General features: G+C 44.7%; 2 protein-coding genes across 5 annotated transcripts; one reads left to right on the forward strand and one right to left on the reverse strand.

Moving 5' to 3' along the window:
• Window positions 1-61415: 61415 nt before the first annotated feature.
• On the forward strand, window positions 61416-110453 carry LOC140206828 (uncharacterized). Its single transcript, XM_072275071.1, has 3 exons — window positions 61416-62258; window positions 101489-103512; window positions 110034-110453. The coding sequence occupies exons 1-2, from the start codon at window positions 61488-61490 to the stop codon at window positions 102764-102766; spliced, it is 2049 nt and encodes a 682-aa protein (XP_072131172.1). The 5' UTR covers window positions 61416-61487; the 3' UTR covers window positions 102767-103512; window positions 110034-110453.
• On the reverse strand, window positions 67186-88504 carry LOC140206825 (uncharacterized). Of its 4 annotated transcripts, none has more exons than XR_011888402.1 (3): window positions 87335-88491; window positions 84999-85166; window positions 67186-67343 (listed from the first exon to the last, which is right to left on the reverse strand). XR_011888402.1 is itself a non-coding variant. In XM_072275067.1 (3 exons), the coding sequence occupies exon 3, from the start codon at window positions 78031-78033 to the stop codon at window positions 76900-76902; it is 1134 nt and encodes a 377-aa protein (XP_072131168.1). In that variant the 5' UTR covers window positions 78034-78440; window positions 84999-85162; window positions 87335-88504; the 3' UTR covers window positions 76683-76899. The 4 variants fall into 4 exon arrangements, 3 of the variants coding, with proteins under 3 accessions (XP_072131168.1, XP_072131167.1, XP_072131169.1); XM_072275067.1 differs by lacking the exon at window positions 67186-67343 and adding an exon at window positions 76683-78440 and having other exon boundaries at window positions 84999-85162; window positions 87335-88504; XM_072275066.1 differs by lacking the exon at window positions 67186-67343 and adding an exon at window positions 76683-78440 and having other exon boundaries at window positions 87335-88504.
• Window positions 110454-144179: the final 33726 nt, after the last annotated feature.

Consider the following 144179-nt stretch of genomic DNA (forward strand, 5'->3'; position numbering starts at 1 on the left):
TATTTTGCTTTCACTCATACATGTCTGAAATATCGCTAATGTCTCAGCACCGAACGCCAGGCTCGAAGCATTCTCTGTGTAGAAAAAAATGGTTACATCTCACAGCGCGCTATAACTTCCTCCGATTATCTTAATGTTATGTCCCTCCTATTAGCCACTTACTCCCAAGATAATGTCTTGCTGCACAATCCCTCAATACCGCTTACACCTTATACTCTTCTATCATGAAATCTGCCATATTCCTTCGCACAAAATCCAAAATCCAGAGAACCCTCAACGTTTCCTCATTAGACTTGATCTCTTACCTGAGTAGCATCTGGGGAAATCTATTCTGCATTGTCTTTAAAACTTCCAAGTCCTCCTCTAATTGATGCAGAATTAGAAAATTCGGACCATTCTGCTCCAAATTTCCCTCATGACTGATTTACCATTCCCACAACTCCATTCTGCCAGCTTCTTCCCTTCCCCTTTGATGTCCAGTCTAATCAGAACCTATTTACCCCTGCTTTAAACACTATACAAGTGGCTTTCCGAGCGGTTAATGCCCCTCCCATGTGTGAATACTGAAGCAAATTATTCATTACTGACAGCTGCTGCTCCCATGTTACTCCAGCACGTTCCCGGTTTTATCCATGATCAGTCCTCCCTATTCTCATGTGGTCTATACCTCCTGATTGTTTCCTTCATCCTACTCAGCAACGCCTTCTGCTATTCCCTTCGCTCAATATTAGGTCCATTTCCAGCTCCCTTCCCAGATGCCGTGTAATACTCGAGCCTTCTCTGACCCTTGCTTCGTAAAGTGCGCTTCCGTCTTCCTCTTGAGTAGGGTTTGCATATTTATTATAAGCCATGTCTCCATATCCTATCATTCCTTTCCTTCTCCATTGAGTCAAATCTATGAAAAGCCCAATACAAGTTCTCCATCAACAATCTCTATATTAATTTAGAGCATTTCCCCGTACATCTGTTCCCAATTTATGATCTCACGATTTTACGCAATCGCATAGTTCCTTCCCTCCCCAAATTCAATATTTTCCCATTCTTCTACACATCTCCTTACGCGTCAAAGGTAAACGTTAAGGAGTTATTAATGTTTATTTATATATTTTTTTTTTGGAATTGCGCATCCTCTGAGTGTTTTCGCACCAGGTCTGACACTTTCTCTGGTACAATAACCAATATGATCACTGAGGGGCAGTGGAGTAGTAGTGGCGGTGAGATGTCTGTCGAGTACTCCCAAAAATATCTGTTCTTTTCCTGTTATGGCGGTTCATGTTCGTTTAAAATAACAATAATTCATACAGATATATTGTTCAAATGAGAAGGACGTTTCCAAAGAACATAATGATACTTCACCATAGATTGAGAAACACAAGAGATATGAGACAGATGCTTTTATGATTTCTGTGCGTCGTGAGGACATGAGTGCCGTATTTTCCTCTTTCCAATGGGTCCATTACAGCAATGACAAAATCTGTCACTGTCCTACAGGGCCATCATAGACCTCGCTGGTGTTATCAGTGCTTTCTCTGACATGCCACCGGCAACATAGACAATGTCATTGCTTGTCCAGTTCCATCAATACTGCAATGCAATTATCACAGCTTATTCGGTCACCCGGTCTCTCGCACAGAGAATACCACTTCTTATTCAGAACATTCTCTCAGTATACTGGTAATTCCATTGCTACTCGAGTCTCACGATGGACAAAGTTTAAACTACATATAAAACCGTGACCCATAAGACGGTAACAATATCGCTCACCGACCCTGTTTCTTTGTCTGTTTAAGTCTACGAAATACGCACTCTGCTCCCGTCAATCCCGTGAGATGGCTCTGCCACCCCAAACCCTGGTTTGTGTGGGTACGGTGTAATTTGCTACGCTGTTGTATATCAGTGCCAAGAAATAACAGTCAACACACTGCATGTGATTAAAGGAATCATATTTACTTAATGTTACTTAACTAAAGGGTCATTAAAGAAATGAAATAAAGAAAGAAAAATGGCGTATTATAATTAACCAGTCAAATGTGAACACGTTGGAGTTCATCTTCAACTTTTCTGTCACTGACGCGCTGGACTTCGGTCTGCGTGGAAGCTCTCACCACCTTCCGATCGTCGCTCGCAATCCATTTCGAACAAATGGTCTCCCACCGGGTCCTATCCGACACTGGTTCTCCTCTGCGTCTACTCTCTTCATCTCCCGCCGAACAAAAGGCCCCGGCTCACAACGGCGTCAGTACACAACAGAAAAGCACGTTCCGCTCATTGGACGGCTCACATTCCGACGCATCGGAAATCTCCAGCTATAAACTAAACGAATGTTGCCTTACAGTTATATAGGGAAGTTAACAAAGCTTATGCGGTATTAACTTTCATAAGTCGAGAGATAGCATTTGAGAGTTGCGAGGTAATGATGCAGCTCTATAAAACTCTGATTAGGCCACACTTGGAGTACTGTGTCCAGTTCTGGTCGCCTCACTGTAGGAAGGATGTGGAAGCATTGGAAAGAGCACAGAGGAGCTTTACCAGGATGCTGCCGGGATTAGAGAGTATGGATTATGATCATAGATTAAGGGAGCTAGGGCTTTACACTTTGGAGAGAAAGAGGATGAGAGGAGACATGATACAGTTGTACAAGGTATTAAGAGGAACAGATAGAGTGGGCAGACAGCACCTCTTCCCTAGGGCAGCACTGCTCAATACAAGAGGACATGGCTTTCTGGTAAGGGGTTGGAAGTTCAAGGGAGATATTAGAGGAAGATTTCTCACTCAGAGAGGGTTGGTGCGTGGAATGCACTGCCTGAGTCAGTGGTGGAGGGAGATACTCTCGGGAAATTTAAGCGACTACTAGACAGGTACATGGAGGAATTTAAGTTGTGGTGTGGGGTTATATGGGAAGCAGGGTTTAAGGGTCGGCACAACATTGTGGGCCGAATGGCCTGTACTGTTCTGTACTATTATATGTTCTATGTTCTATAAACACGGCTTCTCCATATAGACCATTACAATAGCAATAAAGTCTCCTTCCAGGGCGTGACACACATCTTTATAAAAATGCTCGTCAGCACATCACGCTGCCAGTGATAATGCCCAGTCATAACCCACCACACTGTCACTGGTTGTCAGAAAATATTGGCCATATGTTTACTTCTCAGTGCTCGCCATTTGTACAAATAAAACCGGCACAACTGACATACTGCAGAATCACTATCACAAATGTGCTGTTATCAATGATATTTAAAGCGCCCTGCACAGGGGGATATGTCTGAAGTGATGTGGACCGGATTTCCTTTCAACATAACGTTATTGGGACTTGCTTATACCTGATAAACATTTCAGAGTAGATATTTACCAACGAATGAATAAGATAACAGTGAAACATGATGGTACAGTATTCGCCCTGGACTTCTGTACTTATTTGTGGATTGATATCACAGGTGACCCGGCGGTCAGGGATAAACGTTCAGGCTTTATTTTTTGTCATCACATTGGGACGGGTTTACATTCCGAGTCACTGGTCCATTTTGTTTTTCGTATATGTAAAAGCAATTCGGACTCAGTTATTTGCAAATCTTGCTACACTCTTTTGTTTCGAAGACGAAATATAAGTCGTTGTTTCAAAATATTAGCGTGGCCTATAATTATTTGGTTGATTTGTGAGACTTTCCCACATCCAACGCTCTATCCCTCTCACTTACCCGTGCAGTCTACCTCGTATTCCCCCTCTCTCACAATTTCGCTCTGTCTGTACTGTCTATATCTCTTTATGTCTCCCCTCTCCTCTCTCTCTCCACTCTGCACACGCTCGATCCCTCTTCTTGCCCATATATTCATCCACCTTCAGCTTCCCTATCTGCACCTTTCACACACACCGTGCCCCATCCCCTCTCCATGCTCACCCATGCACTCTCCTTCTGCCTCTTCCTTCCCCTCACCCGCACTCCCCATCACACTCTCAGCCGCACAGCAACATCAGTTAAAAGGTGGCAAAGGTTAAGGATGATACGGTCTGATTTGTTCAAATGGCAAAAAAAAAAATGTTTTAAAACAACTGCGGATGATTGGATTAGGGTTAAAAATAAGTATGCAGCTTCTGGCCCCTGTTAACCTTCTTTAGACTGTTAAAGGTTCCATCGGTCTTCCATTGGTCTAGTAGCAATCTTTATGACTCTTCATTTAAATTTGAACAGACTTGGAGATCTTTTATTCGATATTTTCATTTAATGTAATAGATACCCTTCTTGTATTTTTTTTACTGTTTTTAATGGAGGTCGGTATTGAGGACGTGATTTTAAGTTTTTTAACTCTATTTGGTTTCAAGTTAGCCCATTGCTTTGCTTTGCTTTTAGTTAGTTGCACGGTGGGTTTTTTTGGGTTTTTTTTTTTTCCTTTTCTCTATTGATATATATAAAAATTAGTATACTGTTATGTCACCTTGGTATTATGTTTAAATTACATTGTTTGTATTATTTTTTTGTATTAATATTTCCTGTAATTTTATTATATTCTAACAGTGTATTAGTGCCTATATGGCTTACCTTTTTGTATACTTATTGAATAAAAAAGATTTAAAAAGAAAGAAAGAAAATGCATATTCTCACTCTGAGAAATTTTGTTTATAAGGTTAAAAGTATAACGCTTTTCCCTGCAGCAGAGGTAGTTAATTGCAATGTTAAAGACAGTGTTCGCAGGTGAATGAGAGTGAGACTGGAGTTAATTTCAGCAGAAAGGCCACTCCCTATTCTGTCGGACATGCGGGCCTGTACCGTTTCTTCAGGCAGCTATTTTTACAATCTTACAACCCTCTGTATGAACAAGTTCTCTTTCATGTTCCCATTAAACTTTTCACCTTCCCCACTTAACACTTGAGCTCTGATTGTAAGTCCCTCAAAACTCACTGAAAACCCTCCTTGCATTTACCCTATAACTACCACTCATCTTTGCATGTACCTCTATCAGATCTTCCCTCATTGTTCTGATTTCCAAAAGATAAATTCCGATCCTATTCAAAATTTCCTCATGGCTCATGTCCTCCATTCTGGGCAAATTTCCAGTATTTTTTCTCTCTTCTCGTTACTGTAAACTTCCTGTAGGTAGGTGACCAAGATGCACAGGATGCTCCTAATTCGGCCTCAGAAATGCCTCATATAGGTTCAAACATGTTTCCCATCTCCTGTATTCAAAGTATTAGTTTATGAAGACCAATGGCCAAAAGCAATGTAATCTCAGTGAAGCCCTAAATAACGTAGGAAAGTTATTACCATTCCTATACCTGATAAAGCTTCGTTTATATACATTTTACTTTGCTATCACCCAGTAGCTACCTCATTTCAACACCTCCCTCACCACCTCAATCCTCCACCAATTCTGCCTCTTCTACAGAACTGGGCGATCTCATTTCCTACATTAGACTCCATCTGACCTGTTGCTTCTCCCCAATCTGAATCCCTACAACTTGTCCATCAATTCAGGAACCTCATTGGATTTTCTGAGCCCCAGAGGAGTTTATTGCCAAATGCAGCAACTCGGGGAGGTACTGTAGTTTCAAATAACGTCTAGAAAATAGATTCGACAAATACTTTTTAATTAATAAACAGTGAGCACATAAAAAAAAACCATGGAAATGTTGCTTTAGCTCCCTTAAGTGAATTGTGGACATATTTTGGGAATAGCTCGGTCACTAAGGGAAGCAACAGTGAAAAAAACCTAAGCCTCACAAAGCACAACCGCATTTTTAATTGCCTATTTAATTTGAAACTGATGTCCTTAGGACGACCAGATGCAAAATCTTCCCTGCACGAACTTCTGCCACCTGCCCTCTCTCATTCTGTAAATACAGATCAGGTATCGTTCAGGACATTTATCAACTTCTTTATGAGAAATTTCCAGTAGATTTTTGACAAACTCTACTCCATCTTGTCCTTTTTCACTGCGGGAGTCTGAAATAAAACTTGGAAGTTTAAAATCACGTTATATAACTAAGTTATTTTTTCTTAGTTTCAGGTATATTTCCCTCACTCCTTCGGACTGTGGACTGTAGATAAGCTTAATGACCTGTAACATAAACATGAAACGCAATCTCTCCAAAGCCAAAGACCCTTCAACATGGACATACCTTTCTTGTTACTCCGTTCCACATAGACCGAGTCACTAGGTTAGTTTTCCACTCCAGCCTCTCATAGTCCGATCCGTGAAGTCCGCATTCAGTTTCGCGGTCCGTTCCATCGATCCATATTCCAGGTTATCCGGTTTTCCCTTGTCCTGTTGTATGCTTTAATTGAGGCACATGATTCTGGTTTTGGGCATGCTACATAAACAGCTCCTGGGTTCCGCTGCAGTTGCTGGACTGTTCCCTTCCCTTCCCTTCCCTTTCACCTTCTGCCTGAAGCCTTGCCCGGAGCCTTGCCCGGCAACCTTGTCACGTTCCACCACCGGAGCGTAACCGGAGCTTTGCTGTGTCAATATGAGGAACTGTCTATCGTTGAGTTGGGAACCTCGTCCTGTCCAAGTCAAGGCTTTGAGTTCTCGTACTGTCCATGTGCCTCGTCCTGTGAAGGAGTTCCACGTCCTGTTCTGGAATTCCACGTCCTGTTCTGTCGCCACGTCATGTCCTCGCCTAGTTCCGGGGTCCGAGCCCGAGTCAAGACCCAGGTTCTGGGTCCTTGTCTAGTCTCCTGCTCGGAGTTCCAGCCACGTTCCAAGTTCCTTTTTCCTTGCCCTGATCCCGTTTCCCTAGTCTCGTCCTAGACTAGGTCCTGTATCTTAGTCTCGTCCAGCGTCGTTTCTTCCCCACTTTCCCCGGTTTCTTTGCATACCTAATCCTGTTCCTGATATTTCTGTGTCTGTGTCTTGCTTTTGCGTCTGCTCCCAGCGCCCCCGTTATGACACAACGGGACAGTGACAGCTTTCTTAACTATTAACGCCACCTCTTCTCATTCAATGCTTCCCCATCCGCTTTATCTAAAACAACTTAGAGGTGGAGTACTCCGCTGCCAGGCCTGCTCCTCCTCCAACCCTCTCACTAACGTCGAAAATATAACGATTCGACGTGCTTATTCATGCCCTAGGCTCTTTCGGCGTTCATACAATGCATTGTATAATTTGCAGCTGAGGACATTATTCGAACCATGCTCAACATCTAAATTGTTGATTTTGTCTGAGGCCTTCACAGCTTCTGTCTCCACAACCTCTCCAATCTCTGTTCCGCGGTAGTCTTGTTCCCATCATTTCAATGTCTAGTTTTACCCTCCCACCTCCCACCACCCCCGCCCACCCACCTCGAGCAGCCCTAGTAAACCTTCCCGCTAAAGCGACTAGTACCTTCATTTCTTTACAGTCGACTCCAAGATCAACGAAACCATTCTCTCCGTTTAACCCTTTACTGTTTTCTTTCACTCACGTGTCTCCTATTAACCACTTAAGCCCTCGATCATCTCTGGCTGTCCAATCTCTCAATACCTCCTATTACCTTATAGTCTTCTATCAAGAAATTTATCATAGTCCTCTCCAGAGGCAGAAACCAGAGATCCCTTATTGTTTCCTCATATTTTTTTCTCTTAATTAAGTAGCATTTCGGTAAATCTATTCAACATAGTGTTTAAAATTTCTAAATCCCTGCAGTACGCCCTTACTCATAGGTCTCCAATCAGTGAGGCAACCATCTGTTACCACTTCCTGGCTTCATCCTCAAACCAATGGTCTCATCAAATTTACTCTCCTCTCTCTCCACTCTGCACACTCTCGATCCCTCTTCTTGCCCACATATTCATCCACCTTCAGCTTCCCTATCTGCACCTTCCACACACACCGTGCCCCATCCCCTCTCCATGCTCACCCATGCACTCTCCTTCTGCCTCTTCCTTCCCGTCACCAACACTCCCCATCGCACTCTCAGCCGCACAGCAACATCAGTTAAAAGGTGGCAAAGGTTAAGGATGATACGGTCTGATTTGTTCAAGTGGCAATAAAAAAATGTTTTAAAACGACTGCGGATGATTGGATTAGGGTTAAAAATAACTATGCAGCTTCTGGTCCCTGGTAACCTTCTTTAGACTGTTAAAGGTTCCATCGGTCTTCACTTTAGTAGAAATGGTTTAATGTATTAAAGACACAGTATTCACAACTGAACAAGGGTGACGGTGGATCTGATTTCAGCAGAACGACATTTGCGTGTCCAGGCAGCTGATTAGACAGAGACACTGAGCTGCGAATCTCACAGAACAACAACCAAAACCTTCCTAATCAATCGATGTTGCTTCTTCATTTCTAATTTCTCCGAAGCGACTCGGCTCGAAATGTCGAATTTTCATTCAATTCCGTAGACTTTGCCTGACCTGCTGAGTTCCTCCATCATTTTGTGTATTACAATAGGTATGGATGATCGGCGAGAGGGAGTGTGTGGGATCAACAGGTGGACAGTATGAGTGGACTTCACAACATAAGCACGCTGTTAAAGTATTTTGGGAGAATTCAGCTGTGAAGGATTTAACTTATGATATTTATTTGGACATTAATCCAGATATCTGCGTTATCAATCAATGATGAATGAGTCAGCGAGTTGTAGAACAGTATAATATGGAAACAGGCCCTTCAGCCCCGCCTTCCAACTGCAAACTGCTTCATGTTGCCCTTAAACCTTCCACCATTAACACATGACTCTGATTGTTAGTGCATCCAAACTCAGTGGAAAATTCCAACCTGCATTTATCCTAGCAGATTTGTAAGGAGATAGTAGATATTTGGAGTAAACACAAGCTTGTGATTGTGGGAGATTTTAATTTTCCAAACATAGACTGGGAAGCCCATACTGTAAAAGTACTGTAAAAGAGCTGGACGCTTTGGAGTTTGTAAAATGTGTGCAGGATTTTTCTTTTGCAGCCATACATAGAGGTACCAACCAAAGAAGGAGAAGTGCTGAATCTCCTGTTAGGGAATGAGATAGGGCAGATGACGGAGGTTTGTGTTGGGGAGCACTTCGGGTCCAGTGATCACAATGCCATTAGTTTCAATGTATTTATGGAGAAGGATAGGTCTGGACCCAGAGTTGATATTTTTGATTGGAGAAAGACTAACTTCGAGGAGATGCGAAAGGATTTAGAAGGAGTGGATTGGGACGAATTGTTTTATGGGAGGGATGTAACAGAGTAATGGAGGTCATTTAAAGGTGCAATTCTGAGGGTACAGAATCTTTATGTTCCTGTTATGTTGAAAGGAAAGGCTAAGCGTTTGAGCAGCCATGGTTTTCAAGGGATATTGGAAACACAGTTCGGAAAAAGAGAGATACCTACAATAAATATAGGCAGCATGGAGTAAATGAGGTGCTGCAGAAATATGAAGAATGTGAAAAGAATCTTAAGAAAGAAATTAGAAAAGCTAAAAGAAGATATGAGGTTGCTTTGGCAAGTAAGGTGAAAATAAAACCAAAGGGTTTCTACAGTTGTATTAATAGGAAAAGGATAGTGGGGGATTAAGTTGGTCCCTTAGAGAATCAGAGTGGACAGCTATGTGTGGAGCAAGAAGGGATTTGGCCATGCAAAACAATTTCTTTTCCTCGGTATTCACTGGGGAGAAGAATATTGACTTGTGTAAGATAAGGGAAACAGGTAGGGAAGTTATGGACACTATGATGATTAAAGCAGAGGAAGTACTGGAGCTTTTAAGGAATACCAAAAGTAGATAAGTCTCCGGGTCCTGACAGGATATTTCCTAGGTCCTTGAGAGTAGTTAGTGTGGAAATAGCAGCGGCTCTGACACAAATATCTTAAATGTCATTAGAAACAGAGATGGTGCTGGAGGATTGTTTTAATGCTCATGTTGTTCCATTGTTTAAAAAGGGTTCTAAGAGTAAACCTAGCAATTATCAGGCTGTGAGTTTGACGTCAGTTGTGGGTAAATTGATGGAAGTATTCTTAGAGATGTTATATATAATTATCTGGATAGACAACGTCTGATTAGGAGTAGACAACATGGATATGTGCGTGGAAGGCCATGTTTGACAAATCTTTTTTTATTATTTTTTTGAAGAAGTTGCTAGGAAAGTTGACGAGGGTAAAGCAGTGGATGTTTTCTATATGGACTTCGGTAAGGCTTTTGACAATTTTCCACATGGACTGTTTGTTGGGAAGGTTCCATCATTAGATATTTATATTGAAGTAGTAAAATGGATTCAGCAGTTTCTAGATGGGAGACGCCAGACTGTAGTGGTGAATAACTGTTTGTCAGATTGGAGTCCGGTGATGAGGGGTGTGCCTCAGGGATCTGTACTGGGTACAACGCTGTTTGTCGTATACATTAATGATCTGGATGATGGGGTAGTAAATTGGATTAGTAAGTATGCAGATGATACTAAGATAGGTGGAGCTGCGGAAAATGAAGTTGTGTTTCAAAGCTTGCAGACAGATTTAGGCCAGTTAGAAGAGTGGGCTGAAAAATGGCAGACACAGTTTAATGCTGATAATTGTGAGGTGCTACATTTTGGTAGGACTAATCAAAATAGGACATACACGGTAAATGATAGGGCATTGAAGAATGCAGTATAACAGGGGGAACTAGGAATGATGGTGTATAGTTCCCTGAAGGTAGAATCTCATATGGAGAGGGTGGTGAAGAAAGCTTTTGGTATGCTGGCCTTTATAAATCAGAGCATTAAGTATAGGAGTTGGGATGTAATGTTGAAATTGTAGAACGCATTGGTAAGGAAAAATTTGGAGGATTGTGTACAGTTCTGGTTACCGAATTATAGGAAAGATGTCAACAAAATAGAGAGTACAGAGAAGATTTACTAGAATGTTACCTGGGTTTCATCACCTAAGTTACAGAGAGAGGTTGAACAAGTTGGGTCTTTATTCTTTGGAGCGTAGAAGGTTGAGGGAGGTCTTGATAGAGGTATTTAAAATTATGAGGTGGGTAGATAGAGTTGAAGTGGATAGCCTTTTTCCATTGAGAGTGGGGGAGATTCAAACAAGATTTGAGATTTAAAGGGCAGAAGTTCAGGGGTAACATAAGGGGGAACGTCTTTACTCAGAGCGTGGTAGCTGTGTGGAACGAACTTCCAGCAGAAGTGGTTGAGGCAGATTCGATGATGTCATTTAAAGTTAAATTGGATAGATACATGGACAGGAAAGGAAAGGAGGGTTATAGGCTGAGTGCAGGTCGGTGGGACTAGGTGAGAGTAAGAGTTCGGCACGGACTAGAAGGGCCGACATGGCCTGTTTCCGTGCTGTAATTGTTGTATGTTTATATGGTTATATCTATACCCCCATAATTTTGTGCACCACTCTCAAAGCTTCGCTCAGTGCTCTAAGTTCCAAGGAATGAAGTCCAATACTCTGTAATGTTACCTTATCAGTCAGGTCGTCCATACCAGGCAACCTCTTGGTAATTTTTCTCTGTACTCTTACTCTGTATCCTTTCCTGTAGGTAGGCGACCAAAACTACACACAATACTCCAAATTCAGCCTCAGCAATGCCTTATACTACACCAACAAAAATCCCATTTCCTGTGCTCAATGTATTGATTTATGTAGGCCAATGTTCGAAAAACAATGCAGTCTCAGTAAAGTCAGAAATAATCCTGCAAAGTTATTTCCAGTCGTATACCCAATAACGCTTGGATTATATACATTGTACCTTTGACCTTCTTCACTGCCTACAACATTTCAAAATCTCCCTCGCCACCTCAGCTCTTCACCATTACCACCTCTTCGACCGAGGTGAGTGACCTCCTTTCTAACATTGGACTCCATCTGACCGGTTGCTTCCCTCAAGCTGAATCCACAGAACGTGTCTATCGCTGCTCGAATCTCATCGGATTCTCTGAGGCCCAGTGCAGTTTATTGCCAACTATGCAATTTCGGGGAGCTCAAATACTGCTCAGAATATAAATTCGACAATTACTGTGTAATTAATAAAATATGAGCCTACATGTTATTTCATAAAGCTTGGAAATGTTGCTTTCTGTCCCTTAGGCGAATTGTAGACTCCGATTAGGAATTGGTCAGACACCGTGGGAGGTAAGTGCGGAAATTGGTGGGGCCGCAGCGGATACAATTAAATTCTTTGGTCCCTTACAATATCTTTTAATAGCTTTCCCAAGACTGATAGCAAGCTCAGAGGGCTAAAATTTCACAGATTAATTTAGAGCCTATCTTAAGCAACGGAAGAACGCTGGGCTCTCCTCGAGTCCGCTGGTTTAAGCACGCAGACTGCGGAGCCGATCTGTTTTTCTTTCGCACATTTACTTTAAAGCTAATGTCCTTCGGACTACTGGATGCAACGTGTTCCCCTATATAAAATGATGCCACCTGGCCTTCCTCCTTCCCTAAATGCAAATCAATATCGCACACTCCCTCATTTGGGACTTTTACCTACTGATTAAGAAAACATTCCAGAAAATAGATGACAACGTCTATTCCATCTTGTCCTTTTACACTTTGGGAGTCCCAGTCAAAACCTGGAAATTTAACCCTAGCTCCTATAACAAACTGACGTTTGCTGAAATTCTGAGCAATTTCTCTTCACATTTGTTCCTCTAACTCCCACGGACACTTATCTGGGCTGTAATGCCGTGTAATACATCTATCATACTTCATCGCTCCAAAGCCAAAGCCCCTTTAACATGGCCGTACCTTTCTTATTACTACGTTCCACATTGAACGCCTCACCAGGTGAGTTCTCTAATCCACCCTGATGTGACATCTTCCTTAACTAGTAACGCCATCCCTCCTCATTTATTCCTTCCCCCTCTGCTTCATCTTAAAGAGCGGAGCGGTGGAATACTGCGCTGACAGTCCGGCTCATACTGCAACCATCCCACTAATGGCGATAATATAGTAAATCCACGTGCTCATTCATGCCATGGTCTCATCCGCCTTTTAATACAATACTTCTTACATTGAAGTATCTGCAGCTGAATACATTACTCGCACCATGATCAACAATTAAATTCCTGACACGAGGAATTCTGCAGATGCTGGAAATTCTAGCAACACACATCAAAGTTCACCAGAAACGTTGATGTATGTAAATTAAATTCCTGATTCTGTCTGAGGCCTTAGCATCTGTCTCCACAATCTACTCACTTTCTGTTCTGCGGCAGCCTTGTTATTATCGCTTGCAAGTCTGGATTTACCCTTCCCCCTCCCACCACCAATTCCCCCACCCACCCCACCTCGAGCAGCACTAGCAAGCCTTCCGGCTAGGATATTAATAGTCTTCAGTTCACGTGCATACGAACTTCCTTTCAGCCGACTCCAAAATCAACCAAACGACTCCCTCAGCTTGATGCTGTATTTTTTTTCTTCCGCTCACATGTCTTTGAAATGTCCCTAATGTCTCAGCACCGAACACCAGCCCTGGCAGCCTGTTCCAGGACCGCAGCAATCTCTGTGTAACAAAATGTTGCTTCTCGCATCCAGACTATAATCTCTTCCGATTCTTTTAATGTTATGCCCTTCGTATTAGCCACTTACGTCCTCGACAATGTCTAGCTGTCCAATATCCCAAAATCTCTTATCACTTATCACTCTTCTATCAAGCAATATGTCATACTCCTTCTTACCAGATCCATAAAACAGAGATCCATCAACGTTTTCTTAAAAGGTTTTTTGTCATACCTGAATAGCATCTCGGAAAATCTATTCTGGGTCAACTTTAAACGCTCCAAATACTCCTATAATTGCAGCAGAATGAGGCCATTTCCGCCACTCTGCTCCGCCGTTCCATCATGGCCGAATTACTATTCCTCGTAATTCCATGCTGCTGCCTTCTTGCCGTAACCTTTGAAGTCCTGACTGATCAAGAACATACGAACTTTCGCTTTCAAAACTAAATCCAATAACTTCGATTCCACAGCTGGCTGAAAATAAATAATAAGAGATTTACCACTCTCTGGCTATAATCATAATAATCATAAATTAATTAATCAATTAATAAATGAATAAATCACAATCATCTCTGTCCATCTGCGATTCTCCAGACGAGTTACACATTATTTGCAATTTTTGGCACTGCCAGTAGTTGGGTTTGCAGGTAGGCAGATAAAGAGTGAGAGGGAAATGAGAATGCGGAAATGTGAAATGTGGGGGGGCAGTACCGGAAGTTCAAGATAACCGATATATCAAGGTATTCCGTCTGGGTAGACTCTAAACCATTAGTTCAGAAGCTACCCAGACGAAGTGTAAGTTGTTGTTACATCAACAGGATTGTGGCCTCATTGCTTCAATATCCAGCACAGAAATGTGCAACTTTCCACTAGACACAGGCCTCCAATTAGAAAGGCAACCATTTTCTTTCACTCTCTGTCTCCTGCCCCTACACCAATGTCCACTCCAATGTTATACCTCATCTTGAAAGTAAAGCTCACGGATTTTCCTGACAAATCTCCGATGCGGGACTTTGATAAATTCTCCTGATAAAATCAATTTAGCCATCATCCAATACAGTTCGTTTGTCGACTTTCCTGGGAAAAAAAAATCGTTACTTCCTCGGGAAACTCTATAACATAGTGTGGGATATACAATGCCGTGATTCGCCCTCGTCAGTCCCGTCTATTAAAATACTGATACATACGGTGCTTGCAAACTTTACTACTACTGATGTCACGAGTAGGGACCTGTGGTTCCACAGATGATTTCTGAGCCTTTCCCACATTCCTCGCTCTATCCCTCTCACTAACCCGTGCACTCTACCTTCGACTCCCTCTCTCTTACACTACCCCTCTCTGCCCTCTGTAAAGCTCTTTTTCGCTACCTCTCTCCTCTCAGTCCAGCTCGCCACTCTACCCTCTTTCTCCATCTTGAGCTTCCCCTTCTCCAACTTTCGCACACACCCTGCCCTTTTCCCTCTCCCTGCTCACCCACTCACTCTCCTTCCGTCTCATTATAGCGCTTACCCTCACTCTCACTGTTAAAGTCACCATTACATCCGCATTAAACATGTTGGTCGGAAAAGGTTAGGAATGCAATGGGCTGAATAATGTAAATTAATTTTTAAAATATTTCTTTAAACAAATGCCGCTGAATGAAGTCTGAGTGTAAAATAAGTGCAAGTTCTGACCCTGGTAGTTTTCCTTATAAGGTTAAAGTTTCCATCACTCTTTTCTGAAGCAGAATTGGTTAAAAAGAATTGGTTAAATGCAATATTCAGGTCATATCGTTCACACCTGAATGAGAGTGAAATTGCATTTTATTTCAGCAGAAAGGCCACCCCCTATTATGAGGAAACTGTGGGGTCAGGCAACTGATTAGACAGGGACATTGATCTCCGAATCTCACAGAGCAAGAACCCAAACCTTCCTAATCAAGCAATAATCTGGACCCTTCCTGCTTGATTTCTAATTTCTCTGAGGGTGTCGGCCCGAAAGGTTGAATTCTTGATCCATTCCACAGATTTTGCCTGAGTTTCTCGGGCATTGTTTTGCGTTACCATAGTTACGAAAGATTGGCGAAATGGAGTAATGAAGCAGTAAGTAGTTTGAAACGGCATCAAAACATAACCACGGTGTTAGAATATTTTTTGGAGAACTAAGCTGTGAACAGTCTAACTTCTGAAATTTATATTGGATCTTAGTTTAATCATCCGTTTGTGTGTGTTACGAATCAATTATTACGGAGTTAGTGAGTCATGGAAATGTACAGTATGGAAACAAGCCCTTCCACCCATGACCCTCATCTGCAAACTCCCATCCACCTGTACAGAGGCCCCCACGATCCAACATTCCCTTCAAGTTTGAAATGTAGCCCGCATGCACCACTTGCCACAGAAGCATTTTTTTACACTCTCATAATCCTCTGAATGAAGAAGTGTTCATTTGTAATACCCTTAACCTTTTCTGACTCGGCTGGTGGCGTAGTGGCATTAGTCGAAAGGTCCCGAGTTCGAATCCAGCCGGCTCCCCTGCACGCTTTCCATCCTTGCCGGGTTATGAGCTGGTGATATCTTTGGAATCTCACCCGGCAGAGGGCAATTGCAAACCACTACTGTCAATTGCCTCGTATGCGGTTCCCCACTACGTCAGAAGGGCGTGGAGGGAAATTGTCCGCTAACCGTAAAAACTCCGGATGCGAGGTAACATTCCTTTTCCTATCCTTTTCACCTTCCAGCCTTAAGACATGACCTCTGATTGTAAGTTTACCCAAACTAACTGAAAATCTCTACTTGCATTTACCCTATCACTATCCCTCATCTTTGTGTGTACCTCTAACAAATATTCCTTGGTGTTCTTATTTCTAAGGAATAAAGTCCGATTCTATTCAATCTCACCTTATAACTCATGTCTTCCATACCAGACAACGTCCAGTTAAGTTTCCTCTGTACTATTACTCTGTAGCCTTCCCTGTAGGTAGATGACCACAATTGCACACAATACTCCGAATTCGGCCTGAACAATGCCTCAAACAAGCTCAGCATGTTTCCCATCTCTTGTATTCAAAAGTATTAATTTATGACAGCCAATGTGCCAAAATCAATGCATTCTCAGTAATGTCCTGAATAATTCAGCAAAGTTATTTCCATTTGTGTACCCAATAGCGTTTAGAATATATATAGTACCTTTCACCTCGCTCAGTAGCTACCTCATGTCAAAACCTCCCTCACCGCCTCAGCCCTCCACTATTTCTGCTTCTTCTGCAGAAGTGGGTGACTTCATTTCCAGCAATGGACTCCATCTGGTTTGTTGCTTCGTCCCAACCTGAACCCCCGCAACGTGTCCATCAATACTTAAATCTTATTAATTTGTGAGGCCCAGTCGAATTTATTGCCAACCGCGCAAGCTGGGGATGAAACTGTCCTTTCAAATAACGCTCAGAACATTAATTCGACAAAAAAACAGAGATGCCTCAACGTTTCCTCATAAGACTTATTGTCTTACCTGAGAGGTATGTCGGTAAATCTATTCTGCATCGTGTTTAAACTTTCCACATCATCCTATAATTGGAGCAGAATTCGGCCATTCGGACCATTCTGCTCCAAAGTTCAATCATGGCTGATTTACTATTCCTCGCAACTCCATCCGGCTGCCTCCGTCCTATAACCTTTGTTGTCCTAACTGATCAGAAACATATTAACCTTCGCTTTAATAACTATACCCAATAGCATAGCTGCACAGCCGGCTGGGAAATTAATAACAGTGATTTACTATTCTCTAGCTGAAAATAAATAGATTAAAAAAATCTTCGTATCTGTCGTTCCTTCGATTCTCCACACGAGTTATGCTTTATTTCCGATTTCTGGCAATGCAAGCAGTTGGGGTTTCAGGTATGCAGGCAGGAAGAGAAAGGGGAAATGAAAATTAGGAATGTTGCAGTTAACGGGGGCATTACCGAATTTTCGAGATATCGATGCTCACACCATCAGGTGGGAGGCTAACCAGACGGATTGTAAGTTCGTGTTCCATCGACATGAGTGTCTTTTGATTGCTTCCATATCCAGCACCAACACGTGCGTCTCTCTTCTCGTCACAGGCCTCCACTTAGTAAGGCAACCATCTGCCACCACTCTCTGCCTCGTCCCAGTACGCCAATGTCCACCCCAAAGTATTACCTCATCTTGAATGCAAAGCTAATGGATTTTGTTGATGAATCTGTTATGCCGGATTTTCATAAAATCTGTTGATAAAATCCATGAAAACCTCATTCACTGCATTACCTTCATCAACTCTCCTTGAAATTTACCTCGTGACTGCACGAAAAAATTGCTTAGAATACACAAAGCCATGCTGACTATCCTAGTCAGTCCTCTCTATTAAAATACTCACACATCCGGTGCTTTCCCACTTTCCCACTGCTGATATCAGGAGCACAGGCCTAAACTCCCTGGCTGATTTGTGAGACTTTCCCACAACCCTCGCTCTAACCATTTCACTTTCCCGTGCTCTCAATCATCCACTGCCTGTCTCCTATACTTCCCCTCTCTCTGCCATCTCGATCTCTCTTTTCCTCTACCTCTCTCATCTCAGTCCAGCTCTGCACTTTCCCCTCTGCACTTTCCCACACGCTCTTCCATCTTGAGCTTCCCTTCCTCCACCTCCCATAGACATCCTGCCGTTTCCCTGCTCCCTGCTCACCCATTCTCTCTCCTTCTGACTCCTTTTTCCCTCCATCCTCACTCCCTCACTCTGAACTTCAACCTCACAACAAGATTTAAAATATTGCTGGCGAAATGTTAGGGACGCAATGGGCTGATTTATTTAAATTAATCGTTGAAATATTTCTTTAAACAACTGCAGATGATTTGAGTCTGAGTTAAAATAAAGTGCAAGCTCTGACCCCTGTTAATTTTCTTTATAAGTTTAAATGTTCTGTCTCTCTTCCCTGCAGCAGAAATGGTTAAATGCAATATTAAAGACAAATTGTTCACAACTGAACGAGAGTGAAACTGCATTCCATTTCAGCAGAACGGCCTCTCCCTATTCTCAGGTATGTGCGGGCCAGGTAGCTGATCATGCAGAGATACTGAGCTCCGAATCTCACACAACAAATCAAATCTTCCTAATCAATCAATAGTCTGGATTCTCCCTGCTTTATTTCTCATTTCTCTGAAGGGCGTCGGCCCGAAAGGTCGAATTCTTGTTCAATTCCATAGATCTTGCCTGACCGGCTGAGCTATTCTAGCATTGATTTGTGTTACCATCGTTACGAGCGGTCGGCAAAAGGGAGTGTGCAGATGCAGTAGGCAGGTTGAAACGACTTCAATAACCTTCCTTATCAATCAATTACCTGGCCTCTTCTTCCCTCCTTTGCAGTTCCACTGAAGAGTGTCGGCCCGAAAGGTCGAATTCTTCTTCAATTCCATAGACCCTGCCTGAGATGCTGAGTTCGTCCGGCATTTGGTGTATTACTGTAGGTACGAAAGATTGGCGAAAGGCAGTATGCGGGAGTAGTGGGCGGGCAGTTTGAAACAACTTCCAAACACAAGCACGCTGTCAGACTATATTTGGAGATTTAACCTGTGAACAATTGAACTTCTGATATTTATTTTGGATCTTATTTTAGTCAAACAGTTGTCGGTATTGTAAATCAATGAGTAAGGAGTTATAGATTCAAAGGAAAGTACAGAATGGAAGCAGGACCTTCGGCACAGTCCTCGCAATGCAGACTTCCATCCACCTGCACCCGGGCCATAGTTACCCATAGCACCACTATCCAAAATCATCTTAAAATTTCACATCCAACTCGCATGCACCATTTGTGCCGGCAGCAGCATTTACACTCTCACATTCCTCTGAATGAAGAAGATTTCCCTCGTAATCCTCTTAAACTTTTCACATTCCACCCTTAACCCATGATCTCTGATGGCATGTCCACACAAACTCAATACAAAGTGTCTGCTTGCGTTTAACCCAACTCTACCCCGCATCTTTGTTGTCTACATCTAACATTCGTCCCACAATATTCTACTTTCCAAGGAATAAACTCCGAAACTATCCAATAATTCCTTATAATTCATGTCCTCCATACTAGCAGCTTCACTGTAAAATTCTATGTATTCTTTCCCTTTATTCTTTCTTGTCGGTAGGTGACCATAACGGCACATAATACTCCAAATTCGCCTTGAGCAATGCCTAACACAACTTCAAAAAAATTCCCGTCTGCTGTACTCAAAATATTGAATTAAGACCATAAGACCATAAGACAAAGGAGCAGAAGTTGACCATTCGGTCCATGGAGTCCGCTCCGCCATTTTATCATGAGCTGATCCATTCTCCCATTTAGTCCCAGTCCCCGCCTTCTCACCATAACCTTTGATGCCCTGGCTACTCAGATACCTATCAACCTCTACCTTAAATACATCCAATGACTAGGCCTCCACTGCCGCATGGGGCAACGAATTCCACAGATTCACCATCCTCTGGCTAAAAAAAAAAAAAAAAAAAAAAAATTCTTCGCATCTCTGTTCTGAATGGGCGCCCTTCAATCCTTAATTCATGCCATCTCATACTAGACTCCCCCACCATGGGAAACAATTTTGCCACATCCACTCTGTCCATGCATTCGAAATGTTTCTTTGAGGTCCCCGCTCATTCTTCTAAACTCCAAGGAATACAGTCCAAGAGCGGACAAATGTTCCTCATTTGTTAACCCTCTCATTCCTGGAATCATTCCAGTGAATCTTCTCTGAACCATCTCCAAAGTCAGCACATCTTTTCTTAAATAAGGAGCCCAAAACTGCCCAAAGTACTCCAAGTGAGGTCTCACCAGCGCATCATAGAGCCTCAACATCACATCCCTGCTCCTATACTCTATTCTTCTAGAAATGAATGCTAACATTGCATTCGCCTTCTTCACCAGCGACTCAACCTGGAGGTTAACCTTAAGGGTATCCTGTACGATACGAAGACTCCCAAGTCCCGTTGCAACTCTGCAACTCAGAACTTTGATTTTTCTCCCCATTTAAATAATGGTCTGCCCGTTTATTTCTTCTGCCAAAGTGCATAACCATACACTTCCCAACATTGTAATTCATTTGCCACCTCTTTGTCCATTCTCCCAATCTATCCAAGTCTCTCTGCAAACTCTTTGTTTCCACAGCACTACGGGCCACTCCACCTATCTTTATAGCATCAGAAAACTTAGCCACAAAGCCATTCATTCCATAATCCAAATCGTTAATGTACAACGTAAAAAGAAGCGGCCCGAACACGCAACCCTGTGGAACACCACTGGTAATCGGCAGTCAACCAGAAAATCAAGAAGGCCAATGTGCCAAAAGCAATGCAATGTCACCAACGTCCTAAATAAACATGTTTCCAGTCCTACACCAAATAACGCTCGGACTATATCATCTGACCTCCCTCAGTACCTGCCTCATTCCAACATCTGCCTCCGCACCTCAACACTTCACCAGCTCTGACTCTTCCACAGAAGCGAGTGACTTCATTCAACAACAATGGGCTCCATCTGACCTGCTGCTTTCCCACACCCTAAAACACAAAACCTTGTCCATCACTACTGACATCTCGTTGGGTTTTGTGAGGCCCAGTCCAGTAGATTGCCAAGTGTTGAAGCTCGTGGAAATACAGTCCATTCAAATAAAACTCAGAACTGCTTTTTCGTTAGTAGAATTTGAACACGGGTATTATGTCATTAAGGAACATGAAATGTTGGATCCTGTCTCTCAGCCGAATTGGAAACAACTCGGACAGCGAAGTATGTAAGTCCGGAAGTTGGTGGTGTCGCAGCATATATATTTAAATTATGCTGAGTGACAGGTAAGGTACTGGAGGATTGGTGGATAGTTTTTTTTTTATTTCTCCGCTGTTTATGAAAGGGTCAGAAAGCAACCAGGAAATTGTAGGCCGTTGCTGCTTACATCAGTATTGGGAGAATTAATGGAAGGACCGTACACGTGAGATATTAATGGGCAGGACTGATTAGGGATAGTCAATGTGGAGTTCTGCACTGGGTAATCTTAGAGAGTTTTCCGGCAAGGTTACGAGGAATTTACCGGGAATGTCGATGAAGGCAAGCCAGTGGACGATGTCTGTATGGACTTCAGCAATGCAATTGGCGGCCGGCGCGGGGGAAGGCAGTGAGTGCTACTAGATGGTGCCTCTCTGAGTGGAGACCTGTGGCTAGTGGAGGGCCGCGGGGTCTGTGCTGGGGCCACTGCTGTTTCTCATCTTTTAGAATGATCTGGACTATAATGTGGTTAACTGGACCAGAAAATCTGCCGATGACACCGTGATAGGTGACAACGGGGAAGATTATCAAAGCTTGCAGCAGGATCTGGAACAACTACAAAACAGAGGTGAAAATGGCAGATGTAATTTAATGCAGGCAAGTGGAAGCTGTTGCTCTGCTGTAGAAATAACGATGGTAGGTTTCAGAAGTAAGAGTTAGGGAACTGAAGAGTTAGGGTTACAGAAAAAAAATGGATTTGGGATTATGGGTCACACTTCATTTGAAGTAGTGTCACAGGTAGATAGAGTCGGAAAGAATGCTTTTGGTACATTCGCCTTCTATCTCTTACTAAGTCATTCAGTTAGTCCTGACGAAGGGTCTCGGCCTGAAACGTCGACTGTACCTCTTCCTAGAGATGCTGCCTGGCCTGTTGCGTTCACCAGCAACTTTGACATCTCTTAATGCTGATGCTATTAAACGAATGTCAATAAACTCCACTGATCTGACAATCTTTGACCAAATTGATTCCAGTTGAATGGGAGTATATTGTCGAAAGAGTTTGTTCTAATATCAGCAGAAAGGCAGTTCCCTGTACCGAGGCAGGTGAGCGATGTTTGAGCTGAAACTTGACCTGCTTCGGTTAGATATTTTTACGCGCCGGGCGGTCCTCAGACCCTCACGAACCCAGGCTGGACCAAATTTGCAGCCTGGACTCGATCAGTTAAAAAGAGAAACTCCGCAGCACTGTTTGCAATGTAAGAACTAGGCGGGAATGTCACTAGGAAATCTGGACAAAAACTACCTGTGGCCGCGTGGATTAGTTAACACAGCCTGTTTGCTTTCCGGGTTACGGTTGCTACATTTGCTCTAATCCCCTCTCCTCACTCTGTCGGGCTTGACTCGGGTCGGTGAGAGGAAGTGTGAGGCGGACTACGCAGCTCAGCTTTCCCGAGGTTCACCGTGCCCTTTAAGTCTGTAATGAGCGACGGACATTTTATAGACGAATGGCCTCAGGAGCAACAGCTCAGACGCAACTCTCCGTAATAGGTGAGGACACAAGGGCAGGAAGATTGTCGCTCACCCGGTAGTCAGACTGTGATTACCCGGGACCACATTTAACGCCGTTCAGTCCAAACATCAGAGTTAGGTGCTGTCTCTAAAGCTGCACAATTATTCAGCGTTTAGAGCGAGGCTTGGCTTTAAATCCGTTGGGATCGGGAAGGGAACAATGAGAGAAGGGAGCCCTCAGCTGACCAAGTTAAGGAGTTAATTATTATCGAATCAGATTACTTCAAATGACATGGGTGCCTCCATTCACAAACACTCTCCAAGGTGTTCGTGCAGAAAGTAACTTTCACAGCGGCAGATTAAGCTGCAATGTCGCACGGGCCAGGGTCCCGTCACCGATCTCTCTCTATCCTTAAAAAGTAACTAAACAGAATAACAGGCAGTGGGATTTTATAATTGATAGTGCCACAGATTGATTTATTTGAAGGAATAGTGAGAAATATTGATACAAACATCTACAGTGGTTGGAATCATATGTTAAGGGACAAATGGTGTAAACTTGCAGCGACGTTAACATTAACCTTTGAGATTCCAGAGCCTAGTTAATGCGATTGTACATCTTATTGTGGGTGTTATTGGTCTTTCTTGTGGCGCAAAGGGTTACATACACATTAGACCAACCCTTTTCACAGTTGAAAGTGAGCGTGGAACTGGGTTGGACTGGGTTTCAGTAAAGTGCCCTCTCCCATTTCTTTGGAATTTGCGCTTGTGGAACGGGCCGCTGCTTGCACAGACACTGAGCTCTGAGCCTCATACAACAGCAACTCGCACTTCCCACATCAGCCAAATCTCCCTCGCCTGGTTGCTTGCACTGAGGTTTGTTGTTTAAACCCACACTGCCAGAATATTCTTTGGGAATTACGGTGAAAATATTTGATTAAGGACTTTATTTCCAGTCAAACTGCTGTCTGACTTTGGAATCAGTCTTCAAGAAGGCATCATTTCTGTTTTAAGCCTCTTCTGTCGGCGGGGTGGGGGGGGAGGTGTTTGTTTTCCTGCAGCAACTTGTTTGCGCGGTTGATACTTTTCGCACCCTACTTCCAGCTTAATAACTGTTCTAGAACTAGCAACATCAGTGTGAGAGCAATGGTGCGGTATTTGTTTAGCCAGCAACTGCTCCGCTTTCAAAATACCGAATTTCGGATTATATATATATTTCTTTCTTTTTCGTCTGGGTTGGTTGTGAGTGTTTTAGCGCCTCACAATGGCCAGAGGAAGCAATGGTTTTAATTATATTCACGCCAAGATGTTTAATAAATCGTGACCAAGACAGCCATAAGAAGGACGGCACACAGGAATGAGGGTTAAAGGCCAATTCAGATCGATCACGTTGAAATTAGATTGTTGTTTGGAACAGCAGGTTCGACGGGACAAGTGAACCAATTCCTCCTATTAGTATGTTCACAAGAAAACAATAAAATTGAATGAGTGTACAGTGGTCTAACGACGGCACATGTGATTTTTCCGTTGACTGACAGCAAATGGAAATTGGCCTAATAACATATTTGCATGAGTTTTGCGTTTGAAATCCGTGGTGGGGGGTTGAAGTTACGACACTCGCTCAGCTTGGCAGCAGGGTACCGGACCGAGAGACCGCTCAGTCTGCAGACTCCCCATCGCACTCGTGCACGTGCGTTCGGCCCCGCCCACTGTCAACCACTTAGCTTCATCCCCTCGCGCTCTCGGGCTGGCGCGGGATCAGTCCACGCGCCTGTCTTTTGCCAGGTGACCTGTAACTGTTGTCACGTGCGTGCGTATTATCCAGCTCTCCTTGTTTTCCAAAAGTGTCAATCCAGTGGGGATACTGGATTCGACAAGAGGGCGACACTCCTGCAGAACTCGCTTCGTGCTCCTTCCCCAAATTTCCGGTGAAGATGTAGATAGCAAATGTTCCACGTTTTATGTCAGTTTCACTCCGAGGTAAATTAGCGCCGTTGAGAGGGCGGCGAAAGAAATTGGGACGACATTGCCCCAACCTAGGGAGGAAGAAGGGAAAGGCTTCGCTACATTGGCGATAGACACGGGAGTAAAGTTAGCCGCCACGCGCCTTGAGGAGTGGTGTTGGGGACAAGGTGGACCAGCCTGGGTCTCATTGTATATCAGTGTGGTGTGGAGAGGACTAGTGGCCTGTTCCTGTTTCTCGGGCCTCTATGTTTAAAGACAAGGAATTACCAGACCCTCTTTCAGAATGCAGCTAAACCCGATGGGTGTTGCAGAGACCAATCCTCTGAGCCCGGCTGTTTCCAATCTGTACCCACAATTTGGATGAGGAACAGAATGCAACATTTCCAGGTATTCACATTTTTAAGGAAGCAGTAATTGTCGAATTAATGTCCTGAGCGTTAGTTGGGTGTACAGTACAGTGAGTGAGGTGTTGAAATGGCTTAAGCACTGACAGAAGTCAAAGGTATGTTTGAGTCAGAGGCCTCCGTCAGTCAGAGCTGACCAAGGATATTTCGTCCTAGCTGTCTTGATACCTAGGCCTGGGCAGTACAATATGGAGCGCCAGCTGTTGCCATGTAGCAAGCTTTCACTCTTTATGAAACCGCTGAACCCTAAGATACAGCAGAAACTGATACGGTTAGGTACCAGCAGCGTCAAAGACATTGCCAACCACCATTGAAATCAACGTAAGACTAACAAAGAGGCTCCAATTCCGGATTTTCCCTTTGAATTACTCCCAAGCCTGCCGATGGGAGGGAACAGCAGCGGCTATTTGAGAACAGAGTTTTATATATCCTGGATGAGCTGCCAACTACGGCCTATGAGTCCCATGAGCCCGAAGCGACCGTGTTTCAGCCGGCAGTAACGGCCCCGTCTCCTACCAGTAGAAATGGCTCCGCCGAGGTCATTAGCTAAGTCACACCTGAAGGCCAGACGCTGGATCTGGTTGTCAGAGGCCAGTTGAGGCGCACGTCCCAATGTTCCTTCAGGTTGTTATAGCCGGTGTTGGTAATGGCAACAAGCTTCCACTACTAACTAAATACTTCCAATGGCATGGTCAAAGATACAGCGTATTCGTTCCAAGCGTTATTGGGTAAAGGAGTGGAAATGACATTGCACGATTATTTAAGACTGTATTGAGGTTGCATGTCAATATTGTGTAACATCCTGCTCTTCTTCCCTAATACGGGTCATATAATGCAAAGGACAAAATTTTGGAGGAACTCAGCGCTTCAACCAGTGGCTATCGAAAGAAATCGTTTGACGATATTTCTAGTCGACGTACTCTGTCCCGAGTGAATGTTGAAGGCAGGTGGCCAGTACGGGGAGAGTGATGGTGGGGCAAGGCCTGGGAAGGAATAAATGGATCCAGGTGAATATGTGTGATAGACGGATGCTGTTGATATATGCTGTGACACAGGGGTCAATGATTTCGATGGACAGTACACGTCTTGATCAGTAAATCGGCACCCAATGGCCCACCACTGAGAACATCTACTATAAACGCTGCCTGGGCAGGGCGAAAAGCATTATCAAGGATGCATCTCACCCTAACCACGGACTTTTCACTCTCCTCCCATCCGGTAGGCGTTATGGCAGCCTCCGTTCCCGCACCAGCAGGTACAGGAAGAACTTCTTCCCTGAGGCTGTGACCCTGCTGAAGCTCACATCATCACATGCGCTAAGCAGTATTGCACCCATATTGTACTGTATCAGTACTATTGCATTTGTGTGCTGCAGCACTTACTTTTTATTCGCAGTTATTGTGTAAATAAAACTATTCTTTGCAATTCTGGTCAGATGCTAACCGCATTTCTTTGGCTTGTATCTGTACTCTGCACAATGACAATAAAGTTGAATCTAATCTAATCCAAATTTGCAGATGACACCAACGTAGGAGCTGCTATTGATACTGAGGTATATCAGACAGTTATGAGGGACTTGATTACGTAGAAGATTGGACGGAGGAGTGGACAAATGATCTCAATACAGGTGAGTGTGAAGTGATGGAAATCAACTATACGGAGGGCTTGTGATATGAATGTTAGGGCAATGGACCCTGTAATGAAAAACAAGGACTTAGGATGATGAGTATTCAATTCGATATCAGGGGATAGTGAAAAAAGTGTTTATAACGGCGGCCTTTTGGATCGTAACTTTGAGACAGTATAGAAGCTACAGAAGGACTTAGACAGAGTAGGAGAAGGGGCAAAGAAATGGCATATTAATTACAGTGTCAGGAAATGTATGGTCATGCACCTTGTCAGAACAAATGAAAGGGTTATCAAGCAGTGCAAAGAAAGGCAATTGGGCTTGCTGTGTTGTCTAGAAGATATTTCGCCACATCGGCGAGGGCACCTCAGTTCTAAACCATGGTGGGTAGTTTTCCGGCTTATAAATTCTGTCGGTTGTTTAAATCTACAGCAATCTCATGAGAGACTTTAAGAGTCGTAGAGGTAATGAGATCATTAGTCCTGTCTGTGCGTGAATGGAGATGTGAATTGTTGTGAAAACGCCGGGTTAGAAGTGTTGGGACTGCATTGTAAGTAGCTGATAGGTGATGTCGTGCCCCACCCCTTCGGTTCTGGGATGGGAAAACATCAGCCATGATGAAATGGCGGTTCATACCCGATGGGGTAAATAACTCTAATTCTGCTCATGGTATCATCGAAATGCGGGACTGGATGGATATGCGCCTAAAGCAAGAAGTCGGGACCAGCTTGCTTGGCACCCAGGTCGTCATGTTTTCACTGGGCCAAATGCCATGCAACTGTGGTGTTTTGCTTAATTAATCTATCAGCGGCATACACCAGATACCACTGCACAGGCATGAATGACGTAAATGCAATACGGATGGGAAATGCTTGATTCATAATCAATCTTTTGTTTTATTCTAGTGTATGGAGATGCTGTCATAGATGCAAAGTAATCACACTGTTACTCACTCTCTGCTTGTTGTGTGTAATTCGGAGCACTGCCTGTAGATGGAGCATTCCACCACGGACCGAAAGCAAGAAGCATCGTCAATCTAAATGGAATGGACAGAGGCACAGTGTGCTCATTGAGTTCTTTCTCATTAACATTTTGTTCTGTTGCTACACATACAGCCGAATTATCAATAGTTCAGTGGAAGTAACTTATGCTGGTGCTAAGGGGGCAAAATATTTTTGAGCAAATTGGGTCACTGAATTCACTGCAAAAAACACCTTGAGTTATTGGACCTGTAACCGGAAATGCTCCAGTCATGCCATTCACCATGCAAAACATAGATCATAAAGCATTGAAACAGAATTGGGCCATGAGGCCCATCGAGTCTGCTGCGACATTCAGTCATGGCTGATGCCTTTTTTTTTATCTCCTTTTCAACCCCAGTTCCCGGCCTTTTCCCCGTAACCACTGATGCCTTGTCCAGTCAAGAATCTATCATGATCTGCCTTAAATACACACAAGGACTTGGCCTCCGCCACTGCATGTGGCAAAAATTTCCACATATTCACCACCCTTTGACAAAAGAAGTATCTCTGCATCTCTGATTTTAAAGGGCGTCCCCCAATCCTGAGGCTGTCCACTCTTGTCCTAGACTCTCGCACAATGGGAAACATTTTTTTCCACATCTCCTCTGCTGAGACTTTCAACATTCGAAAGGTTTAAATGAGATCCCCCATCATTCTTCTGAATTCCAGCCAGTACAGACCCATAGCCATCAACCGTTGTTCGTATGATAACCCTTTCACCCTTTCATTCCTCGAATCATCCTGATGAAATTCCTCTGGACCTTCTACGGTACCAGCACACCTTTTCTACGATAAGGGTCCCAAACCTGTTCGCAATACTCAAAGTGACGCCTCACCAATGTCTCATAAAGGTTCAGCATCACATCCTTGCTCTTTCATTCCAGACCTCTTGAAAGAAATTCTAAAATGACGTTTGCCTTTCTCACCACCGAATCGACCTGCACGTTAACCTTCAGGGTGTTCTGCAGAAGGACTCCGAAGACCCGATGCATCTCAGAATCCTGGATTTTGTCCCCATTTAGAAAATAGTCCACACATTTATTCCTTTTAACAAATTGCATGACCATGCATTTTCCAACATTGCATTTCATTTGCTACTTTCTTGTCCATTCTCCAAATCTGTCTAAGTCCTATCTGTTTCCTCAAGACTACCTGCCCCTGCCACAATATTGGTAGAATCTGCAAACTTCGCAAAATATCTATCTATTCCTTCGCCTAAATCATTTATACAGAGCACAAAAAAGTGCCCCCCACACCCACCCCTGCGAAAACCAGTCACTGGCAGCCAAACATAAAATGATCCTTTTATTCCCACTGGCTGCTTCCTACCAATCAGCCAATTCTCTAAGCATTTCAGCAACTTTGCTGTAATACCATAGGCACTTAACATTGTAAACAGCCTCATGTGTGGCACCTTCTTAAAGGCCTTCTCAAAATCCAAATACAAATTTACTGCATCCCCTTTATTTATCCTACTTTGAATCTCATCAATTAAATCCAACAGATTTGTCAGGTAGGATTTTCCCTGAAGAAGTCCATGTTGACTGTGTGCTTTCTTGCCTTTTATCACCAAGTACTCCATCACCTAAACTTTAACAATTGTCTCTAACATCTTCCCAACCACTGAGCTCAGGCTAACTGGTCTATAATTTCCTTGCTGCTGTCTTCCTCCTTTCTTAAAGGGTGGAGTAACATTTGTAATTTTCCAGTCTTCTGGCACCATGCCGGAGTCGAATGGTTTTTGAAAAATCATTTCTAATGCCATTACAATCTCTAACGCTGCATCATTCAGAAACCTTGGATGTAGTTCCTCTGGTCTGAGTGACTTCTGGACCTTCAGCTTTAATAGCACCTTGTAACAGTAAACTACACCCACTTCTCTTTCCTCACCATTACAACATACTGCTAATGTCTTCCACAGTGACGATTGCGGCAAAATATTTAATTCATCGGTCATCTCTTTGTCTCCCGTTATTAATTCCCCGCCTCATTTTCTTGCCGTCCTATATATCCGCTCTCATGTCTCTTTTATTTTTAACATACCTAGGAATCCTGCACAAGTCGCCTTGCACCTCAGTTATTTTTGTATTTTCTCCCTATTTAGTCAAACTTTCAGTTCCTCTACCAAAATGCATGACCACAAAGAATTCTAACAAATTTGTCAGGCAAGATTTTCCATGGCGGAAACCATACTGAACATGGGCTGTTTTATTATGTGCCTCCAAATACCCATGGTTGATGATCTGCCCTGACCAGTGAATAATCTACCAACCTCTGCCTGAAATATGCAAAAGACTTGGCCTTCACAGTCTGTGACAAGGAATTCCACAGTGTCATCCTGTTGACTGAAATTAGCCCTATCAATTCCCTCCCCACACTACACATTGCATTTATTCATAATCCAGCTACCTCATTTTCCAACATCTTCCTAACCATTGGTTCGTACCAACTGACCTATAGCTTCCTTTCTTCTGCCTCCCTCCCTTCCTGAAAAGTGGAATGACAGTTATAACTTTCCAGTCTGTCAGAAGCATTCCGAAATCTAGTGACCCTTGAAAACTCACTACCAATGTTCCACAATCTCTTCAGCCACCACTTTCAGGACTCTGTCGTGTGCACCATCTAACCCAGGAGACCTATCAACCCTCAGACCGTTCAATGTCCCAAGACCCTTTCCTATCGTTATGCCGACTTCACACACTGCATACCCCGACATCTGGAACATCCAGCATACTGCTAGTGATTTCCACAGAGAAGACTGAAGCAAAATACTTATTCAGTTCATCAGCCATTTCATTGTTCATCATTAGTACCTGTCCAACATCATTTTCCAGTGGTCCGATATCCACACTCAGCTCAGTTTTATAATTCATACATCTGAAACAAACATCAGCTTTTCCTATCCTGTTTAATACTGGGGGCTAGCTTATTTTCGTATTCCATCTTACCTTCTTAATGACCTTTTAGTTTCCTTGTGTTGTGTTTTTATGTGTCCCAATCCTCAACTTCCGACTATTGATCCATTCTGTGTAGTCTCTTCGAATTTTATCCTGACTTTGACTTATCTTGTTACCCACGGTTAACAAGATAAACTTTTGAGTACGTCTTCCTCTTTGGATGCATATATCCTATCCCTTCCCAATTGATTCCATAAACTGGAGCCATTGCTGTCCTGTCGCCATCCTTGCCAGAGTTATTTGCCAATCACATCTGGTCAACTCCACTTTCATGATCTGTACTTCCCTTGGCTCCACTGTAATACTCGTTCATCTAACATTAGTTTCTGCATCTCAAAGTTCAGGTTGAATTCGATCATATGATGATTCCCTTCCCCTGAGTTTTATTTAAAAAATATCTTAATCTCTCTAATGTCCTATCACCTACTCAGATTCTAGATTGATTCGGATTTTATTGGGTTCCAGCTCCAACTCCGCAATGCAGAATGTAAGAGGCTGATACTGGATGCCTTCCCAGATCCCGCAAGAGGAACATTCCCCTTTCCCGCTTGACATTTCTAACTCCTGCACAAAGCAGACGAAAAGAGGAGAAGGAAAAAATAACTTGAAGCGAGACTCGGAGAGATATTGAGATTAGTGTAATGTCATTGGCGAGTAGAATTACAATGAATCCCACGGCATTTCAAGAGGGTATCTGGAACATGGAATGTGTCAGGCGGCTTCTATGGAGGGAAATTAATAATTGATCTGTGGGCCGAGACTCTAAATCAGAAAATGTGCTCAGCACATCCATTCTCTTGCAATTGAAATATTAAAACGCAAGCAATACCCTGCTGAAACTCCTCTCTACCCTCTCCAGAACATACGCATTCTTCCTGTGGCAGTGTCACCAGAGCTGCACACGCAATTCCTACTGGTCCAGCCAACAGTTTGTAAAGTTGCAACATGGTCTCTCTGCACTTGTGTTGTGTGCGACAGCTAATGTCGGCAAACAAGCTGACTGTCCGTTCCACACATAATCTCCCTCTGGACGTGAAAGCACAGAGGAACATCTGGAGAAATTTCTGAAACGCCCATCCCATGCTGTCCTTAATTTGTGGTCGGGAATCTTTCGGAGGGTAGGCCTCAAAATCCCCGGCTTTGCCTGCTTTTGCCGAACGAGAAAGAGGTCGAATCGCTCGGACAGAGGTGGCACTCAGTACTCGGTGTCGGAGATCTGTTCAGAGCTCGAAGTGTTCGGTTGACTCAGAGTCGGATTGTGGTCGGCATGGCAGGGAGAGTTCCTCCTTCTCCCGTCTGCGTGAGGTGTGGGACATTTGAGAAACTTTGAACTTTACTGTGCTCACGGACTTCTTCATCAAGTTATGGTATTATGCACTGTTGTAGCTATGTGTTATAATTATGTGGTTTTGTTAGTTTTTTTAGTCCTGGTTTGTCCTGTGTTTTGTGATATCACGCCGGAGGAACTAATGTATCATTTCTTAATGCATGCATTACTAAATGACAATAAAAGAGGACTACATGTCTTCATAATCTAAAAGTATCTAATATATCTCTCTCTACGACCACCCCAGGTGGTTAATCCAGCAATCGGCCAATCTGTGTATAAAAGGGCTTGCCTCTTACATCTTTGAGATTATCCCCTGTCACATTAAATTCATAGCCTCTGGTGTTAGACATTTCAACAGTGGGTTCAAAATTCTGGGTGTCTGCACTGCCTGTACCTCTCGTAATCTTATAAACATCTATCAAATTATGTTAAAACACCTCAGCCTCAGCCAGCCACGCATTGTTGTACGTGCCCTCTACAGTCCAGGCAACATCCCGGTAAATACTCTTCTCCGCTCTTTCCAAATTCTTTACCTCCATAAATAATGGCATGATCAAAACTGAATGTAAAGCACCATAGTTTAGGAAGTTGCATCATGACCTTTAAACTCAATGACACAACTAATAAAGGCTAGACTGCCAGGATCTTTCTGCTAATCAACACTGTTAAGGGTCTTGCTTTTAAAAGTGTACTGCCTATTTACATTTGCCCTGCCAAGTTGCAACATCTCCCATTTAGACGGATTAATCACCAATTGCCATTTCTCCTCCCCATACCCACCCCCTCCCTATATCTGGAACAGCAGAGATTCCGGCTCAGATCTCTGCGGAACACCACTGATCTCAGATCTCCGTCTAGAATAAGTTGCCTCGACTATCACAGACTACCTTCAATGGGCAATCTGGTTATGAAACCAAACAGCCAATTCAACATCATAATCTTCTGTTTGAGTCTCCATTCTGGTACCCTGTCAAAGACCTTCCAATAATGCGTCCAAAGAACATGGAGAACTGGATTTTCCGTCAATCAGTCTTGTCAACCCATCAAAAATGCCAGTTAAGTTTATAACGACACAACTCACTCCACAGAAAACCAAGATGACTGTCTCTCAGTAGGCCATGGTTTTCCACATGCTCATAACTCCTATCTCTAAAAATTCTGTCTAGTAACTCCCTACTATTGAAGCCAAGCTCACTGCTCTACAGCTTCCAGGGTTATCCGTGGCTCCCTTTTTGAATGATCGATCAACACTACGTTTTCGTCTGTCCTCCAGGACATGACTATGACTATGGCGGGGGGGGGGGGGGTACATAGCTTTTCAGCAAGTCTCCAGCAATCTCTTCTCTTGCTTTCCTCAATAACCTAGGTTATATCCCGTGAGACCGTGGGACCTATCCAACTTAATGCTGTATAAGAGACGCAGCACTAACGATACTTCCAAATACCCTAGCAGAGAATACTCTCAACATTGATGTCTCATTTCTCCATGTCCTTCTTGGTAAATACTGACGTAAGGTCTTCATTAAGCACCTCTATCACGTCCTTAGCATCCCAGCAAACTCTTCCACTAATCTTTATCTTTGTGTGGTTCCACCCTCTCTCCAATTATCGTCCAGCTCCAGATGAACGCATAAAATGCCTTGGGATTCTCTTTAACCAGATTTGCCAAGAAATTTCATTACCTTTTCTATCTTTCCAAACCCCCTTCTTCAGTACTTTTCTGGCTTCTTTATAATCCTCCAACACTCTGATTTGAGCTCCTCAACATTTCCATACATTCTTCTTTCTTCTTGACTACAATTATGACCTCACTCGACATATCGGGTTCTTTGAGCTTGCCGTCCTTGTCCTTCGGAATGGAACATACCTGTCCCAGACTCTGTGCAGATGGTTTTTCAGCACCGTCTGCAGGTCGGAGGTGGATTTACCCAAAACCAGCTGTTTCTAATTAACAACTCCACCATTAACCCTGCATTCTGCCATCACATTCGTCTTTCTAAAGTGAATCATTTTGTACCTTTCCTGTTCGACACCGGCTGTAGGATCACTCCACTGAGGGGAGGCACATGACCCTTTCATACTTTCCCAACAGCCCCTTCGTCTTCAGGACACAGTCGACCCGGAAATCCTCACAAGGGGGTATCAGCATGTGCCTCTCTAATGGGAATGGGGATGGGGAGCTCACCGGGATCCCAAAAGGGAACGATGACCCTCTATACAGACACAAACACGAGGAAATCTGCAGAAGGTGGAAATTAAAGAAACGCACATCAAAGTTGCTGGTGAACGCAGCAGGCCAGGCAAAGTCTTGACGAAGGGTCACGGCCCGAAACGTCGACTGTACTTCTTCCTAGTGATGCTGCCTGGCCTGCTGCGTTCACCAGCAACTTTGATGTGTGTTGCTAACCTCTATACAGAACCAGGGTCTTCCCCCTCCTTGCGTCCTCTCAGCTTCTTTAACATGCGGGTCAGTAGCCAGCGGTTGGTCTGAAAGGCGAGGCAGGAGATTGATGTGTTTTTATTTTGTTCCGGGACGGGATGCTAGGCACTGGCAGGTCTCCTTCTTTAATAGGGAGTATAAAGAGACGGAGAGTGTAGGGGTTTGCTTCAAAACAAAGGCGATCATGGGGCAGGCCAGCTTTTCTTTCAGGGAGGGGATGTTTTCTCCCGAATCTTCCCGATCTCCAGTCCGGCTGGGCTCCAGGTTGCACTGAGTTCCGGCTGTGACCCTAGCTCCGACTCCAGACGAGATCGGAAGATGGCTGTGTCCCTGTTCGCGTCCTCCCCGTGACTCTCCGTCTCCTGCTGGTAGCCTTCCTAGAATCGCAGAGGACGGGGAGGTTAATCATCGCGGTGTGAGGGAGTGAGGGTCAGGGCGGAGGAGGGGTGGGAGGCAATCGTGCAGATTGAAAAAATTGCAGGGCAAGGGTGTGTACGGATCACATTCATTGCGACAATATTGCGGGTCCGCATGCGCGGTGTATCGGTAGGCGACCACAGACCGGGCCAACTATTCGCTCAGGGGCGGGGAGGGAGATATTTTCTCCCTAACCTTCCCCGAACTCTCGTCCGGCCGGGTTGCAGGCTGCACTGAGTTCCGGCTGTGACTCCAGCTCTGACTACAGAGGAGATATAAAATCCGCTGCGTCGCCGTCCGCGTCCTCCCCGGGGACTCTGCCCCCTTGCCCCCTGCTGGCAGTTACGAAACCGTTCCCTCCGAGAATTGCCGAGGGGGGAAATGTTAATTAGTCTCTCTCCCTATCCTTCTCTCTCTCTCTCTCTCTCTCTCTCTCTCTCTCTCTCTCTCTCTCTCTCTCTCTCTCTCTCTCTCTCTCTCTCTCTCTCTCTCTCCCCTCCCTCTCCCTCTCCCTCTCTTTTCCTCTCTCTCTCTCCCTCCCTCTATTTCCCTCCCTCTCCCTCTTTATGTCTCTCACTCCCTCTCTGTCACGCCATTCTCTGTGAACTCCATCGGTCATTCTCTCCTACACTTCCCCCAGTCTCTCTCCATCCTATTCTTTATCTCCCCTGTCTCTTTCTCCCCAGACTCTCCCTCTCTCCATTTTCTTTCTCAGTACGCTCTAAGGAAGCGTCGATCGCTTGGCTCAGAATTGGAGTCCTTTTCACAAGAACCGAATTTCCCTCTGTGGCAATACAAGACCGGTTGTTTAACACACAAAAACGATACACAATAAAAGGCCAATAGATTGACGGCGATAAATGCGGTAAATGCGAAGAGAAGGATGTTCCAGGATCCTGCGACAGTTTATTTCAATCTGATTACTTACACAGGTATAATAAAGTGGCAATCATCAATCACCAAAATCATGCTTTAAAATAGAAACGCATGAAAGATCCTATACATTACTATGAATACAATACTGATTCAGATTTAGAGTCCCACAAATTACACTGCGACTGACCCTTAGCAGAGATAGAGCAATTTGGATTTTCTATAGAAATTATGAATAGAATGATTGAGTTCTGTGGCGTTAAGCATGCCTGCACAGCTGGTTTATCTAATACGAAGGACAAGTGCAATGTTTACTCTAGCTTCTGAAGGCTGTTGACTTTCTTTTTCGTAGAATTCTTATCCAAAAGTTTTAGCTGTGTATTTAACGATGATCTTATCCCTGCTCATTCGATCGTCATAATTCGAAGTAGGATTTTGCAGATGATAACTGGAGCTTGGGCAGACAGTCCCTGGGCAGGTAAACACATTACTAATTTGATACCAGGTCACTGGCCACAGGTACACTTACAGTTGAAGTTCGCACATCTGTACTCTTGGATTTGTTTGTTCATCGCCTGTTCGATGCAATCAGCTAAATCCATGTATAGCACCGCCTAATCTCTCCCAATCTGCACCAGGCCCGATATGATCGCAAGAGGCTCAGTGTGAATTGCACCCGTTCACCTTGTGATGGCAACATTTCGGCTGGATGATCCGTTTCCTCTCTGTCACCGAGAAGCAAAGGCTTTTGACGGATGTGCATTTACACTGTGTTATCGGATTCATTGTCACGTTGTTTAGCGGTGACGAGAGCGCGGATATGCTGAAAAATTAAATATAAAAGTTGCGATGAGTTTAATAATTGGTAGCAGTTGTAGGTCGCGGTCTGTTCAGTACCGTGACTCGTTCGTGTTCTACACTAGATTTATTCTCGCCGCTGCCACGTTCTCCAATGACCGCCAGTTCTGTAGTGTCAAGGTAGTAAACACCGTGAAGAGCATAAATATTTTTTAGTAATTATTTGAATAATTGACATGAGCAGATATTTCACTTCGCTCATGAACGGCGCTCTGAACTTGGACTAAGTTACCCCATAAATAAACGTATTTGTGCAGACACTTAATTTCATCACCATGTAACACACTCAAAATGCTGGTGGAACGCCGTAAGCCAGTCAGCATCAATAAGAAGAAGTATGGTCGACGTTCGGGCCGAGACCCTGACTCTAAAATAGAACAAAGTCTCTGCCCACCATTTTATCAAACTTCCGTTCCACCCCTGCATCATCCATAACCACATATCGCAATCACTCTTACGATTAATAGTTTAAGAGAGACTTAAGCACAAAACCCACTTGATCAATATACAGGCTAATCACACGGCATCCAACGAAACCGATCCCGGACGATACCCCCACCATGAAACGCTCCCCAGCGTCGTTTCTCACATGGCACACATTCTACACCATCACTCTTCTTCAAAAGTAACCCAGGCGGGCTGAGAGTAGAACAAACTGCTCTGACAGAGCTGATAAATGAAATACCGAGATCATAGTAGTGAAGATATGAATATCAATCTATCTATCTATTTATTTATCTGTGTTGGTATTGGAGATGGAAAGTCGATGTGGAAAGGATGTTTCCCATTGTGAGAGAGTCGAGGACAACAGGGTACAGCCTCAAGATAGAGGGGAGCTCTTTCAAAACGGAGATGCGGAGACATTTCTTTAGTCAAAGGGTGCTGAATTTGCTCAATTTGTTCGCACATGCAGCTGTGGAAACCAGGTCGTTGGGTGCATTTAAGCATGAGATTGATAGGTTCTTGATTGGATTTGCATCAAATGTTACGGGGAGAAGGCCAGGAAATGGGACTGAAGAGGAGAAAAAAAAGGATCAGCCATGATTGAATGGCGGAGCAGACTCGATGGGCAAGATGGCCAAATTCTGCTGCTATGTCTTATGGGCTATGGTCTACAGGATCTGTAAACTGTCAACATCAGGACTGTAAACTGTAAATAAATGGTGTAAATGCAGATAATAAATGCAGCATCTGTGGAGAAGAATAAACGCCGGATATTTTGAACTCAGACCCTTCATCAGAACTGGAGTGGAAGGGTACTGAAGCAGAAGATAGCTACTACCATCCTTCTCTTCTCCTCCCCGTCCTCGTAATTACCCATCACCCCCTCTGGTTCCTGTCTCATCCCCTTACTCCACTGTGCACTCTTATCAGATTCATTCTTTCGACTACTTTCTTAACGTGGAGAAAATCCCGGAATCTGACATGCAGAGGGACCTAGGAGCCCTTGTTCAGTACATCCTGAAGGTTAACTTGCAGGTTGAGTCAGTGGTGAGGAAGGCAAATGCGATGTTAGCATTCATTTCAAGAAAACTTTAATATACGTGCAAGGATGCGATTGTGAGGGATTATAAGGCACTGGTGAGGCCTCACCCTCAGCGTTGTTAATAGTTTGGGTGGCCATCTTAGAAAATATTTTCTGGCATTAAAGAGAGTCCAGAACAGTTTCGCAAGGATGTTTGCAGGAATTAAATGCTTATCATACGTGGAACGTTTGACAGCTCTCGGTCTGGACTCGCTGAAGTTCTGAAGGATGAAGTGGGGAATCTCGTTGAAACCTTTCGAAGGCTGAAAGGCCTAGACAGAGTAGATGTGGAAACGTTGTTTCCCATGGCGGGAGAGTCTAGGACAAGAGAGTATAGCGACAGGACAGAGGGTCGCCCTTTTTAACAGAGATGCGGAGACAATTCTTTAGCTAAAGGGTGATGAATTTGTGGAGTTTGTTGCCACATGCAGCTGTGGAGACCAGGTCGCTGGGCGTATTTAAGGCATGGATTAATAGCTTCTTGATTGGACATGATATCAATGGATATGACCAGGAACTGTGGTTGAGAAGAAGATCAAGAAAAAGGATCAACAGTGATTGAATGATGGAACAGATTTATAGACAATAGACAATAGACGATAGGTGCAGAAGTAGACCATTCGGCCTTTCGAGCTTGAACCGCCATTCTGAGATCATGGCTGATCATCTACTATCAATACCCGGTTCCTGCCTTGTCCCCATAACCCTTGATTCCCCTATCCATAAGATACCTATCTAGCTCCCTCTTGAAAGCATCCAGAGAATTGACCTCCACTGCCTTCTGAGGCAGCGCATTCCACACCTCCACAACTCTCTGGGAGAAGAAGTTCCTCCTCAACTCTGTCCTAAATGACCCATCCCTTATTCTTAATCCATGCCCTCTGGTACTGGACTCCCTCAGCATCTGGAACATACTTTCTGTCTCTATCTTGTCCAATCCCTTTATAATCTTATATGTCTCAATCGGATCCCCCCTCAATCTCCTTAATTCCAGCGTGTACAAGCCCAGTCTCTCTAACCTCTCTGCGTAAGACAGTCCGGACATCCCAGGAATTAACCTAGTGAACCTACGCTGCACCTCCTCCACAGCCAGGATGTCCTTCCTTAACCCCGGAGACCAAAACTGCACACAATACTCCAGGTATGGTCTCACCAGGGCCCTGTACAAACGCAAAAGGATTCCCTTGCTCTTGTACTCAATTTCCTTTGTAATAAAGGCTAACATTCCATTAGCCTTCTTCACTGCCTGCTGCACTTGCTCATTCACCTTCAGAGACTGATGAACAAGTACTCCTAGATCTCTTTGTATTTCTCCCTTACCTAACTCCACACCGCTCAGATAATAATCTGCCTTCCTGTTCTTGCTCCCAAAGTGAATAACCTCACATTTATTCACATTAAACGCCATCTGCCAAGTTTCTGCCCACTCACCCAGCCTATCCAAGTCACCTTGAAATCTCCTAACATACTCATCACATGTCACACTGCCACCCAGCTTAGTATCATCAGCAAACTTGCTGATGTTATTCACAATGCCTTCCTCCAAATTATTGACGTAAATCGTAAACAGCTGTGGTCCCAATACCGAGCCCTGTGGCACCCCACTAGTCACCACCTGCCATTCCGAGAAACACCCATTCACTGCTACCCTTTGCTTTCTATCTGCCAACCAGATTTCTATCTATATCAATATCCTCCCCCCAATGCCATGAGCTCTGATTTTACCCACCAATCTCCTGTGTGGTACCTTATCAAATGCCTTCAAAAAGTGAAGGTACACCACATCCACTGTATCTCCCGCGTCTATCTTCCTAGTTACATCCTCGAAAAACTCCAATAGATTAGTCAAGCATGATTTGCCCTTGGTAAATCCATGCTGGCTCGGCCCAATCCTATCACTGCTATCAAGATATGCCGCTATTTCATCTTTAATAATGGACTCTAGCATCTTCCCCGCTACTGATGTTAGGCTAACAGGACGATAGTTCTCTGTTTTTTCCCTCCCTCCTTTCTTAAAAAGTAGGATAACATTAGCCATTCGCCAATCCTCAGGAACTGATCCTGAATCTAAGGAACATTGGAAAATGGTCACCAATGCATCCGCAATTTCCAGAGCCACGTCCTTTAGTACCCTAGGATGCAGACCATCTGGAGCTGGGGATTTGTTAGCCTTCAGTCCCATCAGTCTACGCATCACAGTTTCCTTCCTAATGTCAATCTGTTTCAGTTTCTCTGTTACCTTATGTCTTTGGCCCATCCATACATCTGGGAGATTGCTTGTGTCTTCCCTAGTGAAGACAGATCCAAAGTACTTATTAAATTCGTCTGCCATTTCTCTGTTTCCCATAACAATTTTTCCTAATTCATTCTTCAAGGGCCTAACATTGTTTCTAACTATTTTCCTTCTCTTCACATACCTAAAACTTTTGCTGTCCTCCTTTATATTCCTAGCTAGCTTGCAGTCATACCTCATTTTTTTCTCCCCGTATTGCCTTTTTAGTTAAGTTCTGTTGCTCCTTAAAAATTTCCCAATCATCCGTCTTCCCACTCAGCTTAGCTCTGTTATACTTCTTATTTTTTAATACTATGCTACCTCTTACTTCCTTTGTCAACCACTGTGGTCTCTTCCCCCCCCCCCCCCTTTGAATCCTTCCTTTTCCGGGGGATGAACTGATTTTGCACCTTGTGCATTATTCCTAAGAATACCTGCCATTGCTGTTCCACTGTCTTTTCTGCTAGGATATCCGACCAGGCAACTTTGGCCAGCTCCTCCCTCATGGCTCCATAGCCTCCTTTGTTCGACTGCAATACTGACACTTCTGATCTGCCCTTATCCCTCTCAACTTGCAGGTAAAAACTTATCATATTATGGTCACTACCTCTTAATGGCTCCTTTACTTCAAGATCACTTATCAAATCCTGTTCATTGCACAACACTAAATCCAGAATAGCCTTATCCCTGGCCGGCTCTCGTACAAGCTGCTCCAAAAATGCATCCCGTAGGCACTCTACAAACTCCCTATCCTGGGGTCCAGTACCAACCTGATTTTACCAGTTCACCTGCATGTTGAAATCCCCCAGAACTACTGCAACATTTCCTTTGCCACATGCCGTTGTTAACTCCCTGATCAATTTGCACCCAATATCCATGCTACTGTTTGAGGCCTGTAGATAACACCTATTAGGGTTTTTTTTTTCCCCTTACTGTTCCTCAGTTCTATCCGCGCTGACTCTACTTCTCCTGATTCTATGTCCCCCCTTGCAAGGGACTGAATCTCATTCCTCACCAACAGGGCCACCCCACCCCCTCTGCCCACCTTTCTGTTCCTTCGATAGCACCTATACCCTTGTACATTCAATTCCCAGGTCTGATCCCCCTGCAGCCATGTCTCCGTTATCCCAACAACATCATAGTTACCCATTTGCACCTGAGCTTCAAGCTCATCCGCCTTATTTCTGACACTTCGCGCATTCAGATATAGAATGCTTAACCCTTTGTTCCTCTCTCTGTTTAAATCGCTACCTATTGTGCATAATCCAGCTCCCCAAACTTTCACCGGGCTATACGCCCCTTGAATTTTGCTGTCTCTCTTAAATTTACTTACTCTCTCTGCACATTTAACTCCATGCTCCGTCAGACCATCCCTCTGCACATGTATCCTCCTTATCACTCGTTCCGCCTCACCTTTCTCTACTTCACACTTAATAGTCCGGAACCGTGTAGTCCTCACCCGTCCTTTATACTTAATCTCGCTATCCTCTCTCACATTCTGGATCCCTGCCCCCTACAAATTTAGTTTAAAACCCCCCAAGCAGCACTAGCAAACTTTCCTGCAAGAATGTTAGTACGCCTCCAGTTCAGGTGTAAACGGTCCCGTCGGAACAGATCCCACCTTCCCTGGAACAAAGCCCAAATAGCTAAAAACCTGAAGCCCTCCCTCCTGCACCATCCTCTCAGCCATGTATTGATCTGTATAATCATTCTGTTCCTCGCCTCACTCTCACGTGGCACAGGTAGCAATCCTGAGACTGTTACCCTGGAGGTCCTGCCCTTCAGCCTCGCACCTACCTCCCTGAACTCACTACGCAGGACCTCCTCACTCTTCCTACCCACGTCGTTGGTCCCTACATGGACCACAACATCTGGATTCTTGCCCTCCCTCTCGAGAATAACCTGCACCCGATGTGAGATGTCCAGGACCCCGGCACCAGGGAGGTAACATACCATCCGAGACTCCCGATCTCCCCCACAGAATCTCCTATCTGCCCCCCTGACTATAGAATCCCCTATCACTACCGCTGTCCTCTCTTCCCTCCTCCCCTTCTGAGTCGAAGGTCCAACCTCAGTGCCAGAGACAGGACCACTGCAACTTGTTCCTGATAGGTCATCCCCACCAACAGTATCCAAAACGGTATATTCCTCCAGTCACAGGTCTCCAATCAGAGAGGCAACCATCTGCTACCACTATCTGCCTTCCCCCACAACGTCAATGTCTACTCCCATTTACTACCTCGTCTTGAATGCCAAGAGAATGACCAACATATTATGAGGGACCTTGTCAAATACCTTGCTAAAGTCCATGTAGACGTTATACAGTGTTTTGCTTTCATCAACTTTCTTCGTAACATTTCCTGTAACTTCTTCGAAAAACTCTACACAGTTGTCCAAAATACACAAAGTCATGTTGAATATCCCTATTCAGTCCTGTTGATTCAAATACTCATTATTCCAGTCCTTCCAATGCATTTCCACTTCTGCTGTCGGACGCACCGGCCTACAATTTTCTGGTTTAATATTGGAGACTTTTTTTTTAAACAGCGGAACAAAATTAGCTATCCTTCAATGCTCTGGTACCTCTCCTATCGCTGAACATTTTCAACATATCGGTTACACTCCTACAATTTCCACACTCGCCTCCTTCAGGGTCCGAAGGGTGAACTTGTCAGTCGCTGGGATTTATCAACTTGAATTTGTCCAAATTACTGAACACTTACTCATCCGTAATATAACATTTATGGCCTCACTTCTAGAGATTCTGTGTCTTTTTCCCGAGTGAACACAGCTGCAAACATCCACTTAAGAACTCCTCTAGCTTTTTTGCTCTATGCATGCATTACCATTCTGATAATCCAGACGATCACTTTTGTCCACGGCAATCCTTTTGCTTTTAAAATACCTCTATAATCCCTCACCCTGTCTGCCAGGAGAACCTTATGCCACCCGATAGCCTTCCTGGTTTCTTTTTCCTGTGTCATTTTGCATTTCCTCGACTCCATTAGCACCTCACTTTTTTCCTACCTGCTTACACCAGCTATGCACCTCCTATTTTCTTTTCTTTTCCAGGTCCTCAATATCTGTTGAAAACCAAGGTTCCCAAGAACTGGTAATTATGAATCTGATAGACTCATAAATACTTTGAACTCTAAAAATTCTATCTTTCAAGGTCTTCCACTTACCAAGTTCGCATTTGCCAGAATATAGCCTGACCCAATCCACACGAGTCAGATCCTTTCTGATACCATCAAAATTGATATCTCTCCAATTTGGAATTTCAACCCATGGAGCCGAGGTATCGTTGTCCGTACTTCCTTTGAATCTGATGGCACTGCGATTACCAAATGCAAAGGGTTCTTCCACACAGACTTCTGTAACTTGTGTCCTGTCTCATTCCCTACTAGGACAACAAGTATCACACACTCTCTCTTTGGGAATTCAATGTACTGATTAAGGAAGCTTTCCTGAACATATGAATCAAAGTCATCAGTATATCTGCTCGATATGCAGTATGAGAGTTCCAGTCCATATGTGGAAGGTTAAAATCTAATGATAACATATAATGTTTCTTGCAATATTCAGTGACTTCTACTAACTTTTTCTTCTAAATCCCGCGGACTCTTGGGTGGTTTATCCCTCATGCTATGTCACGTCGAAACAACGAAACTTCAGAATATTGATCTGCTACTGCTCTGCAAGTCAATAATGGCATCGATATTATAATTCCATCTGTTGATCCACGACCTGAGCTCATCTGCCTTTCCTTCAATACTTCTTGCACTGAAATATACGCAGCTCAGAACATTAGTCACAAATTGGTTACCTTTCGATTCCTGACTTTGTCTGAGATCTTAACAACATCTGTTTGAGAAAGTTGGATAGGTGCATGGATGGGAGGGGATGGAGGTCAGGTCAATGGGACTCGACGGATTAACAGTTCGATACGGAGACCGGAAACCGTGCACAGTAAAACTCCGGGCGTGGGAAAGGGAGAATGACAATCATGCACCGTAAAAAAGCCGGCGTGATAGGATCCAGAGACCGTGCATCGTTTGCGGAAAAATACCCATGTGAGATTGGCGACCGGGAAACGTGCGTGGTAAAATCCCCGACTGTGGGATACCAAGACCGGGAACCGCAGTCTCACGCAGGATTAGTTCAGTGACTAGTGATAAGCCTTGACGAACATCTTGCCACTGTGAAAGAATAAATATTTAGTACAATAATTCTGGCCTCTTTCACTTGTCCATACCTCCTGACCGCCGCTCTTCAGCCTGCTCTCTTCACCAACCTTCTCCCTCACCCCTCCGAAATCACTCCACTCTACTCGCCACCCATCAACCTCACCCTCCTTTCTCATCATCGGATTAGCGCTCACCCTCCTACCCGTCCGCAAACCACACCTTCACTTCTTCTGCCCCAATCCCGGCTCCCACACTGTTCCGTCATTGATGTTATTCTCAGTCTCCCGTCTTTTCTCGTCGCCCAACTCGGTCACACATCCTCCTCACTGTACAGGCCACCACCCCTCCCTCCTCACCTTCCTCCTCGTTCATCCCTCTCTCCTTACCATTCTAGATGCACTCCTTCCTCGCTGTACCCCTCGCTCACCTAGTCCTCCTCGACGCCTCATGCACTCCCCTTCTTCCACATCCCATTCACTCATCCTGTCCTCCACACCATTTATACCACATTCCCCTCCACTCTCCCTAATTCCCTCTGTCACTCCCTCACTACTCAAGTCATTCACTCTCCCTAACATTTACTCCTTCAACTCTCTCGCTCCTCTCTCTCCGCTTTCCTTCGTCTTCTGCCCTATCCCACGCCCCTCACTCTACGCCTCCCATTACCTTCTCACTTCTTGTCTCTCAGTCACTCCATCACTCTACCAGCTTTTCCCCCCGTCTTTGTCCCTCCCTCTCTCTTCCCCTTCTTTCCGTCTCCGTATCTCTCCCACTCTCTCCGTCCTTCTCTCACTCCTCTTTCTAGATCTCTCTCACTCTGCTACCCCTCTCTCCACAAACCTTCTCCTCTCTGTCCCTCCTCCTTTCCCTTCCCACGTCTCACTCTTTCTTCCCTTCTCTCCGTCCATCGCTCTTCCTCCTCTCTCTATCGCCCTCTGCCCTCACTCTCCCCATCCTTCACTCCCGCAGTCTCCCCCCACACTCTCTACCTGCCCCCACACAATTTCAGCTTCACCGTCTCCACCTTCTACACACTCACCCTGCCGTTCCCCCTAACCTGCTCTCCCCATCATTCTCCTCCTTACTCTCACAGTCACCTCACCCCCCCCCCCACAACATTCGCCCTTACATCAACAGTATTGAAAGGTTTAGTGGGAACAGTAACTGGGAATCATGCAGGATCATACCCTATATCCTATATCTTATCGTCGCATTATACTGCTGCCGCCAAGACAAAAATGTTTACGATATATGCCTGCAATATGACATCTAGTTCTGATAGCTTTTCCGGGATTGAATCCGATTTATCCATCGGGTTGAGGGCCACTTCCTGTGGTCTTCCTTGTTCCCCAATGACAAACTGACGGACAGAGAGGGACAGACGAACCCAATAACAGACGGAGGCCGTCGTGGGCCAGTCATGCCGCTGTTCCGCTCGTTAATGGTGGAAACCCACCTTTTTCGTTTCACTTTCCGGAAAGCCGGACTCTGGTCGCTGCCGATTTGGAGCTGTGCTCACAGGGACATTCGAGGCTTTTTGAAGCAGACGCGCTCCCACCAACCTGAGATGGCACTTGTAGTGCGGACGGTGCTGTCGCAGCCCCGGGAATATCAGCTCATGGACTCAGACACTGGAAACTGGGCGACAGCACGACTACACAATTTCTTCCCCCATGTCATAACTTCCGTGCTTAGTTTCTCCCCAGAGCAGTGAAAGTAAAATCGCTGTTGGTGGTCTGTTGTTTTATTTTTAATGTATTTGCATTTAACTTAAGCTGTTAACAAACTACTCGCAGATTAATGTTGTGACAGAAGGCAAAGCTCAGGACTTGACCATCAGTGCAACTTCTGAGAGCAAATGGGAAGTGAACCAGGATGAACTCGTCGAACCACATCCGCACATCACGCCTTCCCCCGTCCCGGGAATTCCTCGACCACCGGCCGCTGGCCACTGCCCCAGTGACACAATCCCCTCTCTGAGAAGAATGGCGGTGGATCTCAGGTGTGGAGCTTGATAACGGTCTCTTTCCCTTTTGTGTCCACAGGCTGGAAGTATCTAACTAAGCTGAGGATCCTCCCGTCCTTCCTGATGCCCCAGGAAACCCGGCGCCAATGGGAAGGTGAGATAAACCCCGCTCGGTGGCCTCCCCCTGGATACGGAGCATGCGCCTGGCGTACAGGGGGATTTGTACCCAGGCATGGACTGAGTAATTCCGCTCCTACCCGAGAGTGCAAAGCATAGAGAGAGGAACTGAACGGTCCCAGTCCTGCTTCCTGACAGGGGCAGCTGTTTGGAAAGGTAACGTGACAGGAGGAGCGGGGATAAGTCGTTACTGAGGAAGAGATTGATACAGACAAACTTACAGACGGCGAAAAAGCTCATTGAGCCAAGTCGCACATTACCCGTTCTACAGGTGCCCGTCCTTCCCAGTAACGCAGTGTCTAATCCCGCATTACTCTGGTATTAAAGCCCATGTCAGGACACTCCGAAATCTGCGCACAGCATCCCCGCCAGTCCTGTTTCACAAACATACTGTCGCTCCAGATCCAGCTAATGCCGTGACGGGGCTGCAGATCGCTGGAGGCCCGTTGACTCAGCCACACTGGGAGGAGCCTGATCCCTCACCCAGCAGCATAGAGACATTCACAATATTTCTTATTTGTTTCACAGGGCGAAGCAAACGCAAACAACCTTTTTCCTGGTAGGTTAGCAACATACACACTGAGAAGCGATAAACCAGACTCTATAAGCAGTGAAAGCTTTGGCAATTGCTCGTTTGTCAATATAAAATGTATACCCTCAAATTCAATTTACGTTCGTCCAATCGAGAGATCTGAGTTTGGGTTCTCTGATACTGTTCCCATAACAACCACAAAATGCCGGAGGAAATTAGCAGGGCAGGCAGCATCTACGGAGAAGTATAAACAGTCGATGTTTCGGGTCGAGAAATTCCTTCCCATAGATGGTGTCTGAACTTCTGGATTTTTCCGGCAAATAGCATGTGTTACTCTAAATTTCCAGAACCTGCAGACTCTCTTGTGTTTACTATTTCGATAGCCTGATTTTAAAATCACGTCCATTCTGAATTACCGCTACATCTATATCAAGACTGAAGAATATTCGGATTCCTTCCTTAACATCTGCGCTGCCCTTTGAGCTTCTGTTCTTTCACAGCATCCTCCAATTTGTAATAATGAGCACCCAGACCCAGTCATCTGTAAACGCTATTTGGCCGGACTCAGACATGACCTTTTCTGAATAGTAAAGAAAACTATTGAGGCTTCTAGAAGGATACCCGCGAGTCTTGGTCCGACCTCATTAAATTGGTTTGCAATCACTCTGTAGTCAGAGCTTTTCTTGTAAAATAACAGGATTAAATTTGCCACCAGTCCACTGAGCCTTCTGCCCCAAGCTTTCGTTCCGCAACACACATCAAAGTTGCTGGTGAACGCAGCAGGCCAGGCAGCATCGGTAGGAAGAGGTACAGTCGACGTTTCAGGCCGGGACCCTTCGAATGCCGCCCGCCGCTTTCTGTAACTGGTCACCCCCCACTGTTTGCTATGTATCGAGGCCTTGAACAGACAAAGTCTTTGCTTCGACAGGACTTTCAGGACATCAGCTCAGAAACACGCACAATAAACACAGTCTCAAACAAAAACCAACATCATTCATCTGAAACGGCAAGTTTTGCTAAAAGGGAACTCATGTTGCCTGAACAGCTCTTCGCACGCTTGCTTTGCAATTGTAACACCTGGTTAGAGAACTGTTCCTAATCTCATCCACCTCTTGCAGACTCTCTGGTGTTCACTATTTTCGTAGCACGATTTCCCTGCTAACATTGATTTACAATCGCACCCTCTTTGCATTACTTGTAACTTATATCAAAATTGAAAAAAAAAACATTCGGAATCCTCACTTAACGTCGACGTCGCCTCTTTGCTTTTGAGCTGCTGTTCACACACAGCATTCTTGTGATCTGTAACAATGAGCACCCACCCGGTCATCTTACAGCCGTAATAAATTGAAACAAAGATCGGAAATAAATATCAGAAACTGAATTATTCTCAACTTAATTCACCAAGATAATTGCCAGGTTTACTCTTAATTCACTAAGAGAAAACATAGCAATTATCGGCCCGTGAGGTTGACGTCAGTGGTGGGTAAATTGGTGAAAAGTATTCTTAGAGATGGTATATATAATTATCCGGATAGTCAGGTTCTGATCAGGAACTGTCAACATGGATTAGGTGCGTGGAAGGTCATGTTTGACAAATCTTATTGAATTTCTTGAAGCGGTTACTAGGAACGTTGACGAGGGTAAAGCGATGGATGTTGTCTACATGGACTTCAGTAAGGCCTTTGACAAGGTCCCACATGGAAGGTTGCTTAGGAAGGTTCAATCGTTAGGTATTAATATCGAAGTAGTAACATAGATTCAATAGTGGCTAGATAGGAGACGCCAGAGAGTAGTGGTAGATAACTGTGTGTCAGATTGGAGGACGGTGACTAGAGGTGTGCCTCAGGGATCTGTTCTGGGTCCAATATTATTTGTCATATACTTTAATGATCTGGATGATAGGGTGGTAAATTGGATGAGTAAGCATGCAGATGATACTAAGATAGGTGGAGTTGTGGATAATGAAGTAGGTTTTCAAAGCTTGCAGAGAGATTTAGGCCATTTAGAAGAGTTGGTTGAAAGATGGCAGATGGAGTTTAATGCTGATAAATGTGAGGTGCTATATTCTCGTAGCAGTAATCAAAATAGGACATATTTGGCAAATGGTAGGGCATTGAAGAATGCAGTAGGACAGAGGGATCTAGGAATAATGGTGCATAGTTACCCGAAGGTGGAATCTCATGTGGATAGGGTGGTGAAGAAAGCTTTTGGCACGTTGGCCTTTATAAATCAGAGCATTGAGTATAGGAGTTGGCATGTAATGTTGAAATTGTACAAGGCATTGGTGAGGTCAAACTTGAAGGATTGTGTACAGTTCTGGTCACCGAATTGTAGGAAAGATGTCAACAAAATAGAGAGAGTACAGAGAAGATTTACTAGAATGTTACCTGGGTTTCATCACCTAAGTTACAGAGAAAGGTTGAACCAGTTAGGTCTTTATTCTTTGGAACGTAGAAGGTTGAGGGTGGACTTGAGGGCGGTATGTAAAATTATGAGGGGGATAGATAGAGTTGACGTGGATAGTTTTTTTTTCCCCCATTGAGAGTGGGGGAGATTCAAACAAGAGGACATGAGTTGAGAGTTAAAGGACAAAAGTTTAGGGGTAACATGAGGGGAAACTTCTTTACTCCGGGAGTGGTAGCTGTGTGGAAAGAGCTTCCAGCAGAAGTGGTTGAGGCAGGTTCGATGTCTTTGTTTAAAGTTAAATTGGACAGCTATATGGACAGAAAAGGAATGAAGGGTTATTGGCTGAGTGCAGGTCGGTGGGATAGGTGAGAGTAAGAGTTCGGCACGGACTAGAAGGGCCGACATGGCCTGTTTCCGAGCTGTAATTGTTATATGGTTATATGGAATGTTCAGTTTCCGTGTGGATATATTTACAAGTCGTTTTCTTCCAAATTCATAGCAGACAATCAGGTGAAGTTCAGCTAGTAGCTGTGGGGAGGGGCCGGTGTTGCTGTTCTGTGAGACTCACAGCGCGATTTTCTGTGTGCAAGTGGCTGCCTGTCAACCGGGCGGACTCCGACACGCAGACATTCCTCAGAGCAGGGAGCGGTCTGACGGCTGAAGACAAGCAAGCCAGTTCGACATTCCGCCCTCACATACAACTGTGAACAAAGCTAATTTAAAGCTGTATTTAAATATTTCTGTTACACAAGAAAAAACTATTGGTGCAGGATAATATATAAAAAAGTTCCCTAGTGTCTGCAGTCTGCAGGTTTCCTTGTTACAATTGCTATCAGACTTTGTGAGTTTCCAGTATTTTAATTTACCTCAACATCCGATCATCTGTGGCTTTAGTATTATTATTTTTAATGTAATTTCATAAAGCGATCTGCGGCATTCTGAAATGAGACAATTCGCACAGTAAAATTTCACGGATCTCTGTTATTTTGAGAAGTTAGTTTTACTGTGTGTGTGTGTGTGTGTGTGTGAGAGAGAGAGAGAGAGAGAGAGACAGAGAGGTCGGAGATCGGAGACGGCACCCTGCCCTATGGTACATTTCGGATATCACTATCGGTGTGAAAGTTTCTTCTGCACTGACTCAGTAGAAACCGACTGGACTATGTTTGTGATTGAAGGTAACGACATCGTTTCCCCTAACCCATTTGGTAAATAATTCATTCGTTAACTTAAGCATTTCAGAGCTTCTTTCTCTCACTGAATTCCTTCCCGGTCCGGAAAACAGCCGAGCCCCTCCATAAACGCCCCTTAACTCTGAAGAGTCGGAGACAACACTTACTGTGATGTTGAAACCGGACGGAGTTCAGTGCCGTCCCGGGTGAGCGGTGTGCTTACCATGCACAGAGATTTCAGTCCAAGCTGCTACCCCCGAGCTTATTCGGTTATATAGTCTCCGTCGTTCATTACAGATACACTGATCTGATTGAGCCGGTATACGCGCACACGGCCGCAGTTCTGGTCTGCACACCCTCGGCGGCCCGGGACATGTCCGACCGCGGGAGGAGAGAGGACTGCGGCAAGTGGAGCAAACACAGACAGGAATATCAAAGGCTGCCTTATGGTCCTGTCTGGATTTCCGTGTAAATCTCACGATTTCCCTCCTTGCTCTTCAATCACAACCAAAGGGACGGAGATTCTTTATTTAATTCAGCGAATCACAGGCTGTGGATTTGATCCATCCTGGGTTCTGGAAGGTTCTGAGCTCCACCCTGTGTGAGAACAGAGCTTCCCAGTGCAGGACGAGTTTCAGCTGGAACATCCCTCACCTACCCCGGTACAGGGAGTCGCCTTTCTGCTGAAATCAAAACCAAACACGTTCGACAATTTGCCCCCAGAGGAAATCAGAACAACTTCTGTCATAGATTTTCAGTGAGCTTCTCGATTTAGGACAATTTATTAATATTATTTTGTTAACACTGACATTCAGAGATATTTGCTTTTCCACCCGGGCAGCTGTTGCCACCTGAATCCCCTCGCCCACGCTGAAAAACGAGTTTCATTTCACGAGCAATGGTTGCTGATCCACATCCCGCCAGAAACATTTGTGGTGTCTGTCGCTGCTAAAAGTCGCCTATTCCAATTGGACCGAAGTTTTACCGAGGGAGGAAGTTATAACTGACGGGATGGTGAGGTCGTGTGCGACTCACGCCATGGTGTACTCAAATTGTGGAACGCGCGTGGAAGAAGTTTGCTATGAGGAGGAGCTGCCCCCTCCCTATCTCGTCTCCAAACCCCGTCCCGAGATTTCCCGCCCTCTCAGAGGACAGGCCCGGACAGCTCCAGGCTGTGGAGCGGGAAGGGTGTTGTCAAATTGGCCAGCAAAGGCGGCAGTGGGATTCAAAATTGCTGGACAAATAGAGACGAGGTGTCGATTGCGAGATGAACAACATGGAGCCCCATTATCTTTTGTAGGGACACAGGTGTGGAGAGAGAGTGGTAGTGTTCAGAGATAAGTGAGAGATTTTGCCAACAAAAGGGAGGAGAGAGGTAAAGAAGATAATAAACCGTCCTTCAAGCTCTGTGTCTTCCCTCTCTCCCTCGCCGTACCGCTCAATGCCACTCTCTCTATCTCTCTCTCAGCACCCTCGGTCTATGCCTTCGCGATAATCCTTGCTCTCTCATCTGTAGATCGTCTCTCCCCTTCCTTTTTTCTCGCCTCTCTCCTTCCTTTTTCTTTCCTTTCATATTCTCTCTGTTAAACCGCTCGCCCTTTCTCCTCCCTCCACCTCCCCACCTCTCCATCTGTCTCATACCACTCCTCCAACCTTCTCATTCCCCCTCCCCCCTCTCCTCCACCCACTCTTTCTACGTCCCTTTCTCCCCATACTCTGTTATGCAATACTTCTTGGAATGGAATGCACGCATCTCAGAATATTAGTCGTACCAAACTTAATCTTTTCATTCCCGACAGGTCAGAGATATTAACATCTGTTTGAGAAATTTGGATATGTAGTGGGATGGGAGGAGTAGGGAGACCAAGTAATCAGAAAATAGTCATAATAGCTTTCACACACAAAACAGACTGAAGTTGTCCTATCTCTACGCATGCTTGCCCAAGGAGTTAAGCATCCTGAAAACCTAGCTAGCGGCCCGCAAGAAGAAATATGGCTCAGCATGGCTTAGCACATCTAGAAACATAGAAAATAGGTGCAGAAGTGGGCCATTTGGCCCTTCAAGCCTGCACCGCTATTCAGTACGATCATGGCTGCTCATCCAACTCAGAACCCTGTACCTGCCTTCCCTCCATAACCCCTGATCCCTCTAGCCACAAGGGCCATATCTAAATCCCTCTTAAGTATAGCCAATGAACTGGCCTCAACTGTTTCCTGTGGCAGAGAATTCCACAGATTCACCACTCTCTGTGTGAAGAAGTTTTTCCTTATCTCGGTCCTAAAAGGCTTCCCCTTCATCCTTAAACTCTGACCTCTCATTCTGGACTTCCCCAACATCGGGAGCAATCTTCCTGCATCTAGCCTGTCCAATCCCTTTATAATTTTATATGTTTCAGTAAGGTCCCCCTCAATCTTCTAAATTCCAACGAGTATAAGCCTAGTCAATCCAGTCTTTCATCATATGAAAGTCCTGCTATGCCAGGAATCAATCTGATGAACCTTCCTTGTACTCCCTCTATGGCAAGAATGTCTTTCCTCAGATTAGGGGACCAAAACTGCACACAATACTCCACGTGTGGTCTCACCAAGGACTTGTACAACTGCAGTGGTACCTCCCTGCTCCTGTACTCGAATCCTCTTGCTATGAATGCCAGCACATCATTTGCCTTTTTCACCGCCTGCTGTACCTGCATGCCCACTTTCAATTACTGGTGTATAATGACACCCAGGTCTCGTTGCACCTCCCCTTTTCCTAATCAGCCACCAGTCAGAAAATAATCTGTTTTCCTGTTCTTGCCACCAAACTGGATATCCTCACATTTATCCATATTAAATTGCATCTGCCATGAATTTGCCCACTCACCTAACCTATCCAAGTCACCCTGCTTCCTCTTAGCATCTTCCTCACATCTAACACTGCCGCCCAGCTTCGTGCCATCTGCAAACTTGGAGATGCTGCATTTAATTCCCTTGTCCAAGTCATTAATATATATTGTAAACAACTGGGGTCCCAGCACTGAGCCTTGCGGTACCCCACTAGTCACTGCCTGCCATTCTGAAAAGGTCCCGTTTATTCCCACTCTCTGCTTCCTGTCTGCCAACCAATTCTCTATTCACATCAAAACCATACCCCCAATACCGTGTGCTTTAAGTTTGCACACTAATTTCTTGTGTGGGACCTAGTCAAAAGCCTTTTGAAAATCCAAATATACCACATCCACTGGTTCTCCCCTGTCCATTCTACTAGCTACATCCTCAAAAGATTCCATGAGATTCGTCAGACATGATTTTCCTTTCACAAATCTATGCTGACTTTGTCCGATCATTTCACCGCTTTCCAAATGTGCTGCTATCACATCTTTGAGAACTGTCTCTAGCATTTTCCCCACCACCGATGTCAGGCTAACCGGTCTATAATTCCCCGGTTTCTCTCTCCCTCCTTTTTTAAAAGCAGGGTTACATTAGACACCCTCCAATCCTCAGGAACTAGTCCAGAAACTAAAGAGTTTTGAAAAATTATCACTATTTCACCCACTATTTCTTGGGCTACTTCCTTTAGCATTCTGGGATGCAGACCATCTGGCCCTGGGGATTTATCTGTCTTTAATCCCTTCAATTTACCAAACACCTCTTCCCTACTAACATGTATTTCCCTCAGATCCTCCATCTCCCGAGACCCTCTGTCCCCTGCTATTTCCGGAAGATTATTTATGTCCTCCTTAGTGAAGACAGAACCAAAGTAGTTATTCAGTTGGTCTGTCGTGTTCATCATCTGTTCACCACCAGCAGTTTCTTTCATGAAGACAGGCTGCTATTGTTAACCCTTTTACATACTTTATCATTCCCTCCTTTTCATCATTACATGATCAAAAAAGCAGTCATTTTTACAGAGAAAGCAACCGAGTACAGCACTGACTCATCAGTGGGTAAAAACAGCAGACATCAGTAATTATAACAATAATATGTGCAACTATTAGGCCATAATGCAATATCTCGCCCCACATATTACCGAACAGGCCTTCGAAGACCACCATTTCGACCCTTCGGTGAATCCGTGTAAATCCTGCTCTACTCTCTTGATACTGTCAGTCTCCTTGTCAGTGTGCTCGGAGAGGGATGTAATGTTAGTAGACTCATCAAGGATATAGGTGCAGCATTCTGTGGCAATAATAGCACAGGTTTCCCCTTTCTCAGCCAGGATAAAACCTAAAGCCTTACGATTCTGTCAGACTGTCTGCCGGATTGCAATCATTTCAGTGGATATTTCTGTTACTTGGGCCTGTGTTTCTGTCAGGGCCCCTGCAGTATTGTGGCCAGCTCCTCAAGTGCTGTAGCCAAACTGATTATCTCTCGTGAATTCCTGGCTACTCCATAGGAGAGAAAAGTGATCATCCAAAATCGCTCAGTCTCAGCTTCTCCGCTGCTGGGCACCTGCAAGTATGGCCAGGATGCATGTTTCCCAGTACAGGAAGTTCTGTTTGAGAGATACCATCCCTCAGAACACTGACATCCACAGTCATCTCTGACTGGACCACAGTTCCTCACCTCACTTCCCTGTGTGTTATTTGAGAAAGCCCAGGCTGAGAGTTCCTCACTCTGGTTGAGCGGGATTACTGACATTGGAATCATAGTTTTACCATGCTGGGGAATTTTGGTACAAACCCAGCAGGCCCCCAGTTTAATCCCTTACTCACTCTTCCTTCAGATAGTCCTGACGAAGGGTCTCGGCCTGAAATGTCGACTGCACCTCTTCCTAGAGATGCTGCCTGGCCTGCTGCGTTCACCAGCAACTTTGATGTGTGTTGCTTGAATTTCCAGCATCTGCAGAATTCCTGTTGTAGGACCCCAGTTCTATCTGTTTGGCGTAGGTGTGACAGAGAGACAAAAAGGTGTTAACATGGGGGACCCCAGATGCTGGGGTGAGCCCTCTCAAAGTCATAAACACAAACACCACTATCAACCAATACATTTTTCTTTAGTCCGAGAGAGTCATTCTACTCAGTTCCTTCAGTAACACGTTTGCTGTCTGTTTGATGTATCCACCGAGATTGCCCCTTCAGTTTCACAGCCGTGGGAGTGGTCAGTAACACCTGATATGGTCCTCTCCAGCGAGGTCTGAGTTTCCCTCAATCCCAGTTCTTGATCAGGACAAAATTCCCAGGTTCTATGGTGGGATAGTCACTCCTCTCTGTGGGGTAGTTCTCCTCCTTGTAAGCCTGTTGTACCTGTGAATATGATGCTTGGAGAATTTCGGTTAGTTGGCATATGTATTTCCCCATCTCTTCTCCAGGGGTATGCATATCCAACTTTGCTGGTAGACTTTCTGGGAGCAATGGTACACAAGGTCTTGGTCCCCAGGGTGTCCTCATGGGCCATCCATAAATGATTTCAGCTGGTGACAACCCTGTTTCCCCTGTGGGGTAACCCTCATGTGGAATAGGGGTGACGGTGGGACCTTCAACCAAGTGAGTCCAGTCTCCGCCGTTAGTTCGGCCAATTTACTTGCCTTTGGTTCTCTCCACTATGCCAGCAGCCTGTGGGTGGTGTACACGCTGGAACTGGTGTTTGGTAACTAGTTTGTTACATACCTCTTTGTTTACTTTCGCCACAAAGTGTGGGCCATTGTCAGAGCTCAGCATCTCTGGCAGGCCGTACCTGGGAATTATTTCCTGTAATAATACCTTCACAACAGTCATAGCAGCATTACTGGTAGTTGGAATAGCTTCAATCCATCTACTAAGCACGTCTATAATAACTAAGCAATATCTATAGCAATGTACTCTGGGCAATTCAATAAAATCAACTTATAGACATGAAAAATGTTCACCTGGCAAGGGAGTAGTACCCAGTGTCCAGGGTGAAATCCTGGCCACTGGGAGATCCTGCTTTCTCTGGCAGACAGAGCGTAGGTGTTCAGCAAAACGATCACACATTCAGCCACACATTTTAATTCCACATCCCATTCCCATTCTGATATGTCTATCCACGGCCTCCTCTACTGTAAAGATGAAGCCACACTCAGATGAGAGGAACAACACCTTATATTCCGTCTGGGTAGCCTCCAACCTGATGGCATGAACACGACTTGTCTAACTTCCGCTAATGCCCCACCTCCCCCTCATACCCCATTCGTTATTTATTTATATACACACGTTCTTTCTCTCACTCTCCTTTTTCTCCCTCTGTCCCTCTGACTATACCTCTTGCCCATCCTCTGGGTTCCCCCCCCACAGCGTTGTCTTTCTCCCCGGACCTCCTGTCCCATGATCCTCTCATATCCCTTTTGCCAATCACCTGTCCAGCTCTTGGCTCCATCCCTCCACCTCCTGTCTTCTCCTACCATTTTGGATCTCCTTCTCCCCCTCCCACTTTCAAATCTCTTACTAGCTCTTCCTTCAGTTAGTCCTGACGAAGGGTCTCGGTCCGAAACGTTGACTGTACCTCTTCCTACAGATGCTGCCTGGCCTGCTGCATTCACCAGCAACTTTGATGTGTGTTGCTTGAATTCCTCGTGTTTACAATATATAATGTTATCATCTAACAAGGGTCCAATGAAAAATGCTTTCAGCTCTCAGTGTGTCTGTCTACAAGCCGCAGAGAAATGCTAATGAGCCTGCCTTAGCTAACTGCTGAAGACAGAGATTACTTCAGTTCAAAAAATCCTATTCAGTCCCAATTATTCGTTTAGCCAGTGGTTACATAGGTTCAAAATGAATTTTTTATATATCCTCAATTCCTCTGGAGGATTCAGGGGAAATATTTATGTCCAATACAGAAACTGGTGTTACCTGTGTGTATTGTGGCAATGCAAAAGTTGCTGGAGAATTTACAAGTGGGAAGAAGTGGAGTGATATTTGGAAATCTGACTTTTTAAAGCATAATTTAGCAAGCAAACCACATATGGACAATGTGCAAAAGCTCTGGTGAGAAAATCCTTCAACTACCTGTTACAGGCCGGATACATAGGTTGTGTGAGAGAGCAGGTGAACTTGATCGAACGCAGAGGAGATCAAAGTTCTTATCGACAGTGATTTGCCAGCTGTTAAAATGAGTACCTCTCTATATAAAATTCACTGTGCACATGTTGTCACTGGGTATAAAAATGCACAGTACAAGATTTATGTGCACACTGGTCATTACAAATCAGAGGGGACATTGGTGGTAAGGTGGGGAGACCTCCAGTGTCCCTGATGTCCTCACCTACAAGATGTGCATCCAGCTGCAGCTTGTAACACTGCACTCTAAGGAGTTGGAACTTGAAACGGATGAATTCTGGATCATCCAGGAGTTGGAGGGGGTGATAGATATGACATGAAGAGAGGTGAGTTACACCCAAGGTGCAGGACACAGGAAACTGGGTGAGAGTCAGGAAGGGGAAGGAGGTTCGATAGCCATCGCAGAGTACTCTTGATGCTATCCCGCACAACAACAGGTAGACCACTTTAGAAAATGTTGGTGGGGTATTACCTGGCAGAGGAAAGTCAAAGGGGTGACAGAGGATTTGTTAGTTAGGGGAACAGAACAAGACGGGACTAATATCCTAGTGCAGGGGTAAGGCTTGCTCGTGCTATTTCGCGGGGAGAGATGATGTGGTTGAAATAAATTGCAGGGGGAATGGGAGCCAGAATGACAGAACAGATAGTGGAGAGGGTGAATTGAATTAACTTTATTACATACATCCTTCTTATACATGAGGAGTAGAAATCTTTATGTTACGTCTCCGTCTAAATGTGCAATGTGTAATTTAGAGTAATTTATAATAAATAGTTTGTACATAGGGCAGTCAATATAACACAGAAATGCAGTTGTATCAGCATGAATTAATCAGTCTGATGGCCTGGTAGAAGATGATGTCCCAGAGCCTGTTGGTCCTTTTGCTGTGGTACCGTTTCCTGGCTGGTAGCAGCAGGAACAGTTTGTGGTTGTGGTGAATTGGGTCCCCAGTATCCTTTGGGCCCTTTTTCCACACCTGTCTCTGTAAATGTCCTGAATAGTGGGAAGTTCACATCTGCAGATGCTCTGGGCTGTCCGCACCACTCTCTGCAGGTTCCTGCGATTAAGGGAAGTACAGTTCCCATACCAGGCCTTAATTCAGCAGTCAAGATGCTCGCAATTGTGTAACTCTAGAAAGTTCTGAGCATTTGGTGCCCCATCCCAAGCTTCTTCAACCATCTGAAGTGAAAGAGGAGCTGTTGTGCTTTCTTCACCACACAGCGGGTATGTACAGACAATGTGAGATCCTTGGTGATGTTTATGCCGAGGAACTTAAAGCTGTTCACCCTCTCAACCCCAGATCGATTGATGTCAATAGGGGTTAGCCTGTCTCCATTCCTCCTGTTGTCCACAATCAGCTCCTTTGTTTTTGTGACGATCAGAGAGAGGTTGTTTTCTTGACACCAGTCAGATGTTGTTGAGACTTCAGACAGAGTCAGCAATCAAATGGTTGAGTGTGGTGTAATGAATGTGTTGAGCTGTGTATATCACATTGTAGGAAAGCCAGATGAGCTCAGGACAGGGAATTATGATGTTGTAGCCATTATTGGGACTTGGTTGTACACAACAGTCCGAGGGATTTAGAGGAACAAATTTGTAGAGAGATCGCAGACCATGCCAAGAAACAAAGGTTGATTCAGTAACTGATTTTAACTTTCCATATATTGACTGGGACTCCCATACTGTAAAAGGACTAGATGGGTTTGAGTTTGTCAAATGTGCCCTTAATCAGTACGTAGAATTCCCGACGTAGAAGTGTGCAATAAGCTGTTAGGAAATGATCCAGGACTGGTGGCAGAAATTAGTGATCATAATGCCATGAAATTCAAAGCAAATATGGAAAAAGGGAGGTCTGGACCACGGGTTGAGATTCTAAATTGGACAAAGGTCAATTTTGATGGTATCAGAAAGGATCTGACAAGTATGGATTGGGACAGGCTGTTTTCTGGCAAAGGAGTACTTGGTAAGTGGGAGGCCTTCAGAAGTGAAAGTTTGAGTGTGTGGAGTTTGTAGGTGCCTGCTAAAATAAAAGTTGAAAGGTAACTGGTGCAGGGAACCTTGGTTTTCAAGAGATATTGAGGCCCCAGATATTTTGTTCCTCTAAATGCCTCAGACTGTTGGGTGCTACCAAGACTCATTAATGACTACAATATCATAATTCCACCCGCTGAGCTCATCCGACTTTGTTTTAGTCGTCTTCAGTAGGTTTCTAAAAGTTTCCCAATAGTTTTTGCTCTTTTGTTTGCCCTCTCTTTGGCTTTTATGTTGGTGTTGGCTTTGGCTTCTCATTTCAGCCACGGTTGTGTCCTCCTGCCTTTCCAATGCGTCCACTTCTTTGGGATGTATCGATCACTCACCTCCCCAATTGCTCCCAGAAACTCCAGCCATTGCTGCTCCGTTGTCACTCCTACTGTATCCCTTCCAAACAAGTTTGGCCAGCTTCTCTGTCATGGAAACATGGAGAAGTTCAGTAAGGAAACAGGCTATTTGGCCCATCTAGTCAATGCCAAAAAAAACTATTTAAGCTGTCTAATGCACCAATCTGCACCAGGACCATCGCCCTCCATACCCCTACCCCCATCTGAACTTTTTTGAAATGGTGAAGCTGAGCTCATATTCACCACTTCTGCTGGCATCTCATTCCACACTCTCACGACCATTTCAGTACAGAGCTTTTACACATGTTCCCGTTAAAATTTCACCTTCCCCACTTACCCATGACCTCTGGTTGTCATCTCACCCAACCGCAGTGGAAAAAGCTGCTTGCATTTACCCTGTCTATACCTTCATAATTTTGTATACTTTGAACAAATCCTCAAAGCAATGTATAATTTCCTTGTTTATGTTTGGAGCCTTTTTCAGGTGTATAAGATGATGAGGGGCATTGATTGTGTGGATAGCTGGAGGTTTTTTCCCAGGGCTGAAATGGCTAACACGAGGGGGCATAGTTGTAAGCTGCTTGGAAATAGATACCGAGTGGATGTCAGGGGTAAGTTTTTTCACACAGAGAGTGGTGGGCGTGTGGAATACACTGCCAGCTATTTGTGTGAGAGTGTTTCAATTACTGTGGGGCCAGACACCCATTCAGATCACTGAGAACAGGGAATAATACTAATGGAGAGAGTCAAACTGAGCCAGGTCACAGACTGGAGATGACAGAAATGCCCTATTCATTCAGGAAGAGCATCAGAATTTGATGGTCATTCCAGATACCAGCATTGTGCCCATTTAGAAGATGATTTCTCCCTCTAACTTGGGTTGAACCTCACAGTAACAGTGTGATGTCAGTTCACACCTTGACAAATCAAGTGATCTCATCTGAAATGTTGTCCTACACCCATTGATCGGTTTTGTAAATCTTTTTTGCAGGTTAAAAATGACGAGGAATTTGTTTCCGGGAATCTTGAACACAACACACCAGTTTTGCTGTCTCTGTCCAGACATTTAATAAGTGGAGCAAGGGATTCACTCGATCATCTGACCTGCTGGCACGCCCGTCATTTTACACAGTGGGGAGCCCATTCATTTGCTCAGACAGTAGGAATGGATCAGTCGGTCATCTCAACTGAAGGTACATCAGCAAGTTCACACTGGGACAAGGACATTCACCTGTTTTGTGTGTGAGAAGGGATTCATTCGGTCTTCCCACCTGTGGACACACCAGTCAGTTCACACTGGGCAGACGCTGGTTATATGCTGAATTTTTGGGGAAGGATTCACTCAGTCGTCTGACCTAATGGCTCACCAGCGAGTTCAAACTGGGGAGAGGCCATTCACCTGCTCAGACTGTGGGAAGACCTTCACTCGGTCATCCCAACTAAAGATACATCAGCATGTTCACACTGGAGAGAGGCCGTTTACCTGCTCAGACTGTGGGAAGGGATTCTCTTTGTCATCTCAGTTACTGAGACACCAGTCAGTTCACACCGGAGAGTGGCCATTCACCTGCTCGGACTGTGGGAAGGGATTCACTAAATCTTCTCACCTACTGAGACACCAGTCAGTTCACACTGGGGAGAGGCCATTCACCTGCGCAGACTGTGGGAAGGGATTCACTGAATCATCTCATCTGAAGGTACATCAGCGAGTTCACACTGGAGAGAGGCCATTCACCTGCTCAAACTGTGGGAAGGGATTCACTGAATTATCTCAACTGAAGGTACATCAGCGAGTTCACACCGGAGAGAGGCCATTCACCTGCTCAACCTGTGGGAAAGGATTCACTTCGTCATCTCATCTGAAGGTACATCAGCGAGTTCACACTGGGGAGAGGCCATTCACCTGCTCAGAGTGTGGGAAGGGGTTCACACAGTTAGATAGCCTACAAGCACACCAGTCTGTTCACACCAGGGAGAGGCCATTCACCTGCTCAGACTGTGGGAAGGGATTCACTCGGTCATCTCGCCTACTGACACACCAGTCAGTTCACACTGGGGAGAGGCCGTTCACCTGCTCAGTGTGTGGGAAGGGATTCACTCGATCATCTCAACTACAGAGACACCAGCAAGTTCACAGTGGGTAGAGGCTGATCACCTGCTGTGAATATGGAAAGCGATTCACTCAGTAATGTAACCTTATGTAACTCTCGCTTCGGCTAGCAGCTTAATATAGGGGGTGATAGCCCATCAGCCGGGCAAAACTTATGAAATCTCATTTTGGTGGATGCTGTGTGATGTGTCCTCTGTTACAAATCAGTACCCCAAAATAACAAACAGTACACAATATGTGATTAAATGAATGAGATTTAAAATTCTTACTTTGACTGTAGGGTTAGTAAAGAAAACAAAAAAAAAAAGAAAATGGGCCCACTCTCTCCATTCACGTCTTCTCATCTCTCCCCAGCAAAAGACCATGAAAATCTCTCTTCCAGACTCACAAGGAAGAACATTTCTGTCATTGGATAGCCCCACACTCCAAAACCCTGTTATCTCTAGTCATAACCTAAACATTGCTGCTACAGAGAAACCATTACCTCAGCAGTGAAACATTACAGAGAGGCCGTTACTTTAGCAGTGAAACCTTACAGCGTGTTACACTTGTGACACACTACCGGGTTCACACTGGGGAGAAAGTTTGATTAAGCTGCATGCTGGATATTTGTCCATCATTGTGCTGAATGCAATTTCGGGAGTGACTGCCGGTGCTGAACTCTGCAATAATTGCTGCTGCTCCCCACACCCAGTTCTGCACCCTGGTCACTGGGCATGGGAGGAGTTTCATCAGCTACATATTCACCTTTAATGGGACTGGAGTTTAATATTTTGGATCTGAGACAAATAAATCAGTTCTATTTTAAACTCTGTCTCCGGTACTTGGTGAATTTATAATACACCTAGTGTACAGTAGAGAGTCGACTCAGGCCGGCTGGACCCCGCCAGTGATTCAGTTCCACGACGGTCCTTTGAAATCCTGCCCTGTTGTTCATCTCTCGCTCTCCCTGTGCTTATGGGTTCCAAACAGTCACCACTCTGTGGGTGAATTGGTTTCCCTTGAATTTTCTGCAGACTGAAGAAGTCGAGCTGACTGCAGTTCTGTCTGAGATGTACTTCGCCCCTCAAATCTCTGGGCTGAGGAAGAATAACATTGGTAGTTAACGTCCTTATTGATGGCTGATTTCCACATTATGGGTCATTTTCTCTGCTTGTATAGGGTTGTTAGGAAACACCACTGTCCTCTAAAGACTGAAAGCAGAATGGGAAACCACCAGTTGGATGTTCAGTGGAGCAGGGTCAGAAACCAGCGGCGGGTCTGCACAGGGCAGAGTTTGGGGCTCTGGACGATGGTCAGGGTAAGAACGTATGATGAGGAGAAGGGAATCAGCAGCGGGGTGTGGTAACGAATGACAGAGTAGCAACATTTGGAAGCTGATTGACAGAGAAAATAATTCGGTTAATACCCGTGGTGAGGGTGTGTTGGGAATGGTTTTATCTATTGAGAGAGTTGTTCCTGCTTGTTTATCCTGTAGTATTATATCCGGATGGTTATTATGGATTGTCCTATCTGAAATAATGTATTGATTATCATATAATTTGTCAGATTTTCTGGATCTGGCTTGAATTTATGGTGCCTTTACGAATTGATGGAGGGCGTTCATGAGTTTGTATTTTAAAGCAAGATTTTGATGAATGATATTTGCCACTTGATTGTACCTTTGTAAGTAATTAGATTGAGTTAAACTGCTGCAGGATCCTGAAATGTGTTGGATTGTGTCTGGTTTCTCTTGGCATTTTCTGCACTTGCTGCCTTGTTTGTTTATATTTCATGTGTTTTTGATTTTTTTTTTCCTTTTGTTAACCACCTTGTCCTGTATTTCTGGAAGGAACCCCTCTGTTTCTGGGAAGAGGTCTCCAACTCTCAGTCAGGTGCTCGATGCTTCCTTGTCACCATCCCGTCTGCTCAGATCATTGGGATGTCTCCCATGGAGGGTCATACTTCCATAGTGATGTTTCATTTTTCTGATTTGACCTCTCATTGAAGTTTTCTGGTCTGTATTTCTTACACGATTGCATATACACACAGGGAGTGATGAATCCTGTTCATTTTTGATGAAAATATATATGAGGGGTGATTGATATGTTCGCAGCCTCGGGTAGGAGTCAATTTTAGAAAACCGAGCACATTTATTTTTCAACATAGTCCCCTCCTACACACTTAGTCCAGCAGTCGTGGAGCACACGGATCTTGGACCTCCAGAAAGTGTCCGCAGATGGGCGATTGATGAGTTCATGGCCTAAGCTGGAAGGAGATGAGTTATACAGCTCTCGTTACGTGCACATGCAGGTCAGCTCTTTGTGATTATGCGGAAAGTTTGAAGTTAATAACTCATTTCCTTCTACCTTGGGCACAAACCTGTCAATTACCCCTGATGAGTTCTTATCTTCAAACTTTCTGCATAATCACTCAAAGAGTTGAACTGCATGTGCATGTAACGAGGGCTGTATAACTCATCTCCTTCTACCTTAGGCCATGAATTTATCAATCACCCCTCGTACTTAGAAGTTTTATCTGACTGTTGTGTGATTTTTTTTTTTAATGTGTGTTATTTCACTTCCTTCTTCTGTCCAAGGTAGTGTTAATCTAAGTGGGTTTAGTGTAAATAGTCTTTTCTAAAGTTTTCCAAAGTTCTTATTTATCTTTATAAATTTTACTGATTGAAATGGGACGAAGATATTTTCACTTTAAAAAAGCTAATGTTGGTATTGATGAAAGTGTTTATTGCCTTCGTTGTATTTGTTAACTATTGAGCTCTGTTTGGCAGGGTTTTTTTAAGCCTTGAACTAAATTTTGTCAAAGGTTTTCCTGATTTCACACGACTTTCTATTTTCTTTGCTCGTTGATATTCCAGAGACGTGGGTATCAAGAGTCCCGATAAAGGGTCTTGGCCTGAAATGTTGATTCCCATCCATAGATGCTGCCTGACATGCTGAGCTCCTCCAGCACTTTGTGTGTAGTTCTCTAGATTTCTAGCATCTGCAGGTCCACTTGTTTCCCAGATACTTATATGCTTCTTGAAAGAACAAGCCAAAAACAAGCTGGTAGTGGGGTTGTGTGGATCTGTTGGTAAAATAGTAAATAAAATCATTAGAAATAGTTGGCATAGGGTTGGAATGTGTGGAATCTGTGGGTAGAATTAAGGAACAGCACATGTAAAAAAAAAATCCCTGATGGGAATTGTATGGAGATCTCCAAACAGTAGTAAGTATGTGGTCCACAAGTTACAATGGGAGATAGAAAGTGCGTGACAAAAGGGCAATGTTATAATAGTCATGGGGTTTGTCTTGCAGGTGATTAGGAAAATTAGGATGGTGTTGGTCTCAAGAGGAGGAATTCCTAGAATGCCAACAAGATGCTTTTTTAGAGCAGCTCATGGTTGAGCCCACTTGGGGATGAGCTATTCTGGATTGGGTGTTGTAATGAAGCGGAATTAATGAGGACACTTAAGTTCAAAGAACCCTTAAGGGAAAGTGATCTTTATATGATCAAATTCACCCTGACATTGGAGAAGGAGAAGCTAAAGTCAGATGTGGAATTAAAGAAAATTAGAGAGGCATGAGAGATAAATTGGTCAAAATTAATTTGAAAAGAACATGGGCAGGATAAAAACAGAGCAGCAATGGCAGGAATTTCTGGAAGCAATTCGGAAGGCACAGGATATATACAGTGGCATGCAAATGTTTGGGCGCCCCTGGTTAAATTTCTGTTACTGTGAATAGCTAAGCGAGTAAAAGATGACCTGATTTCCAAAAGGCACAAAGTTAAATATGGCACATTTCTTTAATATTTTAAGCAGGATTATATTTTTATTTCCATCTTTTACAGTTTCAAAATAGCAAGAAAGGAAAAGGGCCCGAAGCAAAAGTTTGGACAACCTGCATGGTCAGTACTTAGTAACATCCCCCTTGGCAAGGATCACAGCTTGTAAACGCTTTCTGCAGTCTTTCAATTTTACGAGTCTTTCAGTTCTTGTTTGGGTAAATTTCTGGGTTCAGTCATTAGCAGCAAAGCACTGACTCTGGAAATTACAGATCAGAATATTATGACAGTCACAGAGCCCAGCAGCACTGAAACAGGCCCTTCGGCCCTTCTAGTCAATGCTGACCTGTTTATGTTTTTACTGCCTAATTCCAACTACCTGCACCATAGCCTCCATACACCTCCCATCCATCTCATCACCCAAATTTCTCTTTAGTGTCTTAATCGAACCCACATCCACAACTTCTGCTGGCAGCTCATTCCACACTCCCACCAAACTCTGAGTGAAGAATTCCCCTTCAGACTCCCCTCAAAGTATTCACTTTCACCCTGAACTTATGTCCAATGTGGGGGTGAGAGGGAGGATGGGGTGGAGAGGAAAGACAGTAAGGGGACAGTAATGTTGCCTCCTTACAACGAAACTAACCCTCTCACTGTGTCAGAATCAATGATTAAATCCAGCACCCAACACTGTGTTTTCATTCCTGCACATTGTAACTTGAACCATCTCACTGAGGTTCTGATGGAGACACAACCCCTGCCCTCTGCACATGTGATCACATCTCCCCTGATTCTGACATTTCAAATACCCTCAGAATGGTTTTCTGATTCAGTCTGAAGGTTATGGTACATTCAGCTCATCGTCAGACCTGACAAACCATGTCTTCCCACAGCTGGTTCCACCTGTTGGTGTGTCCTCTTTCCTCCATCTCCAGGGAAGCTGCATCTCCACACAAACTCCTCACTTGAGATGACTGTCTGTACCCGTGACACAGGAAATCACATCACTGTCACTCTCCTGATACCATCCGGGAAGCGGTACCGCAACATAAAAGCCAGGACCAACACGCTCCGGGACAGCTTCTTCCACCAGGCCGACAGACTGATGAACTCACGCTGATTTGAGTGTACTCTATATTACATTGTCTGTTTTATTTATTATAAACTGTTATAAATTACTATGATTGCACGTTGCACATTTAGATGGAGACGTCAAGTAAAGATTTTTACTCCTGATGGATGTAAGAAATAAAGTCAATTTCATTCAATTCCTGATTCCGTGTCTGAGCCGCTCCCCTCCGGGTATCCTCCGTCAACAAGCTTCTTCCTCAGTCACCATCTGTCAGATTATAAAAAACAATTAAAACGATCTATCAGACAGCTCCTGTACCCCTCCACCCCTGTTAAAACTCTCTGCTCAGCCCCTTCCCTATTCCCTTTCCCTTTCAGACTCCCGATGTGCCAGCAGATCCGAATTCACCGTGTGGACATTTCTACCCCACAGGAGGCTGTACAAACCCGTGTCCTTCTCTGATGCACAGCTCAGTGACCCCAATCCCTGTCTGCACTCGCAGCCCATGACGGTGACAGCTGTCCTAGACTCTGTAACTCACAATCTTGTAACACAGAATCTTGTTCACAGCAAGTTTAGACAGTCATTAATATGAAGAGAGAATTGTTGTTTCCTGAAAGGACAGGCGAGCGAAGCTGTCTGATCCAATTCACCAGATGGTCCGGTGTTTACAAGTTAATGTGTCCCGGGACCCACTCATAACCCCGACCCACACAGACAGACAGACAGACAGACAGACTGTCCTTTCGCCCCAAACCCCCTGCAGAACCACAAGGAATTGATCCACGGCCCGGGCTCGGTCGCAAAGTGAAAACCGGGGCCGAGGAGAGCCCGGAGACAAACACCCCGCTGCCCACTCCACCAACAACACGGCACAGCCGGACACATCTCACAACACCGGATCCGCTCCCGATGAAACCCGAATTTAATTTTGTTGTTCCAGATCGGACCCAACAAAAGGTGTTTTAAAATTGAAGCGCTCCCCCTCACGTGACGTCACACAGCAGCCCCCCCACGCGCCTGACCTCACCCATGGTCTCCCCGTATCTGCATCTGCTGTCACGAGCACGGTGCCTTACGTCACACACGCGCTGCTGTGCTCGAGCTTTTTCGGTTTAACGGCTGAGGTCCTGAGCACGAGCAACGCCCCGCCCCCTCCGAGCAGTCAACAGAGGAATTGAACTGATTGCAGAGCTGCGCTATTCCCATTGGTGCGAAGCGATGTCAATCACTGTTACACCCAATAGTGGAGCCGGACCAGCCGAGAAGGCGTTACCCGGTCTCCTGCTGCAGACCGACAGCCCGTTAAAGCGGAACAAAATCCCAAAGTAAATGTCCGCTTTCTGATTTATTTCCATTTCCCTCCGAGGGAAGTTGGGGCGTTTGTGAAGCGTCTCCTGCGGCCGGAGTCTGATGTATCGCTGAGAGGTAGGAGGAGACCGCTCGGCCCGTCGGTTTGATGCCGGTTCCCCGGGGAGGGAGAGGATGAAGACGGTGAGAGAGGGGGCGGACAGGATGTTTGTCCCGGTGGGGACAGGAGGGGCTCATCTGTGGAAATGTCTGAGCCCACGGTGGTGGCGATTCACCACATTGGGGGGCAAACACCGGCAGACTGTTGCCCTGCAAGCGGGGCCGATGGTCCGGGCAAAGTGACAATTATTTGTGTTTTGTTGAGATTGTACCGGGAATATGGTGTAAAATCCCGCTCCCCACACTAACACGGGTTATACAGACCAAAGAACAAACTGCCGGAGGAACTCAGTGGGTCGGGCAGCATCTGTGGAGGGAAATGGACCGTCAGCATTTCGGGCCGAGACCCTCCCTCTGGACTGAGAGTGGACGGGAAATAGTCCGAGAAAAGAGGTGAGGGGTGGGGATGGGGCAAGAGCTGGGGAGTGAGAGGTGGATCCAGGTGAGGGGGAGGTGGGAAGGTGGAAATAGTGACAGGGGTGGGAGGTGAGTGGTTGGGGCAACACGGGGCTGCAGAAGATGGAAATTAATTCCATAGAGGGTTAACAAAGAGGTTAGAGAGTATTTGTTATAGAGAGTGCAATGAAGATTCACCAGACTGATCCCTGGACGGTGGGTCATCATATGAAGAAAGATCAAATGTGATAACCCTTTCATTCAGAGAATCAAGGACTGAGAGGTGAACACATTGAAATGCACAACATCATTACCGGTTGAACCAGGGATCCCAGTCTCTGAAAAAGGGGGTGGACTGTCCGGGACTGAGATGAGGGGAAATGTCTCCACTCCGAGGGTGGTGAATTTCTGTAATCCCCACCACAGAGGGCAGTGAGGACTCAGTGATCGTCCTCACATAAAATAGAGATGGGCAGATGTGTGGAGACTGAAGGGTTCGAGGAAATGAGGATCGGACAGAAACACATGGCTGAGATGGGAGAGCCGCCGTCATCTTGTTGATGGTTAGAGGGGCTGAATGGCCACCTCCTGCTGTTTCAATGTTCCTGTCAGTGAGGACAGAGAAATATGAATGGAAATTAGAAACATAGAAAAACTACAGCAGAATAGAGGCCCTTTTGCCCGTAATGCTGTGCCGAACATGTCCTTATTTTAGAAATCACCTGGGGCTACCCTCTATTTTTCTAAACTCCATGCCCAGGAGTCTCTTAAAAGACCCCATTGTATCCGTCTCCACCACCGTTGCTGGCAGCCCATTCCATGCACTCACCAGTCTGTGTGTAAAAAACTTACCCCTGACAATCTCCTCTGTACCTGCTCCCCAGCACCTTAAACCTGTGTCCTCTTGTGGCAGCCATTTCAGCACTCGGAAAAGCCTCTGACAATCTACAAGATCAATGCCTCTCATCATCTTGTACACCCCTATCAGGTCACCTCTCATCCTCCAGCTTAAACCTGTGTCCTCTTGAGACAGCCATTTCAGCCCTCGGAAAAGCCTCTGTCTCTCCACACGATCAATGCTTCTCATTTTATACACCTCTATCAGGTCACTTCTCATCCTCTGTCGCTCCAAGGTGAAAAGGCAGAGGTCACTCAACCTATTCCCATTAGGCATGCTGCCCAATCCAGGCAACATCCTTGCACCCTTTCTATGGTTTCCACATCCTTCCTGTAGTGAGGTGACCAGAACTGAGCACAGCACTCCAAGTGGGGTCTATTCAGGATCCTATAAACCTCCAACATTACCTTTTGGCTCCTAAATTCAATCCCACAGAAGGCCAATGCACTGTACGTCTTCTTTACCACAGAGTCAATGTGCATAGCAGCTTTTAGTGTCCTATGGACTCGGCGTCAAGATCCCTGTGATCCTCCACATTGCCAAGAGTCTTACCATTAATAGTATATTCTGCCATCATATTTGGCCTAACAAAATGAACTATCTCACATTTATTTGTGTTGAACTCCATTTACCACTTCTCAGCCCAGTTTTGCATCCTATCAATATCCTGCTGTAACCTCTGACAGTCCTCCACACTATCCACAACACCCCCAACCTTTGTGTTATCAGTAAATTTACTAACTCATCCCTCCACTTGCTCATCCAGATCATTTATAAAAATCCCGAAGATTTGGGGTCCCAGAACAGATCCCTGAGTCACACCACTGGTCATCAACCTCCATGCAGAATATGACCCATCTACAACCACTCTTTGTCTTCTGTGGGCAAGCTAGTTCTGAGTCCACAAAGCAATGTCCTGTTGGATCCCCTGTCTCCTTACTTTCTCAATAAGCCTTGCATGGGGTACCTTGTTAAAGATCATCTGAAAGTCTGAGCAACCAACATGCGCCGTCTCTGCTTTATCTATCTTGCCTGTTATTTCCTCAAAGTATTCCAAGAGATTTGTCAGACACGATTTCCTCTAAAGGAATCTTGCTGACCTTGTCCTGTATATAACTGCCATCATCATTCGTCCCCAATTACAGTGCCCAAAAATTTCACACTTAATACACTCAAACATATTCCTGACCACTGAGATCAGACTAACAGACCTATAATTTTCTTTCTTCTTCCTCCCGCTCTTCTTAATGAGTGGAGTGACATTTGCAACTTTCTGGTCTGCCAGAACTGTTCCAAAATCTAGTAATTCGTATAGATAATTACTCATTACTTTAAGAGAAAACTAAGGGGGAAATTATTTGTTCAGAGGCGGGGAGAGTGTGCAACGAGCTGCCAGAGCAAATGGTAGGGTTGATTTCAACCTTTAAGAGAAGTTTGCTTTGGTCCATGGATGAGAAGGATATGGAGGGCCATGGTCCAGTTGGAAGTTGTTGGAACTCGGCAGCTTTGGCACAGACTAGATTGGCCGAATGGCATTTTCCTGTGTTGTGGTGTTCTATGACTCTAATGCCTTCATAATCTCTTCAGCTACCTCTTTCTGAACCCTGGGGTGTTCACGTTCTGGTCCAGGAGTCTTATCTACATTCAGGCCTTTCAGATTCCAAAACACCTTCTGTCCTTGGTAAAAGCATGTATCCTCACTTCTGCCCCAGATACTCCTGAATGTTAGGCATTTATGTATTAAATTTAATAATACAATTGACTTCAATCTGCAGGAGGATTGGGAAAGTCAGATTTGTGTGAGATTGCAAGAGAGGGAATGTATTGAGTGCTTATGAAATGGGTTTTTAGAGCAGCTGATGGTTGAGCCTACTCGGGGAACTGTTATCTTAGATTGGGTGTCGTGTAATGACCCAGATCTTATTAGGGAGGTTAATGTGAAGGAACCATTAGAAGGCAGTGATTATAATATGATTGAATTCCTACTGCAATTTGTGAGGGAGAAGCATAGGTCACATGCGTAGTATCGCAATGGAACAAAGGGAATTACACAGGCATGAGAGAGGTGATTCTCCAGGTGGATTGGAGAAGGATACTGGTGGGGATGACGCCAGAGCAGAAATGGCTGACGTTTCTGGGAATAGTTCATAATGTACCGAACAGATATGTCCCGCAGAAGTAGTTCTCAAACAGCGGGGCTAGGCTACCGTGACTGACAAAGGAAGATAAGGACTGTAAAAAAAAGCCAAGGAAACTGCATATAAGGTAGAAAAAGTGATTCGGAAGTTAGATAATTGGGTAGCTTTTAAAATCCAACAACAAGCAACTAAACAAAAAAGCTATTTGAAGGGGAAAGATGAAATATGAGAGCAAACCAGACAAAAATATAAACCATTATAAAATTGTGAAAGGGAGGTGAGAGTTTATATTGGGCCACTGGAAAATGATGCTCATGAGATAGAAATGGGGAAGAGATGGTAGATGAACTTGATAGGTACCTTACATCCATCTTCTCTGTGGAAGACTCCAGCAGTGTGCCAGAGATCCGTGAGTGTCAGGGAGCAGGAGTGAGTGCCATTGCTATTACAAAGGAAAACGTGCTAGGCAAACTCAGGTTCTTAAAGTGGATAAGTCAACTGGACCAGATGGACTACATTGCAGAGTCCTGAGAGAGGTTGCTGAAGAGATAACAGATGCATTGGTCATGACCTGCCAAGAATCACTTGATCCTGGCATGGTCCCAGAGGACAGGAAGATTGCAAATGTCAATCCACTCTTTGAGAAGGGAGGAAGGCAAAAGAAAGCAAATTATAGTCCAGTTAGACTAACCTCTGGCTGGGAAAGTGTTGGAGTCTATTATAACAGATGAGGTTTTGGGGTACTAGGAGACTAATGATAAAATAAGTCAAAGCCAGCATAGCTTTTATACAGGGAAATCTTGCCAGACAAATCTGTTAAAGTTCTTTGAGGAAGTCATAAGCAGGGTGGACAAATGAGAGACAGTGTATATCATTTACTTGGATGTTCAGAAGGCATCTGATAAGGTGTCACACATGAGACTGCTTAACAGGATAACAATCAGAAGAAATACTGGCATGGACAGAGGAATGGCTGACAGCCAAGAGTGGGAATAAAAGGAGCCTTTTCTGTTTGGCTAACAGTGACTAGTGGTCTTCAGGGGTCAGTATTCAGTCCGCTACTTTTCACATTGTTTGTCAATCATTTGGATAATGGAATTGATGGCTTTGTGGCAAGGTTTGCGGATGATACAGAGATAGGTGGAGTCGTTGGTAGTGCTGAGGAAGCAATGCGATTGCAGGAGGACACAGACAAATTTGAAGAACAGGCAAAAAGGTGGCAGATGAAATACAATATTGGATAATGCATTTTGGCAAAAAGAACAATAGTGAACTATTATCTGATTGGGGAGAAGGTTCAAACAATAGAAGTACAGAAGGAAATAGGAGACCTCGGGCAAGACTCCCAGAAGGTTAATTTACAGGTGGAGTCTGTGGTGAAGAAGGCAAATGCAATGCTGGCATTTATTGAAAGTGAAGTAGAAGATATAAGCAAGGAGATAATGCTGGTACTTTACCAGACACTACTTAGGCTGCACTTAGAATATTTGGGACCCATATCTCAGAAAAGGTGTGTTGTCATTGGAGAGAGTCCAGTGGATGTTCAAGAAGATGATTCCGGGAATGAAGGGGTTAAGATATGAGGAGCATTTGCCAGCCTTGGGCCTGTACTCCTGCACTGACACATGTTTAATAAATGCAGGTGATGGGGGGTAAATCTCACTGAAACCCACTGAATGTGGAAAGGTCTGGATAGGGTGGATGAGGAGAGCACTTTTTGTTTGGTGGGGGTAGACATAACAGCAGGCACAGCCTCAAAACTGAGGAGCAACCTTTTAGAGTAGTTAAGGAGGATTTTATTTAGTCAGAGAGCAGTGAATCTGTGGAATTCTCTGACACAGATGGCGGTGGGGGCCAAGTCTGTGGGTACATTTAAGGCAGAAGCTAGTAGTTTGCTGATCAGTCAGGGCATTACAGGAGATGTCGAGGAGACAGGTGCATGGGGTTGAGTGAGGACCGGGATCAGACATGATAGAACAGCGGAGCAGACTCGATGGGGCTGAATGGCCTAATTCTGCTCCTATGTCTTATGGTCTTATAATGCTAGTGTCTTACACAGTGAAGATTGACACAGAATACTTATTACACTCAGCCGCTATTTCTTAACTATTACTGACTCAGCAGCATCATCTTCCAGCGGTACAATATCAACTCTTGCCTCTCTTTTACTCTTTATATATCTGAACAACTTGATATCATTGGCTCACTTACCTTCATTTTTCATCTTGTCTCTCCTGTGTTTTTTTTTCAGTTGTCTCCTGTTGGTTATGTAAAAGCTTTCGAATCCTCCAACTTCCCACCATTTTCTTGCTGTATTATATGACCCCGCTTTTGTTTTTATCAGAAACAGAAGAAAATCTGTGGATGCTGGGAATCACAAAATGCTGGAGGAACCTAGAAGGCCAGGCAGCACATATGGGACAGAGTAAACAGTCGATGTTTCGGGCCGAGTCCCTTCAGCAGGACTGGGGGATAAAAGCTGAGACGTCAGATGAAGAGTGTGGGGGTGAGAGGGGTGGAAGAAGTGGAAGGTGATCGGTGAAACTGGGAGAGGGGGAGTAGTGAAGGAAAAAACTTATCAGGATATAATTTCCTTAACGATTCTCGAAACATGATTGCTATTGCCTCCACATCTCTTCAGCCACCTCTTTCAGATCTCTGCCGTGTTCACCATCTGGTCCAGGTGATCTATTTACCTTCAGACCTTCTGTTTCCCAGAACCTTCTCCTGAGTAACGTAACTTTACACATTCTGACCACTGACATCTGGGACTTCCATATTCCTGCCAATGGCTTCCACAGATAAGAGTGATGTACAATACTTATTCAGTTCATCTGCCATCACCTTGCACCCCCACCCCATTACTACCTCTCCAGCATCATTTTTCAGTGGTCCGATATCCACTTCCACCTCTCTTTTACACTATATCTACCTGAAGAAAAATTTGGTATCCTCTTTAATATTACTGGCTAACTCACCTATGTATTCCATCTTTTCCTTCTTAATTATTTTAGTTGCATTCTGTTTGTTTTTAAAAGCTTCCCAATCCTCTAACTTCTGAGTAATTTTTGCTCTATGCCCTCTCTTTGGTTTTTATGTTGTCTTTGATTTCCCTTATCAGCCACGGTTTTGTCACCTCACCTTTGGAATACTACTTCCTCTTTGTGATTTATATATCCTGTGCCTTCCGAACTTCTTCCAGAAATTCCTGCTATTGCTGGTCTGTTTTCATCCCTGCCCACGTTCTTTTCAAATCAATTTTGACCATTTTTTCTCTCATGCCTCTGTAATTCTCTTTATTCCACATCGGACTTTAGCTTCTCCTTCTCTAATGTCAGGGTGAATTTGATCATATTAAGATCACTTCCCCTAAGGGTTCTTTGAACTTAAGTGACCTAATTAATTCCGCTTCATTAAAACACCCAATCCAGAATAGCTGATCCCCAAGTGGGCTCAACCACCAACAGCTCTAAAAAAGCATCTTGTAGGCATTCTAGGAACTCCTGCTCTTGAGACCAACACCATCCTAATTCTCCTAATCACCTGCATGACAATCCCCCATGACTATTGTAACATTGCCCTTTTGGCACACATTTTCTATCTCCCATTGTAATTTGTGGTCCACATACTTACTACTGTTTGGAGGTCTCTATACAATTCCCATCAGGGATTTTTTTTTACATTTGCTGTTCCTTAATTCTACCCACAGATGCTGCACGTTCCAACTCTATGCGACGTCTTTTCACAATTCTATTTAATATTTTACCAACAGATCCACACAACACCACTACCAGCTTGTTCTTGGCTTGTTCTTTCAGGAAACATATAAGTATCTGGGAAACAAGAGGACCTGCAGATGCTAGAAATCTAGAGAACTACACACAAAGTGCTGGAGGAGCTCAGCATATCAGGCAGCATCTATGGATGGGAATCAACATTTCAGGCCAAGACCCTTCATCAGGACTCTTGATACCCATGTATCTGGAATATCAACAAGCAAAGAAAATAGAAAGTAGTGTGAAATTGTGAAAACCTTTGACAAAATTTAGTTGAAGGCTTAAAAAAAACCCTGCCAAACAGAGCTCAATAGTTAACAAATACAACGAAGGCAATAAACACTTTCATCAATACCGACATCGACTTTTTTAAAGTGAAAATATCTTGGTCCCATTTCAATCAGTAAAATTTACAAAGATAAATAAGAACTTTAGAAAAGTTTAGAAAAGTCTATTTACACTCAAACCCACTTAGATTAACACTACCTTGGATAGAAGAAGGAAGAGAAATAACACACATGAAAAATAAAATCACAACAGTCAATAGATAAAACCTTCCTCAACACACACGTTCCTCGACCAGTGGAGCACCTCACCACAGGTATCGTTTGTGTCATCAGTCAGACAACCGAAAGATTTTCTCCATCAATCAGCTTCCAAATGTTGCTACTCTGTCACTTGTTGCCACGCCCCGCTGATGATTCCCTTGTCCTCGACTTCTTCAGTCTGCAGGAAGTTCAAGGGAAACCTCTTCACCCACAGAGTGGTGACTGGAACCTATCCCACAGGGAGAGTGAGAGATGAACAACAGGGGAGGGTTTAAAAGGACTGTTGTGGAACTGAATACATGGCAGGGTCCAGCCAGCCTGAGTTGACTCTCTACTGTACACTAAATGTGTTATAAATTCACTAAGTACCATAGACAGTGTTTAAAATAGAAATGATTTATTGGTCTCTTATCCAGAATATTAAACTCCAGTCCCATTAAAGGTGAATAGGCTGAAGGAGAAACTCCTCCCGTGCCCAGTGACCAGGGTGCAGAACTGGGTGTGGTGAGCAGCAGCAATAGTTGCAGATTTCAGCACCGACAGTCACGCTCGAAATTGCATTCAGCAATGGTGATGGATAAATATGCAGCATGCAGCTTATTGAAAATTTCTCCCAGTGTGAACCTGGTATTGTATTACAAGGTTAGATGACTGAGTGAATCCATTCCCACAGTCTGAGGAGGTAAACGGACTGTCCCCATTGTGGACTTGCTGATGTACCTTAAGTTGAGATGACAAAGTGAATCCTTTCCCACAGTCTGAGCAGGTTAATGGCCACACCCTAGTGTGAACTGACTGGTGTGCTTGTAGCCCGGATGACTGAGTGAATCCTTTCCCGCAAACTGAGCAGGTGAACGGCCTCTCTCCAGTGTGAACTCTCTGATGTACCTTCAGTTTAGATGACTGAATGAATCTCTTCCCACAGTCTGAGCAGGTGAACGGCCTCTCTCCAGTGTGAACTCTCTGATGATCCTTCAGATTAGATGACTTAGTGAATCCCTTCCCACAGTCTGAGCAGGTGAATGGCCTCTCTCCAGTGTGAACTGACTGGTGTGTCAGTAGGTAAGATGACAGAATGAATCCCTTCCCACACACTAAGCAGGTGAATGGCCTTTCCCCAGTGTGAACTCGCTGATGTACCTTCAGTTGGGATGAGCAAGTGAATCCCTTCCCACAGTCTGAGCAGGTGAACAGCGACTCCCCAGTGTGAATTCGCTGATGTACCTTCAGATGAGATGACTGAGTGAATCCCTTCCCGCAGTCTGAGCAGGTGAACGGCCTCTCTCCAGTGTGAACTCGCTGATGTACCTTCAGTTGAGATGACCCAGTGAATCCTTTCCCACAGTCTGAGCAGGTGAATGGCCTCTCCCCAGTGTGAACTCGCTGATGTACCTTAAGTCGAGATGACTGAGTGAATCCTTTCCCGCAGTCTGAGCAGGTGAATGGCCTCTCTCCAGTGTGAACTCGCTGATGTACCTTCAGTTCAGATGACGATCTGAATCCCTGCCCACAGTCTGCGCAGGTGAATGGCCACTCCCCAGTGTGAACTGACTTGTGTACCAGTAGGTCGGATGACCGAGTGAATCCCCTCCCGCAGTCTGAGCAAGTGAACAGCCTCTCTCCAGTGTGAACTTGCTGATGTACCTTCAGTTGAGATGACCAAGTGAATCCCTTCCCACAGTCTGAGCATGTGAATGGTCGCTCCCTGGTGTGAACTCGCGGGTGAGCCATTAGGTCAGATGACTGAGCGAATTCTTCCCCAGAAATTCAGCAGATGAACAGCCTCTGCCCAGTGTGATCTGACTGGTGTGTCCACAGGTGGGAAGACCGACTGAATCCCTTCTCACACACAGAAGAGGAGAATGGCCTTGTCCCAGTGCAAACTTGCTTATGTACCTTCAGTTGAAATGACTGACTGAATTGATTCCCACTGTCTGAGCAAGATGAACGGGCTCCCCCCGTGTAAAATGACGAGCATGTCAGTCGGTCAGATGATTGAGTGAATCCCTCCCCACATCTGAGCAGGAAGGATGATTGAGTGAATCCCTTGCTCCACTTCGTAAATATCTGGACAGAGACAGCAAAACTGGCGTGTTGTGTTCAAGATTCCCATAGACAAATTCCTTGTCGTATTTAACCTGTAGAAAGATTTACAAAATCCATCAGTGGCTGAAGGACAACATTTCAGATGAGATCACTTGAGTTGTCAAGGTGTGATCTGACATCACACTGTTACAGTGAAGTTCAACCCAAGTTGGAGACAGAAATCATCTTCTAACTGCACACAGTGCTGGTATCTGGAATGACCATCAAATTCTCTGATGCTGTTCCTATCTCTATAAGAATGGGGCATTTCTGTCATCTCTAATCTGTGACCTGGCTCAATTTGACTCTCTCCATTGGTATTATTCCCTGTTCTCAGTGAGCTGCATGGGTGTCTGGCCCCACAGTAATTGAAACACTCTCACACAAATAGCTGGCAGTGCATCCCATGCACCCACCACTCTCTGGGTAAAAAACTTACCCCTGACATCCCCTCGGTATCTACTTCCAAACACCTTTAAACTATGCCCCCTCGTGTTAGCCATCTCAGCCCTGGGAAAAAACCTCTGGCTATCCACACCATCAATGCCCCTCATCATCTTATACACCTAAAAAGGGCTCTAAACATAAACAAGGAAATTATACATTGCTTTGAGGATTTGTTAGAAGTATACAAAATTATGAGGGTATAGACAGGGCAAATGCAAGCAGCTTTTTCCACTGAAGTTGGGTGAGATGACAACCAGAGGTCATGGGTAAGTGGGAAAGGTGAAAATTTAACGGGAACATGTGGAAAAGCTCTTTATTGAAATGGTCGTGAGAGCGTGGAATGAGATGCCAGCACAAGTGGTGAATATGAGCTCGGTTTCACCATTTAAAAGAAGTTTGATAGGTACCTGGATGGTGGGGGTATGGAGGGCGATGGTCCCGGTGCAGGTAGTTGCATTAGACAGCTTAAATGTTTTTTCGGCATTGACTAACAGTCTAAGGCATTTGGAGGAACAAAATATCCAGGGCATCAATCTCTTTTGAAAACCAAGATTCCCTGCGCCAGTTACCTTTCAACTTTTAATTTGGCAGGCCCATACAAACGCTACATCCTCAAAATTTCACTTCTGTAGTCCTCCCAAATACCAAGTATTCCTTGGCCAAAAAACAGCCTATCCCAAACCACACTTGTCAGATCCTTTGATACCATCCAATTTAGAATCTCAACCTGTGATCCAGACCTCTCTTTTTCCATATTTGCTTTGAATTTCATGGCATTATGATCACTAATTTCTGCCACCAGCCCTGGATCATTTCCTAACAGCTTACTGCACACTTCAACATCGGGAATTCTACAAACTGATTAAGGGCACATTTGACAAACTCTACCCCCATCTAGTCCTTTTACAGTATGTGAGTCCCAGTCAAAATATGGAAAGTTAAAATAACTTACTGAATCAACCTTTGTTTCTTGGCATGGTCTGCGAACTCTCTACAAATTTGTTCCTTTCAATCCCTCAGACTGTTGGGTGCAACCAAATCCCAATGATGGCTACAATATCATAATTCCCTGTCCTGAGCTCATCTGGCTTTCCTATGATGCTTCTTGCATTATGATATATTCAGCTCAGCACATTCATCGCACCATGCTCAGCCATTTGATTGCTGACTCTGTCTGAGGTCTGAACAACATCTGACTGGTGTCAAGAAAACAACCTCTCCCTCATTGTCACAAAAACAAAGGAGCTGATTGTGGACGACAGGAGGACTGGAGACAGGCTAACCCCAGTTGACATCAATGGATCTGGGGTTGAGAGGTGAACAGCTTTAAATTCCTCGGCATCAACATCACCGAGGATCTCACATGGCTGTGTTTTGAAAAGAGCACAGCAACACCTCTTTCACATCAGATGGTTGAAGAAGTCTGGGATTGGGCCCCAAATCCTAAGAACCTTCTAAAGGGATACAGTTGAGAGCATCCTGACTGGCTGCATCACTGCCTGGTATGGGAACTGGACTTCCCTTAATCGTAGGACCCTGCAGAGAGTGGTGTGGACAACCCAGCACATCTGTAGATGTGAACTTCCCACTATTCAGGACATTTACAGAGACAGGGGTGTAAAAAGGGCCCGAAGGATATTGGGGACCCAATTCACCACAACCACAAAGTGTTCCTGCTGCTACCATCCAGGAAACGGTACCACAGCAAAAGGACCAACAAGCTCCGGGACATCATCTTCCACCAGGCCATCAGAGTGATTAATTCATGCTGATACAATTGCATTTCTATGTCATATTGAATGTCCTATGAACAAACTATTTATTATAAATGACTCTAAATTACACATTTAGACGGAGACGTAACGTAAAGATTTCTACTCATCATGTATATGAAGGATGTATGTAATAAAGTCAATTGAATTCACCCTCTCACTATCTGTTCTGTCATTCTGGCTCCCATTCCCCCTACAACTATTTTAACCACATCACCCCTCCCCCCCCACCACTAGCACAAGCAAGCCTTACCACTAGGGTATTAGTCCCCTCTCCTTCTGTTCCCCTAACTAACGAATCCACTGCCCTCCCTTTTAATTTTTTCTGCCAGGTAATCTCCCCAAAAGCTTCAAAAGTGGTCTACCTGTTGTTGTGTGGGATAGTAACAAGAGTACTCTGCAATGGCTATTTAACCTCATTCCCCTTCCTGACTCTCACCCAGTTTCCTGTGTCCTGCACCTTGGGTGCAACTCACTTCTCTTCATGTCATATTTATCACCCCCTCCAACTCCTGGATGATTCATTCATTCATTTCAAGTTCCAACTCCTTAAAGTACAGGGTTACAAGCTGCAGCTGGATGAACTTCTTGTAGGTGAGGGCATCAGGGACACTGGAGGTTTCCCCACCTTCCCACCGATGTCCCCTCTAATTTTTAAATGACAAGCGTATACATAAATCTTGTACTGTGCATTTTTTAACCCAGTGACAACATGTGCACAGTGAATTTTATATAGAGAGGTATTCATTTTAACAGCTAGCAAATCACTGTCGATAGGAACTTTGATATCCTCTGTGTTTGATCGACTTCACCTGCTCTCTCACACAAACTATGCAGCAGGCCTGTAACCGGTGATGAGGTATTTTCTCACCAGAGCTTTTGCACATTGTCCATCTGTGGTTTGCTTGCTAAATTACACTTTAAAAAGTCAGATGTCCAAATATCACTCCACTTCTTCCCACTTGTGAATTCTCCAGCAACTTTTGTATCACCACAATACACACAGGTAACACTAGTTTCTGTATTGGACATAAATATTTTCCCTGAATCCTCCCGAGGAATTGAGGATATATAAAAAAATCATTTCGAACCTGTGCAACCTCTGGCTAAAAGAATAATTGGGACTGAACAGGAATGTTGAACTGAAGTAAACTCTGTCTTCAGCAGTTAGCTAAGACAGGCTCATTACCAGTTCTCTGTGGCTTGCAGAGAGACAGACTGAGAGATGATAACATTGTACCTTCGTTAGTTGATAACATTATACATTGTACCGTCGTTTGAGTAAAGGGAGGAGGACTCACTGATAAGGACAGGAATGAACATCTGTCTGTAACTAAGTCAGAGCCTTGCAAAGGGAACAACGGATAAGGACTGGATGGTACATCCATCTGTAACTAAAACCTTGATTTAATGAACTCTCTTATCTAATTAGTTAAGTTTTGCACCAACAGACATGGTGGCTGTACCAGTTCAAATAACATCTACCAACAGTAAGGTATGGGGCTTACTATGTATAAATACATGGCTGTAACCTGACTAACTCATTCCACTTGTCAGATGGTGGCAGTGCTTACGTGCCTTCCCTTTGACAACTGGGTCTCAAACTCCTGCAGGAGAATGCACAATAAACTGTGGTGACGATAAGAAGCTGGTCTCTCAAGTTTTACTCAGATTTAACTTCAACATTTGGCGTCACAAACAGGATCCCAGTATAGGTACTGCCAAGCAGACTGTGGTGGGATATTACCTCACGAGAACAAGCAGTAAATTTGATATGGAAAAAGAACTGTGGAAAGAAGTGGAAATTGTTGAAATGGGAATGGAAGGAAAAGGCAGATGTAAAGTGCAACAGTATATTATTAGCAAGTTGGAGGAATAATGCATGTGAAAAAGGGATAGAGGTATGCACTACAGAAGGAACGCCAAAGGTTGGGAGACGCTAAAAGCGGAGTGTAAGTGGTGGATGGGCGCTGAAAACGAGAGCAGGAAAAACAACGTAAGCAAACCAAGGCTGGCCTACATAGGAGAGAAGGGCAGGAACGTCAGTCTAAAGTTCGAACTGACAGGGAAACAAGGGATCCCGGACCCATGTCTGGCATACCGACCCGGTTTGAGGACAGTGACCGTGATGAGGAGTGGGCACCCACCTTACCACTACCCCCACCTTACCAGGGGCCAAGTGTTCCCAGTGCCCCTGAACCCCAATCCTCCCAGTGCTCAGATACGGTGGCCGCTCAGGTAAAACAGCGGCATCAGGGAAGGGGAGGCACTCTATACCCTGAGATCCAGAAAGGGAATAACGAGGATTATTCCGAGATAGTGAGGGAAGAATCCAATAAAACCCCAGAGTTAATGGCTCCACAAAGACAATTTCCCACCCAAATGCTGCCCAAACCACGAGCAGGAGTGATTCAGTGATTCCTGTGTATGCACCCTGGAAGCTTTAAGAAATGATAATGATCATGAATCAGGCCCCACATAGGAAAGAAAGACCAGCACAGTTTGCTCAGTATGTCCGCAGTACTCTACAAATGCTTAAAGTGACCCCGCAAGATTTATTCGGTCTCTGCTGCATGATTCTGTCAGCTGATGAGGGGTGGAAATGGAAGGCAGAATTGGGATACCAAACCTATCAGGAGTTTCAGGCAGGAAACCATAATGAGAATGAACAGACAGACCAGATTACTCAAGCTTTGGAAAGGGCTCTCCAGCAACTCGTAAACATCACTAAAGTACAAGAATGGAAACCTCAGCCTGGGGAATCGGGACCAGACTATTGGGAGCGATTTGTGGCCTGCTAAGGCACTTTCACAGGAGACCAAGCCTTTAATGTGGGAATCCGTCCGCCCAGTTTAACGCCTTACTGCTCCAATGCTTACCAACTAAGTCAGCCAACATGATTAAAACCAATAATATGGATTGGCCTGACAATGACCAAAATCGAATGCAACGAGCTTTGACATATTATTGGGACCCGGCTTCCGAACCCGATCAACCCCGAAGGGAACTAATATTAAGGGTGATTACGTTCAGTGGGAAGCAGGACGCAAGTGGTCTATATCTGGGGATCAGAAATGGGAACAAAAACCTACCAAGGGACAGATGGGGACAACAACCCGTTTAGAAATTGACAAGCAAGGATGCTTCCAACCATGAGTACCACCACTCAGAAAGAGCACAATGTGATAGTGACGGACGGTGAGATGGTTGTGCAGGACTCTTTTGAAGCAGCTGCCTCCACCCAGAAGGCTGAGCTCATTGCTCTGACTCGTGCCTGTATCCCAGCAACAGACTAATGTGCAAACGTTTACACAGACTCCCGTTATGCATTTGGAATTGTACATAACTATGAGCCAACTGACCAAAATTCTCCAAGCATTACATTCACAGTATATTACATTACATTATATTCACAGAACCTGTGCTATTATTGAAACAGAATGCTGCACCTATATCCCTGATAAGTCTAAAATTACATCCCTCTCCAAGCACACTGCCAAGGAAACTGACAGCATCAAGAGAGTAGGGCAGGATTTACACGGGTTCACCGAAGGGTCGAAATGGTGGTCTTCGAAGGCCTGTTTGGTAATATGTGGGGCGAGATATTGCATTATGGCCTAATAGTTGTACATATGATTGTTATAGTTACTGATGTACACTGCTTTTACCCACTGATAAGTCTGTGCTGTACTCAGTTGTGTTCTCTGTAAAGAATTACTACTTTGTTGATCATGTAATGATCAAATGGAGGGAGTGATAAAGTATGTAAGAGGCTTAACATTTCATTAAACAATAACAGCCTGTTTTTCTGAAAGAAACTGCTGATGATCAACAGATGTGCTGAGCCATATTTCTTCTTCAGGGTAGCTAGCTAGGATTTCAGGATGCTTATCTCCTTGTGCATTCATGCATAGAGATAGGAGAGCTTCAGTCTGTTCTGTGTGTATAAGCCATTATGACTATTTTGTAATTTGTCTTTAGGGGCTGTCATGTAGTAAATAACTTTGGCTCCAGCCTATCTCATGTGGGGGGTATCTGGACAGATATACCTGTGGTGTAAGGGGAATTGTTAGTCAGTTAATGGATTGGGCGGGAACAGTCATAGACTGTTCCTGTTTGAGTGACTAACTGAGTAAGCCCCGGGTGCTTGGAATAAAGAGTTTGTACTTATACAGTCTCTAAGTGACTTTATCCGGATTACACTTCCACAGAATGGGAGTGGTTTTAAAGGGCTGGGCTGGGCTGCTGGAAGCACATTATCAGACCTGAAATGATTGCAACTGAGGCATAACTTCTTCTGGGCACATTCAGTCTCACTCCAACTATTTCCTACCTTCCTTTGTACAGCTATGTAATGTCTAAAGGACCAGTGTTTGAGTAAATGAGACTCACCAAACTTTCTCCTGACTGAATCACTGGAATCTCCGAGTCAGGTGGGTCCTCTCCAGTTGATGCTCTCAATCCTCGGACTGGTTCACTTGTTGCTGTTCCCTCATCTTCAGTCGTGGTTTGCTTCCAGTTGGGGTTTTTCTTCCAATAAATCTCTCACTGCAGATCTGACTTTAACATGAAAGATAATGAAGCACATTAACAATAAAATTGAGAACCAAACATTTCTGCTTCATGTTTCTAAGAACAAAACTCGCTGAAATTTAAACATTGAAAGTAAATATAATGATCTCAGTGAGCAATCTTTTATTGTCTCTCACGTGTCACAAAACGATATGGGATAAGAAGGAGCCATCATTCTGTCATGGTGAGACATAAGATACAGGTACAGAATTAGGTGATTCGATCCATCTGGTCTGCCCCAACACTCAACCATGGCTGAGTTTTATTCCAACACCATATTCCTACCTCCCTCCTGTAACACTGAAGCCACTCATCCTTTCCTCAGATTAGCAGTCATTGCTTCCAAAGGAACTCCAGAAACAAACATCTGATCCCAGACCAGAAATACTCGCTCAACACCTCAGAAGCCTGGGCAGCTCAGACCCTGGGTCCAATTTACCTGGATCAAAAACTGTGATATCCCAGGACTCAACCTCACAGAGTCATACAGCTGAATCTGCCACTCACCGATCCTGACAGACTCACACATCGTTCCCACATCTCACACTGGGTAGTGCAATCCGGGATTTCCCCACAACCAACGTCCAGCAGCTCGAAATTTCTGCTTCATTGCAGAAGGACGACCATCCAGCCCCATCTGTAGAAGTACTAACCAAAGTCAAAACCAAAACACCAACAGTTCCATATCCCTGGAAAGCTGATCACAGGATTATAGTCCAAGCACCAATTCTCCCAGTACTCTTTGCTGCCAGTAAAATGCTGCAGTGTGTCAGCCAGTCACAGTTCAATAACTAGCACTCCCACACCGATGCACAACAGAACTGGTACCTGATGACCCTCTGGCATTCCAGCTAACAAAAAACAATTCTGGAAATAACTCAGTGAGGCCGAAGGTGCATAAGAACACTTCACAATGAACAGAAAGGTTAGAAGAAAGGTTGGTGATATATAACATTGAAGTGGTGGGATACAGGGTGGACTGAGGTTGACCCAGGTTGCTGATATACACCATTGAAGCAGGAGTGGGGGGTGGGGGGTAAGGAGACGGGACAGAGTTTGAACAAGATGGGCAGAGATGAGCAGATGGAACCAGGTGAGAGAAGGGATCAAGGACAATCACTGATGGTCCTCCAGCAATACAGAGATACTGAATGAATAGCACATACCACTGCATAAAATATCCTAAAATGACAAAATTAGAACAAACAACAAGAACTTTGGCATATGCCCTTTGACCCTCACCAAATTTTTATCAACACAAGATAGAAAGTTTCCCATCTGGACACTTCACACTTTGCATGGTAACTACTCTGCCCGTGACTGCGAGGAATGGCAGAGAAATTTGGATAAGGGGTAGGCCATTTAGAACAGAGTTGAGGAAAAACATTTTCACCCAGAGAGTGGTGGATGTATGGAATCCTGTGCCCCAGAAGGCTGTGGAGGCTAAGTCTCTGGATGCTTTCAAGAAAGAGATGGATTGAGCTCTTAAAGATAGTGGAATCAAAGGTTGTGGGGATAAGGCAGGAACTGGATACTGATTGTGGATGATCAGCCATGATCACAGTGAATGGCGGTGCTGGCTCGAAGGGCCGAATGGCCTAGTCCTGCACCTGTTGTCAATTGGCTATTGGATACAGATCCGCACATCACAGAAACCATTCCCCGCCCCCCCGCAGCCTTCCCAGATCCTCGGTAATGGAGGAAGCATCACCACCAAGCACACACCACGTGATCTTGCGTCACAACGCGGAGGGCGGGGCAGAGCTGCGGTAAACAACCTCACATGATCTGTTGGCGGGAGTTCCATTTCAATTCTGCGGAAATAGACAGCCTGGGCTCCTGGTTTGGATCATTCAATGCAGATTAAGTGAAGTCGACACATTATTGACGACGCAAACAACAGGAATTCTGCAGATGCTGGAAATTCAAACAACACACATAAAAGTTGCTGGTGAACGCAGCAGGCCAGGCAGCATCTCAAGACTGCACCTCTTCCTAGAGATGCTGCCTGGCCTGCTGCGTTCACCAGCAACTTTTATGTGCGTTACATTATTGACGAGCCCAGATGACCGGGTACTAAATGAGTAATTGGCCCTCAGTTCGGGGCTCACGGCCAACATCAGATCTCCCTGCTCGGGATCGGTCTCTATACTCACCGATAGGAAAGTGGTATCTTCGGCCCGCAGATAGTGATTCCGACCCGGGAGGCGAGGATACAATTCCCGAATCCGCGGACGATCAGTTTCTGCACTGAGCGGAAAGGAAGCCCACCAAGACACTGTGGGCATGCGCGTAGTGAGTGTTACATCATCCGGAGGGCGGGTCCTCGGAAACAGACGCGCAGATGCTGCCCATCTGCGGTTAACGGGGCGGGGGGGTGGTGGTAAACGGGATCACGTGACCGGTGGGGTCTGCCACCCCAGACCAGGACTCCAGCTACCAACAACTCACCTAAGATGTATTCTATACTTTAATAACCCCAGCGAAGATATATCATCTGTCAACTCTACCAGTCCTCTCGTAATCTTATAAACGTCTATCAAGTCTCACCCCAGCCTGCGCCGCTCTGGAAAAAAACAACCCAAGTTTGTCCAACCTCCTGTTATAGTTTATGCCCTCTAATCCAGGCAGTGTCCTGGTAAACCTCTTCTGCGCCCTCTCCAAAGTCCCGACATCCTTCCGAGAATGGGGATGACCAGAGCTGTGTGAAACACTACAGATGTGGTCTAACTAGTTTTATAAAGCTGTGTTACGAACTGTAACGTTTTAGCAATGAACCAGCAGCAATAGAGTTCACAATGGAGTCTGGTTTTGATGTTAAAACTACTATCCTTACTAGTATCTACTTATAATGTAGTAACTTAATGAAATAAAGTTAACAGTGTTATGTGTATATATGTGTAAATATAACTCCCAAACTATCGAGCCTGAGGGAACAAAGCTTAGAGTCTTGAGATGGTAAAGTAGGAAAGTTCAGTAATCCACGGAATAAATGATGGGAGAGAGATATTTGTAATCCAGGGTGAAACGTACAGAAAAGGCCGTTACATCAAAATAACCATCGTCGAAGTTCTTATCCGTTGAATCCGTCCACATACGAGTTATCAGCGAGAGTGACTTGTCACAGGAATACCGTCTTCCAGGGGTTACCACACAACATACCCAGGCAAGGGTTAACACAAGTGGTGCCCCAAGATATTCCAAAATCCACTCTTAAGGATATTATGAAGTGATAGCCACACATTCGTTGTGGTTCCGTGTACCGATGATCAACCCACTCTTGTTGGCACAGAAGAGTTCCAAGCCTCAGCTGCGACAAACTGAATCTATCAGCTTTTCCAGTCTCTCTCTCTGTCTCTCTTCAGACCGGCCGACTGCCTCTCTGCAGATCGCTCTCTCTCTCTTATGGTTAAATCCACAGTTAGCGCCGTCAGCCTGTGACTGACGTCATAGTCCCGCCTCCTCACTCCGGCGCTCTTAAAGACACAGTCACAGTCCGACCGCAGGCTCGCAACAGCCGCAACACAACTTCCCGACTTTTCAACTCAGTGCTTCAACTAATAAAGACAACCACGTCATTTGCCTTCTTAACCACCCGATCAATCTGTGCAGTCTCTTTCAGGACCGATGAACTTGGAGTCTAAGATCCCTCTGATCATCAACACTGTTCAGGGTTTTGCGTTTAACAGTGTACTGTCTCACACATTCGACCAACCGAGCTGCCAAGATGATCATCACTAATCAAATCTCACTGAGATTTCTCAGGTCCTGTTGAATTTATTACCAAGTGCACAAGTACGGGAAGGTACAGGTACAGAGAAACACTGACTTGTGGCAGCATCACAGGCAAGTACATTCAGATAACACACGGAACACAAATTATACGATTCTCTGACAGTAACAATCTATAAATATGATTTATGTCATTAACAATATATAAAATACAGTACATTCTGTCATGATCAAAATTAAAATGTGCAATAACAGACTTGGAAATGGTGAATTTGATCCCTGTCTCCATTCCTCCTGGAGTCCACAACCAGCTCCTTTGTTTTTGTGACATTGAGGGAGAGGTTGTTTTCTTGACACCACTGTGTCAGGGTGATGATTTCTTCTCTGTAGGCTGCCTCGTTATTATTTGAGATGAGACCAATCAGTGTAGTGTCGTCAGGGAATTTAATTAGCAGATTGGAGCTGTGGGTGATGGCACAAATCATGGGTGCACAGAGAGTAAAGGAGGGGGCCAAGGAGACAACCCTGTAGGGTATGTGTGCTGAGGGTCAGAGAGACAGAGGTGAGGGGGCCCACTCTTACCACCTGCCGGCGATCTGACAGAAAGTCCAGGATCCAGCTACACAAGGCAGGGTGAGGGCCGAGGTTTCTAAGCTTCTTGTCGATACTTCACGCCTTCGTATGGCTACTGCTCTGCCCATGACTGCAAGGAACTGCAGGGAACTTTGGTCTCACATGGGAACATTAGAGAAACAAACCGCCCCTCCATGGACTCTTCCTACACTTCCCCTGCGTCGGAAAAGCAGGCCGGGTACTCAAAGATCCTCACAACCCGGACATTCTTGCTGCAAACCTGCTCCCCCATCAGGGAAGAGATACAAAAGCCTTAAAGCGCGTACCACCAGGCTCAAGGACGGCTTCCTGTCTGCGGTTATAAGCCAAATGAATGGTCTCCAGTCCGATAAAATGGACTCGACCTCACAATGTAACTCGACGTGACCCTGCACCATATGTCTATCTGCACTGCACTTTCTCTGCAGCCATAATGCTTTGTTACAGTTATTGTTTTGTCATATATCAGCTCAATGTACTGTTGTAATGTATTGATCTGTGTGGATGGTACGTCAGGCAAGATTTTCACTGTAGCTCAGTACGTGATAAGAATAAACAAATTCCCCATTTTAATTGTATGGAAATATTGACAGACTGAGCTTCTGCTTTGGAATGTCAGAGGAAAACTTTATTGAACTATTGTCATTTCTGAGGAATGCAAATAAATAGAAAAGGCTTCAATGTCGCATTACGATCTGCGGTAACTGGGATCAGTTGACCGGTGGTGGGTCTCCCATATCAATGATCAGAATCAGGTTTAATAGCACCGGCAAATGTCATGAAATTCGTTGTTTCTGCGGCAGCAGTAGAACCTAATTCATAACAATAGATTTTAACAATTGTGAATTACAATAATATACATATTAAATAGTTATATTATATAAGTAGTGCAAAACTAAAAATAAAAATGTAATGAAGTTTTTTAATTGAGTGGAAATTCTGGAGAAAAGCTTAACCAAACTGTACACATTTATGAGAAGTTCAGAAAAATAGAGAAGGCTAAATTCTCTAAATTCTATACAAGATAATAAGAGGAATAGATAGAGTGGATAGCCAGCGCCTCTTCCCCAGGGCACCACTGCTCAATACAAGAGGACATGGCTTTAAGGTAAGGGGTGGGAAGTTCAAGGAGGATATTAGAGGAAGGTTTTTTGCTCAGAAAGTGATTGGTGCGTGGAATGCACTGCCTGAGTCAGTGGTGGAGGCAGATACACTAGTGAAGTTTAAGAGACTACTAGACAGGTATATGGAGGAATCTAAGGTGGGGGCTTATATGGGAGGCAGGGTTTGAGGGTCGGCACAACATTGTAGGCCGAAGGGCCTGTACTGTGCTGTACTATTCTATGTAAATTCTCATATGAATGGCTCTGTATTAAATGTTTAACCATCATGGTGACTGAAGGCAGCTGCAGGTTCATGAGGGACTGTTACTGTCAGATTCCGCAGTTCTTGCGGCTGCTCATCGCACCCAGAACTAAACCCTGGTCACTGAGCATTGGAGGAGTCTGTTCTGCTGATGTTAGCCTTAAACTAGACTAGTGTTTAATATTCTGGATCTGTGAAAGATAAATCAATTCTCTATCAAATCCCGTGTCTCAGGTACTTCCTGTCTCTACCACACTCACAATGTACACTAAAGAGGCCACTCGGCCCATCTGGTCCCTGCCCATGTTTCTGTTCCATATCAGTATATCAAAATCTATCCCTGCCGTTCCCCCTCACTCTCCCTGTGATGACAGGTTGCAACTAGTCACCACTCCGTGGGATAGGAGATTTCCCTTGAATTTCATAGAATCATAGAAATCTACAGCACATTACAGACCCTTTGGCCCACAATGTTGTTCCAACCATGTAACTTACTCTAGAAACTGCCTAGAATTACCCTACCGCATAGGCCTCTATTTTCCTAATCTCCATGTACCTATCTAAGAGTCTCTTAAAAGACCATATTGTATCCGCCTCTACCACCATCGCTGGCAGTGCATTCCACACACACACTACTCTTTGTTTAAAAAACTTAGCTCTGACATCTCATCTGTACCTACTTCCAAGCAGCTTAAACCTGTGTCCCCTCGTGTTAGTCGCTTCAGCCCTGGGAAAAGCCTCTGGCTATCCACACGACCAATGCCTCCCATCATCCTATACATACCTGCATGAATTTCCTGCATGCTTCGCTCCACGTTGAGCTCACTGTGGTTTTAACATTCTTCAAAGCTCTGAACTAAGGTGGTTAAGCACCCTCTTCCCTGCTCTTTTCAAAGTTTTGTGTCATTTTCACTCACTTCAAAGGACTGTGCCTCAGACAGTTGGGTTGTTGCAATGCACCTCTGAAGTCTGACAGCAGACGAGCGAGTGAATCTTCGACAGTGCAGAGTCAGAAACCAATGAGTTGCCAGCCTGAGTCAGGGCTTTGGGGCTCCAGAAAGAGAATGGGCCTAGAGTTTACAAGGAGAAGGAGGGAGAAGAATCAGACCACAGGATGTGGCTACAAATGAAAGATCAGAAACATTTTGAAACTGTTTGATTGAAAAAAAAAGGTGGTTAATTTGTGCAAAATACTGGAGGAAATCAACAGATCAGGCCACAAACGTGGAGAGGAATAAATAGACAACGTTCAGGCCGAGCCCCTTCAGCATGCCTAGACTGTGTACTCCTCTGCTTAGTTGCTGCCTGAACTGCAGAGTTCCTCCAGCATTTTGTGTGCATGTGTCTACATTTCCACCAACAGCAGAATCCCTTGTGTTTCATATCTGCATTTGTAAGAAGGTTCTACTTTGGCATTAGGCACACGGAAATTTTGATGCTATTAAGTGTATTGTTTTATTAGAGCTGCTTTCTCAATTAAAAGAACTGCTGAGTTATCTACACCAAAAAAAAATGAGGTATGGACATGAAAACGGTGCTTGCATAAATGTTTAATGGCACCGTGATTACCCAGAAAGCTCTGCGCAGCAATTTTCGCCGTCGCTGAAGGGCCGATCGAATGCGTAGATCACGAATATCACGCATGCGCGCAGTGCACAAAGGCCTTGGGAATTCGGCACCAGGTGAGAGATATTCCCCGGTTGCGGGTGGGGATTTTTAAAAACACCGAATTCGGGACAATTGCTGTGAGTTCCAGACACTGTGGCCCGTAATCCCGCAATCCCCGGACAGTCCTGTTCTCTTCCCTCTCTCTCAGCCCCGCGATCCGTACACGGGTCCCGGGGAGCTTCCGGCTGATGAGGAAATGGGAACCGATGGATCTCTCAGACAGAGCTGAGCTCCAGCTGTCGAAATGCAAGGATTGGGAACTCGGAGAAAGGGAACAAAATCTTTTACATCAGCTGTTAAGAATATCACCTTTGCTCCTCCTCCAATCACAAACAAGAGAAAACCTGCAGATATTGAAAATCCAAGCAACACACACAAAATGCCGGAGGAATTCAGCATTAGTACTCTTTTCCATAAATGCTACCTGGCCTGCTGAGTTCCTCCAGCATTTTGTGTGTGTTGCTCATTCTACCTCCTCTTGTTCTGGACTTTTCTGCCCGTGGGAACGTGTTTTGACCCATTCTCTCTGGGTACATAATGATATCAAACACTTTTGTCCTGAGCAACAAGTAGCTTTCACATCACAAATGTGCCAGACTCCAATGAGACAGACTACTGCCCTTCCCTTCATATTCATTGGCCGTCAGTCACGTGGGGAATGGTTCAGGGGAAATATTTATGTACAATACAGAAACTGGTGTTATCTGTGTGTGTTGTGGCAATGCAAAAGTTGCTGGAGAATTTGCAAGTGGGAGGAAGTGGAGTGATATTTGGAAACCTGACTTTTTAAAGTCTCATTTGGCAAGTAAATCAGATATGGACGGTGTGCAAAAACTGGAGTGAGAAAATCCTTCATCACCCTCTACAGGCCTGCTACATAGGTTGTGTGAGAGTGCAGATGAACTTGATCAAACCCAGAGGATACCTTACTAAAGTGATTTACTAGCTGTTAAAATAAATACCTCTCTATTTAAAATTCAGTGTGCACATGTTGTTATTATTGGGTAAAAATTGCACAGCACAAGATTTTTCGGCACTCCGATCATTACAAATTAGACGGGACATTGGTGGGAAGGTGGGGAGACTCCAGTGTCCCTGATGCCCTCACCCACAAGATGTGCATCCAGCTGCAGCTTGTAACCCTGCACGTTAGGGAGTTGGAACTGGAAATGGATGAATTCCAGATCATTTGGGAATCGGAGGGGGTGATAGATATGACATGAAGAGAGGTGAGTTGCAGCCAAGGTGCAGGACACAGGAAACTGGGTGAGAGTCCGGAAGGGGAATGAGGATAAATAGCCATCGCAGAGTACTCGTGTGGCCATTACACACAACAGCAGGTAGACCACTTTAGAAACTGTTAGGGGGGATTACCAAGCAGAGGAATGTCAAAGGGCTGATAGGGGATGTGTTAGTTCGGGAATTAAAACTAGCAGAGATCAAATATCCTAGTGGTAAGGCTAGTGTGTGGTGGTGGGGGGAGGATAAATTAAGGTTTCAGAAGGGATTGGAGTCAGAATGCCAGAACAGATAGTGGAGAGGGTGAATTGAAATGACTTGTATCCTTAATATACATGAGGAGTAGAAATCTTTACATTACTTCTCCATCTAAATGTGCAATGTGTAATTTATAATAAATCGTTTGTACATGGGACAGTCATTATAACACAGAAATACAATTGCATCAGTATGAATTAATCAGTCTGATGGCCTGGTGGAAGAAACTGTCCCAGAGCCTGTTGGGCCTGGCTTTTATGCTGTGGTACCGTTTCCTGGATGATAGCAGCCGGAACAGTTTGTGGTTGGGGTGCCTCGGGTCCCCAATGATCCTTCGGGCCTTTTTACGCACCTGTCTTTGTAATTGTCCTGAATAGTGGGAAGTTCACATCTACAGATGTGCTGGGCTGTCCGCACCACTCTCTGCAGGCTCCGGCGATTGAGGGAAGTTCAGTTCCCATACCAGGCAGTGATGCAATCGGTCAGGATGCTCTTAGTTCTTAGGATTTGGGACCGATACTAGACTTGCCCAAACATCTGAGGTGAATGGGGTGCACAGCCACATACGACACAGCCGGTATGTACAGACCACATGAGATCATCGGTGGTGTTTATGCCGAGGAATTTAAAGCTGTTCACCCTCTCAACCCCAGATCCATTGATGTCAATAGTGATCAGCCTGTCTACATTCCTTCTGCTGTACAGCCGTCCCCAACCACCGGGCCACAAAGCATGTGCTACCGGGCCGCGAGGAAACGATATGAGTCAGCTGCACCTTTCCTCATTCCCTGTCACGCACTGTTGAACTTGAACATAGGGTTGTTAACTGTCGCTTATTTTCTGGGACATCCCGTATATTGGGCTGAATTGGTTTGTCCCATATGGATTGTCCCGTATTTCCCCCGCTAAGGTAGAGTGTTCCTATGAAACCATTCATGCCGGAATGGCGTGAAGCGAAGAAGCAATTACCATTAATGGGAAAAATTTTTGAGCATTCCCAGACCCAAAAAATAACCTACCAAATCATACCAAGTAACATATAAAACCTAAAATAACACTAACATATACAAACGTAGTAAAAGCAGGAATGATATGATAAATACACAGCCTATATAAGGTAGAAATAATGTATGTACAGTGCAGTCAGGAAGCTTAAGCCAAAGCCGTTTTGTGGTAAAAAAAAATCGGCACGTACGCACATGCACACACAGTGTCCGTGCAAGGCTTCATGGTCATTGTAGTCTTTCTCGGGGTAAACACAAGTGACCCATATTTGACTGCTACTTTTGTCCCTTATTTGGGAGTGAGAGAGTCAGCAACCCTAACTGTAAAAGACATGTTGAGGTGAGTTTAACCCTACTTGAACACTGCCCACCGCCCTCAGGTCGGCCGGTCCGCAAGAATATTGTCAATTTTTCACCGGTCCGCGGTGCAAAAAAGGTTGGGGAACCCTGCTGTAGTGCACAACCAGTTCCTTTGTTTTTGTGACATTGAGGGAGAGGTTGCTTTCTTGACACCCAGACAGATGTTGCTCAGACAAAGTCATCAATCAAAAGGTTGAGCATGGTGTGATGAATGTGCTGAGCTGTGTATATCACAATGCAGGAAGCATCATAGGAAAGCCAGATGAGCTCAGGGCATGGAAACATGATATTATAGCCATTTCTGGGACTTGGTTGCACCCAACAGTCTGAGGGATTTTGAGGAACGAATTTGTAGAGAGATCGCAGACCATGCCAAGAAACAAAGGTTGATTCAGTCAGTGATTATAACTTTCCATATATTGACTGGGACTCCCATACTTAAAAAGGACTAGATGGGGTAGAGTTTGTCAAATGTGCCCTTAATCAGTACATAGAACTCCTGAGATCGAAGTATGCAATAGGCTGTTAGGGAATGATCCAGGGCTGGTGACAGAAATTAGTGATCATAATACTATGAGATTCAAAGTATATATGGAAAAAGAGAGGTTTGGACCATGAGTTGTGATTCTAAATTGGAGAAAGATTAATTTTGATGGTATCGGAAAGGATCTAGAGGAACAGATTTGTAGAGAGATTGCAGACTATGCTAAGAAACAAATGTTGATGTAGTAAGTGATTATAACTTTCCAAGTATTGACTGTGTCTCCCATACTGTAAAAGGTCTAGCTGGGGTAGAGTTTTTCAAATGTGTCCTTAATCAACATGTAGAATTCCCAATGTAGAAGTGTGCAATAAGATATTGGGAAATGATCCAGGGCTAGTGATGGAAATTACTGTATGGGAACACCTTGTATCTACTGATCATAATGCCATGAGATTCCAAGTAAATATGGAAAAGAGAGATCTGGACCACGGGTTGAGATTCTAAATTGGAGAAAGGTCAATTTTGATGGTATCAGAAAGGATCTGACAAGTGTGGATTGGGACAGGCTGTTTTCTGGCAAAGGAGTACTTGGTAAGTGGGCATCCTTCAGAAGTGGAATTTTGATGTGTAGAGTTTGTATGAGCCTGCCAAATTAAAAGTTGAAAGGTAACTGGTTCAGGGAACCTTGGCTTTCCAGAGATATTGAGGCCCCAGATATCTTGTTCCTCTGAATGCCTCAGACTGTTGGATGCTACCAAGTCTCATTAATGACTGCAAATCATAATTCAATGCCCTGAGCATATCTGATTTTTTTTGTAGTTGTCTTCTGTTAGTTTTAAAAACTTTCCAGTAGTTTTTGTTCTATTATTTGCCATCTCTTTGGCTTTTATGTTGGCTTTGGCTTCTCATTTCAGCCACGGTTGTATCCTCCTGCCTTTCCAATGCTTCCACTTCTTTGGAATGTATCTATCACTCACATCCTGAAATTCTCCCAGAATCTCCAGAAATTGCTGCTCCATCATTAATCCTACCAGTCTCCCCTTCCAATCAAGTTCAGCCGGCTCCTCTGTCATAGGGAGATGGAGAAGTTCTGTTAGACAGGCCATTCAGCCCATCGAGACAATGCCTAAAATATTTAAACTCTCTGATGCAACGTCCCACACTGGGACCACAGCCCTCCATACCCCTACCATCCAGGTACCCATCCAAACTTCTCTTAAATAGTCAAATTCCACTGGCACGAGCCACTTGTGCTGGCATCTCATTCCACACTGTCACAACCATTTCAGTGAAGAGTTTTTCTACATGTTCCTCTTAAATTTTCACCTTCCCCATTTGCCCATGACCTCTGGTTGTCATCGCACCCAACCTCAGTGGAAAAATCCTGCTTGCATTTACCCTATCTAAACCCTCATAATTGCGTATACTTCCTACAGTTTCTATCTTTAACTTTTATTCTGACAAGCACATATCCAAGATTTTTCAAAATTTTTCTTTGAAGGCCTCCCATTTACCATAAAGCAGCCTGTCCCAGTCCACAGTTGTCAGATCTGAGTGTCATAATTCCAGCTGTTGATCCATGCCCTGAACACATCTGCCTTTCCTACGATGCTCCTGGTATTGAAATATACAGGGTTCAGCATATTCACTGCACCATGCTCAACTTTTTCATTCCTGACTTTGTCTGAGATCTGAACAACATCAGTCTCCACAACCCTTCCACTCTCTGCTCTGTTGTTCAGGCTCCCATTCCACCTTCAAAATTAGTTTAACACCCCCGCCACATCCCACCTCCCACCATGCAGCTCTATCACCCCTTTGGCTTTCATCTCCCAGATCAATAAAAAGCAGGTGCATACCAGGTACAGACAGATAGGAACAAATGGGGTACTTATGAAGTACAAGAAATTCAAGTGAACACTTATGAAAGAAATAAAAGAAGGCATGAGGTTGCCCCAGCAGACAAGGTGAAGGAGAATCTTCATGGATTCTGCAGATATGTTAAGAGCAAAAAGATTGCAAGGGAAAAAATTAATCTTCAGCAAGATCAAAATGATAATCCATATGAGGAGACAAAATAGATGTGACAGATATTTTTTGCATCCGTATTTACTCAGGAGATGGACACAGAGTCTATGGAAGTGAGGCAAAGCAGCATCAACTTCATGGACCTGTACAGATTACAGAGGTGGAGGTGTTTGCTATCTTATGGCAAATTAGCGTTGATAAATCCCCAGGGCTTGACAAGTTGTTCCCTGGGACCCTGCAGAAGACAGGTGCAGAAATTGTCGAGGCCCAAGCACAGATATATAATTCACCCTTCGTGACAGGTGACAGACTGGAGGATTGGAGGACAGCCAATGTTGTTCTGCTGTTCAAGAAAGTCTCTAAAAATAAATGAGGAAATCTTATGTTGGTGAGCTTGACATCAGTAGGGGGAAAGTTATTGCAACACATGTGCAGGAACCAGATGTATAAGTATTTGGATAGATGTGGACTGATTAAGGATAGGCAGCATGGCTTTGTGCATGGCAGGTCACGTCTAGCCAATCTTACAGATTTTCTCGAGGAAGTTATAAGGAAAGTGGATGAAGGCAAAGCAGTGGATGTAGTCTACATGGACTTTTGCAAAGCACTTGACTAGGTCTCATATGGGTGATTGGTCAAGAAGGTTCAGTCACTCAGCACTTAAGATTAGACATTAAATTGGATGACGCACTGAAGCCAGAGTGTGTTGCAGATGTTTGTCTCTCTGACTGCAACCTGTGACTGGTGGTGTGCCATAGAGATCAGTGCTGGGTCTGTTATTGTTTGTCATCTATATCAGTAATCTGCAGTGAGGAAGGTTTTCAAAGCTTGCAGAGGGATTTGGACCAGCTGGAAAAATGGGCTGAAAAATGGCAGATGGAGTTTAATACAGACAAGTGTGAGGTATTGCATTTTGGAAGGACAAACCAAGGTAGAACATACAAGGTAAATGATAAGGCACTAAAGAGTGCAGTAGAACAGAGTGATCTGTGAATGCAGATACAAAATTCCCTAAAAGTGTCATCACAGGTAGATAGGGTCATAAAGAGAGCTTTTGGTACATTGGCTTTTATAAATCAAAGTATTGAGTATAAGAGTTGGAATGTTATGGTGAGGTTGTATAAGGCATTGACAAGGCTGAATTTGGAGTATCATGTACAGTTTTGGTCACCTAATTACAGAAAGGATATTAATAAGGTTGAAAGAGTGCAGAGAAGGTTTACAAGGATGTTGCCAGGACTTGAGAAACTGAGTTACAGAGAAAGGTTGAATAGGTTAGGACTTTATTCCCTGAAGCGTAGAAGGATGAGGGGAGACATGATAGAGGTATGTACAATTATGATTGATATAGATAGAGTGAATGCAATCAGGCATTTTCCACTGAGGGTAGGGGAGAAAAAAAAGAGGACATGGGTTAAAAGTGAAGGGGAAAAAGTTTAAAGGGAACATTAGGGGGGCTTCTTCACACAGAGAGTGGTGGGAGTATGGAATGAGCTGCCAGACGAGGTGGTAAAAGCGGGTTATTTTTTTAACATTTAAGAATAAATTGGACAGATACATGGATGAGAGGTGTATGGAGGGATATGGTCCAGGTGCAGGTCAGTGGGACTAGGCAGAAAATGGTTCGGCACAGCCAAGAAGGGCCAAAAGGCCTGTTTCTGTGCTCTAATGTTCTATGATAACATGGTTAGCTGGAGCAGCAAATTTGTGGATGAAACCGAGACTGGGGGTTTAGCAGACTGTGCGAGGACTATCATGGCTTGCAGTGCAAACTGGAGCAGCTGGAAAAATGGCCTGAGAATTGGAAAATAGAATTTAATGCAGACAAATGTGAGGTTTTGAACTTTGGTAGGACCTACAAATGTAGGTCTTTCTCAGTGGCTGGTAGGGCATGGAGGAGTGTTGTTGAAGAAAGGGATCTGGGAATACAGGTGTATATTTTAGTGGAAGTGGTGTCACAGTTCGATAGGGATGGAGAGAAAGATTTTGGCATATTGGTCTTCATAAATCAAAGTACTGAGTACAGGAGGTGGATGTTATGTTGACTTTGTACAAGACATTGGTGAGGCCTAATTTGGAGTATTGTGTGCAGTTTTGGTGACCTACTTACAGGAAAGATGTTAAAGAGGTTGAAAGAGTTCAGAGAAAATTTGCAAGGATGTTGCCAGGTCTGGAGGACTTAGGTTATGAGGAGAGATTGAACAGGCCAGGGCTTTATTCCTTGGAATGTAGAAGATTAAGGGGAGATTTGATGGAGGTGTACCAAAATTATGAGGGTTATAGATAGGATAAATGCAAGCTGGGATTGGGTGGGACTACAACCAGAGGCCATGGGTTAAGGGTGAAAGGTGAAATGTTAAGGGGAACATGAGGGGAAACTTCCTCACACAGAGGGTCATCTAGGTGTGGAATGAGCATCCAGCACAACTGGTGTATGTGAGCTCAATTTCAACATTTATGAAGTTTGTATAGGTACCGGGATTGTAGGGGTATGGGAGTGGAAAGTTTAAATAGTTCAACACCAAATACTACAACACCAACTGTTTCTGTGTTGTACTTTTCTATGACTGTGACAAGAACCTTCAGTAATACTAATATTCACTCGAATTCCTTTTGACAGCTGTGCAGACCAACCATACATCTGAGTAGGAGATATTTACATGGCATTAAAACTGTGGCACTTTCAGTTAACAGTACATAAAGAAAATCCGAGCTGCACATTAACAAAGGCTATATGTGTGAGAGTGCTTCAGTTACTGTGAGGACAGGCAATGCCGCTCAGGCAGAACAGGGAATAACACCAATGGACAGAGTCAAACCGAGCCAGGTCACAGATTGGAGTTGGCAGAAATGCCCCATTCTTATAGAGACAGGAAGAGCATCAGAGAATTTGATGGTCATTCCAGTCACCAGCACTGTGACCAGCTAGAAGATGATTTCTCTCTCCAACTTGGGATGAACTTCACATTAATAGTGCGATGTCACACCTTGGCAACTAAAGTGATCTTATCTGAAATGTTATCCTTCACCCATTGATGGATTTTGTAAATCTTTTTTCAGGTTTAAAAAGGACAGGGAATTTGTCTTTGGGAATCTCGAACATGGCACGCCAATTTTGCTGTCTCTGTCTCGATATTTAAGAAGTGGAGCAAGGGATTCACTCGATCATCTTTCCTGCTCAGTCTGTGGGGAGGGATTCACTCGATCATCTGACTGACTGGCATGCCCGTCATTTTACACAGGGAGGAACCCATTCGTCTGCTCAGACAGTGGGAATGGATTCAGTCATCTGAACTGAAGGTACATTAGCAAGTTTACACTGGGCAAGGCCATTCATCTGTTCTGTGTGTGAGGAGGGATTCAGTTGGTCTTCCCACCTGTGGACACACCGGTCAGTTCACACTGGGCAGAGGCTGGTCATCTGCTGAATTTGTGGGGAAGGATTCACTCGGTCATCTGACCTGATGGCTCACCAGTCAGTTCACACCGGGGAGTGGACGTTCTCTTGCTCGGATTGTGGGAAGAGATTCACTTGCTCATCTAAACTGAAGGTACATCAGAGAGTTCACGCTGGAGAGAGGCCGTTCACCTGCTTGGTCTGTGGGGAGGGATTCACTCAGTCATCCAACCTACAGAGTCACCAACGAGTTCACACTGGGGAGAAGTCATTCACCTGCAAAGACTGTGGAAAGGGATTCGCTAAGTCATCCACCCTATTGGCACACCAGTCAGTTCACACTGGGGAGTGGCCATTCACCTGCTCAGAATGTGGGAAAGGATGCACTCAGTCATCTGATCTGCTGGTACACCAGCGAGTTCATACTGGGGAGAGGCCATTCACCTGCTCAGACTGTGGGAAGGGATTCACTCAGTCATCTCACCTACTGACACACCAGTCAGTTCACACTGGGGAGAGGCCATTCACCTGCTTAGAATGTGGGAAAGGATGCACTCAGTCATCTGATCTGCTGGTACACCAGCGAGTTCATACTGGGGAGAGGCCGTTCACCTGCTCAGACTGTGGGAAAAGATTCAGTCATTCATCCAACCTAATGGCGCACCAGCGAGTTCACACTGGGGAGAGGCTGTTTACCTGCTCAGTCTGTGGGAAGAGATTCACTCGGTCATCCAACCTAATGGTGCACCAGCGAGTTCACACTGGAGACAGGCCGTTCACCTGCTCAGACTGTGGAAAGGGATTCACTCGGGCATCTCACTTACTGACACACCAGTCAGTTCACACTGGGGAGAGGCCATTCACCTGCTCGGTCTGTGGGAAGAGATTCCGTCGGTCATCCAACCTCAAGACACACCAGTCAGTTCACACTGGGGAGAGGCCAATCACCCGCTCAGACTGTGGGAAGAGATTCACTCGGGCATCTCACCTACTGACACACCAGTCAATTCACACTGGAGAGAGGCCGTTCACCTGCTCAGAATGTGGGAGAGGATTCATTCAGTCATCCGAACTATTGGCACACAAGTCAGCTCACAGTGGGGAGTGGCCATTCACTTGCTCAGAATGTGGCAAGGGATTCACTCGGTCATCTAATCTGCTGGCACACCAGCGAGTTCACACTGGAGAGAGGCCATTCACTTGCTCAGACTGTGGGAAGGCATTCACACATTCATCCAACCTACAGAGACACCAGCGAGTTCACACTGGAGAGAGGCCATTCACCTGCTCAGACTGTGGGAAGGGATTCACTCGGGCATCTCACCTACTGAGACACCAGTCAGTTCACACTGGGGAGAGGCCATTCACCCGCTCAGAATGTGGGAGAGGATTCATTCAGTCATCCGAACTATTGGCACACCAGTCAGTTCACACTGGGTAGAGGCTGTTCACCTGCTCAGACTTTGGGAAGAGATTCTCTCAGTCACCTCAACTGTATGTGCATCATTCAGTTCACACTGGGGAGAGGCCGGTCAAGTGCTGTGAATGTGGGAAGAGATTCACTTAGTAATCTAACCTTGTGACATACTACCGGGTTCACACTTGGGAGAAAGTTTCAATAAGCTGTATGCTGGATATTTGTCTATCACTGTTGCTGATGCAATTTCGAGAGTGACTGTCAGTGCCGAACTCTGCAATTATTGCTGCTGCTCACCACACCCAGTTCTGCACCCTGGTCACTGGGCATGGGAGGAGTTTCTTCTGCTGCATATTCACCTTTAATGGGACTGGAGTTTAATATTCTGTGTAGTGTTCTTAGTAATATTAGTTGGACTGTTAACTGTTAATTGCTAATTACAAAATGGCTTCTCTGAAGTGTTATACTAAAACGGCTTCCCGTACTGTTTGCTGCTGAGTAAGGGGTTCTCTGTAACAGCATGTTTGGGTTATAATTAGTGATAATGGAAATTGTATTCATTTGCCAGCCAATGGAAGTCATGTTATGCTATCTTGCATGTGTGTGCTGAGCTGAGGATCGGGGGCTTTTTCAGGAGGCAAGCGGAGAGGACGGATGTGTGGGGAACGGACAGCGGTTCCAGGGCGGCAGATACCAGACCTCGGGGGTTCGGATGGTGGCCGGAGTCTTGAAAGGACATTGTGGATGGAATTGGAGGCGTGAGCTCCAACGTATGAAAATATTATGTGCACAAGACTGATAAGTTACTTATGTGGCGCCTTTTCTTTTAGTTGTTTCTACTAACCCATCATTACGAATTGCTATAAAGTATGTTCCGGTGGGATGAAAGATGTTACATTGTGGGGGCTCGTCCAGGATTTGAATTCTGTCAGATACAGAGTAAGTCACCGGGTTTAAATTAGGGGAGATGGACTCGGATAAGATTGAACTTTGGTGTGAGATCGATGATGTCCCAGTTAATCATGCCTGCGTACTAAGGGGGTGGACATACGTACTCCGGACGATGTGTTAATTCGATGTTTGACTATGGTCAGAGCTATCGGTAAGGTTGAGGTTGTAAGCAGAAATATTGGTAAAATGTGGGACTCAGCCTTTGTGCTGTTACAGACGGGCGCTGACGTCAAGGAATTGGGACTGCAGCCGTGTATCAGTGACGTAGGTGAGGCGGGTCTATGGGGTGTGCACACTGTCATGGAGGAAGGGTTTGAAGGGACACCAGTAGCGTTGCCCGCAGCTTGGGGCGCAGATTTTAGAGAGTGGGTCTGTCGTTTTTGAAGGATGAAGGAAGGGAGTGGTCAGATTTTGAGAATGTAATTGATTCTCATTCCCCACGGAAGGGGGAAGGCTCTGAGTTGGCTTCAGCCATTATCTCCCTGGTGACCAGGGCGGGGGATCCACGTCAGAAGTTAAGGATTTTCTCAGGGAGAACTCCCATTCCCGAAGGGAAAGATGATGATGAAACCTGGGCAGAACATACTTCTCAGCTGCTCGGTGAGTAGCAGTGTTCTGAGGAGGAGAAGCGGCAAAGATTGGGAGAAAGTTTGAGAAGGGTGGCAGCTGAGGTGGTAAAAGGCGTGGAAGTTAACCAGCCCTTGGCTTCCTGGAAGGAGTATCTGGAAGCATTCGTTGTCTGAACCCTCAGTGCCTAGGTGGCACATGGGGCCTCCACAAGGGTCTAGAAGCATTAGAGGAGGCTTTTGGGCTAACTGGGGGCAGGGCGGAGCTTTTACGGGGAATTCAGAATTTGTGTCAGGATAAAGGGGAAAAGCTTTCTGAGTATCTTTTCCGGCTGGAGCGAAGGCTGAATTGCTTGAGACTCCGGGGATCATTTCAGGGAATGAGGTGGATTAGATAAGGATCGACCAGTAAGCCAGGGGCATGCAGAGACATGATGCAGTCGCTATGAACCTCCAGCAGCCCCGTAGAACGCGTCTTTTGTTCGGTTGCTCAGAGAGGTAGGGGAGGAGGAGAACACATTGGAAGTGGAAGAGGGCCTCGTTAGTACGGTGCCGTCCTCGGTAGCAGCTCCTTGTGGTGAAATGGCCGGGGCCAGATCCATGCGGGAGATAGCAAAAGAGATTGTGGCAGGCGGAGTCTCTCCGCATGGGGGGACTAGTGGGAAAAGCCCCTCCCTGAAGGGACAGACAGCACTGGGGCCAGGCAGAGGCTGGGGTCTCGCGAGACGAGGCGTGTTCCATAACTGTGGGGAAGAGGGGAACTTCAGGTGGGAATGTGAATGGCAGAGAGCCCCTTGGAGGGAGAGCCCGTGGGTGTCCCAGCCGGAGAGGAGGGGGGTGTTGGGAAACTTAGAAGAGACTCAGTGAGAGTACGGACTGGAGTCTTCGGGAAAAATATGTTCCCAACAATGTGCCACGGGGCCCTCGAGAGGAAAAGACCCTATCCCAGAAGTATTGGTGGGACCCCGAGAGAGGGGACAGATGCAAAAGCCATACTCGACACGGGGTCGCAGGTCACATTACTGTACCGGTCATTGTACAATCAGTATCTGGCGCATTTACCCCTGACACCTTTCAGTGCACTGGAAATGTGGGGTATCAGTGATGGTGATTACCCGTACGATGGCTATTTGTCTGTGAAACTGGAGTTCCTGGAAGCTGAGGTGAGGGTGTCTGAGGCTCATGAGACCCTGGTACTGGTTTACCCCGACACCGGTGAGACTGGGGGTGTGTCCATTCTGGTGGGGACCAACACCCCTATTGTGCAGAGACTCTTCGGAACCTGTAAGGAGAAGTTGAGAAAGACTTTGGAGACCCTGTCAGTGCACCCAGTGTTCTGAGCTGCTTTTGAGGAAGCGTGGGGTCACCCGGGGCTGGATGCGGCGTGTGAATGAGTCACTGTGTTGTGTGCCCAGTCGAAGCCCAGGGTGGTACGGCCCGGTGAAGTAGCAAGTGTGATGGGGATCCCTAGATCCCCGGGAGTGCCTGAGGGTGAAGCCCTTTTAGTGGACACCTCGGAAGACCTTGAGGGGGCGTCGAGATTCCCTGCTGGGGTGCTGGTGAGACCCGAGTTGCAGAAGCCCTCGGTGGTGCAGGCACGCAGGCTGGTGGTGACCGTCAGGAACACGACTGCGCGAGAGGTCACCTTTAGGCGGGGAATGCCTCTGACGCATTTGTTTCTGCTGATGGTGATGCATAGCGCCCCCGTGAGGCCAGCTGGGGAGAGCTGTCGGGAAAACGGCCTAAGGTGACAGCTGAAGCTTTTAACTTTGAGGCATCCCCTGTGCCGGAGGGTTGGAAGCGGAGGCTGGTGGAGAAGATGTTGACGATGACAGATATTTTTTCCATTGACGAATTTAATGTGGGTTGTTCCAGGAGCACTCGCCTCACCATACGGGTGACTGAGAGTTATCTGTTTAGAGAACGATCACGGAGACTGGCCCCTGCAGATGTGGAAGACGTGCGGCAGCATTTGTGTAAGTTGAAGGAGGCTGGGATCATCACAGAGTCCTGAAGCCCTTATGCGTCTCCTATCGTAGTGGCCTGGAAGAAGAATGGGAAGGTTCGTATGTGTGTGGACTATAGAACACTGAACAGGCGCACGGTCCCTGATCAGTACACAGTTCCCCGGGTCGAAGACGCGCTGGCCTGTCTGAGTGGGGTGGAGTGGTTTGGCGTGTTGGATTTGAGGAGTGGATATCACCAGATCCCGATGAGTAAGACCGATAAGGAGAAGATGGCCTTCATGTGCCCTCTGGGATTTTACCAGTTCGGAAGGATGCCCCATGGCATATCGGTGGCCCCTGCCACTTTCCGTAGGGTCATGGTGAAGACAGTGGGGGATATGAACCTGCTGGAAGTGCTCGTGTATTTGGACGACCTCATAGTATTTGGATTCACCTTGGAAGAACACGAAGTGAGACTAATGAAGGTGCTCAGCCGTCTGAAGCAGGAAGGGTTAAAACTTTCCCTGGACAGGTGTCAGTTCTGTCAGACGACTGTTAGCTATGTTGGACACGTTGTCTCGCGGAATGGTGTAGCGACTCACGGCTAAGATCGAAGCGGTGACCACCTGGCCAAGGCCCCAGACCATGAGTGCTCTGCGCTCGTGCCTAGGCTTCTGTGGGTGCTATCGGAGATTCGTGAAAGGTTACACCGGGATGAGTCATCCCTTGAACCAGTTCCTGCGTGGCTACCCTCCCCTGGGACAGGGGGGGAAGGGGAGGAAAGGACGGGAGGTGGGAGAATATTTGAACCCGTCAGATCCCTTCGGACAGAGATGGGATGACAAATGTGAAGCGGCTTTCCATTCGCTGAAGGAGATGCTGACTCAGGCGCTGGTGCTTGCCTCTGCGGACCCCCGATTGCCCGACGTGCTACACACTGACGCTAGTCGTGAGGGGTTTGGGGCTATTCTATATCAGGATCAGAGCGCTGGCCTGAGGCCTGTGGCATTTGTCAGCCGGAGTTTGTCACCTTCGGAAAGGAACTATCCCACTCACAATTTGGAGCTCCAGGCGTTGAAATGGGCGGTGGTGGATAAGCTGAGTGACTATCTCTATGGGGCCAAGTTTGAGGTGCGGACAGGCAACAACCCGCTCACTTACATCCTGACCTCAGCGAAACTGGATGCCGCAGGCCATCGGTGGCTGGCAGCTTTGTCTTAATATGATTTCAGCCTGAAGTACCGGCCGGGGAGCCAGAATGTCGACGCAGATGCGCTGTCCCGACGGGGCCATGAGGAGCTGGGGAAGGACGAGGAGTGGGAGAGGGTTCCTGCATCCGGGGTGAAGGTGATGTGCGAGTTTGCTATCATCGTGCAGGATGAGGAGAAGGAGAGGCCGTATCGAGCAGTCGACTCATTGGGGACATCCAGTGATGCTCTGCCTCCAGTGTACTGTGACATGACTGCTCTGAAGACCACGCAGTTGCCGGGGTTAAGCCCTGGGGAAGTGGCCACTGTTCAGCAAGATGACCCAGACATAGGCCCGGTCTGGCATGCCGTGGAAGAGGGGGATGTTGCACGGACGGAGAAGGCCAAGCACGGTCCCGCATCCCTGTTACTGAAAGAATGGCTTTGGTTGAGGTTGAAGAACCAAATGTTATACCGGGTAACGTCAGTCCCGACCGACCGCGGTGTTGGCAGCTGGTCCTGCCAGAGAAGTATCGGGAGGTTGTGTTGAAGTCTCTCCATGATGGCTCTGGGCATTTGGGGGTTGAAAAGACCTATGGATTGCTCAAGGATCGGTTTTACTGCCCTGGATTAGGACGGAGGTTGAAGAGTACACCAAGTTCTACATTCGTTTCACACGGCGGAAGACGCTGCCCGGGCAGGCTGCCCCTTTGTCCCACTAGCAGAGTGCGGGGCCTTTGGACCTGGTGTGTATGGATTTCCTGTCCATAGAACCCGATGCCACCAACACAGCAAATGTCCTGGTCATCACTGACCCCTACACCAGGTATGCTTAAGCTTTCCCTACCAAGGATCAGAGGGCGACTACCATGGCGAAAGTGCCATGGGAGAAGTATTTTGTGCATTCTGGTCTTCCCCGCTGGATCCATACTGACCAGGGACGAGACTTTGAGAGCAAACTCATTTATGAGTTTCTGGGCATGCTGGGGGTTGAGAAATCGAGAACCACGCCCTATCATCCGCAGGGTGATGCCCGGCTGGAAAGCTTCAATCGGACACTACTAGACATGCTCGGGACTCTGGAGATCAGCAAAAAGAATTGTTGGAGTCGACATATTGGGCATCTTGTTCACTGTTGCAACTGCACACGCAATGAAGCTACTGGTTACTCGCCCTATTATGTCGTGTTTGAGCGCGAAGCAAGGTTGCCCTTTGACCTTTGTTTCGAGGCTGATACGGGTGAGGTGTCACCGAAGCCTTACTTGAAGTATGTGTCTGATATGAGGCAAGAACCGAAAAGAGCTTACGAGTTGGCCGGGGAGGCAGCCGCCCAACAGAATCAGGGAAATAAGAGGAGGAACGACCAGAAAGTAAAGTTCACTCAACTCCTGCCATGAGACCGAGTCCTCATCAGGAATCTGGGATTACCGGGAAAACACAAACTGGCTGATCGCTGGGCAGCCACGCCCTATGTGATGGAGAGTTAAATCCCAAACCTGCCGGTTTTCCGGGTATGGCCTGAGGATGGAAAGGGGTCTGTCAAGATTCTCCATCGGAATCACCTGTTGCCGCTGGGGCAAGATGTGCAGGTAGAGCAGGAGCCTGAAGAGGTGGCTGCACACCGTGCCAGGACTCTGTGCCCCCGCAGGGTGGAGAACGTGCCCACCCCTGGAGAGATGGGCCCAGGCCCAGCCCCTGTGAGGGATGCTGATTTGGAAGTTGATGACTGGGATGGTTGGTACATTCTGCCGTTCGCTGATGGTCCCCGGACGGAGAAAGAGATCCTGGCCTTTCCCCCACTGGGTTAGAGTGGGCTAGTGAGGGGCAGTCCGTGGTACCACAGGGCCCTGGAGGAGAGAATGTAGGGCCTGGACAAGAGATAGACGGTTCCGAGGTGCAGAGGGGCTTTGGTGACCGCTCGGGGGAGGATTTGCCTCGTAGTTTAAAAGGGTCCCCTGTAGTGTCCGAGGCAGAAGGGGTAGACAAGGGGGTGCGTAGGCCTTAGAGGAGTCGGAAACCCCCAGAGAGGTTGGCCTACGTAGCACCTGGGGAACAAGGTCTGATCTCCACTGTGTTGGGGAGTCAGATCACTGCTTTCTGCACGTGGATTGGGCTGTGCGTTCTGCAGGAAGGGATGGTGAATTATCTGAATGTGATGAGGGCATGACTTATTTCGGTGGGGCGGGGTGGAATGTTGGGCTCTCAAGATGCTAGGTGGACGGTTAACTGTTGATCGCTTATTACCAAAATGGCTTCTCTGAAGTGTCATATCAAAATGGTTTCTCGTAATGTTAACTGCTGAGCAAGGGGTTCTCTGTAACAGCAATGTTTGGGTTATACAGGGAGATAATGGAAATTGTATTCATTTGTTAGCCAATGGAAGTCATGTTCTGTTATCTTATATATGTGTGCTGAATTAAGGAGCGCGGGCTTTTCGAGAGGCGAGCGGAGAGAGCGGATGTGTGTGGAACGGACAGTGGTTCCAGGGCGGCGGACACCAGACCTTGGGGCTTTGGAGGGTGGCCGAAGTCTCGGAAGGACGTGTGGAGGGGATCGGCGGCGTGAGCTCCAACATATTAAAATCCTATGTGCACAAGACTGATAAGTTACTTATGTGGCGCCTATTCTTTTTTTTTTGTAGTTATTTCTACACAGAGGAGCTGAAAGACACCAAGAGGGTTCAAGAGACAGGAGAACAGGTCAGCAGAGGTCTGATGTCTGTTGACAAGTGTGGTTTGCCTGGCAAGTTGAAGTTGTGGTGCTTGCAGTACGGACTGATGCCACGGATAATGTGGCCACTAACTGTCTATGAAGTGGCAATGTCACACGTTGAGGCAATGGAACAGAAGATCAACAAGTATGTGAAGAAGTGGCTTGGAGTACCGAGCAGCCTCACCAATGTTGCAATCCACAGTAGCCAGACAAAGCTTACCATCCCAGTGCAATCCCTTGTTGAGGAGGTCAAGGTAGTCAAGGTAAGATCATTCTTGATGCTTCGAGACTCAAAAGACCCTGTCATCAGGAACACCCAGCTGGACGTGCGATCAGGCAGGAAGTGGTCAGCCCGTGTAGCAGTTGATGAGGTAGAGTCTAGATTGAAGCACAAGGAGACGGTTGGGGCTATCCAGCTAGGCCACCAGGGACTTGGATGGACAACCCACAAGTGGTGGTCATCTTCTACAGGTAAGGAGCGCCTTGAGCTTGTAACACAAGAAATACGAGAGGGAGAAGAGGAGAAGAGGTTGGCTAAAACAGCTGGCCTGGCCAAACAAGGGGCTTGGACCTGGTGGGAAAGTGTTGAACAACGACATCTATCTTGGAAAGTTCTGTGGCAGATGGAACCGCTCCGCATTTCTGTTCTATGCAGAGCAGCGTACGATCTGCTCCCAACACCTGCCAACCTCAGCACCTGGTATGAAGATAAGACAGACAGGTGTGCTGTTTTTTTAAAATATAATTTTTATTGAGTTTTCGAAGTGATTGCATAGAATGATAATATATACCCTCCCCCATCCCCTTAACCCTTCCCCCCGATACATACCCCTACCTGAAAAAGAAAGAAAAAAAAAAGAAAGAAGAACTGCCTGGATAGTGGAAGGTTTCCACATGCTCCATGGGATTCAAAATAAATTTAGTATATTTGTTTATTACTTTCCCCAAGGGACCAACATCTTTATCATCGGAGCAACTAAATATGCCATCCTATCGTTTGTAAATAAGGGCGCCAAATATCCAAAAATGTATCATATTTATCTCTTAAAAGTAATTTTTTTCGAGTAGAATACAACTAGAAGTTTCAGTATTCCAACGATTCATACTTAAATACGAATCCGATTTCCAAGTAACTGCTATAGCCTTCTTGGCTACTGCCAATGCAATTTTTATAAATTCTTTCTGATATTTATTCAGTTTAAGTTTCGGTTTTATCCCTTCAGTATTACCTAATAGAAACAATATAGGGTTATGTGGAAGTTGAGTTCCAGTAATTTGTTCCAATAAAAATCTTAAATTTATCCAGAAAGGTTGAATTTTGGAACAAGACCAAGTAGAATGTAAGAAGGTACCAATTTCTTGATTACACCGAAAGCATTGATCAGATAAGTTGGAATTTAATCACTTATTCACCCGAAAATACACCCGAAGATTTTATATATAAATGGGAATCTAAATGGATACGGGAAAAGAAAGAATCTCCTATATTAAAACATTTGATTGATCTATGGAATAAGATAAACGTTGATAATGAAATAAAGAAATCGTTATTAGGAAGGAGACTTTTGATCCAAAACAGACTTATTCTTTCTACAATGGATAATCAACTGTTACATAATTGGTACCAAAAAGGGCTTAGATCTATAGGAGACTGCTATGAACGAGGTATATTGATGGCATTTGAACAACTAAAGAATACATATAAAATATCAAATAACACTTTATTTTGCTACCTTCAATTAAGGGCTTATTTAAAAGACAAACTGGGTCAAACAATGTTTTTGCCAAAACCCAATTAAATTGAAATTTTAATTCAAAAAGGAAAGATTTAAAAAATGTATTTCTTTTATGTATAATTTGATTCAAAAACAGACAATTAAACAAGGAATCCACAAGTCAATACAAAAATGGGAAAGGATCTGAATATCAATATTGATGAAACAAATTGGTCAAGACTATGTCTTGACAATATGACAAATACAATAAACGTTCGACAATATTTTTTTACACCAATTATATATTAAACCGCAAAAAAAAAAATAGATTACAGGTGTGCTGCTTGTGGCGAGAAGGGAACACTTCAACATATTTTGAGTGCATGCAGAGTCAATCTCTCCAGCACTTGGAGACATGACAACATTCTCAAAGTCGTAACAGAAGCGGTTGAGCAGAGAGTACTGCAGCATAGCTTATCTCATTGCCCCATGCTGCACAGAACATCGCATATCATTTGTGAAAGAAGGCTCCAAGTCCAGGGTGTGCAGCGCAGGCTCACGATCAAGCATACTTTCTTCAGCCAATGACTGGTGTGTCAATGCCGACCTGGATGGGAAAGGCAGTTTCCCGGAGCAAATAGCTTTCACCACATTGCACCCAGATATAATAGTATGGTCTGACACCAGTAGAGAACTGGTTATTGGTGAACTCACAGCCCCCTGGGAAGACAATATCGATGAAGCCCATGAGCGCAAGTTAACCAAGCATGCAGAATTAAGATCAGAGTGCAGAGGCAGATGGTGGAAGGTCTCACGCTATCCATTTGAAGTAGGTTGCAGTGTGTTGATTGCGTTCACTCTCCAGAAGTGGCTGCGTGACCTCGGCTTCACTAGAAGAGAGATCAAGTCAACCAGCAGGGCTGTAGCTGAGGAGGCAGAGAAAGGATCAGCATGGGTGTGGACCAAATATGTCCAGAGGGGCAGATAGTCAGACAGTGTATACATATCTTGCAAACCCTTCAGTAGTTGCTTAGACACCTGAAGAGCAGACTATCTGTTGGATGGAAGTGACCAACAACTCTGATAGAGGCAGATGCCAAGTTTTTTAAGCTCACCAGTGGGAGGTGGTGCTTTAGCACTGCTGGCCCACCACCTCGAGGGAGTCTTGATCATAAGCGGGCCGAAACTTCTGAAGACGGGTGGCAGATCAACTGATGAACCCACTGGTGACAGCACAGGACAGTTAACATCTTCGTCCACGTGGATTGCTAACTCTACTAACCCATCACCAAATATTTGCTAGAATGTATAATTCTTTACTCGCACTTGGTATATTGTTTCATATTTGTGTTCTGGCTCTTCATTGGGCGACTCACACCTTACCCGCACCAAAGCAATTGCACTGTTTGGCAGGGTCGACGGCTATTCACCCTAGTCAACGGTGGGTCGGTGGGGCAAAGACCGTTACATGTGAAAAACTTACCCCTGGTTTACCCTCTGTACCTATTTCTCAGCACTTTAAAAACTATGCCGCTTGTGTTAGCCATTTCGGTCCTGGGAGGAAAAATCTCTGACTATCAACACGATCAATGACTCTCTTCATCTTATAAACCCCTATCAAGTCACATGTCAGTAAGATCTTTTTTAACGCAGAGAGTGGTGAGTGCGTGGAATGGGCTGCAGGCGGCGGTGCCGGAGGCGGATACAATAGGGTCTTTTAAGAGACTCCTGGGTGGGTACATGGAGCTTAGAAAAATAGAGGGCTATGGGTAAGCCTAGGTAGTTCGATAGTAAGGAGGTGTTCGGCACAGCTTTGTGGGCCGAAGGGCCTGTATTGTGCTGTAGGTTTTCGATGTTTTTATGTCATCCTCCGTCACTACAAGGGAAAAAGCACAAGTCCACTCAAGCTGTTCTCCTAAGGTACGGCCTCCATTCCAGGCAACACCCTTGTAAATCTCCTCCGCACTCTCTCTCTAGTATCCACGCACCCTCTCTATAGTCTCTACAGTATACACGCAGGATGGGGAAAATCTGCGTGCATTCGCCCTGTTCATTTCCCCAACTCTTCCTTTCAAATTATCGCTGGATATTTTGAAGCTTATTGATATTTCAAAACTGTAAGTATGTGGCCAGAACCGATAAACGATATTCTATCTAAGCGTGTTGTACAGCTTCAACAAAACGTCCCGACTCCTGTACTCCGTGATCTGATTGTGAAGGTCAATGTGATCAGAGCTCAATACGAGCCGATCTGCCCGTGACGCCACTTTCCTGGAATTATCGATCTGTATCACCAGGTCTCTTTTTAAGTACTGCGCACTGAAGTCCACATATTCAATATGTGCACTGAAACCTGCTGTATCTTTTCTCCAAACGCAGACCATCTCACACTTCCCTGTATTAAATGCCATCTACAATGTTTCAGCCCATTTCCTAGCCAGTCAACGGCAAACTACAAGCTTGGATAGAGTTCATGGCTGGAACAATGCCCCTAACTTCGGAGTCGTCCGCAATTCTTCGAACTCTGTTATCTACATCGACATTAACTACGTGATAAATAACAACGGACCTAACACTAATCCCTGAACTACACTTGTCTGAATCATGTTACTGCTCATCCTGCAGAGACCAGTTCATTCTGTTCCTTGCAATGTTTTATCTTATTCGAGCCATATTTTCAAATTATTTCAAAATCTTTAAAAACTGTCTCAATTTTACTGTACACAAGCATATCTCGTAATTCTGCAATTGGCGAACTATAATGGGTTAACTACTTCTCACCTTGACTGTAATTAATCTGACTAGTGATGTAGAATAATTCTCTCGTGTTGTTTGTTCTACACCATCTGCTTGAAACTACAGAAAGTTTACACATTTATTTGCAGCGTACAGCACAATTTTTTTCAAAGGTTAAGAATACCTCACATATGCTTATACGTACACAGGGTATTTTAACAATTATATTCACTATTTTATTGCTGGTATGAAACATCAGAGGAAATCATATCGTTTGTGTAAAAGTGATGAGTGCTCGGCATTGTCATGTTCCCCCGTGATTTCCATTATCTGAACCTACTGAACACAAGCTGCACCTATTTTCGTCATTCATAGTCTTAGTCATAGTCATAGTCATACTTTATTGATCCCAGGGGGAAATTGGTTTTCGTTACAGTTGCACCATAAACAATAAATAGTAATAGAACTATAAATAGTTAAATAGTACTATGTAAATTTTGCCAGTAAATTATGAAATAAGTCCAGGACTAGCCTATCGGCACAGGGTGTCTGACCCTCTAAGGGAGGAGTTGTAAAGTTTGACGGCCACAGGCAGGAATGACTTCCTATGACGCTCTGTGCTGCATCTTGGAGGAATGAGTCTCTGGCTGAATGTACTCCTGTGCCCACCCAGTACATTATGTAGTGGATGGGAGACATTGACCAAGATACCATGCAACTTAGACAGCATCCTCTTTTCAGACACCACCGTGAGAGAGTCCAGTTCCATCCCCACAACATCACTGGCCTTACGAATAAATTTGTTGGTGTCTGCTACCCTCAGCCTGCTGCCCCAGCACACAACAGCAAACATGGTAGCACTGGCCACCACAGACTCGTAGAACATCCTCAGCATCGTCCGGCAGATGTTAAAGGACCTCAGTCTCCTCAGGAAATAGAGACGGCTCTGACCCTTCTTGCAGATAGCCTCAGTGTTCTTTCACCAGTGCAGTTTATTGTCAATTCGTATCCCCAGGTATTTGTAATCCTTCACCATGTCCACCCTGACCCCCTGGATGGAAACAGGGGTCACCGGTACCTTAGCTCTCCTCAGGTCTACACCAGCTCCTTGGTCTTTTTCACATTAAGCTGCAGATAATTCTGCTCACACCATGTGACAAAGTTTCCGACCGTAGCCCTGTACTCAGCCTCATCTCCCTTGCTGATGCATCCAACTATGGCAGAGTCATCCGAAAACTTCTGAAGATGACAAGACTCTGTGCAGTAGTTGAAGTCCGAGGTGTAAATGGTGAAGGAAAGAAAGGGAGACAAGACAGTCCGGTTGCTTATCCGCCAACCCACTGAATATAAGCATGTAACAGAACTTGCAAACAAATAACAAAGAATTTATTTTAGATATATGAAAATAAAAATGTGCGAGTGCTCGGCAATATAAACACGGCCCCATGTGATGATAGATAAGAAAAAGAGTGAATATTTCACCTAAACCGCTGGGCCACAACTGAAATGAGTACGAAACTAGCAATAAAAGACCGGGTTGAATGTCTTTATGTCCAATGATGTTTCGGTCACTGGTTGGTACATTAACCGTACAACTCTCTCCTCTGAACGACAAGTTGCACGGAGATTCTGTCCACATCACATAGCCATCTCCTGCTGTGCAGGGTACTATGAATGCCATTAATGATTACACATCTGAGGTGTTGATTCTGCAGATTGTAATTCGTGTTTTTATTTGCTGCAAGGGAGCGGGCATTGACAATCAAATGCATAAACAATATGTTCTGATATCCAGCGACAGTCTGATCATTGATTGCAGGACATCATTGCTAATTGTGTGATTCTTCTGAACAGCATTTTTTATATAAATAGAGATAGTGTTAAGGTTTTTTGGTCATACATCTTGTTTTCGCTGTGTCCATCTTGAGGCTGGACAAACAATGAATTTACCAGTATACTTGGAGATGGTTCAGAATAAGCAGTGATACGCTTTGTGTGGAGAGATCCTGGGACCAAATGAGATGTGATAATAACATTGCACAATCGGGGGATCTGGCCAAGCAGAGACATTGTCCACGTGGTCACTGGCATGTCAGAATAACCATTGATAACACCGCGAGGGACAGTTATGTTTCTGTAGACCTGTGACAGTCCTGTTCATTGCAGTAATGGATCCTTTGGAAGGTGGAAAATAACCCCACTGCCCAGAAACGGAATCAGATTTTTTGTCTCATAAATGTAATCCTTCTCAATCTGTCTATCTAGGCACCTATTTACCTACTGTATTTAGATGCGTCCATTGACGATAGAATGAAAACGTCTTTCTTTGAAATAGCCGTGGTGACAATTTCTATGCAATATGCAGAATCATAGCTAGCAAACAAATGTATACCCGAAATAATTGTGAAAAGCGTGCTAGGTAAAATCCTGGAAGAATATCATTGGATTATGTCCTATATGATTTGGTTTGTTGTTTTACTTCTAGTTCCCTTTTAATTTTTGTTTGTTAGTGTTGATTGCCCGTCGTTTCCGACGGTGGCGTAGCCTGTGAAGGAAGAATTTCACGGTGAAAAATCCGTTGCACCGGGGCAGTTCCACTCTCTCGGCCTCTAAAGTCCTGGTCTAATAGCAGGAAAGAATGTCAAGATTGGAGACTTCCTCGGCCGCGGTGGATGCCGAGACGCCTTCTGTGCCTTGTTTTGCCCTTCGTTGAATTGGACGAGCTGTCTCTGGGTAGAGTACGACAAGCCCGCCACCAGAGGTACAAATAAGTTACTGTTTATAACATTTTAAAATGAAGGGTTTTGGAGATTTTATTTTGGCACGAAACTTGAGCTGCTAGTTTGATAAATATTAATAATTAGTCACTTTCATAGCATGCAATAAAAAGTATCAAATCTGAGCTTTGCAAGAGAACAATGTTTTCCTGTTAACGACAGGGAGATTTTACACTGGTAAAATGAAGGATATGTATAAGTGTTCCTGAAGGGGAAAGACCCACGTTTCACTGAGCCGTTAGTATTTCATTGCTGGTGGTAGTTGATGATATTTAGCATAATAAATGTTTACGATATTTATTTGACCAGTACAAAATCAACATTTTCAGGATGACAATGAAAGTAGTTGTTTTCACCGGAGAGACACCATCTGGAATTTTGTTGCAGAGTTGGCAGAACAACGCTTTCTAGCAGGTAAATATACCGTCGGTCCGTGTCCTTAGATACCTCTCATTGACCATCCTGAAAAACCATCCTCACACGCCTGACTACAGAAAGCTTACACATTTATTCGCAGAATACAGATTTTGTTTTCAAAGGTTAAGCATACCTAACGTATGTTTACACGTATATAGGGTATTTTAATAATTATATTCTCTATTTTATTGCTGGTAAGAGACATCGGAGAAAATCATATCGGTTGTGTAAAGGTGATGAAAGCTCGGCGTTCTCATGTTCCCCGGTGGTTTCCATTATCTGAACCTACTGAACACAAGATGCACCTATTTTTGTCATCGCGGTTCTTTATCCACGAACCCACTAAATATAATTCTGTAACAGGACTTGAAAATAAACAACACTGAATTTCCTTTAGATATACGAAAATACAAATATGTGGGTGCCCGGAAATATAAACATGGCCCAATGTGATGAATAAAAAACAATGAGTGAATGTTTCTCCTTATTCTCTGGGTGACACCTGATGCGAGTACGAAACTAACAACAAATGTCTTTATGTCCACTGATGTTTCTGTTACTCGTTGGTACATTGACCGTACAACCCTCTCCTCTGAACGATAAGTTGCACGAAGATTCTGTCCAAATCACATAGCCACCTCCTGCTGTGAAGGTACTGTAAATGTTATTAATGATTACACATGTGAGGTATTGATTCTGCAGTATGTTAGGTATGTTATATAGGACAAGATGTCATTAGACGTGAGAAGCACGGAGGAACATCTGGAGAAACTTCTGAAATGCCTGTTTTTAAAGGTGAATCACACGGAGAGACTGGCCCAGTCAGCCTCACAAATCGTGTACAAAGTGTGAAAGTGAAAAGCGTTTTATCAGCACTGTGATATTTTCAAATAAGAAGAAGGCCACGGACCATTAAGAGTTCCACGATGGATATAGAGAGGTAAGTCATCCTCCAGTGAGCCGTGGGCAGCACATCGATACCAGTTCCACGACAGATACAGACGTGAGACTTTCTCCAGGCAACCGAGGGCCACACATTGGTACAAGTTCTACAGTGGATGCAGAGTGGTGAGACTCTGTTTTCACTATAAGCCCAGGAGCCGCTCATCGGTACGAATTCCACAATAGGCACGGAGTAGTTTGTACTACAAAAGCAGAAGGAAATGAGCTTGAAAGGTGCGCTTGAACACGCCCTCTGTTCTGCACATACTGATATTGGTGACGACGTGGAAAATGAGAAGACACTGACTAGGGAAATGGGACAGAGGTAACCATGAAGTCACAGAATATTACGACAGAGGAATAGGCTCCATCTAGGTCATCCCTCTGTGATCCTCTGCCCCGCCCCATTTATCTGCACCCTCTGTCCCTCTCTCATCCACGTACCCACACAAACTCCACTGAAATGATCCAATTGAATCTACATCTGTCAGTTACGCTTTCAGTTCCTTTCACACTCGCTCGACCCTCTAGGTGAATATCTTCTTCTACATACATTTCTTGCATATTCCAACTTTCTCCCCAAGCCTAAGAGCTGTAGTTGTAAATTCATTCAAAGGATAGAACATAAAAGATAGAAATCTACAGCGTATTTCAGACACTTCAGTCCACAATGCTGTGCCGAATATGTAACCTACTCTCGATATTCCCTAGACTTTCCCGACGCCATAGCCCTCTGTTTGTCTGAGCTCCATGTACCTGTCCAAAAGGCTCTTAAAACACCGTACTGTATCCGCTTTCACCACCGCCGCCGGCGGTGCATTCCACGTACCACTCTCTGTGTGAAAAACGTACGTCTGATATGCTCTCTGTACCTAGTTCCAAGCACCTTCAAACTATACCATCTTGTGTTCGCCATTTCACCCGTGGGGGAATAAAAGAACCATTTACTATCCACACGATCAATGACTCTCATCATCTTAAACTGTACACCTCTATCAGGTCACCTCTCATCCTCCGTCACTATAGGGAGAGAAGGCCAAGTACACACAACCTGTTTTCCTCAGGTACGCTCTCCAATCCAGGAAACATCCTTGTAAATCTCTTCTGCACTCTCTCTCTAGTATCTACGCACCCTCTCTATAGTGTTTATAATATAGACGCTGGGTGGGGAAAATCTGCATGCATTCATCCTGTTCATTTCCTGAACTCTTCCTTTCTAATGATCGCTGCACTCTTTGAAGCTTATTGGTATTTCAAAACTCTAAGTAAGTGGCCAGAACAGCCCACGATATTCTACCTATGACCTCATCAACGTGTTGTACAGCTTCAACATAACGTCCCAACTCGTGTCCTCCGTGATCTGATTGTGAAGGCCAATGTGACCAGAGCTCAAAACGAGCCGATCTGCCCTTGACGCCACATTCCTGTATCTCCAGTTTTTTTGAATACTGTACACTAAAGACCAGATATTCAATATATGCGACTTAACCTGTTATATATTTCTTCACAACGCATATTTGTCTGTATTAAGTTAAATCTGCCATATTTCAACCCATCTCCCAGCCAGTCAACATCACACTACAAGCTTGGATAGAGTTCCTGGCTGGAACAACGCCCCTAACCCAGGATTCGTCCGCAATGCTTCTGATTCAGTTATCTACATCGACATCTGAGTCATTAACTACATGATAAATAACAACGGGCCTAACACCAGTCTCTGCACTACACTTGTCGCAGTCAAAGAATTAACTATCCACTCTCTGCTAATCCAGAAAAGAACGTACATCAATCCGTCCACAAGACGCTTTTAAATTCGCGTTTTTATTATCACAGCTCCCTGTAATATTGCTCTCGATCTCTTTTATATGCTCACAACATAAGTATAACGTGTTTTATTGTGATACATGTCATCAGGTGATACTGTGACATTCGTCATTCAAATGACTCGAAATGACTGGAACAAGCGACAGAAAAAAAATGAACCTATCTTCCCCCGTCAATAAACTGTGCTCTATTTCACCTGTCGAGCCAATGTCCCGCCCTCAATGTCAGAAGCGAACGTGCTCCGCTGAATGGGACAAAATGAATCTGTTTGAAGTTGATTGTCCATATTAATTGCTCAGGACGATTGTCTATGTTAAAAAGAACACTGATCAGAAAATGTCCCACTTCAGCAGCTGACGTCAGATGTCTTGGAAAGTACAATGGCAACGTTCATATTATCTTCTGTTTAAAAGTTAATAACTTGTGACATCCCTTCAGGAGACGAATTCATGGCACGGTGATAGAGGAAGAAAAACACCTTAATGTAAGTGTTTGTGTAGCTGGTCGTCCCTAATGCGAAGATGTGATAACCACACTAATTGCCTCAGTGGAATTGCTCTCCCTTGTATATAACTCTGTAAAACCAGTCACCAGTTCATATGAGCAGTTGGATCGTTCCGTGCAACTGAACGCTGCCTTTGACGGAATATGGGCTATGCAGCGATTTACTACATCGCGGGCGTTTTCTATCCTGCAATTGTAGCGATCGGAATCCCTGGTAAGATACTGGAGCTGGTCACTCTGTGCCTGGTGCCGTAGTCATCTTGCTTTCGTTCCGCTGCACTGTTTAGACTTTTACTGAGCACAGATGCTACCTTCGTCTGAAATCTGCTTCCAGAATTGAAGATTCAAGCAGATGATAGTTTCTTTATTCAGAATCCATATCTTTTCTATGTTTGTTTTTATTTCTTTTGTCAATTGCGTTGGTGCCGATATTGCCATAGTTCCGTAGTTTCTCCTTGCTCGGCTTTCTGAGCCAACAGTGGTTGCTTTTCCAGATGGGAAGCTGTTTCAACTGCCCTGGCAGCCGAATATCGACGCTCAGGTCTGCTCTTCCATAAAACGTTAAATTATAACTTATGCATTAAATCTCATGATGTCACCACAAATAAACCCTTCAGCTATTTCACCTCAACAATGGAAATGGTGTTTACTGAGCCATCGACCGTCACCGGGACGTGACGTGGGAATCAGATTCCCGGCTCTAATCTGCCAGAAAGTCGCCACCCCATTGCAAATTCTGTCCGTTATTGTCCAGTCGGAGTGCACGGACAGAGTCCGCACAAATTGAATTTCTGCTTTTCACTTCCATTGGAAAAATGGTGGGACTTCGGACATTTGCAGCTAACGGTAATTCTGTGTTTTTTTTTCATTCTCCAAATTTCCTGTAGTTAACTTAACAGCGATTGTGATCCTACCACGGGGAAGGTGCGGACTCTCCAAATGCATCACCCGTTACCTGGTTGGAATGGCAACAGCGGATCTGATGGTGGTTATCGTTCATGCTTTAGTGGAACAGACCAACAATATCCACATTTATTCTAAATCCCTGCTCATCACTCCTGTGTGCGCTCTGACACTTGTATTATTTGTTGCGACGAGGGACTGTTCTGTTTGGTTTACGGTCAGTTTTACCTTCGATCGTTTCATCGCAATATGTTGTCGAAAGCTCGGAGAACGATACTGCACTGACAGAACAGCAACGGTGGTTATGGTGACGGTGGTTATAGTGAGTTGCGGGAGAAGTGTCCCGTTTTACTTTGCCTTTGAACCTTACGTCATTATTGACAACATACCGTGGCGTTGCGCCTTCTCACAGGAATACGCTACTTTACCCGTGTGGAAAGGATTCGAATTACTGGATAGCATTTTAACACCGTTGCTACCAATCGGCTTAATTCTAGTGGTCAATGGGTTAACAGTAAGACTTATCATTGTGGCAAATAGAGTCCGCAGAGGGCTTCGGAAGAACAACGATAATCTGAAAGATACCGAAGCAGAAAACCGCAGAAAATCGATGATATTACTGTTTGCAATTTCTGCTAATTTCGTATTACTTTGGATGCCCTATGTAGCTCATTCCCTGAAATGGCAATTGGAAAATTACTTTTATCAGGACAGATATTTGAGTTCCCCGGTATATATACTACAGCAATTTGGGTTCATGTTGCAGACTCTCAGTGTGTGTACCAATACTTGTATCCATACACTGACACAGAGGAAATTCAGGCAAGAGCTTAAGGGTGGAATGAAGTATGTGTTTACGTTAAATGGCCGTCTGTGTAGATAATGCCCACTCCAATTGGTATTCAGCGCAGTTTTAGATTACATGATTAGGTTTGGCATAATGTCATAAATTCAAACAGTCATGTGCCTGGTTATCCTGAAGTGAATGATTTCCAAACTATCGCAGAGACTTGACAGTCATCCGCGAAAAGGTACCGCAGAATAAAAGCCAGGACTGGCAGACTCCTGGATAACTTCATCAACCAGGCCATCAAACTGATTAACTCACGCTGATTTGAGTGTTTTTCTATGTTACATTGACTGTTCTATTTACTATAAATTACTGTGATTGCACATTACACATTTAGACGGAGACGTAACCTAAAGATTTTATTCCTCATGTATGTGAAGGATGTAGGAAATAAAGTCAATTCAATCACTAGGGGAGGGATGACTTCCGGACTCTTCGGGGTGAGATGTTTCATAGTCAGGTAAAAGAGAATAAAGAGAACGTGTTTTAAATACAGGAAGAGTGCGATAGTGTCACAGCTGTGGAAACGGAAGACACTGTGATGGGATTGTTTGGTAATAGACTGTGAGTGGAGCTCAGAAGTAGGAAGGGAACAAACACTCGTTTGAGATTATTCCGTACAGAGCTCCCATCACCAAAACGAAAACAACACAGAGAGACAGTGACAGATCGGGAGGTAGATTTTGCACAGGTGCCATATTAACGCGCATTTGGCACAGGCAACTTCACTAATATTCATGTGTACTTTCTCTGGTTAAAAGTTTAGACGTGACAGATTTTCTCAGTTGTATCCAGGAAAGAGTGCTGGCACAATAAACGGAGAGGCGGTCTAGCGAACAATCCAGCCTAGAACTAGTACTGGATAAAGAAATGGATCAGTTAACAGATCTCTCCGCAGGTCAGCATTTCACGACAATAGAGCACAGCTGTTTGACATTGACTAATACCTTATGCTAGGATAGGAGAAGATAGTGTGGAATGTGTGTAATTGATGCTATCAGGTAGGAACTTAGTAGCCGAATTTGGGAAGTGATTTCTTCCCTCAAATGCACAGTAGAATCGTGGAGATTGTTAATGGAGAACCAGACTAGAGTTCAGTTGAGGACTGACGAAGAGTCTCGGCCTGAAACGTCGACTGTACCTCTTTCTAGAGATGCTGCCTGGCCTGCTGCGTTCACCAGCAACTTTGATGTGTGTCGCCGTGTACAGTAACCCTGGTTGATAAGAGATATTGAACACCTCTTCAAGAAGAAGAAATAAACATACTTAAGGCTTTGGAAGAAAGGATCAGGCAGGGCTGTGGAAAGTCACAATGTAGCCAGAAGGGAATTAACAATGGATTTAGAAGAATTAAAAGGGGACCTGAGAAGTCCTCGTGGAGCCACATGAAGGTAGGTGAGAAACAGAAGGATGACGAACGAGAGAGAGGGAGAGATCAGTGATAAAACAGCGAGTGTGTGTCTGGAGAGCAAGGAGGCATTGCAGCCCCTTAATGATACTCTGATTCGATATTCACCAGTGAGTTTGACATTGATCAAAGTGGATACAGCGAAAAAAGGGCAGTTGTACTGGGACATGCCGACGATTAGAATTACGAGCTAGAAACTGGCAAAACATTAAAATAAATCTTTCCCCGGTGCTAGATGGGATATTCTCCTGGTAATTAGTGAAAACGAACGAAGGTATTGCTGGGCTTTTGGACATGACACTTGCGTCATCGCTGGGCACAGAGAATGACAAATATTATTTATTTATTCAAGACATGTAAAGTAGTCTTGAGAATTACAGGCCAGTGAGTCTTTGGTCAGTAGTGGGCAAGCCATTGAAAAGGTTTGTTAGAGACAGAATTTATGAGTATCTGGAGATACCTATCCTGATTGGGGCGAGTCAGCGTAGCTTTCAGAGGGAGGCCGTCCCTTGTGAACCAGAATGAATTTCATGAAAAAGTGAAAGGTAGGCGGATGAATTCAGGACAGTCGATCTGAGGTATATTAATTGTTATGGTGTTTGACTGGTTTCCGTATGGTGCAGGCATCCAGAACGTCATTTGGCCTGGGATCCAGTGAAACATAGATTCGGAACTGGCTAACCAAGGGAAGGCCGATTTGGCAGTGGTTAACGTTCTGCAAGGAAGGTATAATCTTTAGTCCACCCTACAACTATATCTAAGCTCTGCTATTATAGTTTTCCGACAAACCGACATTAATTTGACCGTCCTGCAGCACTTGGATAACTTATTGAGTTAGGGCTGATGATGAAAGCAAAATACTGACTCCGGACTGAAACTGCACGCTATCTAAACTGAAATCCCATTTATTTATTGCGGGGTCGATGCTACCATTTCATCAAAACAGTCGTTTCCAGTGGAACCCTACAACTCATAATCGTCATTTCAAATAGTTCAGCAGCATCCTTTTCTGCTCCCGAAGTGAACCAGCCTCCCAGAATGCGAATTTCAAATTCCCAATTCAAGTACACACTAATTTGTCTTAATATGAATTTACCATTTAACAGAGGGTTTGTCGTACCCGGAATAGATACACTCATATCTCGATCCCTTTAACCTCGATTTCACATGGCCAGTGTTGAATAGGTCTCCCTCTGAAATCAATACCAAAGCAAACAAACGTAAGAATACAATCTAAATACGCTGGTAAGGCAAAACAAAAATCTAAGCTCCAACGTTTCTTCCTTCAAAACTGTCGCCAGTAGCTTGCGTGTATAGAATAAACAGTTAATTCCTAGAGTGAAAATCCTTATAAAATATGATAAAGAACAAAGGGAAACCAGATGTGTGTGATTGCGGCCCCCATACACCAAGACTTTATACAATTTCGGAAAACGAAGCAGTCTGGTAGTCACATTTCGTGCAAAATTATTTCAACCAATGAAGCAAACATTTGTAGGCAGTGAGATCTTATTGTCAAAGAAAGGATTAATTTAAACATCTTTTCAATGCAATCCTAAAAATCACACGACTCGTTTTCCTTTGATTTAGAGACACATTACCTCTGTTTCTCTTTCAACTGAACTCACAAATGTCCAGTCCTTGTGCAATATTTTACATTCTTAATGCGTTCACGCTTAAAACTATCGCAGAGTATGACATACTCTTAAGCGTTGAACAGTTAACAAATAATCTATAATTAGTGTCGTACAAGATTTAGGAAATACTTTTCAGTCGAAAGCAGACGGAAGCTGACAGTTATGTATCGTACTCAAGTTAATATTGAATATATAGAAATCATGACGTCACCACGTGATCCAACTCTCCAACGAATTAAGCGTGCTCTCACCTCCAATCACTGACGGAAGATAGGATTGAGGTTAAGTGACCGATTTGTTCTATAGTATCAGGTTTAATAATCCCCATTACCACCGCTGAAGTAAGAAATTTGGACTCCTTACTGGGACCTTTGCCAGACAGACCTCCAATCCGGAAGTATGGTCTTTAACGCCTTAGTGATGGAGTGAATGTATATTTCTTATAATCAGAGGGAACAGCTTAGGATGATGGCGCCTTATGGAGACTGGTTTGCTCGCATCTTCGGAAACAGCTCTATTTCTATCTTTAATATTTTTTTCTTCTGTTTTCAGGGTTCCTTGGAAGACCCTGCCCTGGAGCTACACGCTTTAGAAACACATAGTATGAAAGGGATAGATAAGATAGAGGCAGCAAAGTTGTTTCCACTGGTGGATGAGACTTGAAATTGGGGACATAGCCTTAGGATTCGGCAATGTAGAATTTGAACAGAGATAAAGAGGACCTGTTTTTAGAGAGTCTAAAATCTGCGGATTTCTCTGTCCAATGAAGCAGTAGAGGCTACCCCGTAATATATTTAAGTCAATGTTGGATAGTATTTTTTCCAGAGTAGGGGAGGGTTATGGGGAAAAGACAAGTAGGTGGAGATGAGTCCATGGTCAGATTGGCCATTATTTTATTAAATGGCGGAGAAGGCTTGTTGGGTCAAGTGGCTCACCCCTGTTCCTATGCCTTACGTTATTCTGTTTGTAAGCTTTTCACTCATATGATTGCATTTTGTTAGCACGTCTAGCGGTATCCGCTTCGAATACCCAAAAGTAACTTACCAGGATCTTTATTCTTCACTTGGTTCTTGTATTTTCGGAAAAAGTTGAATGTTAATAATGTAATTCTGAGGCTTCATAAACCTGCTATGTGTTATGGCATTTTGATACGTTCGCATAGGAACACATTCCAATTAATTTCCGTTCCTCTGCAGTATCTAGACATAACACTGCTCTCGGCTGATCAGTTGCCTGTAACAGCTCACTATGGTTAGCCGCGGCCAGTAATGCATCAATATCATTATCAATATCTCTCTGAAGCTGAGGCAGAAGGATGCAGTGCAAGTAATATTGTTATTTTTGCCTTCCATTGCGACCTTCTCGCTGTTCGTAAATAGGGAATGGGATCAGACTTGTGACGACGTACTGGGTTCTTTGGTTGTATGCAACATAGTCCCTGCGTTACAGACCGCATTCTCTGCTTCTATTGTCGCACTTACTCCCAAAAACAGAGTAACAGAGAATATATTGTGCCTACGTTGGTTTTAAAGCAAAACCACACTGTCAATAATATTAAACATGTTGCAGAGTCACCAGCTTATGCTGAAAGTCGGACCAGAAAATAACTGATTGAGCGAAGGTGATAAAATGTGTATTAAGCTGCTAAATAAAGATGTACTGCGCAGTGGGACATAAATACACGTGCACAGGAAGTCATGAGGATATGGTTGTTGACTTCAGGAGGACACCGAACGACCACTCTCCACTGAACATCGACGACTCCTCCGTAGAGATCGTTAGGAACACCAAATTTCTTGGTGTTCAACTGGAGGACAATCTCACCTGGTCCCTCAACACCAGCTCCATAGCAAAGAAAACCCAGCAGCGTCTCTACTTTCTACGAAGGCTGAGAAAAGTCCATCTTTCACCCCCCATCCTCACTACATTCTGCTGAGCTTGTATTGAGCGCATTCTGAGCAGCTGCATCACGGCCTCGTTCGGGAACTGCACCGTCTCGGATCGCAAGACCCCGCAACCGATAGTGAGGTCAACTGAGCAGATCATCGGGGTCTCGCTTCCCGCCATACAACATAGAACATAGTACAGCACAGTGCAGACCATTCGGCCCACATTGTTGTGCCGACCCTCAAACCCTGCCTCCTATATAACCCCCCACCTTAAATTCCTCCATATACCTGTCTAGTAGTCTCTTAAATTTCACGAGTGTATCTGCCTCCCCCACTGACTCAGGCAGTTTATTCCACGCACCAGCCACCCTCTGAGTAAAAGAACGTTCTCTAATATCCCCCTTGATCTTTCCATCCCTTACCTTAAAGTCATGTCCGTTTGTTTTGAGCAGTGGTGCCCTGGGGAAGAATTACAGACATTTACACCACACGCTGCATCCGTAAAGTAAACAGCATTATGAAGTACTCCACGCACCCCTCGTACAAACCCTTCTCCCTCCTGCCATCTAGCAAAAGGCACCGAAGCATTCGGGCTGTCACGACCAGACTATGCAACAATTTCTTCCCGCAAGCCATCAGACTCCTCAATACCCAGGGCCTGGACTGACACCAAGCTACTGCACTTTACTGTGCCTATTGCCTTGTTTATTAGTTATTCTAATGCCTGCACTGTTTTGTGCACTTTATGCAGTCCTGTGTAGGTCTGTAGTCTAGTGTAGTTTTGTGTTGTTTTACGTAGTTCAATGTAGTTTTTTGTATTGTTCATGCAGCACCATGGTCCTGAAAAACGTTGCCTCGTTTGTACTATGTACTGTACCAGCAGTTATGGTCGAAATGACAATAAGAAATGACTAGACTTGACTTGACTTGGAAGCTGTTCCTCAAGCACGCTGTTACCGTGTTCAGACAGAGAAGTTTATAGAAGAGGGGGCGGGGATCTTTGACAATCCATGAAACAAGAGGCTACAGAAGGAATACTGCATCAGTTCAGCTACTGTACACTAGGAACAAAGTGAAGGTCCAGGTAAAGAAGCAGAAGGAAGAATTCATTATGCAGAAACCGGTATCAGTATCTGAGCTTTCGGCAGTGCAGTGGCTTGTAAATGCAGTTGCTGCAATATCTGTGGTTCGTGGATTTGGGATTAATGATATATCAGGGAGCATTCTGAAACTAATTCTGAAACCGTTTGTATGTGCATGAGAATAAAATGTTCAATTCCGCGCAGCGATCTCCTCCTCGAGGATCTGTGTATCATGAATTGTATGAAGTGTCCACATAAGGTGTCTGCACCCGCACGGTCAGCTGTTCATAGTCCTCCACAGATACTGACTGATATGTTAAATGCCGTGCTGGTTGTTCATGGGTTCAAACACAGGAGATTCTGTGTTTACATAAGGTCAAGTCAGGTGCGGCTAAATTCAAAAGGTAATTCCGAGTTTCTTTTTGGAAAACATTTTGTTTTGCCAATTTGTATCCTAACTCGCTGACAACATTTGCACAGAAAATGCGGTGTATATTTCAACCTACAACAGGCTATGAGAGGAAGGGTAAGAGGTCCCATATTGATGCCACATGACACTCAGCCTGTTGGAAAAAAAAACATTTAACCCTTTCGAGACCATCCCGCAGTTCCATTCGTTAACAGACTTATAGAACAGAGAATCATAGAGAGTACGGCACTGAAACAAACTCCTCTGCTCATTCGTCAGTGCAGAACTGATGTTGCACCTGGACCGTGTCATCTGTAGCCCCCACATTCATATTGCTACCCCATGTATTTTAAATGTTGAAATCAATTGAGGATATTACACCGATTCTGAACCGTCTCAAACTTTCCCTCTGCCTCCGGTCCTCAACTCCCGCCATCGTCCTCGCAATATATCCCTCTACTCTTTCAAAATCATTGATATCGTTCATGGAAGTAGATGACCCGAACAATACTCCATATTAGGCATTGCCATCGCTTTCTACAACATAAACATAGCATCATAACTCCTTTACTCATTACATTGATATATGAAGGCCGAAGCGTCATAAGTTTTCTTTACCACCCTATCTAACTGAGACTCCACTTTTAAGGAATTATCGATCTGTATTCTCTGATTCCTCTGTTATACCGCACTACTCTATGCCCGACCCTTCACTGTGTACGCCCTAACACGGTTTGTCGTCCCAAAGTACTACACAGCACACTCACCTGTATAAAATACCATCAACCACAGCGGCTGTCTACTACGTATCATTTGGTGTCATTTACAGTCTCAGTTTATCATATTATCAATCAATCGTGGATATAGATGACAAACACCAGTGGCCGATTATAAGCAAGCAGAGCGAAACGGCACGATGCTGCCTATAAACAAGAAACGGCCCATCTCGACACTTTTCAAATTATACTTGGCGACTTTAACCAGGCTTGTCTGAAGAAAACCCTGCGTCCAACTATCTCCAGCACGTAACATTTTGGACCAGAGATTCCAACACACGAAACCACTGCTACTACAATATGGAATGACCATCGTTCCTTCCCGAGTCCGCATACCTAAGGAGGAAGGAGAAGATGGCGGCGCGACGGAGCGCGCGGCCGTTCCGACTGATATCGATATGTGTTAACTAGGGGGCCGTGCACAATCCGGATTTGATGGAGACAGCCGTGAGAAGCATAGAGGAACACCTGGAGTAACTTCTGAAATGTCTGCTTCGCTACCGCTGCTACTGTGCGATCAAGAATCTCCGGAGGGGAAGGCCCCAAATCCTCGGCTTTGCCTATTGCCTGTTGCCGGGGCCGGGAACGAGGCACTCGTCAGAGATTGTACTCGGTGCTCGGTGTCGGAGAGCTAGTCGGAGGCTCGGAGTTTTCGGACGGAATTGGAGTCAGACTGTGGTCGGATGCTTCCAGTATACTGCATCGGCAAGTTGGCGGCGCTGGAGGTTCACCGTCTGTTTGAGATGATGGGACTTGCGAAAGACTTTGAGACTTTTACCGTGCCATGTTCTGTTCTTATCAAATTACGGTATGGCTTTGCACTGTTGTAACCATATAGTATAATTACGTGTTTTTTGTTTTTTTTTAAGTCGGGTTGTCATGTGTTTCTGTGATATCATTCTGGAAAAAGAAACATCGTATCATTTCTTAATGCATGCATTACTAAATGACAATAAAAGAGGACTGCGTGTCCTCATAATCTAATCTAATCTAATTTTGGCAAATCGAAACATTGGACTGTACTCCTGCTACCTGCATAAAGACAGCGCCCAAAGATCAATGATTCATAGGACAACTAATCGCTGAAGGTCGCTGAAGGGAAATGAATGGTTACAGTATTGCCTGAGTCAGAGGATTTGGCTCTGTTCAATAACTTATAACTGGACCAGAATGACTACACCGGGGAGTTGCATACTTTATTAAAACGGCACTGGATGGGTGTGCCCGGGTTGAACAGTGAAATCTGGAACCTGCTAAAAGCCAGATCAGAAGCATTCAAGTCTGAAGATCAGGAATGCAACACGAGGTGCAGATATCATCTCCAGAAAGCTATCTCTCGGGCAAGGTGGAGATTCCGGACTGGGCTGTAATCACCGAGGGATCCTCGACAGCTCTGCCAGGGTTTGAATGCCATAACCTCCTACAAAACTAAACCTTGCGTCATGGGGAACAGCAGTGCCTGGCTTCCAGATGAACTCAATGTCCTCTATGCTCGCTTTGACCACCTACACAGGAAGGAATCATCGCCCTCCACATGTCTCCCGATGATCCCTTTGTCTCAGTATCTGACGATTACATACTGGCTGCCATCAAGAGAGTGAAACCAAGGAAAACAACCTGTCCGGGCGGAGTACCTCGCCGAGTACTAAAGACCAGGGCCGACCAGCTGGCTGGTGTGTTCACGGGTATCTGCAACCTCACGCTCCAGCGGTGTGTGGTACTCAAATTCTTCAAGCAGTGTGGCTTACTGATGGGCAAGAAGAGCGTAGAAAGCTGTCTAATTGATTATCGCCCAATAGCATATCCATCCATAGTGAAGAAGTGCTCGGTAGGCGGATTGGAGTCTATCCAAGCGACCACTCAGACAGGTGCTAATATGCTTCAAAACCTGCCCTTTGACACGCTACAACAGATGCTATTTGCTGTTGTATTATTCTTAGCTTCAGCTACTTAAATTGAATAATTTTAGGAAATGTTCATTTTTATAATATGGACATACAGCTCAAACATTTGTCAGTTTTTATACTCGACAGAGCACAATTATTCTCTGTTAAAGATCTGGAAATTGAAGCAGGTTAAATGAATTCTAGGTATCGGTTTTCCTGCAGGTGGAAGACCTCGTTTCCTTGAGAGGATGGTAATTTAAAGCTAAATCACCTGGATTTTACGGACAGTTGACAGAACAACACTTCCTAGCACATAAGTATTGTGGTCGGACCGATTCCCGTGGACATCTCCCATTGATAGACCTGACAAATATCCACACACGCTTGAAGTGTGACACGGTTTCAGCATTTTCATTGACATCAGATAGTAATTAACAGCATTTTGCAGGTCCCAGTGTTTTTCTTTTACCACAAATCGTGCCTGGCCTTGGCTTCACTGAACGAAATTGTCACCCAGGAAGAGTTGAGAATTTATCGATATGTATGTCTCACTTTCCAGAAATTTTGCTCTCATGCCATCCTCTCACATCACAACTGGGGGAAAAGGTTCTCAAGGTCGTGAGGTACCACCTCACGAACATACCATCCTCCATAACATTTCCGTGTCCAACGGGATCTTACAACGATGCGCATACCCTACCCCACACCCATCGCCTTCTCTGCTCTCTGCAGGTATCTCTTTCCACATCATTCCCTTTCCCACTATCCCTCCCTACTGATCTCCTTCCAGGAATTTGTCCCTGCAAACGTTATTAGTGTAACGCCTGCATCTGCATCTCCTCCTTCAAGAACCAACATTTGGGAAAATATGTCCTTCCAGGATAGACGGTTACATCCGGCTCTCCTGGAGCGGCAGCCTCCATATTGGTGAGACCCAGCGGGGACTGGGGTACCGCATTGCAGAACGCCATCACTTCGCATTATCCCAAACATTTACATCCGCGAATGAACGTGTCGTACCCAGGGCGAGGTCTCGAAGTGTACACGGCACAGCTGGCTTCTCCCCCAGTGTGTAGTGCCCTCCCTCTTCAAAACATCCACCATTGTCCCTGTACCAAGAAAACCAATGTAGCATGCCTGAACGATTGGCGTCCTGTCGCACTCAACTCAATCATAAATGAATGCTTTTAGAGGCTGGTCAAGGATAACATCTTCAGCAAGCTACCACCTACAGTGGACACTCTACAACTCGCCTACCGACATAACCGATCATAAGACTATGCCAAAGAGCCGCACTCACCTGGAAAAGAGGGATGCATACGTTAGAATGTTGTTATTGGATTACAGTTCAGCATTCAACACCATAATTACCCCCAGGCTGCACAAGGAGTTCAGAGACCTCGGCCTGCATCCTGCCTCGTGCAGCTGGATCTGCAATTTCCTTTTGGATCGCCGGAATGTGGGAAGGAAAGGCTCCCTCTGTCTCTGGGCATCTGATACTCAAAACAGGAGCCCTAAGAGATGTGTCCTGAGACCCCACGTCTACTCCCGTTACAGCAACGACCAAGTTGCCACGCACAGCTCCAGCCTACTGATCAAATTTGCAGATGACACGGCATTGATCGGCCTTATTTCCAACAATAATGCGACAACCCACAGAGGAGCAGTCAACGCCCTGACGGTATTAAGAAAACAACATCTCCCTGAATATTGAAAAAAAAACGAACGAGCTGATCGTAGATTACAGGAGGAACAGAGAGAGACCTGCCTCTATTGACATCAATAGGACTATAGTTGTGGGGAAGAGTAATTTCAAGTCCCTCTGTTTGCATATCACTACGGATCTCACTGGACTCTATATACTGTCTGTATGGTGAAAAAATACATCAGCGTCTCTTTCACCTCAGACGCCTGAAGAGATTTGCCATGAGTCCCCCAATTCTGAGGACTTTCTACAGGGGTACAATCGACAGCATCCTGACTGTCTGTGTCACTGCCTAGTACGTGGACTGTACTACCCACAATCGTAGAGTATTACAGAGAATGGTACTGACTGCCCAGCGCATCTGAGGATGTGAACCTTCCTCTCTGCAAGATATGTACAGCAGCAGATGCTTAAGAAGGGCCGGAAAGATCAACAGGGACTCCAGCCACGCCGACCATAAACTGTTTCATGTATTTCCGTCTGGCAAGCGATACCGCAGCATGGAGGCCAGGACCAACAGGCTCCTGGAAAGCCTCTTTCACCAGGCCATTTGATTTATCAATGCATATTGATCTGATTGCATAACTGACTGTACATTGTATGTGACTGTACATAAATGCTCACAAAACAATTCTGTATACAATCCTAGTGTTTGGGCAATACCCTACTACATGGATGATAAATAACAGCGAACTTCTCATCAATCCCTACAGAAGAATCGTTACAGTCAAAGAGTCTGGCCTCTTACGCAAACACTGTATTGGATCCACGTTCTTTCAGTTTGATGTGTCTGGAATGAAATTGGAATAAAACATACAATTTTTAACTGAAGAAATAAAAATGTGCTGACTCAGCTGTGTTTCTTGGGGACATAATCGGCAATTTGGAGTTTCAGCACACAATTTCAGTACGAATATAATGTATTGTATTTTATGGTCTTTGGACCAGTTTTCGTTGCATATAATAGCCACGAAAATAATTTCCAACCTGGGAAATTGCTCATAGATCACAGTCTTTAGTTTCTACTTCTGTTCAAACCGAATAAGGATGGGGAAATGGTGGTAGAATTTTGGCAGCTCTGGCTAATCTCTTTAAAGTTAACTAGACTGCACCACTCGTCACGGTTATGGGGTAAGGTGGTCAAGTAGATAATGATGTAGATTTTCTGTGCTGATATCGAACGGCCAATGTGTTTGTTGAAAAGGAACGTTCAGCAATCAGACCACAAACCGCAGCTAATGTCATCAGGGTGTGAATCATTTTATTATCAAAAGTCCTTGGAATATTGTTCTCGAGCTCTTTTATATGCTTAGAAGAACATGCGTACAGCGTGTTTTATTGTGGGACATGGTATCAACTGTTACTGTGACTTTCAGCACTCAAACCACTCCAAATGAATAGAACGAAGGAATGAAAAGAATCAAACTGTCTTCCCCTTCAATTAGGACTTGTACTCTACTTCAACTCCTGAGCTGAACTCCCGCCCTTAATGTCAAAAGTGAATGTTCTCCGCCGATGTGACGAAATAAATCTGTTGGAAGGTATTCGTCCGTGTTGATTGTTCAGGATCATTGTCTGTGTTAGAAAGAACACTGGTCCGAAAAAGTCCCATTTCAGTAGCTGAAGCCAGGTGTGCTGGAAATTACATTCTTAACGTTCATATTCTCTTTTGCTTTAAAGTTAATAACCTGTAACATCCCGTGGGGAGACGAATTTATGGCACGGTTTCGGAGTGAGAAAAACACTTTAATGTCAGTGGTTTGTAGTTAGTTGTCCCTGATGTGACAGATGTCGTAACCACACGAATTGCTTCAGAGGAGTTACTCTGAATTGCATATAACTCTGTAAATCCAGTCACCGGTCCATGTGAGCAGTTTGAACGTTCCGTACAACTGAACGCTGCCTCTGACTGAGTATGGGATATTCAGCGATTTACTACATCGCGAGCATTTTCTATCCTGCAATTGTAGCGATTGGTGTCCCTGGTAAGATACTGGAGCTGGTCACTATATGTATGTTGCCGTCGTCTTACTTTTGTTCCGTTGCACTGTTTGGAATTTTACTCAGCGCAAATGCTACCCTCATCTGAAAAGAGTTTCCAGAATTAACGATTCAAACATCTGACAGTTTTTTTTTAAAATTCTGTTTCCATATTTTTTTCGCTGCTGTTTTTTTTTGCTCTTCTGTTTTGTCAAATACGTTGTTGCCAATATTGCCATACCTTCATAATTTGATCTTGCTTTGCTTTCTGGTGTGAAAGTCGTCGCTTTTGCAGATCAGCAGCTTTTTCAAATGACCGTCCAGTCCAATATCGACAGGCTGGTCAGTTCTTCAATAATGATTAAAATATAACTTATGGTTTGAATCTCATTAATTCACTGTAATTAAGCCCTTCAGCTGTTTCACCTCTAATAATGGAAATGATGTTGTTTACTGGAGCGATCGACTGCTCCTCGGTACATGAGCCGTGGAAATCAGATGCCTTGCTCTAACCTTTCGGAAGGTGGCCAGTCCACTGACACTCCAGTTCATTATTGTCCACCAGCCAGAGTGCACCAACGTTGTCCGCACACATTGAATTTCTGTTTTCTACTTCCAAAATACTATACCCTGCATAGCATTGGAAAAATGGTAGGCTTTCAGACAATTTCAGCTTACGATCATACTGTGTTGTTTTTTTCTCTCTCTCGAAATTTCTTATAGTCAATTTAACGGCGATTGTGATCCTCTCTCGGGGAAAATGTGGACTCTCCAAATGCATCACCCGTTACCTGGTCGGAATGGCAACAGCGGATCTGATGGTGGTTATCGTTGTTGCTTTAGTGGAACAGACCAACAATATCTACATTTATTCCAGATCCCTGCTCATCACACCTGTATGTGCTCTGACAATTGTATTTAGGGGTGTAACCCGGGACTGTTCTGTTTGGTTTACGGTCAGTTTTACCTTCGATCGTTGTATCGCAATATGTTGTCGAAAGGTTTGGGAACGACACTGCACTGAGAGAACAGCAACTGTGGTTATGGTGACGGTGGTTATAGTGAGCTGCGGGAGATGCGCCCCATTTTACTTTGCCGTTGAACCTTACGTCATCATTGACAACAAACCGTGGCGTTGTGCCTTCACTCATGAACACGCTACTTTACCCGTGTGGAAAGTACTCGAATTACTCGATAGCACTTTAACACCGTTGCTGCCAATCGGGTTAATTCTAGTGTTCAATGGGTTAACAGTAAGGCATATCATTGCGGCAAATAGAGTCCGCAGAGGGCTTCGGATCAGCAATGATAATCAGAAGGACACCGAGATGGAAAACCGTAGAAAATCGATGGTTTTGTTGTTTGCAATTTCAGCTAATTTCATATTATTTTGGATACCCTATGTAGCTCATTCCCTGAAATGGCAACCGGAAAACTATTTGTATCAGGACAGATATATGAGTTCCCCGGTATATATACTACAACAACTTGGGTACATGTTGCAAATTCTGAGTATTTGCACCAATACTTGTATCTATACACTGACACAGAGGAAATTCAGAAAAGAGCTGAGGAATGGAATGAAGTATGTGTTTATGTTAAATGGCCATCTGTGCAGATAACACCCAGGTGTAATTGCAGTTCAGCGGTGTATTCAAATAAAACAGTTTGGAAAATGAGTAGGCTTGTCATAAATTCAAACAATCATTTACCTGGTCATCCCGAAATTGCAAAACTCACGGAAGGTTGCATACTTGATACATTTAAAGTAGGAAACCCGGCAAACATTCAATGGGCTGGCATGATTGCTACATTGGTTGAATTACTCCAAACTATCGCAGTGACTTGACAAACACATGGGCAGGAATGGCTTCTGGAGTTCCCGGGTTCAGTTTTTTCAACATGAACAGAATCGGGTAAAAGAGAGTAAAGTGAGTGCGATGAAAACGCAGGGAGAGTATGACAGTAACCCAGCAGCAGAAAGAGAACAAACCGTGGAGGGATTGTCTATTGATAGACTGCGAGAGGTACTCAGAAGCAGGAAGGGAGATATCACTCGTTTCGGAAAATTCTGTGCAGAACACCGCACCCCTCCCCCCCCACATCAGTAAAAAGAAAACCTGGAGAAAGCGAGGAACTGATCGGGAGATAGATTTTGGACAGGTGCCATATTGACACGGTTGTTGAAACAGGCAACTTAAACTTCAGGAATATTCATTGTCACTTCCTCAGGTTAAAAGGTTTAGATAGAGAGAGGGTGGTACAGATCAGCGATAAAAGAGGAAACATGTATCTAGGGTGCACGGAGGGAGTGAAGGTCCTTACTGATACTTTGCTTCTCTATTCACCAGTGAGCGCGACCTTTATGAATGTGGATACAGTGTAAAAAGATAGGTATGCTAAGACATGCCGACAATAACAGTTATGCACTGGAAACTTGTAAATCATTAAAAAAAAAGCATTTCCTGCCTTTAGAGGCATATGCTTCCTGGTATTTAGAGAAAACGAGCGAAGATATTACTCCGCTTTCGTACAGGACATTTGCGTCCTCACTGACCACAGGAGTAGTACGAGATGATTGGAACATGGCAAATGTTATTTCTTTCTTCAAGTGATGTAATAGGGACGGTCCTGATAATTACAGCCCAGTGCGTCTGTCGTCAGTAGTGGACAAGCAATTCGAAAGGATTCTGAGAGATGGAACTTATAAGTATCTGGGAAACGTATCCTGGTTGGGGATAGTCAGCATGGTTTTCTGAAGGACAGATTGAATTCTTCGAAAAAGTGAAAAAGGAAATAGCCGGGTGCAGTCAGAAGAGCCGACGCGAGGTATATTACTTTCGGAACGTGTTTGACCTCGTTCCCCATTGAGAATATCAGGTGGCATGGGATCAAGTGAAACCTGACTAAATGGATTTGGAGTTTGCTGACCTACAGAAGGCAGATGAGCTAGTATGTGGAGTCTATTCTTCCTGGAGGACAGTGACCAGTGATGTTCCGCGAGGAAGATATAAACTTCAGTGCAGCTTATAACAGTATGTCGTCTCTGCTGTTACCGTGTTCAGGGAGACAGACTTCAATTTGACCATCCTTCAGCACTTCGATAATTTATTGAATTAGGGCTGATGATGGAAACAAAATGCTGAATTCGGACGGGAACTACAGTCTATCTAAATTGAACTCCCGTTTATATATTACAGGGTTTATACCACAATCATTCAAAACAACCCTTCCCAATAGACACTGCAGTTCAAAATCAGTATTTCAAAGTCTGAGCGGCATCTTTTGGTGCTCCCGAAATGAACCAGCCTCCCAAAATGCTAATTTAAATTCCACTTTCAAGAACACACGAATTTGTCCTAATACAAATTTACCTTTGAACGTGGGTTTATTGTACCCGGATTAGATACAGTCATATTTTTATCCTTTAACCCTGATTCCATTTGTCCAGTGTGGAATCTGCGTCTCCCTCTGAAATCGACACGAAAGCAAACAAATAAAAGACAATAATCTAAGTGTGCAGATAAGGCAACACAAAAATCCAAGTTGGCACTTTTCTATCTTCAAAACTTTCACAGTTAACTGGCGTGTGCTGAATAAACAGGTAATTGCCAGAGTGAAAATCCTTATCAAATATTCTAAAGAACAGAGGGGAGGAGGATAAGAGTGGTTGTTGCCTACATGCAATAACACCTCATGCAATTTCGGAATGAGACGCAGCCTCTGAAATTCACATCAGTTTCTGAAAAATTATTTCACACAAGGAAACAGACATTTTCAGACTATAGCCTCCTATTGTGAAACAGAAGATTAACTCAAACATCCTTTCAATACAACCCTAAGAATTATACGGCGGCCTTCCATTAATACCCGCATCAATTATCTCTCTTCCTCCTTCAAATGAACTCACAAATGTCCCAGACCTCGTGGAATAATATTACATTATTAATGTATTCACACTCTAAGCTACTGCAGAACATGACATATTTTAAATGTTGAACAGTTAACAAATAATCTATATTTAGAATACACAAATTTAAGAAAGCGTTTCGAGTCTAAAGCAAAGGGTCGCTGGAACGTATGTATCGTCCGCAACTTAATATTCAACCTATTTAGCAATGACGTCACCACGGCACCTTAACTCCAACGACTTCCACGATTTCTCGCCATCAATTTCTGACCTAGGATTGCGATTAAATGACGTTTTGTTGTATCAGGTTTACTTATCTCCTTAACACCGTTGAATAAATAGATTTGGACATTATACCGGGAACCTTGCCGCACACACATTAGGGTTATCGTGGTTCCACTCCAGAACAATCGCTTTTATCGCCTTACTGATGGACTGAAGGTATATTGCATTTGTGTGTTACCTCCCTTGTAATGTCACATCTGCACTTTCTTATTCACATGCTTTATGTATTCACTTTACAAAGTTTCCATTCTTCACTGTGTGTAAGGACAGACGGATCAAACAATATCAAAGACTTTCTAGATTCGTCAGTGCTACTAGACACGGAAATTCTTCACTAAATATATATGACTTCTAGGTCTAAATTGTCCCAAGATAATGTTAATTAATTATAAACTTTGGAGCATCATTCATACTTCTGACGTAAATGCGGTTTTGCGCTGGTCGCTCAGCTGGTTTCATTTGGTTAACACATGTAGCAGAATCCTCTATTAATATCCAGAAGTAATTTACCGGATTCTTTAATTATTCACTTGCTCCCCTATCCTTGTATTTTCGTCAAAGTCGGGTGTTAATAATGTAATTCTGTGGCTTTAAAGGGATGCTCTGTGTTATGCCTTTATGATATGTTCGCATAGGAACACAGTGCAATCAATGTCCTATCCATTGCGAAACCTCACCATTGTACTACTCTCCTGTGATCAGTTGCCTGTAACTGCTCACTATTATCATCTGCTTGCACTAATGCCCCATTTTCCTGAGCAATGCCTCTCGGATGCTGACGTAGTGCATATTATATTCTTGTTTCGGTTTCCGGCCCCTGTTTCCTTACACTGAAATTTCTCTCTGTTCGCAAATGGAGAAGGGGGTGGGATTAGTGGCGGCGACAGTATATACTGGGTTCTCTCATTTGTATGCTGGAGGGAGATGTTTGGAAGGAGGCTGCCTGTCGTCGTCCTAACATTACGGTTCTGCGTCAGTACGTCCATCACTAACCTCCCCTCCTATTTCAGATCCAATAATGCATATTATTTCACTCTGAATGAGAAGGTTAGCCCTGCAGATTTTCTATCTGCTTTAGACACTTCATGTGATGTGATGTGTAGTGTTAGGTTTCTTTTCAAGGTTTCAAAGGTACATCTAACGTCAGAAAAAATGTATACAATATGCATACTGAAATGCCTTTTGCTTCGCAAACACCCACACAAACAGAGGAGGGTCCTAAAGAATGAACGACAGTGAAAAGTTAAAACCGCAAGGCCCCCCTCCCTCCCTCCCTCCCTCCCTCGCGTAAGCGGCAGCAAGAAACAATCGCCCCATCCCCCACCGGCAAAAAAAGCACCGGCACGCGCCACCGAGCGTGAGCGATGTAACAATAAAGACACAGATCTGCAGTAACCCAGAGAGTACATTGTTCACCCGGTATTCGACTTCCCGGAGGCTCTCCCTCTCCCTAATAAGGGAGAAAGAGATGTCTCCATTTCACAGCCAGAAGGGAGACATAACAAACAACTCATTGGTTTACGATGTTAGACGTCCGTTACTTCACTTTTAACGAACTCTGTGCCCAGGGATATCGGGTCTCTGGGCACACATCCTTAAATCTTCCGTCTCCTCCGACGTCACAAGGATCTCCTTCCGTGACACAGACATTCAATCCGCCCATCTCCTGAACCCTGAGATCCCAGGCCACCAAAGCCAGCCAAACTGTTAGACTTCTAATTTAGTAATCTTCTCCTTTAAGTGGGTATCTTCTCTTCAAACCAATCACCACATCACGCAACGGTCAAATCATCCTGCTGTAATTTAGCTTGCTGCTGAACGTCTACCCAGTCCTCAATTAAGCATCCATCTGCTCTGGTTTTGTTTAAATTCCATACGTCACATCTTCCCGTAGGTAATCGTCCATGTCTGTATCATAGCGTTTTCATTTTCTTTCATACCCCCATGACCAGCGTAGTCCCCACACTGAGCACAATTCCCCGTTATGTACTTCTCCATCAGAATATTACAGAAAGAAGTTGTTCTGAGGGTGATGTATAGATATGGGTGACATTAATTTCACAAATACTGAGTGGGAGAACCCAGTGGCTAATTGATTACAGGAATGTGGATTTATTGAGAAGGTAAATGATTTCTTTTGATCAAGTACAGTATGTTTATGCAGCAACAAGAGGACAGTTCGGTCCAGATTTGATATTCCGTTGCAATCAGATTAGAATTTTTAGTGCGTAATTTTTGAGCCTTTAGAGCAAGTGATAATAACATGGCTGGTCTCGAAGTTTTTTTTTTTACTGGTGTAAGTATATCAGTAAAAGCCAAAACAAATTAATTCAATTTGAGAAAGTCAATATTCGAAAAGATGCAGTGAAAACATTAGGAGGTGAACTGGAAGGAACTTCTTGATATTGAGTCAGTTCAGCAACGATGGGGTCGATTTAACGTGGTAATCCACGCAGTGCAGGAAACGCTCTTACCCAGGGTCGGGAGAAGCAATAAAAACAATAGATCAGTGTTCAAAGTTCAGAGTAAAATTCGTTACAGACACCACGTACAACCTGGAGATTTTATTCCTGTCTGCACATCTAGCAAATCTATAGAAGAGTGCAGCATAAGTAGCATGAAGGCAGGTGAATTCTAACACTTTGCAGCCTTTATTTCCAACGTCTCACTGTATGTAGTGGGCATATCAACGCTTTCTTGAGTTGCTCTCGGAATTTGCTCTGAGTCAGGGCGTAAATGCATGTACTGAATTGCTGCAACATTGCCGATGCCCCTTCTGTGATTTAACGGGGATGCGTGACAGGATAATAAACAACACTCATTGAAATGCGTTCACAAATAGAAAACACCACCTGTGTTACAACAACAACATGAAACTACCGGTAATGCTGAAGAGCAAAACGATGGATTTGCGTCGGTCTTCCATCTCCTGATCCTTCTCATTATTCCCACTCTTATGTCCCCGGAAACCCCTGCGTGCTCGACTGGCTGCTAGAATCCGCCTGACAGTCCGAATATTGAACAGTAAAATCAGAAAGAATGGGACACAAGGTGTTAATGGTGGTGAAACATATCAAAAGCCGCCCATGCGAAAGAGTTTTTGTAACTCGGTGTAAGAGCACAAAACCAGGGAACCATCAATCATTACCAAAGTTCCGTATATAACCCCCCAGGGGACACATTCCAAACAGACCAGCACACTCACTGTCCCGATAACCACAGCTACAAATCGATCGACGGTGAAAGCGACAGTCAGCCAGACAGAAGTTGCAGTGCTGGCATAAACCAACCATCCTCCGAGGTTGTACACTGGAGTGATGTCCAGGAATGTTCGGGTAAAATAACTTCAAGCCGTCCACGTTAGCAGCAGATCGGAGATAACGACCAGGAGATCGGCCGCTGCCATTCCTACAGGGTAACGAGTGACACATTTGGAGAGACCGCACCTTCCCTGGGCAAGGATCACAATCGCCACCAAGTTCGCTGGCAGACAGATAGGGAACAACAAGTTGGTAAAATACCAGATATGTACCGATTTTTAACAGAGAGAACAAGGACGTGGTGGAAACAGCATTTTGTGATACTGATGATGTAATAGAGTATTGCAAGCATCTCCGGCTTCCAGTGTACAAAATAAAATTGAAAGAAATGTTTCAATCTACAAATGAATGGGCAGATCCGTTAAATAACAATAAAATTGGTACTCTAAATTAGGAGATTAATTGATGCAGGATAGCGGGAATTGAATGAAAGACAAGCATTAGATGCAATGTTAGGTATGAGACAGAGAGAGCGAGTCCGACAGATGGACAGGTAGTCAGACAGACAGCCAGCAACAGTTGAGTAGGTTTGTGATGATTCTCTGTATCTTCTAGTCTCTGGTACCGTGTATGAATGGCGGGTTAGTTCTGTACCTACTAATCTGGTAGCGTGTGAGAGTGTGGGTTTCATTCTCTACTTATGAATCTCTGCAACAGTGTGAGAGTGTCGGGTTCATTGTGAACCTGTCAGACTCTGCTGCACTGTGAGAGTCTAGGGTTCATCTGGTACCCGTCAGTTTCTGGTACAGCGTCAAACTGCGGAGTTAATTCTGTACCTGTCAATCTCTGGTACAGTGTGAGAGTGTGGGATTCATTGTGCACCTGTCAGGCTCTTGTGCAGTGTGTGAGACTGGGTTAATTCTGCAGTGTCAGTCTCTTGTGCAGTGTGTGAGACTGGGTTAATTCTGCAGTGTCAGTCTCTTGTGCAGTGTGTGAGACTGGGTTAATTCTGCAGTGTCAGTCTCTTGTGCAGTGTGTGAGACTGGGTTAATTCTGCAGTGTCAGTCTCTTGTGCAGTGTGTGAGACTGGGTTAATTCTGCAGTGTCAGGCTCTTGTACAGTGTGTGAGACTGGGTGAATTCTGCACCTGTCAGGCTCTTGTGCAGTGTGAGAGTGTGGG

The sequence above is a fragment of the Mobula birostris genome, chromosome 13, assembly GCF_030028105.1.
Source record: "Mobula birostris isolate sMobBir1 chromosome 13, sMobBir1.hap1, whole genome shotgun sequence".
NCBI classification, from domain to species: Eukaryota; Metazoa; Chordata; class Chondrichthyes; order Myliobatiformes; family Myliobatidae; genus Mobula; species Mobula birostris.

Coding starts and splice junctions, on each gene's coding strand:
- LOC140206825 (XM_072275067.1), bottom strand. CDS start 78,033: ATGGCTCACCCGCGAGTTCACACCAGGGAGCGACCATTCACATGCTCA.
- LOC140206828 (XM_072275071.1), top strand. CDS start 61,488: ATGGCTCACCAGCGAGTTCAAACTGGGGAGAGGCCATTCACCTGCTCA. Junction 62,259..101,488: donor AACTACAGAGACACCAGCAA/GTTCACAGTGGG, acceptor AAGGTACATCAG/AGAGTTCACGCTGGAGAGAG.